General features: G+C 42.2%; 1 protein-coding gene and 1 pseudogene across 8 annotated transcripts; one reads left to right on the top strand and one right to left on the bottom strand.

The window, feature by feature from the left end:
- Positions 1-23,981: 23,981 nt before the first annotated feature.
- Positions 23,982-143,239, top strand: TRIM2 (tripartite motif containing 2). 8 transcript variants are annotated; one of them, XM_030312889.2, is made up of 12 exons: positions 23,983-24,077; positions 86,740-86,924; positions 91,765-92,002; positions 103,269-103,420; positions 104,592-104,772; positions 105,635-106,358; positions 122,247-122,350; positions 122,587-122,754; positions 128,719-128,887; positions 129,940-130,010; positions 134,301-134,441; positions 138,723-143,239. In XM_030312889.2, the coding sequence occupies exons 1-12, from the start codon at positions 24,048-24,050 to the stop codon at positions 138,873-138,875; spliced, it is 2,316 nt and encodes a 771-aa protein (XP_030168749.1). In that variant the 5' UTR covers positions 23,983-24,047; the 3' UTR covers positions 138,876-143,239. The 8 variants fall into 8 exon arrangements, 6 of the variants coding, with proteins under 6 accessions (XP_030168754.1, XP_030168749.1, XP_030168756.1 ...); XM_030312896.2 differs by lacking the exon at positions 23,983-24,077 and adding an exon at positions 44,850-44,899; XM_030312892.2 differs by lacking the exon at positions 23,983-24,077 and adding an exon at positions 76,801-77,040 and having other exon boundaries at positions 86,743-86,924.
- On the bottom strand, positions 83,742-83,838 carry LOC115513195 (annotated as a pseudogene).
- Positions 143,240-144,179: the final 940 nt, after the last annotated feature.

Genomic DNA, 144,179 nt, shown 5'->3' with positions numbered 1-144,179 from the left:
AATGTGTATTGACAGCACGTGCTATGCCCACACTGAGTCCAACCTGGGGATATGGCGGTATCCCAGTGCCCGTAATGGGATGAGTGATGAGTGGCCGTGAAACAGGGTGAGAACCACCAGGCTCCGAAGAGGGAGACAGTGCCCTTGAGCTGGGATGGTTTGAGAAGCAATGCGGATGTGACGTTTCAAGGCCTCAGGGGCAAAGGTCTGGAGTGGAGTGTTCCAGGAAGACAGGACTGCGGAAAGCCTAGAGGAGGAAGGAGCTCTGAGGCTCAGAGTAGGATTAACCAGTGCAGGGAGCTAGTAATGGGAGGGAGGAGGGCAACTCCCCAGGGGCTTGGGAGGAGAATGGGTTCTAACCTGAGCACGAATGACTCTTGACATGTGGTGGCCTCTGATGAAAGCAAGTTTAAAAAATACCCTGACCAGGTGAAGGCATGGGGATGTGGCTAGAGTGGAGTGACGGCCTTCAGGTCTGGGTCTAGGGGCTGTAATCTCCCTCACATGGACCGAAACCCTCACTGTAGTCAGATTTAGGGGTTGAGGAGGGAGAGCTGGAAGGTCATGGAAAACAGAGCACTGATGTCTCTATTTGCAGATTCAAAGCCCTAAGAAATGCAGGTGACACGTTCTCATGGTGGCCAGAACCAGAGGAGGGACAGAACCAGGAGTCCTACCAGCAGCCCATCCTGTTCGGGCTGGTGCTCCCACCTGCTGCTTGCACTCTACCACACCTCTTCTCTCTACTTTCTGGCCCAAAGAAGCTTGCCTGGGAATCTCTTCCCACTTGGAACCAGTCTGCCATTAATAATCGCAGTGCATGCATTCCTAAGGTGCCGGGCTGCAGAGGGTGTGAAGTTCAAGGAGTTTGTCTTAACAATGGCTCCATTCTCTTTCTTTCTCTTTCTCCTTGTACTTCTGGTGATTCTAAACCCATGCAACTGTAGTTTGGAGATGTGGCAACAATTACATGAAGACAGTGGCTTTCCCTGAAAGTGCAATCAACACATTTAACTTGACAGAAAACCTACCTTCCCACCCTGTCCCTTAGTCATTCCAGCTGGCTGTGAGACTCTGGGACCAGTCCTGAGACCCTAGGTGAATGGAGAGTTGAGGGATATAGGTATCTCCCAGGACAGATGGGATTATACTTAGGTCACCAGGCCCACCAAGGGTATCTGAAGGAACTGGTTCTTGCTAGCCCATGTTATTAGGCACACTTCCCTCCAGCAGGGTGATCGCCAGCCCCCCAACACTGGGATTCCTTAGTAACTATTTCCTGAGAACAAGATGATTATTTTAGTTATACGGTCACCTAGTCATCTTAATTTCATTAATAAAATAAACTGTTTCTTTTCATTATAAAATGCTTGTAATTGACTAATGCGTATTGAATAAGCTCAGTGAAGTAGAGAGCTCTGCTGGACATCATAAATAGACTATCAACAAACCTTGTTCTTGCCATAAAGGCAGATAAGATGCAAAGAAATTCTCAAGGACAAACAAATTGCATGTTCTAAGTCACCTTTATCAAATGCATTGCAAGATACTGGTGCCTACTGTATCTGAACAAAACTCAACTGTTTTAATGGCTGTTAACATTCAGGGGGGCCTGAATGATCCATGTTCCCACCTCTTTGTCAAGAGCCTGTGCAATTTTTTCTAGTGTATTGATTCTATCAGACCAGTTATTGGAAATGATGTGCACAATGGGCTATTCTCCACTCTTGACTACTGCATATAGGCAAGGATTCCTAAGCCGGCAGTAACGATGGTCTCACTGTGGCTGGAAAGGGCGGGAGTCGTGGAAGCAGGGTTGAGGAGTAACGGGGAAAGGATGTTGTCCTAGGAAAACACACTGGGGGAAGCTGTTGCATTCCGGGGCCCAGCATCGAGCTTGACAGTAGGAGAATGGCGGATTCATGAATTTTAAAGAGAAAGGAGGAATAAGCGGCAATAAGCTAGAAATACCAACACTGTGATTTATCTCTAATTTGGACTTTTCCTTTTTTTTTTTTTTTTTAAGAGAAATTCTCCCTTAAAATTGATACCTGAGTCACAATAAATAAATGTATGATCCTGATTAGATCCTGGGCTGGAGAAGACATTATTGTGACAGTTGGCGAATTTGGAATATGAGCTATAGATGAGGGAGTAGTATTGTATCAATGATAAGATTTCTGAATTTGGTAGCTATGGTTGTGTGTCACCTTTTGTCCTTTCCTAGTTCACTTTGAAGTCTTTAAGAGTTAAGGGGCATGATGTAGGCAGTTCTCTCTGAAATTGTTAAAAATGGTTTAATAGGGGCTCCTGGGTGGCTCAGTCAGTTAGGCGTCCGACTTCGGCTCAGGTCATGATCTCGCGGTCCGTGAGTTCGAGCCCTGCGTCGGGCTCTCTGCTGACAGCTCAGAACCTGGAGCCCACTTGGGATTCTGTGTCTCCCTCTGTCTCTGCCCCTCTCATGCTCATGCTCAGTCTCTGTCTCTCCATAATAAATAAACATTAAAAATTTTTTTTATTATTAAAAATGGTGTAATAAAATTAAGAGCAATAAAACAAACATGACAAAATACTGGAAAAAGGGCATGCCAGAGTTCTCTGTACTATTCATGCAACGTCTCTGTAAGTTTAAAATTATTTCCCAATAAGAAAAGTGTTCAATACTATTGGTTGTATTGGTTAAGACTTAATTCAGCTGTGACAGAAAACCCACAATAGCTTATCAACAAGGAAATTTCTTACTCTCTTAGGTAGAAGGAATCCAGAGGTGAACAATCCAGTTCATAAAGTTGTCAGGGTCTAGGGCTCCATTGCTTTTGTTATTTTGTGTATCCTTATAACTGGCTTCCACCTCATGGTCTAAGAGGGCTGCTTGAGTCCCAGCCATTTCCCACATTCTACCCCAGCAGGAAAGGGAAAGGTTTGAAGAAAAGGGCGAGGGGGAGCCAAAGGGCCAGGTTAGCTGTGATAACACAAGGTTTCTCGGAAGTCCTTGCTCAGTTTTTCCACGTGCATCTCATTGGTCAGAGTGTAGTTTTACAGCCACAGCTAACTGCGAGAGAACCTAAGTAACAAAGCCTTTATTCTAGTGTTTCTGGGCACACATACAAATCAGGGGATCCGGAGTATGGAAGAAAGGGAGGAGGATGGTTAGCAAATAATTAACAGTCTCTACCAAATGAAGTCACCTTAAAGAAGACAGCTTCTGCCCAGCCAGCCTCCATAAACTTGTGACCCAAGGGCCCTGCTGGACTTTGGGCTGGTCCTAGCGTGTGAATGCAGTTCAGTTAATGCAGCAGGTGGTATTTGTAGGCTGTAGTTTTTATAGTCTGCTACCATTTTGAGCAGCCAAACTCTGTGGATTTGTGGAAGACCCACTTGGTAACCACCAACTACTGGGCTTGTTGAGGATTAATCCCTCAAATGGCTTTGGTCTAAGAGAACAAACTTAAAGAAAAAAAAAACAACAAGGATGTTGTGAGTCAGAATAAAGGCTCTACTGCCTTCTGGCTGCCTGCAGGCAGGAAGAAATAGGAAATAGGAGTAATATTTATTTTGCAGTTGATAGAGGGTGAAGAGGCCTATTTTGTGGGAAAGTTTGTTATGCTAACAAGCAGTTTTTCTAGTTCCTTGACATGTTGACTTTGAGGCAAGGGATAATACAAAATGATTCCTGGTCAAACAAACTTGAGAATCATGCATTCTTAGATATTCACAATGCATGTTAATACATTAAAGGCTCTGAGGAGTTCTGCAGTAAGGAGGTCTGTTTCATTCAGAATTGTCCAGTTTGTGTGTGTGTTTGTTTGTTTTGAGAGAGAGAGTGCAAGTGGGAGAGGGGCAGAGGAAGAGAGAGAGAGAGAGAGAGAGAGAGAGAGAGAATGAATCTTCAGCAGGTTCCACGTCCAGTGAAGAATCAGGCACAGAGCTTGATCTAACTACCCTGAGAACATGACCTGAGCTGAAATCAAGAGTCGATCACTTAGCCAACTGAGCCAGCCAGGTGCCCCAGAATCCTCCAGTCTCAACTACAACTTTGCTTTTTCCTGGTGTCACTTATTTGCTTCTCTCTGTGTCAAGGTGTGCCTTTGAGTCATGAAGCTCATACTGATCTGCCTCTAGCTTCATTCTGAAATAGTGATTCTGGACTCTTCTCATTTATATTTCCCAGAAGGGGGACTTAAATCACCATTTAAGTGTAAGGACAAGGTTTTCTTCGGATAGCTGAATTTGGAAGCAAATGGAAGCCACTGTTCCATGGGGATAGGTGGATTGACCTAAGAGGTTTTTAAGGGATCTTTAGAAAGTCAACACCTTATTTGTGCGGTATCACAGCAAGTCTGGACCGAGTTACTGTACGTGTGTGCCTGGGTGCATGAGCGCCCCACAGCGCTCCAAGCAGGGACCTGGGTGCAGACAGCCAGCTGCTCTGTGTTTAGGATACCAGTTAGGAGGAAGACAACCGTCAACTGTAATAGACTTCTGTTGCCAGATCTATATCGTTAACTGGGCAGACATCACAGCCCAAGACTTCTCTCCCAGACCACATCAAATTCTCCAAATACTAAAGTGAGTTTTATTTAAGCTGGTGAGATGAGGTCAGATAGTGTCACTTTCCATTTGAAACCTGCTGTGGATAAAATGGATTTGCTTTGTCTTCAGAGGGCTGACCGATAAACATTATAATTTCGTCTCTGTGAAGCTAACTAAACAAGAAGAATACTTTGTCCTCAATAAATTAACAGCCCCATTAACTCAGTGCATTTTTGGTACATTTAAAAAGAATTTTGCTATATCGTAACATAAGGTTTTCTTTTGTGAAGCTCATGGCACATTTCACATGCCATCTCATTAATTTTTGCCATACCCCTAGGAGGTGGATATTATTATTCTTACCAGGAAAAGGGAGGCTCTAGACAGCCTCGGGTCATGCGGCTAATTGGAAGATGGCCAGAAACAGAGGCAAGAGCTCTCTGGGTCCCAAGTCTTAGCTGTCAGAGCACATGGCCTTTGAAAGGCAAGTTTTGAGTGTTGCAATATTGCCTAGGGGAAAAAAAATCATCCTTTGGGAAAAATACTAACCACTCCTGCTAGCTCCATTAGGCATTCATTCATTCTGCAAATATTCATTCCTTCTGCAAATATATATCAAATGCCCGCTCGTATGAGGCATCGTCCTGAGTACTGGAAATGCCCTTGCCCTCAAAGAGATATGCCTATATACTTGTCCCAAGTGTCACATAGAGCCCTCTGGTAAGGGCTAAGGAAGAGGACCTCAGGACGTTGAGCATGTACAATTGTAATAATAATGATAGTAAGAGCTAACTGTTACATGATGAGCCTTGCGCTGTTCTAAGTACTAGCTAACAGGGCACTTGGCTGACTCAGTCAGAAATGCACGCGACTGTTGATCTTGGGGTGTGAGTTCAAGCCCCATGTTGGGTGTATAGATTACTAAAAAAAGAAAATAAATAAATAAACTTTAAAAAATTTACTAACTTATGTATTCTCATAACAACACTTTGAGGTGGCTACCATTATTTATCCATTTTACAGATGAGGAAATTGAGGCGCAGAGTGGTTCAATGACATGCCCAGGTCAAACAGAATAGGTGGGATCCCTACCAGGCAGTTAGCACTAACCATTAAGAATAATGACTCTCTAGAAAACCTCTAAAAGGGAGGAGAAGGAAAAGAGATGGTTCTGGGGGCCCTACGGACTCTGACCACAAGTGTCTATCTCAGGGAGTGACTCTAGCACACAAGGTACTGACTGTGTGATGGCCAGATTCTGAGCCAGGCTGAGACAGCCATTTGAACAGGACGAGGGTTCGCTGACCTCCTCACCCCTAGTGGACACATTAGGCAGACTTGTCCCAAACAAAGACTTTCCAGACTGTAAGAGGCTCGTGGCCCCACACTCTGCCCTGCCACTTCCCATTCTGAAGATAGCTCTGGCCTTCAACCTTCCCTCATCTGCCAAGGATAAAGATGTATGGAGTATAGGTCCAGGATGCAGAAGGTAGGGAGCAGCAGTGATGAGTCCTCATTTGGACTCAATCCCAATATCGCCATATACAAGGGCTGGAGGTGGCAGATGGGGTGTCCTGCTTACCTGAGGCCGTCTGATGCCCCTGCTGGCTCCCTGCCCTCCTCTTAGCGCAGCTCATGTCTCCCTTCCTCTCCCCAGGTGATGCTGGGCTCCCTGTGCCACGGAGAGTGCTGCATAGGAGTCAGAAGATGTGGGTTTCCGCTCTCCAGAAATTTGTCTGGCATCTTCTTCCTACCCTGAGGTCCTGGCAATGGAGAGCTTTTTTTTTTTTTTTTTTAATGTTTTTATTTATTTTTGAGAGAGAGAGAGACAGAGCGACAGAGCGTGAGCTGGGGAGGGACAGAGAGAGAGGGAGACACAGAATCCAAAGCAGTCTCCAGGCTCTAAGCTGTCACTTCAGAGCCCAATATGGGGCTCGAACCCATGAACCACAAGATTATGACCTGAACTGAAGTCGGACGCTCAATCGACTGAGCCACCCGGGAACCCCTCACTTTTTTTTTTTTTTTTTTTTTTTTTTAAACGTGGAGCGCTTTTCTTTTAGAAATGGATGTACTCTAGAAAATGGTGTGACCGAATCCTAATTAGCAGACCAGATCCTAATTAGCAGACTGAATCCTAATTAACAGCTTTGCTTCATCCTCACCGCTGACGTTTTCTGCATCCTTGAAGGGAAAGCAAGGAAAGGGCTGAGTGAGGCTCCCTTACCCACCTCAGTCCATTGGGGGCTCAGAGCAGCCCATTTTACAGGTGGGGAGACTGAGGCTCTCGCAGAGAAATAAGTCACAGAAGAAGAGGAAGCAGCTCTTTGGTTCAGGATCCGAAGTGAAGCCAGAGGGGTGAAGCATTAAGAAGGTGTTCCTCCTGAGGTCATAGGCAGATGCCATTGGATCTGCAGACACCAGGTGTTTCTTGAGATCATAAAACTGAGAAAGAGCAAGTGAAGAGATTGGAGTCCCTGAGTACTCAGGTTCAGGCCCCAGTCTGGCACTTCTCAGCTGTGTGACCAAGGGTAGTATGTGTCTGAGACTCGGTTTTCTTATCCATACATTGTATGCACCCCAGAGGACTGTTATGAGGATTAAGGGAGCTGAAAAATGAAAATAAAAGCAGTGAGCCCAACACCTGCCATGCAGCGGGCACCCACTCAGGGTTAGTGTTATGGAACAGGGGTTCATTTTCAGTATTTGAGGTTCAATAAAGAATGGTTCATTTTACGATTTTGTGGATTTCTCCCCAAATGCATTGGGTGTTTCACAGTAATTTAACTCCTGAGTTAAATTATAAACATTGTTATTGTCCTCCAGTCTTATTGGCCTCTTTTTGCTCCTCGTTCTCAAAAAGTGCTTCCCTACCTCAGGGCTGGTTCTTCCCTCTGCGTAGGGTGCTTCCCTCCCACCTCCTCCAGATGCCTTTCGTGTCCCCTGGTACCTTCTGTGGCATCACCCTGGTTCTTCCTTCGGAGCTGTTGTCCCAGCCCATGATCTTATTTATTGTCTTATTTGCCCAAGGAGCTTGTTCACTGCTATGTCTCTAGCACTTAGCATAGTACCTGGAACATAATAAAGATTTGATGAATGAATGAATGAATGAATGAACGAACAAATGACCAGGTAGATGACAAGGTTGGCTCTTGATGTCTGGCCCCAAAGCCTGAGCCTCACCACATAGTGCTATCACAGATTACACTTGCTCCAGGGCCTTTTCTGCCCTTGCTGGTACAGAGCCACCTTGCTGTCCCCTGAACACACAGCCTTTGTGGTCTGTACCATCACTGGTACACAGCATAGGCTGCTTCTCACCCCTCAGACCTGCCTTTATGATTGAACGATTGCATTATTTCACATTCCATGACAAGACCCTGTTGCCCCAGCCGGATGATAAATGTTCATCGAGGGTGTGTGTTGGGTGAAGTGGAAGAAAGAGACATCTGCTGAGGGTGTGTATGAGGGGTGGCAGAGGGCTGTAGCAGAAGCTGGAACAGTGTCTGAGGCCACAGCTTTGCACATAGGGTTCTGTGGAACTGAGCTATACCCAAGCGGTGGGGCAGGACTGTCCAGAGGACTATGGAGGAAGGCAGAAGGAGGCTGTGGGATCAGGGCCAGATCTGAGTTTATGACAGTGTGGCAGATTCAGTCAGGAGAGAAGCCCTGGAGTGCAGGGGCTTTGCCTTTGGATAAGAAAGGGCCAAGGGCACCCGAAAAATAAAAGAAGGTCAGAGATTAGTGATAAGCAAAAACACATCAAGCAAAGATTAGGCTCCCTGGCAGGTACTTATCAGATGATCATAAGGAACTTTCTCGGATCTGTGCTGTAGTTCCAGTTCCACCTCTTAGATTGGTCTTCCCCTGGGCAAGCTTCTTTTTTTTTTTTTTTTTTTTTTTTTTTAATTTTTTTTCAACGTTTTTTATTTATTTTTGGGACAGAGAGAGACAGAGCATGAACGGGGGAGGGGCAGAGAGAGAGGGAGACACAGAATCGGAAACAGGCTCCAGGCTCTGAGCCATCAGCCCAGAGCCCGACGCGGGGCTCGAACTCACGGACCGTGAGATCGTGACCTGGCTGAAGTCGGATGCGTAACCGACTGCGCCACCCAGGCGCCCCGACCCTGGGCAAGCTTCTTAAGTCTTCTGAGTTTCACGTTCCTCATGTGTAAAATGGGGATAACAGTTGCCAAGCTTACAAAGATTAAATGGGAGAGTCAGGGTAAAGCATGGAGTGCTACCCAACAATGTAATGTCTGTGACAAGGGCAAGCCAAGTTGAATGGTGATGAGCTTCTCAAACAGAATGAAATAACCAAGGGCCTTTTACCTTGGCCAGGGATTCTCGCTCATGGAGGAGAGAGCGTGTGATTTAATCTGCTTAGGTTGCCTTAACAAAATACTACAGCCTAGGTGACTTAAACAACAGAAATTTATTTTCCCACAGCTCTAGAGGCTGGAAGTTTGAGATCAGGGTGCCAGTGTGGTCCTGTTGGATCAGGGCCCCACCTTTATGACCTCATTTAGCCTTAATTACTTCCTGTAGAGGCCCCATTTCCAAGTATAGTCACACTGGGCTTAGGATTTCAACATACGAATGGGGGGAGGCCCCAATATTCAGTCCATAGGAGAAGACAAGGAGTCACTTGAGTGACAAGAAGTCCTCTGCACACTTTGAGGAGAGCCTGTTGTCTCCAACTCTGGCCGGAGTGGGCTTTTGATCGCAGGTGTAAGGATGGATGAGTTCAGCCTTGCTCACCTGTGATTGGCCTTGTGGTGATATTCCACTGTGTGCACAGCAAAGATCGGCCCTTTGGAAGTCAGGACATGCTGCTTTTATCCTGTCCTCAGGAAGTGGAGTCGGGGCTCTCAGATAGGATAAACCTCATCAGAAGCACGGACTCGGCTGCCAGCCTTCATGCCTGGTGACGCATTTCCATCCAGAGCATCCATCTGCACCTGTCATTTTCTCTGTGGTGGGGAATGCCATTCCTTCTTTTTGGAGTGCAGTAGTGTCCTCTTCCATCCAAATACCATTCCCCAACCAGGCATTCTTTTAATTGTTTTAATTATTTTTTTCCCAGTTTCATTGGGAAATAATTGACATACATCACTGTATAAGTTGAAGGTATACAGCACGATCGTTTGATTTACATACACTGTGGAATGATACCACAGTAGGTTCAGCCAACATCCACCTTCTCAGATAGATACAATAAAAAGAAAAAAGTAAAGGGAAAAAATGTTTTCCCTTGGGATAAGAAGGATCTACTCTCCTCACTTTCCTACGTATCGTACAGCAGTGTAAGCTAACTCATCATGTTGTACATTACATCCCTAGTAGTTATTTATCTTATAAATGGAAGTTTGTACCTTTTGACCCCTTTCCTCCAATTCCTCCTCCCCCTGTCCCCACCTCTGGTAACCACAAATACGGTTCTTTTTTCTATGAGTTTGGTTGTTTTTTAGATTATGTGAGGTCATATAGGATTAAGTGAGATCATATAGGATTTGCCTTTCTCTTTTCTACTTATTTCACTTAGCACCATGTCCTCAAGGTCCATCCATGTTAGCACAACTGTCAGGACTTACTCGTTCTTTATGGGTGAATATTTCATTGTTTATATGTACCATGACTTTTTTAGCTACTCATCCATTGATGGACACTTAGGTTGTTTCCATGTCTTAGCTATTGTAAAGAGTGTTGCTGTGAATATGGGGGTACAGGTACCTTTCCAACTTCGTGTTTTCCTTACCTTTGGATATATTCCCAAAGTCGAATTGCTGGACCATATGGCAGTTCTATCTTTGAGGATCCTTCATACTTTTTCCATAGTGGCTATACCCTAGCCAGGCATTCTTTTTATCTTAATTAATTAACTAATTAATTAATTTTTAGCCAGGCATTCTCGATGTTCCCTTGGCAGCATTGTTCCACAGTGATTTGCCCTCTGTGTCCATTTTTGATACCTACATTCTTCCTATGCATTTATCGAATGCATTTATGAATCATAAAACAAATGGGTGAATCCATGGGTCTTTTTTATTGAAGTGCAGTTGGCATATAACATCATATTATTTTCAGGTGTGCAACATAACAATCTGGTATTTGTAGACACTGTGAAGTGATCACCACAGCAAGCTGACTTACTATCTTTTGACTGTAATTACCTGAGAGCAGAATTTATTCTTTCTTCCCACAAAAACTTTCTGGCCAAAAGCGTATCCAGTATGGTTAGTTCCTTCCATGACAGGCTCCTCATCAAAACAGCCATTCACTTAGTATATAAATTTGGAAATCTCAGGAATATTTTTGTTGTCACCGCATTGGCTTTCTACTCCAAGTTTCCTCAGTTCCAACCTCACTTACAGAAAGCAGAAAAGAACATCAGTCTTGGAGGTTTTCACCTCCCCGGGTTGATAGTACTCCGCCTCCTCAGTGTAACTCTGTAGATCTTGAGCCATCGAGGGTCCTGCCTGGCAGTCATTTTCTGGGGTCTGTCCCTTTCATGTTCGCTCCGACGTTCACACGTGTAAACATCTGAGAAGCTGTGCCTTTGCGTTTGAAAAGAGCCAGCCTCGCTCAAGAGTTGGTTAGCCAATTACATTTACTGTGCTCCTGCTTTGTCCCCAGCACCATATGCAGTGGGGACGATCCTGGGATGAGTTATGCCAGTCGCGGGGAATACGCTTCCACTCTCAGGGAGCTCAGAAAGGGGTTGGGACATAGGACATAGACACAGGAAATTACATAAGGAGAACCACAGAAGCAGAAGAGGATTTCATGGTTCCCGTGGGCCTGTTAACCTTGACCCGGACTTATCCCTCACTGAGGAGGCACTTGGTAAGAAAGATTGGATTCAATTAGTAGCTAAGTGGGAGTAGTGAACAAAGCAGGCTGCACTTGTACAGACAGCTACTGTTATTAAAATGGACCATCCCCTAGCTCGCAGTGGTGGGGGGCTGAGGAAATTGATAGACAAGTGGTGCTCAAGCAGGGGTGACTGTGTCCCCCATGGGACACTTGGCAATGTCTGGAGACACTTTTGGCAGTCACAATGATGGACGGGGAAGAGGTGCTTCTGGCTTCTCATGGGTAGAGGCCAGGGATGCTGATAAGCATTCGGCAATGCACAGCATAACCCCTCACAAGAATTATCCGGCCCAAAATGTTAATGGTGCTGAGACTGAAAAAGCCAGTGAGAGCCTGAGGGTGAGTCCGGAGTCTGGTCTGGGTGGTGGGAACTGGGTCACTTCACTTCCTTGGGTCATGGTTTACTTATCTATGACGTAATAAGCTCTTAGGTTACATTTGGCTCTAACAATTCTGTGATTCAGTGAAGCTAACAAACTGGAGATTAAAGATGAGATGTGACTATCTTCAGAATTTTGTGCGTTTTTAAAAAACAGAAGAAATATGGAGAGTTTTAAGAGACTTTCTAGGAAATACTGCTTAAACCTCAGGTGAATCTTTAAAAATTGGAGCCATTTCATCTTCATAAAACCTGTAAAAGAAACTGGAAGGGCCTTGTTCTCATGCTTTGTTGCTAAGGAAGGAATTCTTTTGGGGGCTCAAGGGACAGCCCAGAGCAGAATCTTCTAGAATTACACAGAACCTAAGATGCCAGCCGGGCTCACCTGAGGGCTGCTTTTCAAGTATTGTCTCAGCTGCCAAGTTCCTGAAAGGGGAGGAACAGCTTTCCCTGGCCTGGGCCATTCTTCCATGTCCTCTGACTGGATTAAAGCCACACTGTGTCTACTACTTGTCTTCTTCATATCAAAAGAGTCTGTTCTTCCAGACCTTGATAATTGACCAGAAGGGAAAGAATGAGAAAACAACTTTTGCCTATTCAGGGAAGCTGGACTAAAGATAGCACAAATTGTCAAAGTTGCCTGTAGATTAGTAACATTACATTTATTGGTACTTTCCAGAAAAAGCAATAGATTCAAATAAGATCCCTTTGTCACAAAATAGTATAAAGGCTTTTTTTTGTACTTAAAATTTTTTTTCCCATATCAAAAATTCAAATGGTGCTCGTAAAACATGCTGTTTGTGAAGAGAAAATTCTATATGAAGATAACTCTAATTGAGGATCTATTACCATGTCATAGATTTGATGAATTTGAATTTCAGAATGTTTGAGCAATATTTTCATGAAAGTATCAGAATTTATTTGTAGGTATTTACCCTCAAAAATCATAAAAATGTAATTGGAATTCTAAAACTGAATGCTTCTGTACCAATGTAAACAGGGGCCCCAAAAGTCAAGAAAAATTAGTAGATGTCGTCTACACTCAGGAGTCAAAGTGAGTTAAGTCCACTGTGAAGGACTTACTAAGGGGGCAGCCAGTGACTTTCGTGACCCTAGGCCCATCACCTAATTAAGGCTTTCTCTGGATCTTTGGAGGGGTTGTCAGTGTGTGAGCTTCCGGTCCCACCCCACCCCATGGTGGAGGGAGGGGGTGCTTCGTCCCCACCTGAAACCAAGTGATGAAGGATGAGCTTGACACTCATCCCAAAGGTCGTGAGAGCATAAGGACTGGTTTGAGAACAGAGAGAGGAAGGCTGCATTGCTGGTCACTGCTGCCCCCAGTGGTGGGGGCAAGAATGCAGTTTTCCTGTGCTCCAAGCCCACCTTTCCTGAGGGTACACTGAGGAGTCATTTCTAGAGGGCCTTGCCAGGAGGGCTGTGTGGAAGAGTGACTGAGCCTTGACGAAGGTAGAGTCTGTGTGAGGTACACCCTGCATGATAAAGCCCTGAGGCTCAATGTCAGCTGGAGAAATGTCAGCCACATCTTGGGAATTTCATCTGGGGTTCGCCACAGAGCAATCTCCAAGACCCCACAAAAGCTCTCCAGGAGACTGAGCACCAGCTTCAGGCACGGCCAAGTCCCAGGTGTACGAATGTCCTATTATGTCTGTACCCAAAGACTATGGCCATCTTTTCCTAGTTCTCCCTCTTTAGGCCAAACCTGGAAAGTCAGAAACATAAACCATGGGAGGAAGAAGTAGAGCTCAGAAGAAAGAACAAAATCCAACCTTCCCTCATAGCTCCACTTCGGGTTTCCAGGGTGAAGGCATAAAAGAACTTGGGGAAGGAGAAGCTCTAAATAAAAGTAGGAGGTTAGAGTTTTATTATATTGGAAGGGTTTTTTTTTTTTTAATTTTAGAGAGAGAATGAGAGAGAGAGATGGCTTCATTCACTCAGTGTAAAGTTTCTGAGACCTGTCCATGTTGTGTGTGTCAGCAGTTTGCTCCTTTCTATTCCTGAATAGTGCTGTATTAAATGGGTATATTGTAGTTTATTGTCCATTCACCTATTGATGGACATTTGGGTTTTCTTTTTTTTCCAGTTGTGGAGTATTATTTTTTTTTTATTTTTATTAAAAAAAATTTTTTTTAATGTTTATTTATTTTTGAGAGAGAGAGAGACCCAGAGTGTGAGTGAGGGAGGGTCAGAGAGAGAGGGAGACACAGAATCCAAAGCAGGCTCCAGACTCTGAGCTGTCAGCATAGAACCCAATGTGGGGCTTGAACCCATGAACTGTGAGTTCATGACCTGAGCCGAAGTCAGACACCTAACTGACTGAGCCACCCACGCACCCCATTTTTTAATGAGACATTCAAATTAATGAAATGAGATTGTTTCTAGTATTGAAAGTGCTCAGAAGACTTGATTACCTACGAGTAACTGAAAAAGTTACTGGGGAAGTGCCTGAGATTCCATCCAAAGGCAGAGAAAGACCAGCCCCCCTTGGGCCATTCCAGAAAAGGAGAAAACCCTGTGAATTGGAAAGCCATTAGGCAGAATTCTAGGAAGATGTTAGCTAAGCTTCTTATTTTTTGGATTTTTTTTTATTAGAGAGAGAGTGAGTGGGTGTGAAGGGGAGACGGGCAGAGTGGGGGAGAGAGAGAGAGAGAGAGAGAGAGAAAGAGAATCTTAAACAGGCTCCACACTCATCGTGGAGCCCAATGCAAGGTTCTATCCCATGACCCTTGGAATCATAACCTGATCCGAAATCATGAGTGGGACACTCAAATGACTGAGCCACCCAGGTGCCCCAGTTTTTATTTTTTTTAACAACTGGTTTGCTTGATGATGACATAGTTTTAGAAACAAGTCAAAGGGACAACAAGGTTAAAAATTACAGGTGGGGAATTTTTCTTTCATATTCCTCTTCCTTTCAATAATTTCAGGGTCTAGGAGTCAAACAATCTCCACTCTTTAACAGGGCTTCATATAAGGAAGCTCTGGTTTTGTTTTGTTTTTTTAAGTTTATTTATTTATTTTGAGAGAGTGTGAACAGGGGAGGGGCAGAAAGAGAGGGAGAGAGAGGATCCCAAGAGGTTCTACTCTGTCAGTGCAGAGCCCAATGTTGGGCTCGAACCATGAACCATGAGATCATGACCTGAGCTGAAATCAAGAGTTGGATGCTTAACCAACTGAGCCACCCAGGTGCCCCTGGTTTTGTTTTTTACAAACATCTGTAAAGTCATCATGCTACAAGTTAAGTCTATTTTCTTCCAGTTTGTTCTCAGAGGAAAGGAACCTATAAGCATCTCTTCTTCAAAGTAAATAATTGCTTGCTCAGTTCCTAAAATATCTCCTCTGGATGTATTTTCTGATTCTTTTACTATCTTGATTGCTCTCTGCTAAGCCTCTCAGCATTCTGCAAATCCCCTTTTGAAAGCTAAGCTTGGATCTAAGTGGCCAGTCTCTCAGTGAAGCCCTGAGGGCAACGAAGGTGATTCTTAGTGCCTGCTTCTCCCCAAGCATCCCAGCATCATGATGACTGTCTAAACAAAGTAGGACGAGGCCAACTCATTTCATTTGGATTCCACTATAACCAGCATTGTAAATGTATTTTAAAAAGTGTTAAGGCTATAAATTCACAGCCACAGTATCCATCTCTAGGCATTTTGAGTGAAAAAAAAACCAACAACAAAACATACATCAAGGTCAAGGGATTCTAACCGAAAATAGCATTAGTGAAATTAATGAAAGTTCAACATAGTATGTCCATCCACAGTCAGCCAATCTATAATAGCCACTGAGCAGCAGGCGGCAGGGGCCTCTGGGCCTTTGCACTCATTGTTTCTACCCCCAAGGAAGAAACTTGTTCTTTCCCCAGATGGGCCTATGGCACATTCCCTGAGAGTATTCAGGTCTGTTCTCAGAGGGTGCCTTCAGCAAGGCCTTTCCTGATCACCCTGACTGCAACTCTTTAACTCAGCTCAGCCCACTTAGACCCATTCATGGAAATTCCCAATCCTGCTTTTATTTATTTTTTTTTAAATTTTTTTTAAAGTTTATTTTTCAGACAGAGAGAGACAGAGCATGAATGGGGGAGGGGCAGAGAGAGAGGGAGACACAGAATCGGAAGCAGGCTCCAGGCTCCGAGCTGTCAGCACAGAGCCCAACGCGGGGCTCGAACTCACGGACCGCGAGATCGTGACCTGAGCTGCAGTCGGCCGCTTAACCTACTGAGCCACCCAGGCGCCCCCCAATCCTGCTTTTAAACTACTCTGTATTTCCCCATGGCACTTAACAGACATGGTCTGTACTTGGAATTGTTAATTTCTGTATTACCTGTCTGCCCTAGTAGAATATAATTTGTGTGTGTTACGTTCACTGCTTTATTCCCCCATTTTGAGAAGAGTTCCTGGCACAGAGAAATCCTCAATAAATAATGTTCAAATGAATAAATCTATGAGTACGAGTAGAATTCTTTGTGGTGAGAAAGAGTACTTGAACGTTTATGTGTATGTATTTTATGGAACACGTATATAATGCTTACTATGATATTTAATTTAATCCTCATGACAGTCCTATGAAGCAGGACTGTTGCCCTCAACTGTGGATGAAGAAATAGAGGGACAGTGCTAAATCACAGCTGGTATGTGTCAGCCTGTTCCAAAGTCTGTGCTCTCAAACACTACCATGCTGCCTCCCTTAATTAAATAACTGGAATATATTTGGCAGAAGCCCAGGATTGAACAGATTTGGGCTGGGGCCAACCATACAGTGATTTCTGGGCAAGGTGAACGGAGCACGGACAGTGGAGAAGACACAATGGGTCACCTCCAAGTATAGGAGAGTAGAAGGCAGAGACTCCAAAGAGACAAAGGAAAATGAGGGACATGGAAGTGAGATCAGAGATGTGGGGGACCCAGGAGAAGCGCAGGCAGTGGGAGAGGCTGACAAGAAGCCTGAAGGAACTGACTTAAGCTTCAACTAGTGCCCCAAAGGGATTCTTCACTCCAGCTTGGGATTCAGGAGCAGAGGGCCAACATTGGGCCAATGGGTTCCAGCAAATGAGGGCTGGGAAAAGAAGGATGGGTATGGGCCTAAGCCTAGGAGAGGACTTTGGAGGTGAGGTGGGGAGGCCATAAAGGAGGAAAGAGAGGAAAATCTAGATTCTGAGAAGTTATCATTCATGTTTTCTCACCTCTCCCCTAATCTTAGACTATCAAATCAATTTATTGATTAAAACTCCTTTAAGAAGTAAGTGGATGAACAAATTGTGGTATGTGCATGTAATGAAACACGGCTCAGCAATAAAAAAGAATGAACTAGTGATATGCCCCAAAACATGGATGAATCTTTTAAAAATATGGAATAGGGGCGCCTGGGTGGCTCAGTAGGTTAAGCGACCGACTTCGGCTCAGGTCATGATCTTGCGGTCCGTGAGTTCGAGCCCCGCGTCGGGCTCTGTGCTGACAGCTCAGAGCCTGGAGCCTGTTTCGGATTCTGTGTCTCCCTCTCTCTGACCCTCCCCCGTTCATGCTCTGTCTCTCTCTGTCTCAAAAATAAATAAACGTTAAAAATATGGAATAAAAGAAGCTGCTATGGTCTGAATGTTTGTGTACCACACCCCTCCTCCCATATATATGTTCAAATCCTGATGCCCAAAGTGATGGTATTAGGAGGTGGGGCCTTTGTAGGTGATTAGGTCATGAGGATAGAGCCCTTATGAGTGAGATTAGTGCTCTTATAAAAGAGACCCAAGAGAGCTCCCTTGGCCCTTCCATGTAAGGACCCATTGAGAAGTCTACAACCTGGAAGAGTGCCCTCACTTATGCTAGCCCACTGATCTTGGACTTCCAGCCTCCAGAACTGTAAGAAATAAATTTCTGTTGTTTATATGTTACTCAGTATGATATTTTGTTATAACATCATGAACAGACTAAGACAGAAGCCAAATAAAAAGTATATTCTGTATGATTCCACTTACACAAAATTCTAGACAAGCAAATTAAGAGAAAGGGTCCTAATCCAGGATGATCTCATTTTAAGACCCTTACCTTAATTACATCTGCAAAGACCTTTATTCCAAATAAGGTCATGTTTTGAGGTTCTAGGTGGACATCTGTTCTGGGGGCCACAATTCAATCTACCGCAAGCCCCAAGAAACCTCCGGGGCCAGAGACTCTGGTTTCCTCATGCAGGAAGGGGAAACAGGAGTCCTGGGATCAATTCTGAACTAGGTTTTCAGCAAATCCCTTCACGGTCTTCACCAACTAATTGAAAACTTGTGATGTTGAAGCCTGTCATGGTTTAGCTCCACAAGCTGGGTGATGGGCAAATGAGCCCAACACCATTGCTTGGGCCACTATATAAGTCAGTTTATTGCTCTTACAGCCTAACTTTGGGCATCATTTTGCAAATGTGGGCCATCCGTCATATAGGGGCAGAGCAAAAGACTATAGGAGGCTTGTAAAAATCCGTAGGCATAGTCAGAAAAAGGGAAGAACATTTATGCTGATGTTTGGTTAGCAGAGTCCACTTCATGGCTCAAATTCTTATAACAGTTGACTTTAAGCCTTACCATCACTGCTTTTCTCAGGGAGGTACAAAGAAAGCATATAGAATAACAAACATGGAGCATCCATATAATTATTTATAAATTTCCTCATCTACAAAGAATGAATGCATTTGAAAGTAATGGAAGTTTAATGGGATGTGTTTAGAACTTTCCATTTCTTTAACAGGTTGTGGGCAGACCTAAGAGTAAGTGATTTTTATCCATGATTTTTAATGCATTGAGGAACAGCTAAGCAGAGCAAAATCAAAAACCTTGTCAAAGTCAAGAAAGATTGTACTTTTCATTCTTTCTATCTACAAAGTCCTTCAGTGTCATTGATGGTTAAATTTTCGGTTTCCCGTCTTTATGAAGCTATATTGCCCAGGCATCCCTTTCATTTCCTTAAAAAAGAAAGTAAAGGATGTTTAAAATATGTAATTTAGGTCTTGAAGTTAGTTATTTCTAGAATCATCTGAGAAGCCTTCAGGGTCTGACCATTCATCTATCTACTATCCAAGCAGCTTCTGTTGTGATTTCACCCAATTCCATTAACCATATTATTACATGACCTCTTAGCATGAGAATCTAGTATTATGTGGATATCGCTTCTTAAAAAGTATCAGCAGACAATTAAATATTTTTCCTTCAGTATAGTGTTTTGTATGTTGGCAAATCAGGGGCTTGATAATGAGTGCACTGTGGGATGTTGAAGTAGGTCAGTTAATTGGGGCTGCAGCTCTTTTGAAGGGTGGGTGAGCTCTGCTTATGGGAAATTGAAGCTTCAGGTTGCCAAGAGGTGGGTGACTAAGAGGTAGCTGTTGCAGATCAAGGGCAACATTTTAATTGGATGATGGGCATTCTCAAAGGGCATGTAGCAATTTTCTGAATTGCATAATCTAATGGTTTGAAATTTAGAAAGTAGTGATGTCATCTCCCCAACTTTTAAAAGAATGTCCATCTCCCTCTGTAATTATTTTGGGTATTATTTTTAATAATAGCAATAGACCAATGCCAGAGAATGTGATGGTCAGAGATGTGTGGAACAGCTTTGTCAGAGTTTCAGTCCTATGTCTTGATGCATTTTCTTGATGATTCCTGGAAAAGTTTTTTATGTTTTCAAAGCCTCCTCATCCTTCTGTTCTCAGTTCATTTCCTGTTCCAACTGTCCAAGAGATTTACCTGTGTGTAAATGAACGGAGTTTAAATATAGTCCTTCCCCAATTACAACTTGTGAATCTCTCTCTTCCTTATTGGATTTTAACAAAATTTATGATGAAAGAAATAGTAAACTCACTAAGAATGTCAAACATATTCTGCAGGTCATCACACTCAGAGTTTATAGAGAATAGGAATTTTGTCTACTGATAATGTGGAGAGGTAGAGAATTTGAGATCTACTCAGAAGATTAATCTGGGATCGGTTTCTTTTTTTAATTAAAAAAATTTTTTTAAATTTTATTTCTTATTTTTAAAATTTACATCCAAATTAGTTAGCATATAGTGAAACAATGATTTCAAGAGTAGATTCCTTAATGTCCCTTACCCCCCTCCCACAACCCCTCCAGCAACCTTCAGTTTGTTCTCCATATTTATGATGGGATCGGTTTCTTAAGTTTTGTGTATGGCATAGTAGAAAGAACCCTGGGCTAGGAGTTCAGACACCTGAATCCTGGCCCTGGTTTTGCTACTATTTTGCCACACAACTCTGGGAATATCATTTAATTTTGCAGGGCATCAGATTTCCCTTCTGAAAAATGAGGGTGTCGGGTCAGGTTACTTAGAAAAATCTCTAAAGTTCCATGGTTGTTTTCTGAAAATGAAACTTTCTGAGTTAAGTCTGACAACTGGTTTTGTTTTTTTCCTCTGGTTTGTGTCTTTATCTCACTAGAAAAAGAGCCTAACTGCTCTTTTTGACATCAAAAATGCTTCTTAATAGGGGTGCCTGGGTGGCTCAGTCAGTTAAGCGTCTGACTCTTGATTTCGGCACTGGGAGGTCATGATCTCCCAGTTTGTGAGTTCAAGCCCCGTGCTGGGCTCTGTGCTGACAGTGTGGAGCCTGTTTGGGATTCTCTCTCTCGCTCTCTCTCTCTGCCCCTCCTCTACTCACACTTTCTGTCTCTCAAAATAAATAAAAATAAACTAAAAAAGTGCTTCTTAATAAGTTTTAGTCATTCATTCATTCATTCATTCATTCATTTGCATTGGAAAACCTCTTTTACCCAACAGATTCAGTCCTCCACACATCTCTGCTCATGGTGGAAGAGAAAGGACCTGGCTTCATTGCTTACAGGCTGGGTGACTTTGGAAAGTTAATTAAACTCTCTGCTTCTGTCTCTGTAACAATAAAATAGGAATAATAATTCCTACCACGACCCCTCCAGGTGGTTTTGAATAGTAAATGGGATCAAGCGAGAGATGAGCTGGCATGCAGCGGCCATTCACCAAACATGAATTTGCTCTCTCTGCTTACCACCGTCCTTCCCCATCAGATGGTCCTGCTCCTTCACACCTTCGATAGAGAAGGTGCAAGTGGGTCTCCTGGCACCCAGCTGCCCCACAGTATCTGGGGCTTCACAGATCCTGAACAATGCATAAATATTAAATGAATGAATGAATGGATTGAATAAATCTTAAAAAAAAAAAAAAGCCTTTAGTAAACTTATGGGATGCCTTTATAAGGAAGGATCCTGTTGAACCCAGAAGCTTAAAAAATGAAAAACGACAAAATTAACCACTTTAAAGTGAACAATTCAGTTGTACATAGTACATTCACAATGTTATACAAACACTACCTCCATTTAGTTCCAGAATAAAGCCTGCATCCATTAAGCAGTTTCTCCCTATTCCCACTGCTGCCCCTGCCCCTCCATCAATCCCCAGCAACCACCGATCTGCCTTTTGGCTCTAAGGATTTATCTATTCTGCATTTTTCATATAAATGGAATCATATAATATGCGACCTTATATATCTGGTTTTTTTCACTCAGCAAAAATTTCTTGCAGTTCATCTGTGTTGTAGTAGATATCGGTGCTGTGCTCCTTTCTCTGGCTGAGTATTATTCCACTGCAAGTGTGTACCAAGGTTTGTTTATCTGTTAACCTGTTGATGAACATTTAGGTTGTTTCCGCCTTTTGGCTATTGTAAATAATGCTGCTATAAACGTGAGCGGACGTGTCATTGTTTGAGTAATTTTAATCCTTTTCAGTCTTTTTTTTCAACCCTGTTTTGGGTCCTTTTGGGTATATTCCCAGGAGTGTAATTGCTGGGTCGTATGGTAATCCTACAGTTTACCTTTTGAACCCCTGCGGTGCTCTCCATATCAGCTGAACCATTTTACATCCCCACTAGCAATATATGGGAGTTCTACTTTTGCCTCATCCTTTTTAACACTTTTTCTTTTTCCTTTTTTTTTATACCTATCCCAGTGGTTGTGTTTTGACTTGCATTTCCCCTAATGACTAATGATACTGAATATCTATCTTTTCACATGCTTGGTGGCCATTTGTATATCATTTTTAGAGAAATGTCTATTCAAGACCTTTGTCTATTTAAAAAGTTTTTTTAATCTTTTGTTGTTGAGTCATAAGAGTTCTTTATATATTCTTGATCCTAGACCCTTCTCAGATGTATGATTTGCAGATATGTCTTCCTACTCGATAGGTTGCCTTTTTACTTTCTTGATAATGTCTTTTGATATAAAAAAAGTTTTTAATTTCAATGAAGTCCAACTTATCTATTTTTTCTTTTGCTGTTCATGCTTTTAGTGAACAGAGCCTAGAGGGTTTTTGTTTTTGTTTTTGTTTTTTTTTTATGATAGGATCTTAATGCTTTAGAGGAAAACAAGACCTTTTCCAGAAGGTAACCTGTACTTTAATTTTTTTTTTTTCAACGTTTATTTATTTTTGGGACAGCGAGAGACAGAGCTTGAACGGGGGAGGGGCAGAGAGAGAGGGAGACACAGAATCGGAAACAGGCTCCAGGCTCTGAGCCATCAGCCCAGAGCCTGACGCGGGGCTCGAACTCACGGACCGCGAGATCGTGACCTGGCTGAAGTCGGACGCTTAACCGACTGCGCCACCCAGGCGCCCCAGGTAACCTGTACTTTAAAGTCAAGAGCCATGTGAGTACAGATCCAACAGCTCCTTTGGAATCATTAGAAGAGAAGAATCAGAAGCAGCTTCGTACACTATTTGGAAGAACCACGAGAGGACTCTTACTTTAATATTAATTCAGTATCAGTGGCAGAATCATAAATATTTTTAAACTAACAGACTAGAAAGGACAGTGCCTTTTGATTATTATTTTTATGGTTGAAATCAGAAGGGCTTAATACAGAGTTTGTGGAAAATAAGTATATTTCAACATTTTTCTGTTTCTTTGCTAGTTCATTTTGATAGCTACTATGCTTCCCTATATAAATAATGAGACTGTTCCAAATGGTAATGACTGTACTTTTCTCAAAGTTTGTATGGCTATAATTTATGTAATGCCACAAATCAAGCAAATAGCTCTTAACTTTATTTTTACCTCAGTGTATTATTTAGAAATCATATGAAGAAAAAAAGCCACAGTTTATTTTCTTGTTCTTGGTTATTATCGTAGGGTATTGAAAGGTTCAGCAGGCATAGTATTGCTTTAAGAACAGAATTTAGAGGGGCGCCTAGGTGGCTCAGTCAGTTAAGCGTCTAACAGCAGAATTTAGAGGGGTGCCTAGGTGGGTCAGTCAGTTAAGCATCTGACTTCAGCTCAGGTCAAGATCTCACAGTTTATGGGTTCGAACCCTGAGTCGGGCTCTGTGCTGAGAGCTCAGAGCCTGGAGCCTGCTTCAGATTCTACGTCTCCCTCTCTCTCTCTCTCTCTGCCCCTTCCCCATTCATGCTGTCTTTCTCTCTCTCAAAAATAAACATTAAAAAAAAAAAAAAGCAGAATTTAGTTAAGATCCAGAGAGAGAAAAAAGCCGTAGCTATCCTGCCTTCTTCTTCCAAATACACTGAACTAACTTCTGCTTTGTTTGCATATGATTAAGTGAGCACTTAAGAAATGACTGTGAGCCGTTTATATTTGGGGATTAAAATGAGCCTATTTCTCTGGATTCTTGAAGACCTACCACTCAAATCCAACATTTTCTCTGTAGAGGTAACGAATGCTTCTTATCAGACACTTGATTCAACAAAATAAGTATATCGTAAATTCACCTTCCTGGGACTTTGTTCTTTGGTTCGAAAACTCCTATCCACCTCAATAAATAGTACATTTATTAACACCAGAAGAAGGAAGACGGCTAATACAACACAATGTTTGTGACTTTTAAAATGTATATTATTACGTGTGAGGCATACAGACTCTTCCTTGAAATTGGTCTGCAGGCAGTAATTAAACTTTTCAACTCGGACTCCTTTCCTGCTGCTGGGCTATAAAGATGAGGACTTGGCCCTTTCTATTTGACTCTCTCTCTGATTCTCAGTTTCCCCGACTTCAGAATGAAACATAATATCTTAAGCTAACAGAGCCCAGAGAGGCTGACCATTGGTTCCCATTGTCCCCTGATACTGCAGCCCCGCCCCTTTGGCTTGTGCTGACAAGCTGTTTATATTTTTGTAAGGGCCACCCTTTAACTCAGCAGCCTGATGACTATAATGGGCCCAATTGTCTGTGGGCTGCAGAGAGCTGAGTCCCCACATCCGAGGAGGCTGGGGCCAGTCTCTGATGCACAGGAGTAGCCGTTATGGAACACGGGTAAGGATGATTCTGAGTGTATGATGCTGCTTTTTCTGGGCTTGCTGCTTATTAATCCTGGGCACTGTTTGAGAGAAACAAGTTGTGACTGAGTTGCTAGCTTTCTCTTGGTGTTCATTTTTGGCCTGCTAACAACGGAAGGAGAAGATCATTTCTCCGAGATTTGCTGACAAAGCTCATAGTGATCCTGGTCAACCCAGGCAAGAAGTGCGCAGAGAAGCCAAAAAGTGGGGAAGAGACGCAAATGGGTTTGACAGCAAAGCAACATGAAGAGGCAAAGCCCACGGCCGCTTCAGCGATGTTGTGAGACTCAGAGGCTGTTTTATTTCCTAACTGAAGAGTTCAGTCAGGAGCCTGGCCCTGCCACTGTGGGGTTTCTGTAAGCCAGCTGTTAGCCCATGTAACTCCGTCGACCCTGTTTGAAGGGGTCTAATATCTGCTGGTATTCTCAAAGGGCAAACCATGGTAGTCTTGTATGTCATAAATAGTTCTATTCAGAAATGTGGGAACAGTTGAGAGCTGGCAGGCTGTAAAGTTTTACTGCCCATAAAAGTATTCAAAGGGTACTATGGCCGTCTGCAGCGGGCTCAGGAATGAAGGAATAGCCCCAGGCAATTAGAGCATTTGTCCTTGACAACCCAAGAGAGAAGTCAGTGGAGCCAGAAGACGCCATGTGAGGGGGGGGAGCCTGAAATGGGCTTAGCCAGCCCATCTGGGGGTTCTTTCTGGTTTCTGGCTTGGAAGCAAATGAGTGAGGGTGGAAAACTGCTTGGACTCCAGTCTTTGTGCCGGGTTTCATCAGCCCAGATGCCCCTTTTAGTGCTAAGACCCCCTTCATGGCTCAGGGGGGCTCAGGAGGCCAGGGAGGGGGTGTGCTGTGTTTCGGCCCATGACGGGGAGGGGCTGGAACAGCTGGAGCCTTGGGAATTGCTTTGGGAACAACTGCCTGCTGCTGAATGGAAAATCACCTATGGAAGCTCTGATCAGGGAATTTTGTCCTGTCCTTTCTGTTGAACCTCACACTGTGAAATCAGTGATCTCACCATCAGTGTTTGATACGGACAAGAGCCTGAAAAACTGAAGAAGTGGGGTTTAACTTTTAGAGAAAATAAAGGTGAATCATGGGACTTTCAGACATCTAGTGCTTTATAAATCTTCCCGCCTCTCTGCATCCCCAGAATTTGTATTTATTATTTAGATACACTGCATTAAAGACATGTTTTGGGGCTCCTGGAGGAATGAAGTCAGATGCAGAGGCTGTTTTTTAAGTGAATTTGACTCAAAGCAACCTGAATGTTTCAGCTCAGTGTATGAAAATACCAGGTGATATCTTTTTCTTTCTTCTTCTTTTTTTTAATATTTATTTATATTGAGAGAGAGAGCAAGTGGGGAAGGGGCAGAGAGAGGGAAACAAAGGATGCGAAGTAGGCTCTGCACTGACAGCAGAGAGCCTGATGAGAGGCTGGAACTCACAAACAGTGAGATCATGACCTGAGCTGAAGTCTGACCCTTCACTGGACCGGCTGAGCCCCCCCAGGTGCCCCTACCAAGTGGTTTCAAAGTGAAACTATGGTGTCCTTCAGTGAACTGAGAGCCCAGGAAAGGGGGATGAGTTGTCCTGTGGGTGGTTTGTGAAGGGACAGAACTTCTGACTGCCAGCCCAGGGGAGTGGAGGCTCAGCAGGGAGAGGACAGGGCTGCCTCAAGCCACATAAACCCTGGCCTCCTTCACAGTGGAGTGTTCTCCATTCCCACTGGACAAGCACCCCCACATGGCAAGACGGCAAAATGAGGAAGAACAAAGAAGAGGCCTGGTGAGAGGGAAGATGGGGTGAATTCCAGGAGACCCCACAAGGCACAAAGACAGCTCCTCTCTAGCTTCTATCAGCATGTGGGCAGGCCAGGCTCCTGGAATTTCAGGTGCAGAATTTACATAAACTAATGTTAACATAGGAGATTTACAATAACAAATAATGTTCTTCTAGAGCTTTTACATACTGAGGATGCTTCTCGTGGGCCCAAGAAATAAAAAACAAAGCAAAACAAGCATATATGGATGAAATGCTATGACAATGGCAATATTAATGGTTATGACAGCTACCATTTATTGAACACTTACTATGTGCTAGGCCTTTATCTCACTCAGTCCTCACCAAATCCTTAAAGTCCTCACCAAGGACCTTAATGGTCCGTCCTCATTTTACAGAGAAGGGAACTGAGGCAGAGAGGGTAAGTAACTTGCATAAAGTCACACAGCCAGTAAGTGACCGGAATTGTGAGTCACTAGGAAGGTATACAGTATATAAGCTTGTGTTAGGAAGTGAGGATTTCCTGTGGAATATAGCTGGCACTTATATTCATAGCTTTTCAGGAATTCATCTAGTCACGGCCACCAAAATGTGGCCTCCTGTGAAGCTAATTGGCAATTGGGAGGGAAAGCCAAGAACAACTTCCTTTAAATGGGTAAGAGTGCCGAAGCATAACGGTCTAGCCCCAATGAGTTAACAGCCAGGAAGGGCCAGCTTAGGGGAGGTATTTGGGGCCTGGCCCTGCCACACGGGTGGGTCCGTGCTGCATGGTGTGGTGCCCCAAGAAGGACAACACACAGAAGCAGGCACTCAAGAAGACAGGGGTTGAAAGAAAAACCTTTGATTCAGATACACCTGGCTGAAGCCTCACCTTATTACTTGTATAATCTTGGGAAAGGTGCCTCTTTCGCTCTAAGCGTCCACTTCCCCAGCTAGGTGGTGGGGGCGACGATGTCTGTGTCACTGGACCATCATGACCATATGACTTGAAAAATATGCTTCTTATTTTCTCAGGAGGTAACACATTCGAGTCTGTTATTTTATACAACAGGCAGGTACACATTTCTTAGGTGATCCTTTGGATGTTTGAAGATAATTAGAAAATGAGTTAAACAGATACTGTTTTCTAGAGGCAAACATTGGAGACAGCTAGAAAAGAATAGCTCTGGGGCGCCTGGGTGGCTCAGTCGGTGAATTTGGCTCAGATCATGATCTCACGGTTCATGAGTTCAAGCCCTGCATTGGGCTCTGCACTGGTGGTGCAGAGCCCGCTTGGGATTCTCTTGCTCTGCCTCTCTCTCTGCCCCTTCCTCACTTGCACTTTCTCTCTCTCTCTCAAAATAAATAAATAGACTTTTTAAAATTCTTTAAAAAAAAGAGAGAGAGAGAAAGGAAAAAAAAAACAGCTCTCAGTAGCCTGGGATCCACTGCTCCGGGTGCGTGGTCACAAGTGCTAGTCTCGCATTTTCTTATTCTCTGCCCACCCTCTGGCTGTTGTAAGACCCACACAGCATCTGTACCCTGGTGGCAGCTCTTGTTAGGCCACATGCTCACAGAAGTGGTGCTGGGGCTCCTCATTTTCAGAGACCTGCAGGGCTAGGAACACAGATGGCATCATGTTCATTCCTCTCTCTCCGTCTGCTTTCTTCCTCTTCCTCCCTTCCTCACTCAAACATTTACTGATCACTAGTTACCATATGCTAGTCTCTGGGGATACAGAGCTCAAAACCATGGTGTTGGCCCTAGAGGAAGTCACAGTCTGTTGAAGAACTCCACTGGGGCAGAGTTACAACAGATATATATACAAGGTGCTGGGGGAGGGAGCACCCTTAGCCAGACTTGGGACATCAGTGAGAGCTCTGTGGAGGAAAGGATGATACTAGAAGTGAGGGAACCTGGAAGACTGCGGAAGACTGGCCCAAATGGAGTTGGAGGCAAGGGCGACTGGTGTCAGCAGTTTCTGATTCAGCTGGTCAGTGGCGGTTCTTGTGGATAGCAGTGTGCCAGGGTTGGAAGCCATTGAGTCAAGGGGATCAGCATGTGCAAAGGTCCAGGTGCAGGGGACAGGATTCAGGGAACAACCAGTTGTTTGGTCTGGTTGAAACCCAGCATGTGAGTGAATGAGTGATCCTGGGTGAGATGGAACTGACAGGAAATGGAGCCAAAGAGAATTGTCTTACAAGGATGAAGCAGGTGTGGCAAGGTCTCGACAGTTGTTTAATCTTGAGCACGGAATATTCAGGGATCCATTGTGCTATCATGTCTATGTCTGTTTGTTAAAAATTTTCATGGTAAGTTTTATGAAAAGTAGAATATCCCAGGGGATGTTCTGGGTGGCTCAGTCAGTTGGGCGTCCAACTTCAGCTCAGGTCATGATCTCACGGTCCGTGAGCTCGAGCCCCGCGTCGGGCTCTGTGCTGACAGCCCAGAGCCTGGAGCCTGCTTTGGATTCTGTGTCTCCCTCTCTCTCTGACCCTCCTCTGTTCATGCTCTCTCTCTGTCTCAAAAATAAATAAACATTAAAAAAAAATAAAAAAAAAAGAATATCCCATACATGCATCAAGACCAGAACGTAGCTTGAGGTGCCTGGGTGCTTTGGATTCCCTCTCTCTCTCTCTCTCTCTCTGCCCCTTCCCTGCTCACACACACTCTCTCTCAGAATAAACAAACAAACTAATTAATTAAAAAAAAAGACCAGAACATAGCTTAAACAGAGCTGAACTTCAATCACAGATCTACTGGTTTCCGGTGACTAATGAAGACTTTGGGAAGTTCCTTAACCTCTCCAGGTCTCCTTTTCCTCACCTGAACATGGGAATAATAATCACATCTACCTTATTGGGCTTTTATGAGGATTGAAAGGATAGGGGCACCTGGGTGGCTCAGTCAGTTAAGCAACTGTCTTTGGCTCAGGTCATGATCTCATGGTTCGTGAGTATGAGCACAGAGCCCGCTTTGGATCCTCTGTCCACCTCTTTCTCTGCCTCTCCCCTGCTCACACTCTCTCTCAAAAATAAATAAACATTAAAAAAAAAAAGAAGAAGAAGAAGAAGGGGGTGCCTGCGTGGCTCAGTCAGTTAGCGTCCAACTTCAGCTCAGTTCATGATCTCACAGTCCGTGAGTTCGAGCCCCACATCAGACTCTGTGCTGATAGCTTGGCACCTGGAGCCTGTTTCAGATTCTGTGTCTCCCTGTCTCTCTGCCCCTCCCCTGCTCATGCTCTGTCTCTCTCTGTCTCAAAAATAAATAAAAACATTAGAAAAAAATTTTAAATAAAAAAAGAAGAAGAGGGGCGCTTGGGTGGCTCAGTCAATTGAGAGTCTGACTCTTGATTTCAGCTCAGGTCATGATCTTGCAGTTTGTGAGATCTTGCCCCACATCAGGCTCTGTGCTGACAGCACCGAGCCTGCTTGGGATTCTCTCCTTCCCCCTCCTTCTTTTCTCTTCCCGCACTTGAGTTTGCACTCTCTTTCTCTCTCTCTCCCTCTCTCTCTCCCTCTCTCTCTCTCTCTCTCAATATAAATAAATAAACATTAAAAAGAAGAAGAAGAAGAAGAAGAAGAAGAAGAAGAAGAAGAAGAAGAAAGGCTAGAACATGGAGAATGCCCTCCATAGTATTTGTCATGGAGGTATCCCTTTTCCCTCACAGATAGATCATTTCATTCATTCTGATGGAAGTTTCTAGATGATGCTCTACAGGGTGCCAAGCAGAGAGCATTTAAATGTTCTGTAAGTTACAGAAGCGTGAACCTGCAAGGCAAGGTTGGGAGCTGGGAGCAAATCTGGGGCACTGGTGGGGAGTGAAGAATATATCCACACCGTAGGCTGACGTGTGTAAGTTTAGAAGGCTTAGCCCCTGCAGATGGCTAAGGAATAGAGAGCATGGTGACTTCTGTAAGTGGAGTGGTGGAACACCAATTTCATTCATAATCCCTTATATTCCATGTATCTTTCTGTCTCCTTAAATTTTCAAATGTGGCACATTCACACCATCATGTATACACTTAATAGGCGTGCTATTTTGTCATCTAGGATGTTAAAGGGACCCTTCAAAAAAGATGGAGGGTGAATCTGGGATTGCATGCTCTGGGGAACCCCGGGAGCCATTTAGACACACATATCTCACCTCAAGTGGCACCTGCTGGGAACCCTGTCCCTTGTCACACCTGCAGTCCTGTTCAGCTTTTCAAGGAGAACAGTTCCTGGTTTGTAGGTCTTTAACTACCAGGTGTGTTTATTCTTCTCAGTCTGCACTTTCTAGCCCCGTACCTGACAAGTTGACACTGAGGGAAAGGCACACTTCACATTTTGCAGCTGTTGTGCAAATAGAACTTCAGTGACATTACTCAAACAGTTGACTCTAGAAACCACAAGGGGCCAAAGGGCCAGCCCCTGACTTTACAAATATCAGCTATGCTCCTTGACACCAGTCTGGATCTAACTCGGAAAGTGCTGCATGTTCCTTAAGGGGTATGTAGGAGGAAAACATTTAAATCTGCAGCACCCTTAAAGCCTCAGTGTAAACTCAGGGCTGGCAGTTTCCAATGTGTGTTCGTTGAAGTGTTAAAGAGCTAAATAAATATATCCTAACTGGGATCCCACGGGGGACCCTCCAAGGATGGAGTTCTCACTGTCTGGGAACTTCCTTCCCCCAACCTGTCTGCTCTTCCCAGAGGGTTAAAACACAGTTTGAACTGAAGTTTAAAGCTGTAACCTGACCACAGAACTATATGCCACAAAGAGCACTGTGTGTTTTCCAAGAGAGCTTCAAATCATAGTTTCTCAAGGTCTTCCCAGTTGCAACATTGGATGACTTAATTTTATTTTTTTACTTTTTATTCTTAAAGATACTGTTTTTAAGTAGTCTCTACACCTAACATGGGACTCGAACTTACAACCCTGAGATCAAGAATCACATGTTCTACCAACTGAGCTAGCCAGACACCCCTGGATGACTTAATTTAATTTAATGTAATTTTTTAAAGTTTTATTTTATTTATTGGGGGGGGAGGGGCAGAGAGAGAGGGAGAGAGAGAGAATCCCAAGCAGGTTCTGCACTGTCAGCACAGAGTCTAACTCAGGGCTTGAAGTCATGAACTGTGAGATCATGACCTGAACTGAAATCAAGAGCCAGATACTTAACCAACTGAGCCATCCACGTGCCCCGGGATGAATTAATTTTAAATACAGGAGCTTTAAGCAAAAGGCACAAGTCCCATGAAATCTGCCACGCTGGCTCCTTCTAGAGCCCTCAGGTGCCTCACCAGCAACTGGCAATAATTGCATTTCCAGGGACACCCAGAAGAGCTAAATCTATTTAATATGTCACTGACATACAGGTTCTTCCACTGGGGACCAAGCAACAAGAACTAAGGTTCTCAAGACATTTGATCCCTGACCTGCACTCTTAACTGGATGATTCTATTTTAAGAGCATTTTTAACAACAAAAACACAGCGGTGATCAGTGTTTTTTGTTTTGTTTTGTTTTTACAAATGTGGCCCCTTTATCCCCTCAGCGAGGAGAACTGTCGTGTCTTCTGGAGACTCTCTGTGGTCTGGGCATGCTAGGGGCACAGCATAAATATCAATGAATGCTGGTCCATTACAAAAAGAAAATGGAAAGACCCTATAAGGTAGCAGTGACTCTACAAGCCCCAGAAGCCTAGTTGGAACTGTGGCAAGGAAAGATGGTGACAAGGCCTGAACAAAGCAGCTCTCTTCCCACACTCAACGCATGTAAGGAACCAAAGGGTGTCATTGTCGGAGCTGTTACTGGAGGGCTGGATGGGGCAATGGCAGCTGCCCAGCCTTCCCCATTGCTGTCCAGGGGTATTCAGGGAACACTGGCCTCCAGCGGGAAGCTTCCTTCCCGCTGATAGCAAGGGGACATGAAGTCGGGGTGGAATAAGGCTTGGTGACTGCTGGCCTTTGTCCTATCCAGGAATCGGGGTTACCGGGTCAGAGGAATGTCTCAATAACATGTGAATTTCCTAGGCTGGATGTAAAACTGCTCCTTTAGGACGAAAGCATGTCCGGCTTGTGTCCACACTCACACTGAGAGCTTTAAAAGTGGGGTGAGGGTCACTTTTGAGCAGCCCCCAGTTATTTCTGTGGAATCTGTGCAGGCCTCCTCCCTGAGTGGCTGTAAATCTCTATTCCCTCTCCGTCAGTCCCTGGAAAGCCCAAAGCAAGTAGAGAAGAGGGGCAGGGAGAAGAAAAGAAGTGGTGGGAGGGCTGGAGATTAGGAAAACCATTTCGACTCCCCGCCCCCCCGCAACTCATTTGTTGCTGTGGTGGTGGGAGTTTTTGTTTGGGGAACTTTTTTTTTTCTTTTAGTCAAAGCAGTGCGTTCTGGTGCTGCCCGTGGAACAGCTCTTTCCAGTTCCTTCACATGGTAATTGTGCACGTAGCCTCCAGGCCTAGGCTTGTATCTGTAAGTCCCTCTATCAATTCCAGGAGGGATTTAGGTTTTGTTCCATTCACCTTCTCCTCCCAGAGCACGTACTTTCTCAGCGGGTGACTGGAAAGCTTTGTGCCTGTGATGTGTCACCAGGCAATCAGGCTACAACACTTCAACTTAAAATGGAGAGGACTAACACTGCTTAAGGCACTGACTGTATACCAGGGACTGTTCTAAGTGCTTTATGTTTATGAGCCAGTTAATGCTCCCAAGATAGGTACTCTTACTCTCTATTTTCACATGAGGAAACTGAGGCTCAGAGAGTTAAGAAAGTTCTCCAAGGTCCCACAGCTGGTTAGGGGCAGGCTGGCATTCGGGCTCCAGAGCCTGTGGTTTTAACCCCCTACACCATACCCCCAGGGGTGCATTATATTTTTTTGGATGGATGCACAAGAGTGTATGCATTCATTCCCCTATTCCCGGTCATTTAACTTCTTTCAAAGTTCTTTCTATTATAGATAATGCTATGATGAATGGTTTTGTAATCATAACTAATAGTTCTTAACAAATGTTAACTTGCTGTGTGACAGGCACTGTTTCAAGCTCTTTATGCAACTCTTTGTAACAACCTACTATTACTACCATGTAACAGGTGAGGAAAGCAAGGTACAGAGCAGTTGGTTCAATATTGTGTCCCAGATTGCATAGTTAGGAAGTAATAGAGCTATTCCAGAGCTACTGCCCTGGACAATGATGCTGTCTGGACAATTACTCCGATCACACCTCTGATACTGCTTCGAGGGAAACATTGTAAGCTGGGACGACTAGGGCCTTAACACATGAATATTTTTAAGGATCTGGAGACATACCCTTAAACTCATTTCCAGTAACACTGGGTGGCTATGCTAATTTGTGTTCCCATGAACACTGTGCGATTGATTAAGGAATCAAGTTAGATAAGGCCCTGGTGAATGGAGATGGCCCTCTAGACCCTGGACAATGTTTTCATAAATCTGTTAAGCTTTTGTGGGCTGATCTAAGCACTTACTATAGTTAGTAATAGTTTTGTGAAAAAATGTATCTAGCTCAAAACTGCATCTGGAAAGGGGCATCTGATAATATTCTATTTCTTGATCTGGATGGTGCTCACCCTGTTGTGGTTCCTTTGTGATAATCCACTCAGCTGTTGCCTTAGGACTTGTGCACTTTCCTGTTTGTAATTTATACTTATTAAAAGTTTAATTTTAAAACAAGAATCTATGCATCAAATACGTATATTTTGAATTTTTTTTTCAACATTTATTTATTTTTGGGACAGAGAGAGACAGAGCATGAACGGGGGAGGGGCAGAGAGAGAGGGAGACACAGAATCGGAAACAGGCTCCAGGCTCCGAGCCGTCAGCCCAGAGCCCGACGCGGGGCTGGAACTCACGGACCGCGAGATCGTGACCTGGCTGAAGTCGGACGCTCAACCGACTGCGCCACCCAGGCGCCCCTCAAATATGTATATTTTGGATGTTAGGCATAGAATGCTTTGAAATCTATTGTAAAGAATAAGAAAATGAATTGTCACCATATTTTCTCCTCATGTTGGATAAAAGGACATTTTTAAGGAAACATTTTCATTGCTTCTTTTTTCCTAATCACTAATGCAAATATTGAAAAGACACTGAATTACAATTGTCCTAAGAAGTATGGTTCTAAAAAAGCCCTTTGCTTCTTTTTGTTGTTTTTGTTTTGTCCAAGTGAGATTTTGTTTGAAGCTTCAAAACCATGACAGGTATTTAAAATATGCAGAATTTAGGATGAGTGAGTTTTTGGCAAGGACCTGAGAACAATTATTAAGACCCCAGAGAGAATTATTCTCTTTCCGTCTCGGCTTTCTAATATGGTTTTCCTTAATACTTGGTTTTGAAGTCGTGCATGGTTCTGTGATGTGGCCTGATGCCCCTGCTGAGTAATGTCCCTGGAGACTCAGGAACATCTTTCCATGGCTAATGCATCAGCTCAAGAAGGTCAATATATCATCATGAAAACTTGGTAAGAGAGTATGCTTTTACTCTCATGGAAGCCAGTAGCAATTTTCTTGTCAGATTCCCAACTGTTTTGAAATATTATTTTAGTGCTTATTTCCCTCTGCTGATTTTATATTTGATCTAAAGTGAATTGTTTAGCCCCATTCAGTTTCTTAGTCCCTGGACACCAGTTGTAATTTTTATCAGTTTTCATTCGCCTGCCACAGGGGATTTAAGCAGATGCAGAATGAGAGGGTATCTTGTGCCTTTTATGACAAGACAAAAAGAGACATGCTTCCCAATTCTTCCTTTATTTACTACACCCCAAATGACCTCACCGTGAGATTCTGTGAGTTCTTTGATGAGGTTACGAATATTCCTTTGTTTAGGCTGTTTTTTAATGTTTATTTTTAAGAGAGGAGGGAGAGGAGACAGAGTGTGAGTGGGGAAGGAGCAGAGGGGGGGGGGGGCACAGAATCTGAAGCAGGCTCCAGGCTCTGAGCTGTCAGCACACAGCCTGATGCGGGTCTCAAACTCACGAACCTGCGAGATCATGATCTGAGCTGAAGTTGGACAGTTAACCGACTGAGCCACCCAGGAGCTCCTCTTCCATTTCTACCTAACATCTTACCTAACATCTTAACATACCTCTGTATTAGTCAGTTCAGCCTGCCGTAACAAAATGCCACAGACTGGGTGGTTTAAACAACAGAAATTTATTTTCTCAGAGTTCTGAAAGCTGGAGGTCTAAGATCTAGCTACCTGCATGGTCAGGTTCTGGTGAGGAATCTAGTCTAGGTTTGAAGACAGCAGTTGTGTCCTCACATGGCCTTTTTACTGTGCACACGGGTGGAGAGAGCTCTGTGTCCCTTCCTCTTCCAGTAAAGACACTAATCCTATTGGATTAGAGTCCCATCCTTGTGACTTCATTTAACCTTAATTATTTCCCCGAGGGCCCTATCCCCAAATATCCTAATATGGAGGTTAGGGCTTCAATGTATGAATTTGGAGTAGGGAGGACACGATTGAGTCTGTAATATTACCACAGTCTATACAATTAAAATTAAGGTTTGTTTTCCCTTTCGAAGTAGCCCTCTTTCCCTTAGTGTTTCTGTTAAGTGACATTCAATTTTTAAGTCTGTAAAACATTTTTGGGTCTCTGCTAACTGTATATGAGAATCCAGACATAAACAAGACATAGACCCCACTCAAGGAGACTCTTCAAGGAGTTTATAAAGTAAGGAAGTAGATGAATTGCATGCACACATAACCAGAACATTTGGGATGTTAGAAATCCTATAAGTGAAATTCAGTGTGCTATGGGATTCAGAGGAAGAGATGACTTTCCTCCAAGGGCCAAGGGCTATTTGAGCTTCATAATCAGTGACAGGCAGGATTTGGTCTAGGGAAAGTGTAAGAAAAGCCATGCCAGGCCCAGCAGGAACAGACAGCAGGAAGGCAGGAATGTACGGTTCACTTGAAACTTAGGAAATCAATAGAGGAACGCTGTGGGGTTTAATCTTACATCAGAGAGGGAGGTTAGGTTCTAAAGTCAGTACTTAACAAGAGAGGCTCAGTGACTAAATGGCTCTTGACAATCTGGACGTATGGTCTCCATACCACCAGTTTGTCCTCTAGTGTTGCAACAGACCACGTTTTCTTTGAGCACCAGATGAAATAGTTGGCTATGTTTAGGGGCTGTCTTGGAGGGGTGGTATCAGGGAGGAGAGATGGGGCAGAGAGAGGGAAAGAGAGAGAGAGAGAGAGGAAAGTGAATGAATGAGATCACACTTACCATGGCAGATGCTTACACAGTGATAAGCATGGGAAAGCCGAGATTGTTGAGAGAATTGCAGATTCTCTCCAAGTTCCCCCCCTAAGATAGGCAAAGAACATGAAGTGGAAACTTAAAGGAAATATTAATGAAATGATCATATTTAAATGTTTCACATCACTAGTGATCAAATAAATATAAATTAAAATTTTTTATTTTTAATTGAAGTATAATTGACATATAATACTATATTAACAAATAAATACAAAATTAAAAACAATGACTTACTATTTTCTCTTTATTGGATTAGTAAATATTTTAAAGTAACACTGCTGGTGAAGGTGTGTATTTCAATTTCATACATTGCTAATGGGAATGTAAATTGGTATAACTTTTCAAGAAAGTAATTGTGCAATGTTTTACTCTCTTGTGAGCACTAGAAATGTTAATACACCTTGACTTGATAATTCCACTTACAGGAGTCTATCCTGAAAATATAGAGATGTGGACAAAGGTTTGCATTTAGCAATTTCATTGAAGTTTTATTTATAATAGTTGTAAGTTTAGAAACAGTCTAAATGTGAACACTGTGGAAACTGATGGCATGAATGATATATCAATGGCATACTCTCAGTTGTTTAAAAATGTGTTTTCTAATAATTTTACTGATATAAAATGAATTTTATAGGATATGTTCTTTTTAAATTTTTATTTTTTTATTTTCTAAGATTTTATTTTGTTATTATTTTTAATGTTTATTTATTTTGAGAGAGAGAGAGAGAGAGAACGAGCAGAGGAGGGGCAGAGAGAGAGAGAGAGAGAGAGAGAGACAGAATCCCAAGCAGGCTCCACACCTGTCAGCTCAGAGCCCTACATGGGGCTCTGTCTCACAAACTGTGAGATCATGACCTGAGCCAAAATTAAGAGTCTGTCACTTAATTGACTGAGCCACCCAAGTGCCCCTAAATATTTTATTTTTAAGTAATATCTACACCCAATGTGGGGCTAAAACCCACAACCCCAAGATCGAGAGTCACATGCTCCACTGACTGAGCCAGTCAGGCACCCCTATAGGTTGTGTTTTTTAAAAACAATTTCTCAGGGCACCTGGGTGGCTCAGTCGGTTAAGTGTCCAACTTCAGCTCAGGTCATGATCTTGCAGTTAGTGAGTTCAAGCCCGCATCAGGCTGTGTGCTGACAGCTCAGAGCCTGGCACCTGCTTCAGATTCTGTGTCTCCCTCTCTCTCTGCCCCTCCCCTGCTCATGCTCTTTCTCTCTCTCAAAAATAAAAATAGCATTAAAAAATAAATGCATAAGTAAATAAATAAATAAAAACAGTTTCTAAAATTTATATATATAGTAAAAAAAGCAAAAGGGAATAAAAGGGGGGCAATAAATGGTAATGTCATTTACTAATTCTATTCATATTCAAATATATATTAAGCATATTGTATGTCTTGCAATGTATTTATCTCTATTTATCTACAGATAGATTTCTATTTTATTCTGAATGCTTTTCTGAGTTTTCCAAATTTTCTAGAGCATCTAATTGCTTTTTATCTGAAATATGCATTTTAATAAATCCATTTCATCTCTTAGGGCCCAAGCCTACCATTCCATAAGGTATGGTTACTCTAGTAGGAAATGATCTCTCACTTTTCTGTGACTTCCAAATCCGTTTTATCACATATGGTCTTGAATTACAGCTGCTTGTATGTGTGATTTTCTTCCCAACTAGTGTGGGAGCTACTGGGGAACAGAGATCAGGCTTAGAGGTCCTAAGTTTATAAGCAAAGCCTAGCTCTCCCTACCTTTTCCATAAAGCCACTCCTACTCCTTGAAAAAGTGGGTGAGTTCTTCTTCCCATGAATCCTCAAGACAGTTTTTTATGCTTTTTTTTTTTTTAATACTTACTGATTTATTTTGAGAGACAGAGAGCATGCACATGTGTGCTTGCACACATGTGAGTTGGGGAAGGGGCAGAGAGCGAGGGAAAGAGAGAATCCCAAGCTGACAGCACAGAACCCAAGCGGGGCTTGATCCCACAAGCTGTGAGATCATGACCTGAGTGGAAAGCAAGAGTTCGTTGCTTAACCGACTGAGCCACCCAGGCGCCCCAGTGCCTCTTTAATTCTGCTTTGGATTATAGTTAATTGTGTTTGTCTTGACCCCCTATTCACCATCCAACTTCTTATTACAGGAAATGAATCTCATTTCTTTTTGTGCCCGGAGAGGTGCCTTGCATAAAGTGTGTGTGCTCAGTAAACATCAGTTGGATTTATGACTGAATGAACACAGGCCCTTTCCAGCTATTTCAAACAGGTGCCTTTTGGTTTAGCCCCTACTCTGAACAGTTTCAGGTTGATGTACAGGTGCAGGAGCAAGGAGGTGGGATAAGAAAGCCTACAAAACGAAGAAGACTCAAAGAATTGAGCAGTGGCAGTCATGAAGCCTAATCTACCACAAAAATCTGCCAGGAAATGCGTTCACCTTAGACTTGTGATACCCCCAATAATAGTCTTTTGCTCCTCTCTGGGTCCTGAGAACTTTCTCTGTCAGCTTCACCTTTCATAAACTCCTGAAGATTAATTCCCAAAAGAATTCCATTCTTCCAGTCATAAATTGAACACCACCATAAATTTGTTCTGCACCCAATTTTAGGACCTAATCCTCCAAATGTGGCCGTTAAGAGAAGAGTTTAAAATCAAGGATTGCATAAATATTTTAGAATAAAAAATAAGGAAATAAGTCACAAGATTCAATTCAATTTAACACATTGTGCTCCAAGTTTTTGCAAAGCCTTGTCCCAGACACTGAGGATGATGTAAAGATTAAATAGGACACTGATCTCATTCATAAGATCCCACGTGGTGATGGCAGTGTAACAGAGAGGCAGGGGTAGAGTGGGAGAGGTCTGGAGACAAGGAGGACGTTGCCCAAGACTCCCAAGGTTCTGAGTCAGTACTGGAGAGAGGTGGGAATCGTTGGGAGGGCTGCTAGTAGCTATACCTATGTTAGTGGTGGCCATTGATACTTTGGGTCTGTGCCTAGGAAATGTAAAATGTGGGTGGGTGGGATTCACATAGAATAAGAAAGGCTCTAGGAAAAACAAAAGCACCCAAAATTTGAAGGCAATATTGGATACAAGATGTGAAATGAGGGAGATTGTTATAGAAAAAAAATAGTAAAGGACTGTATTTAATAGAACTCACTGCATCTGCCACTGTTCTTAGCTACTGACAACAGAAACTAGTTAGTTTGACCATAAAAGGAGCTTATTAAAAAACATTAGGATATTATCAAGAAAGTGAAAGGACAACCTACAGAATAAAAAAAAAATATTTTCAAATCATATATCTGATTAGGGACTTGAATCCAGAATATTAAAGTTCAATAATAAAAGATACATTTAAAAAATTGTTTAATGTTTATTTATTTTTGAGGGAGAGAGAGAGAGAGTGCGAGCGAGGGAGGGACAGAGAGAGGGAGACACAGAATCTGAAGCAGGCTCCAGGCTCTGAGCTGTCAGCACAGAGCCTGATGCGGGGCTTGAACTCACAGACCACGAGATCATGACCTGAGCCGAAGTCGGACGCTCAACCGACTGAGCCGCCCAGGCGCCCCTAACTACAATTTTTAAAATTATTTTTTTTAAACATGTGCAAAAGATTTTCATGGATATATCCTCAAAAAAGATACACAAATGGCCAATAAATACACGAAAAGATACGGGACATTATTAGTCATTAGGGAAATACAATCTAAACCACAATGAATACCACTTCACACCCACTAGGAAATCGGAACCCTCGTAGATTACTAGTGGTAATGTGAAATGGTGTGACTTATTTGGAAAATAGTCTGGCAGTTCCTCAAAATATTAAACATAGAACTTCCAAATGACCCCATAATTCTACTCTTAGATATATATCCAAGAGAAAAGAAAATATATATCCAAACAAAAAATTGTACGCAAATGTTCATAGCAGCCATAGTCGTACTAGCTGGAGAGTGGAAACAAACCACGTGTCCATCAAATGATGAATGGATAAACAAAATGTGGTGTGGTTGTGCCATGGAATATTATTTGGCCATAAAAAGGAATTAATTACTGGTACATGGTGCAATATGGATAATCCTTGAAAATTTGCTAAGTGAAAGAAGTCAAACACAAAAGGCTACAAATTATAGGATTCCATTTATTTATTTATTTTAATTTTTTTTTTTTTTGAGAGAGAGACACCAAGTTCGAGTGGGGGAGGGGCAGAGACAGAGGGAGACACAGAATCCGAAGCAGGCTTCAGACTCTGAGCTGTCAGCACAGAGCCCGACGTGGGGCTCGAACTCATGAACTGTGAGATCATGACGTGAGCTGAAGTGGGCTGCTCAACCGACTGAGCCACCCAGGCGCCCCTAGGATTCCGTTTATATAAAATGTCAGAATAAGCAAATCCATAGAGATAGAAAGTGAATTAGTGGTCACCAGGGACCTAGAGGAGGGCGGAATGGGGAGTGACCACTTGTCTATATGAGATTACTTTCTGGGGTGATGAAAATGCTCTGGAGCAGATGGTGGTGATGGTTGCACAACTTTGTGAACAGACTAAAAACCACTGAATTGTACACTTAAATAGCTGAATTTTATAGTATGTAAATTCTATCTCAATAAAGCTCTTCTACTAAAAAAGAAGAATATTAAGTGGCTCAGAGAATCTCCAAGAAATCTGGAGAATCAGGCTTGGAGGCTACTCAGCAAAGAATAATGCCTAAATTATACCACCAGAGGGTTCCAGAATGAGCCTTGGTTCTGCTGTGACCATGGCCACTGCAAACTGTCTAGTGGACCTTTGCCCCCTGCTGGCCCTGAGGGTCCATATGTCTCTACCAGGTTCTACCACTGAAAATGGCTTCTTTGGGGTCTGTTTTCTCCTACTGCCTCATCCCAACTGAAGTCTAATGTCTATCCATACAATTGCCAGAGCCTACATCACAGTTTCAAGTCCTACCTGCAAGGGAGGCTGAGAAAGTGGGTTGTGCATGGAAGGCATGACTCAAACAGATGTCCACTATACCAGGCTTCTCTCAATGGGTTTGCTCAGACAATGGTTTTACGGTCATAAGATGTTGGAGTTAAGTGGGTCCTTTGATGTCTACCAGTCTGACCATTTGGTCCAACGACTGCAATAATGCCAAAGGCAATGGGCAATTTCTAGCTTTATCTTTCCTGGCTTTTTAAGCATTTGGCGATGTTAATCAGTCCTTTTAAAAACACTTCTCTTCCATGTGTGTGGGCCATCCCTCACGTACCTTTCTAATCGGTTTTCTCTGTTTCCGTTCAGAGCTGTTCTCTTTGCACTGAAAGCTGATATTTCTCCTCATCAACACGTTCAGCCCTCTTTTTTTTTTTAATGTTTATTTATTTTTGAAAGAGAGAGAGAGAGAGAGCACAAGTTGGGGAGGGGCAGAGAGAGAGACACACAGAATCCGAAGCAGGCTCCAGGCTCCCAGCAGTCAGCCCAGAGCCCAACGTGGGGCTTGAAGTCAAGAGCTGTGAGATCAATACCTGAGCCGAAGTCGGGCACTTAACTGACTGAGCCACGCAGGTGCCCCCCAATCCTGCTGTTAATAACTCAATCCAAATAGTGTGAATGTGATAGATTAAATTATCCCCCTGAAATTCATACATTGAAGTCCTAACCATCACTGATCTCAGAATGTTAGGGTGGGTCCTGACAGACTGATGTCCTGACAGAATGATGTCATATGACTGACATGTCCTTACAGAAAGGGGGAAACTTAGACACCCTCACGCAGGGACAATGCCATGTGAAGACTGGAGTTATGCAACCACAAGCCAAGGAACTACCAGAAGTGAAGTAGAGTCCTGGAACAGATCCTTGCTTCACACTGTCTGAGGGAGCATCGTCCTGTTGGATATCTAGCCCCCAGAAGCATGAGACAGTAAATTTCGGTTGTTGAAGCCACTCATTCTGTGGTACTTTGTTATGGCAGTCCTAGAAAATGAGGTGAATTTTATTCCTCTATTTACCTTTTACTTATAGGTGGACAACTGTCTCGTTTGTATTGCTAGCCCATAACACCCCAAATACCTTACAGATCCCTGGGGCTGAATGCCTGCTCGGATATTCACATTTGGATATCCTACAGAAACCACAGAGTCAGCTTGTCTAAACTCAACTCATCAGTCTCCCACTTGTTCCTCCTCCCTCATTTCTCTGACCTGGCAGATGGTACTCTCCATCCACCCTGGTGGGCATGTCAGAACCTGGGTGATAGCCCACAGCTGCACTCCCCTGCCTGTTTCCAGGCATGATATCCTAAAGGTTTCACCTCTCTCCCATCTTTGGAGTCCTTCCCATCCATCCCGGCCCAACTCCACCTTCTTCCTATCCCTTCCTGGGCTCTCTTCCTTCCATATGTCTTTCTCAGCAGTCTTTCTGAAACATAAGGGTTCCCATAGCTTTCAAAGGTCAAATCCCAGAGCTTAGCAGATGAGACCTTTGTGGTCTGACCCCTTGCGAGCCTCCATAACCACATCTCTCACCTCTGTTCCTCTCACCTGCTTTCTGCAGCCATACAGAAGTTCGTATCTTCCCCCTGCCTCTCTTCATCCTACCTGATCCCTGCTCAGTCTTCAAAACCCAAATGCAGCCTCCTGTGGGAAGCCTTCCTTGATTTCCAGCATGATTGAAAACATGCTTCTATGTTCCTGTAACCTTCAGGGCATACATTCTATCATAGCAATTTCTCCATGCCGGGAAATTGATAGTCTCTTCCTCTCCCCCCCCCCCCTCCGCTTCCTTCTCCCCTCCCCCTATAGTAAGGTACTTTAGAGACTGCAGGCTTTTTCCAGCTTTCTATTCTCAGCCTAGCACCTGGCATATGGGAGGCACTCAAATGTTTCTAGAAGGAAGCAAAGAAAATTGGGGGGGGGGGAGGGGGAAGGAGAGGGAGACTTCTTACTGTTGCAGGGTTTTTTTTTTTTTTTCAACGTTTTTTTTTGTTTGTTTGTTTTTTGTTTGTTTTTTTTATTTTTGGGACAGAGAGAGACAGAGCATGAACGGGGGAGGGGCAGAGAGAGAGGGAGACACAGAATCGGAAACAGGCTCCAGGCTCTGAGCCATCAGCCCAGAGCCCGACGCGGGGCTCGAACTCACGGACCGCGAGATCATGACCTGGCTGAAGTCGGACGCGTAACCGACTGCGCCACCCAGGCGCCCCTGTTGCAGGGTTTTTACCTCAATACACTGCTTGGAAGAATGAAGAGATGAACACAAAATGAGCAGCAGGAAAAGTTTATTAGGGTATAAGATTAGAAAGTAAGAATAGTATGAAACCTCTCTTTACAGAGAGGGGACATTCAAAAGTGAATGCCTGTGACTATAGGCAAGGGTCCTTGTTTTATAAGGTCCCAGTGAGAGACACACACACACACACACACACACACACACACACACACACACACACGCCCTTCCCCCTCATTCCTTCTCAGGTTCTACCCTTACTGGCTGGATAACTCTAAGTGCTGGGTTGTCTGTCCATTCCTGATTGGCTCATTTCCATTGTATGAGTGGTGATCTGTGGCCATATCATTCCTTGTGGGTCCTACGTTTTATGGTTTACTGCTTATTTTTAGTTAGGTCTTTTGTCAAATTCCTGAGGGAAACCTGAGGGGGAGTAGGTGGGGTCTGTTACATTCTTAAGAGGAACCTTACGCCTGAGAAGGTTTGCTACGGGCAGACACTCCCAGCATTGTTCCAAAATAGGCGTTTTTCCCTAACCTGGGACCTCAGGTCCTATCCTTTCCCTCTCTGCCTATTTTATCCTATCTTTTCCTTATCATACCACCCCAACCTATTTTACAGAATACACGATAAGACCCCAAGAAGCAATAATTTCTCATTATTGTCAGTGCGATTGTGTAATAGTCGACTCATTGTCAGAATTTACCAAAGTAAACGCAGAGATTTCTTCCTCTCTCACATTCAGGAGTTGTGATCGCTTGTAATAGTATAAACTGTCCTGTAATGGAGGCGGGCCCTTTTCGGTTTTTCAGCCTCATCAAACTAAAGCCATTTCCCGGGGAGGGACAGAGTTTGCATGTGTGTTTACAGGACTGGTAAGGAGGACGTGCTTGCCGGAGTAGACCCGCAAACCCAGCCAACCCCCCCTTTTCTGCCCTCCTGGGCTGCGATTGGCCCTTCCCCGGAGGCTGGGCGCGAGAGCCTTTAGTCATCGCACTGGGAAATCTTTCTGGAACCGGGCACCAACTTGCGTGTTGTTTTCTTGCTCTTTGTGCGGGGATTAGCTGCCGCGCGTGGTCTGGGAATGTTGCGAGGGCTGGGCAACACGTAATCCAGGATTTGCCTCTGCCTCGGAGCTTATGGAAAACAGATGTCTCTCTGCTCTGCGCCTGAGCACAGAATGGAAGTGACCAACCAGAGAGCGTCTTGGAACCGGGGACACCGAGTTGAGGGCCTCCAGAACCCAGCGGGGAGGCAGCTTTCCGCACGCTTGTCTGTCTCTGACACTTCAGCCCGGCGCTCGCGCAACATCGGCGGGTGAAGCAGCCCCACCTTCAGATACCGCCCCGAGGCAGGACCCCGGCTGCGAACAGCGCGAGCGAGCGCGGGGGAGCGCGCCCGCCTGGGTCGCCCGCGCCGCCGCCGCCGCCGCCGCCGCCGGGGCGGTGCGCGAGCAAACCCCGGCCCTGGCGGGGGCCGCAGCCCGGCCGGAGGCGGAGCCGCCGCCCGCCGCCTCCCGCCAGCGCACCACTTCTCCGCCGAGCGAGTCGCCGACTGGCAGTAAGTGAGCGCGGGGGCTGGGGCAGCCCGATTCGGCCCACCTGGAACCTTCCGACCCGGGCCAGGTCCGAGCGGACGGCGGTGTGGGCAGCTTACAGCGGATCCGCTTCCGGATCCTGGCAGCGGTGCTCAGATACCCGCCGGGAGCCGGCGCTGGTGGGAACGCGAGGCGGCAGGCGCTGTCTGCGCGGGCTGCGGAAGTGCTAAGCCTGGACGCGGCGTCGCACCCGGGCTGGGCTGGCCGAGGTCCCCCGCGGGATCGGGCCCCTCTGCCGTGCCTGCGGTACTTGGGCAAAGCTTCGGAAGTAAAGTCGTTTTGCACCGAAGGAAAAAGTGGATATTTAAAAAAGAGTAGCTTTGGTAAATGTAAAAAGATGGGTTTCCTCTCTTCAATTTTGGTCGTTTCATAAAACCATCTGCTCAAACAGATTTCCTTCTAATTAGTTTCCATGCTGCCCAAGTTCATACTACAGTTCTAGCTTATTAGAGGAGGGAGTTGTTGATTTTTGAGGGTTTGCGGGGCTCTTTGATGGATATTATTTATTTTGAAAACACCTGCCCCATGTTGAAAATTGCATACTGCTGACAAATCTGGGTGGGGAGAAAGGTTTGTCGCATGAAACGCCTGTCAGATCCCAAGCATTCTGTGAACCCCAAATTTGTCCCACCTGTAATCCAACCCCAGAGAGCAACTGGTAGCATCTTTACTTCTCCAATTCCCCACACCCACCCACCCCCAACCCCGCCGAAATCGCCAGCTTTAAATTAGGAAACAGAGACAGCTTTAGATTCAAATCCCTTTTACATAGTTAATTTTAAAGCCCTTTGAATTCCAGACTTCCAAAGATTAGGTTAGCCGCCAGGGCAAGAGGCATTGTTCTTGTGAACTATGAACACCAATGCTTTTTTCCATGAGACAATTTTTAGCCCATAGAAATGGAGGTTAACTTTTTCATCAGTATTTTAGAATGTGGTTATGCGATTGATGCGTGACAACTTGTATTTCCGGGTTCCTTTACCAAGGGATGGGAGGAAGGACTGTGCTCGGTTCACTACCTCCCGGCTCTACTTGACCTCTAGTTTCAGACTTCCACCTGATTTCATCCTTGGCAGATGTAGTACCTGCCCTTCAGCTGAAAGAGACAAAAGAGCAGGAATGATTCAGAACACTTTGACTACCACAACCTTAACCAAGGAAGCAAAGTATTTGATTGAATTCTTTGAGACGCACATTATGTTTCCTTCCTCTGCTGATTTAGGTACATTTAGCAATGAAGGATCAATTAAAGCAAAACCGAGAAAACCTCTGCTGCTCTCCTCCCTTAAGGTAAATATGGATTTGGCTGAGTTGGGCGAGGCCACCTATACCAATGAAGTGTCTTCATGGTGAGGTTATTCAGTCCTATTCAGGACTAGGTGCAGGGTTAACCACCAGATCTCACTCACCCTCATAGGTGCACTGTCTTTTCCCTGTACTCTCGCTTTTCTTTCTCCCTTTTTTACACTGTTCCTTTTAGGGACATACCATGACTCTATTTTGGATCATGGAATCTAGGATATGATTACCTTTCAGTGTCAAAAGTTTGTTTAGATGACAGTGTTCCTTATCAGTATTCTCTAATTTCCCCAAATCCTGTCTTTATTGTCCTGGAAAATTCTGCCTACCAAAGCCTCCATTGGAAATTCCATTGTGTCTTTCAAAAGTAAACATGGCATCTACAACTTGAATTTTTTTTCTTGCATTATCATTTTAATGTTGACTTGCATAGTTTCCTGATTGTCTGGTCAGCTTGTTATTTCTGCTTCATACTGGAATGCAAGTGGAAGGAACTTCTCATAAGACACTGAATATAAATGGGATAGGGAGTCTTTTTGAGATTTAACAACACAGACTCTGCCCTTCCGTTGAATTCTGCCCTTTGAATTTCTGTCCACTAATTACTCTAGAAAGAGCTGGCTATTCACCTTGGGGCGCAGGAGTGATCTGTTTACTTGGCCTTTTCAGAGCAGCTTTAATTCACTACTCTCCAAGTGCTGCTTGGTGAGAAATTTGCCTGGTCAGTGGAGATAAACCAATTGGGTAATACAGTCATGCCCAAGGAACCTTTGAAACTGCTCTCCTGCAGTCCCGAGGAGATAACATTATCAGAACTTTCCCGTCTCACCACTCCACTAACCATGACACTGCTTGGTTTATACCAAATCCATCTTGGATTATAAATTACCCCAGGACAATTTTAGCTTGATTTGTTCAGGCTCTAAAAGTTTATGCTGGCAGGTACTGGCGAAACACTTTTGATGCTGCTGCTAATGATGTGGGTAGGAACAATGACAGTTTTCTTTTGAGTTTTATGAGAAAATATATTCCTGGATGTCTGTTGGAGAAGCCTGAGAGTGTTATCTTAAAAGCCTTGAGTCAAGGCTGAGGTATTATCATACTCCATTATCAATGTTATTTTTTGTACCCTTGTATATTTTAGACCTTAAGACTGATCTGCCAGTTGCAAGATCTAAATAAGCCCCTGCAAGTCTGTGGGTTTAATTCATTATTTTCGCTGGAAGACAATAGGAGGTCTTTGATATGGATAGAATTTGGTCTTAGGAGAACTGACAAGTGCAGCCTTTGAGATAAGCAAGTCGAGGGGAAATTAAGGGGAGTAAATCTAGTGACACTGAGCCACTGTTATCTAGCCGCTCAGCTTTTATGTGTTTTTTCGGAGTTTAGTGGAAATTCAACCTCAGAAACGGAGCTTTCATTGGCAGATATTTTGTCACACAAATGCTGGCCCTTTCCTGTGTAAAATGACTATTTTTGCATATCCTGTCTGTGTATCTCATCTTAATCCTTGAACAGAAATACCTTCTCCCTGGAATTTTCACTACATTCTTCTTTTTCTTAACATACTGGATGTCTGGGTGAAATTTATTTAGGCAGAGGGGCTGGCCAGGAAGATGAGGATGTATCCTTGAGTCAAACAAAAACACTGTGTCTGTCAGCATCTTTATTAAGTTATGAAAGTTTAGAAGTGCTCCGATACAAGCTGTAGATATGAGTTTACTTCTCCCTTAACTGCAGTAAAAGGAAGCAACCTAAGACTGCAGAGTTCTGGAAGTGGTGCAGTTTGTAGAAATATGCTGGAGGCAGGTGGAATTTTGGAGGATGATTAGCCTTTTAAATCACTATCTCCTTATTGCATATGTTTTCCAAGTTTCAGAATGTCTGCTGTTTGAGGGCTATCTTGTTTAGTTTAAGTATAGTGACTGATTTAAACCAAAATATCAAGAGACGCATGAAGTCTTGCTGACCTGCTTATCTCCCATTAGGGTAAGGGCCAGCATTTTAGGACTCTCATTCCTGACCTTCAAGGATGATGATTTTGAGGACCAGGATGTAAACTAAATAGAAAATCTTTCAGATTAAGACCCCTGAAAAGAGAGAAATGGCATCTGACCAAAAATGTGAAAGACAAGACCCATTTTTGTTTCAGATTATTCTGTTCAAGCAGGTAGAAGAAAGGAAAGATGTTTTCAAGCACGGTCTGTCAGCCTGCGGGATTATTGAACAAGTATTATGTTACAAACCCCCTGCTTTTTGATCTGAAAGGTACAATCTAGTAAAAGGCAGAGCATACGCCTTGGAAAAAATTTCAAGCCTTGGTGATAACTTTAGACATTAGCATGCATTCTCCTCCCGCCTGTTCACTTATTTGCTCACCTGGAAAAGCAGGATTTGGTTTAAATCAGTGACTATAGTTAAGGCTGTGGGAGAACCCTCTTCCGTCGTTCAGCTTCCTGAGAGGCTCACGATGGCCCCTCACCATGACATGAGATTTGTTTCCTTAAGCAGAGAAAGTTGTGTTCTTACCTCTTTCAATACAACCTGGGCAAAGTGACACTTGCTACGTAATTCCAAGGCTCCTATTTGACGCATGGCTCTGTTCCTATAGCATTTCTTCCCTAAATACCGAGCAGTTTAGTAGGGACCAGGCTAGCACCAAAATGACCCACAAGGGGGGCATTCCTGGAGGGTAAGTGATAGATATCTTTGAGCTTCGCTCAAGAACATGAGATCAGGCCTCTTTAATCATGAACATGGCCTCTCAGAGTAAACAAAGACAGAACTGTCTCTTTGCTAACCACATGCTATTTATTTAAATTAGGGTTACACATTCAACAGTGGTGTCAAAGCTATATTATAAAACTGCCTAAAAGAATGAGTTCTCTGGGTCTTTGCTAAGGGATAAAAAAAAAAGGCATTAGCCACATTGAATGGGATTTGCATCTTGTTAGCTTACCTGTGTATCCTGAACTGCTGGACACAATGGGAGGGTACAGGTCTATCTTTGTAGCTGGGCAGTCTGCCTTAGTTGCGATTCTTCTGGGAATTCATATAGTGAACTAGAAGCATGAGGAGTGGGGCGGAGGGGGAAAAAAGGCAGGAACTTGCAGGATACTCAAAAGAAGGGGAGCTTGGGGTCAGCCAGATACTTTTTTGCTGTATTTTTCATCTCTGTGACTTAATTATTTTATAACTGGAAGTTTTTTTGTAATTCAAAATCAGTGGTACAGTTTGCCTTAGCAACAGCACAGGCTACCACTGTGCATAGTCATCTTGTCAGTGTTGGTGAGTGAATTGTTTCCTTGCAAATTTGGGCCAGCTTTCTCCCCTTTCCTGGTCAGCATCCATCCAGGGTTTCCTTCACTTACTCCATGCATTGGACTCTGCTTATGAAAGGCAAAATAATTGCTATTGTAGTCAAAGGAGAAGATTATAAAAGTGAATCTCTAATGAAATGCTAGCATTTCTTGGCTACCCCCCTTATTTAGCGTGGCCAATCAGAGGTCACCCAGGGAAAAGCGGATAAAAAGGCACTCAAATGGGCTGAATGTTTGTGTCTCAATAGCTGCAGAAAACAGATGGCAAAAATTAGGGGCCTTTGTCCTCTCTCAGCCAATAATGAAGACACTGATCAAAACCAAATTTAGTTGTTATAGAATGTGGTCTCCAGATTCCCAGTACCATTAAGAAGAATTCTGTTTTTACAACGCTCTTTCCATTTGGAGAAGCAATACTTCATCAGTCTGTTGTGCCACACACTCTACAGCAAATGAGCCTTAAATAGGAAGTCCTGTCTTTTGCCCCCGGTCACACGGAGGCCACACGGTCATGTTGCATGATGAAGTGTGGTGGGTGCTATTTGCTTAGAGGAAGGATGAGCAGAGGTTAACAGCACTCTTTTTGCGATTTTTCACTGTTTTCGGCCATTAAGTAGCAATTACCCTTTGAGTCTCCTTCATCCCTTTCCTCCACAAACGTCTCAATCCAGAAACCTAAAGTACAAAGTAATTGATGCCTGAAGGCTAAAACCCACGCAAAGCTGCCAAACCACCCACGAAAACAACATGAGACATTTAGAAGCCTGGAAAGGGAAGAGGGGGGAGTGAAGGGAATGGAGGCCCTGCCCAAAGTGCCCCTTTTTCTTGTGACATTTACTCTAATATCTCCACTTCAGCTACAGATCCCACAGAGGAATGTATGTTTTATTCACTTTTTTAAAGTTTATTTATTTAGAGCAAGTCAGAGAGCATGAATGGGGGAGGGACAGAGGGAGAGGAAGAGAGAATCCCAAGCAGGCTCCGCACTGTAAGTGCAGAGCCTGACGTGAGGCTCGAACTCAGGAACCCTGAGATCATGACCTGGGCCAAAACCAATAGTCAGATACTTAACTGGCTGAGCCACCCAGGTGCCCCGTTTTATTCATTTTTAACACACTCATTTAAAGAAAAAAACAGATTTCTCAAGGATTTCTTCTGAAGTTTTTTTTTTTAATGTTTATTTTTGAGAGGGCAGGGGAGAGGCAGAGAGAGAGGGAGAGAGAGAATCCCAAGTAGGCGCCGTACTGTCAGTACAGAGCCTGACCTGGGGCTGAAATTCACAAACCATGAAATCATGACCTTAGCCGAAATTGAGAGTCAGACGCTTAACCAACTGAGCCACCCAGGTGCCCCAAAGGTTCTGAATTTTTAATAAGCATTTATTGCAGATCAAATTCACTATACTTTCTAGAAAGGCTTTATATATCAATAATGGGAAATCATTAAGAATTCTTTGAATAGTTAATGCAGTTTCTGTACTAGGAGGAAGGCAGATTTATTGGGTTATGGAATTCTTAATTCCATCTGCATGGGGGCTGGTTTTCATTTGTAATGCAGTACAAACTATTCTTGGCATGTTTGGAGCTTATTCCACATAGGATGCTCCAGGCCAGAACTAAAACTAGATAGAACTAAATTTCTTTTCCTAGATTTTTTTTTTTCCTAAGCCATTTTCTCTTCAAGTCCCTTGGATAAATGCATTCACCAAAGTGCTGCCAGATCTAGTTTAGTGTTTACTGTTTAGTGTTCAATCTTCATTATTCAGCCATTCAACTAGTATCTGTGGATGGGTGGTCAAGAGTTCACCAGCAGACCAGTGCGGTGGGGGGGGGGGGGGGGGGGGAGTCATGCCAAGTGGAGACACTCAGACCTTCAGCTTATGTTCTAGATCTATTTTCTACTCCCTAGAGGCCCAGGGCCCAGCTTTCTGGATTTTGTACATAATGACCTGCTGTCATACTTACACTTTTCACATGCGTGCTATATTTGGTATCTGCAACTTAAGAATGACCACTCGATTCACTTGAAATCATTGGCCAGTGTATACAGTGTGTGGGATAAATACCAAAGGTAAAGGAAAAGGAAAAAGTTAATGTGACCCTTTTAACATAGAAGCATTTAAATTTAAAAACAACAATAACAACAAGTCTAAATTCATAAGCTGGTTTTGTAGAAAAGGCTTGGTGGTTTTAGGATGTGAATACTTACCAAATATATGGAGTCTGCATGCTACTAAAGCTCATCTTCACTGGAAATTGGAGTGAGGGCCTGGCTCTTCCCTGATTCGATATGCTCAGGGGATGAACCATATTGGAATTCTAAATTGACAGCGATTGATTTGCTTTTTGTATTGCAGGCATATTTAGCAATTCTTGGTTAACTTACAGTCTTAAAACGGATAGAATACAGTTACCAAGGCAAAACAAAACATTAAACTCTTGAGTTAGACGTACTGTATTATCTTGTGGATTTATTGCACCGGAGCTGATTAGGTCGGGTCTGTGATATTTCTTCCAAGGGTCTGGGAGCCTGTATGCCTTCGGTAAATTGAGATGACTGCTATTTATCTTTTATTTGTGATGAGAACCCTGCTGCCCCACCAGGATGTGCTTGGCAGTTTTCTCCATCCTCCTCTCACTCAGTATTTATTAGTTGTTAAAATTATTGGTTCCTGTGGCATGAATCTAGAAGAGCCAGCTCGCTTGGTTCAAGTGCATAATTTCATCAGCAGAGCAGCTAACTAGCTGAGCTAAGTTGGCACTGAGACGATAAATGATTTAATCTCTTATTTGAACACATCTTTACCTTTAAAATTTTTTTTAACTTTTACTCATTTTTGAGAGACAGAGAGTGGGTGGGGGTGGGGACAGAGAGAGAGGAAGACATAGAATCTGAAGCAGGCTCCAGGCTCTGAGCTATCAGCACAGAGCCCAACATGGAGCTTGAACCCATGAACCTCGAGATCATGACCTGAGCTGAAGTCGGATGCTTAACCGACTAAGCCATCCAGGCGCCCCCAGGTCTTTACCTTTTAAAAATCACTTTCACAAGGCACCTGGGTGGCTCATTTGGTTAAGCATTCAACTCTTGGTTTCAGCTCAGGTCATGGTCTCATGGTTCGTGGGACCAAGTCCCACGTCAGGCTCTGTGCTCTCTCTCCTGTCACTCTCTCTCTCAAAAATAAATAAATACACTTTAAAGAAAATCACTTTCACATAAATTATTCCATCTTACTTTTGCAGTAACTCTGAGAGGTAACATTTTAGAGATGAGGAAACTAAGGCTTTAAGAAGTCCAGTGACTTTTCCAGTGAAGGAAGAATTAGAAATCACACCTAGGACATCCTTCTCACTAAATCAAAATGCTCAGTAAAACCTGACTGAATGACATATGATAAAATAATACAAGAATTGTGGGAAACTCTAGATGAAAGGACGTTTATTGAGGGAGCAAATCCAGGAAGGTGTTTGGAAAAGTGGTTTCCAATAGAGAATAGTCACTTAAAATTTAACTCTAAACCCGAGAACACCACACAAAAAAACCATTAGGGAACATGTAAACAAGACCTAATCAAGTGTCAATTCATATAGTATAGACAAGAAGTACATGACGATTCAGGGAAAAGAGAGAAAAGCATAGGCCAGAAAATCAGAGACAGTATAAATGAGGAAGTTCGAGCTTAAAGAATGTCCAGATTTAGATGGAAGAGAGGAGAGTGTAGGGCATGATAGGCTATTGGGAACATCCCAAGCAAGGCTAGAGAGCCATAGTCCAGCTGGGGAACAGCTGGGAGACACATCTGATTGGAGGAGGGAATGACCAGAAGGTCTAGGTAGGGGAGCCTTGGGAATTAAGGTTGAATAGAGAGGATGGGGCCACACCAAAGAGGATCTTTAGTGCCACACAGTGAAATGTGAACTGAGATATGGGTGCTGTGGTGCATGGACAGGGTTGATTCCCTCTGAGGGCTGGGAGGGAGAGTCTGTTCTGTGTCTCTCTCCTAACTTCTGGTGATCTCAGGCATTCCTTGGCTTGGAGGTGGTGTTCCCCTTGTGTCTTCACATTGACTTCCTTGTGTGTAGGTCTCTGTGTCCATTCCACCCTTTTTATAAGGCCACCAGTCATACTGCATTAGCACCCACCCTAATGACCTCATTTCCAAATAAGGTAACATTCTAAGATACTGAAGGCTTCAACCTATCTTTTTTTTGGGGGGGGGGGGACACATTCAGCCCATCCCAGGAGCCTTTAATGAGTACTGAGCTGCAGACTAAGGGAGAAAGTTTCTTTTAGTAAAGATGCACTAACAGAACGCAGAGCACCCTGCAGGCAAGGGAGGGAGCCATGGTCTGGGAGTGGAGGATGGAGAGAAAATAGGTAAAAATCTGCAGACATGTTTTTCTTCTTTTTTTAGAGAGAGAGAAAGAGACAGAGTGTAGGGAAGGGGCAGAGACAGAAGGGAGAGAGAATCCCAAGCAGGCTCTGCACTGTCAGCCCAGAGCCCGACCTGGGGTTTGAACTCATGGACCATGAGATCGTCACCCGAGCTGAAACCAAGAGTTGGATGCTTAACTGATTGAGCCACCCAGGTGCCCCAAAATCTGCACACAATTTTAAAGGAAGAGTTGAAAAGATTTAAGGAGCAGCAGTGCTAATATAAGTCTAGAACATGACTGTTTACAGAGCGGTCTACCTCCTTTGATCTTGATGACACAGAAGGCTGAGTGGTGCCTCCAGGGTTTCTGGTCTGGGAGAAGGACCAGCGGTGAGGTCATCCACACTGGGGAGGGCACCTGGCAGACGTAGCTGCACCTGCTGCATGTGAGCTGGTGATGGGGCCGAGCAGAGATGTCCATGGGGTCACTGGCGGTCTGAACCATGTGTCCTCTCTCTAGACATCGATGTGGGGATTTAGACACATTCAAACCATCCTTTGGGCCTTGGGAGTGGGGGAGATCTCTGAGGGAGCGAATTTAGGAGAAAGTGGGCTTGGTATTTTGGCAAATTCCCAGGGTGAGAGGATTACTAATGAGTCAAAGCAGCATCTAAAGAGGCAGAGGAGAAGCTGTGAAGTTCTCTAGCTCCAAAGCTGAAGAAAAACGGAGTTTCATGTAGAAGTTTCAGTGCCAGGACCACAGGAAGGTGGGCGGAGAACAGGAAGGGAACTGGCTCAGGACCAGCGTGGGGAAGACTTTGGGTTTAGCTCAGGTGGGCAGCGGGAGGAGACAGTGTGAGGGAAAGGAAGGGAGGGAGAGGGTGGCCATCACAGGCTGGCAGGATCAAGGAAAGGGCCGGGGGGCTTTTATTTTGCAGCTGTATTTTTGAGATACAGTTTAGGTATAGTAGCATCGCCCCTTCTGGTGTTCAGTTCTGGGAGCTTTGACAGTGCACATGGCTGCGTAACCACCACCACTATCAAGATGGAGAACGGTTAGATCCCCCATCCCCCACGATTCCTTTGTGCTGAGGGGCCTTTTTAGAGGAAACCTGTGTGTGTTTGCAGTCAGAAGGGAGAGGAGCCATGCCAAAGGGGAAAATGATGGTGCGAGAGAGGGAAGGAAGGGGTTAACTGAGGGATGAGACCCTGGAGGTGGTGAGGGGGCAGGTGGGCCACCCTGAAGCAGTGAATTCTCGTGAAAAGGAACACTTCCCCTCTTCCCTAGGAGGTGGAAGGAAGGATGAATGCGTACATTCAGGGTCTATGATATATTTGGGGGGTGAATTCGTTAAGTCCTGCCAACAAAACCATTTCCTGCTGAGCAAGATGTTAAATGTCATATTCCATAACTTCCGGCTTGGCGGAATTATTTCCTATTGCAATTTCTGTCTGCAGGAATTACATCAAAGCAGAGGGCAGGCGCATGGCTGGTTTTCTTCGGGCTGTGCGCCCCAACCCTGCTGCCGTGTAATACCGTAGCAGCTTTAGAACCAACACTTCAGAATTCTCCGAAGTTGAGGCTATCTGCATCTTGTCCTGTACCACATACAGTGGGAAAACTTGGCAGCAAAAATGGCCTCAATCCCCATAAATGCGTGTGGCAGCCGTATAAATGACTCACTGCTGAAGAGCTAGCTTCCACAGACGTGTCCTCCGGGCATGATTTAGTGAAAGAGAATCGCTTCTCATCTTGTTATGTTTTTAACGTAAAATCACCCTGGAGTGATTTTCCCCCCTAACATCTGTGATGTCACTTACTTCGCCTCATCTTTGCTGTCCCATAGCCGTCACCCGACTCAGGGGTGGGAGTCAGGAGAGTGTTAGACAGCAATTCTCAGACTGTGGGTTGGGAATCAAGTTGTGGGCTGTAACTGGCCTGTGTAAAAAGTGAAATAGAATGAGAAACAGCAGAGGGCTAAGTGTGATCTCACGCAACTTTTGTTTCAGGGAAGTATATATATCCGCACGGCACCGCAACATACAATATGCCTCTACTGTGGATCGTAGGCACAGACATTTGGGAAATTCAGGTGTAGAAGTGTGTGGATCCTCTACCAATAGTGTGGCCCTACGCAGGTTACCGAATGTCCTTGTGGCTTAGTGAGAGCCATAGTCTGTCAAATGGGGACAATAACAGTATCTATTCCATATGGTTGTTGGAAGGATTAAAGAGGAAATGCGTGAAAAGCATTATGGACTGTGCCTGGTTAGTGGTCAATGCTTATTATTACGATCTCCTTTCCTGCTGAAATCTGCAACTCAGATCTTTGTTCCCTACCCAGACCTTTCTTCTCAGCCTCGAACTGTGAACCCAGCAGCTCGTTTGACACCTCCATTTGGTGGTCCCACAGTCCTCTCCAGCTCAACGTATCCAAACTTGAACTCAACTCATACCCACCTTCTCTCTCCAGTCCTTCCCCCCTCTTCCCTCTCCTGCCCCCAAGCATGCAGCCCCCTCTGCCGCTCCTCCTGAATTCACTGTTCTCTGAGGGGTGCGACCACTCACCCCCCTACCTGGGTTGCCTAAGCATCATCTTACTAATGCTTCTAGTAAGAGAATTCTAAGCCTGCGTCACCATCATCGTATGGCAGGCAGATGAATGCAGTTCTGCCTCCAGTCTTGCCCCATGTCCGTCCCTTCCAACCTTTCATCTTTATAAGTCTTCAGTGGGTCTCATAGCTTTCAGCCTACAGGGCAAGGTCCATCATGGCCTGTTCTCTTCCTGCCTCTCCACCCTCATCTCTTGCCCCCAGCCTTGTACTGCACACTCTCGTAATCCCATACGGCTTGTCGTTGGTCTTCCCCTGCTGATTCACACTTACCTTCAGGTTTCCTCTGCCTAAAAGGCTTGTTCCATATTTTGCCGTGTGGCTGACTCTTACGTGGCCTTCATGACTCAAGGTTGATGTTCAAGTCGGAGAGACTTAGGTTTGAATCCCCTAATCAATAGTTAATAGCCACGCGACTCTGAGAGGTGAATTTCTGAGGCAGCTGAAATCAGTCTGTGGCTCTGTAAGATGGGAATAGCAATCCCTAGCTCACAGAGTTGTAAGAATTAGTTGAGTGATCGTGTATAAAGAACAGTATCTGGCACATACTGAGTAATTACTTAATAAATAAATGGTTGTGACTGTTATTTTACTTATAGTAATTATTTTTCATTTGATTATGTTTATTTTTGAGAGAGAGACAGACAGAGAGAGAGAGAGAACGGGGGAGGGGCAGAGAGAGGGAGCCAGAGGATCCAAAGCTGGCGTCATGCTGTCAGCAGAGAGCTCGATGTGGGATTTGAACTCACCAAACTGTGAGATTATGACCTGAACCAAAGTCAAACACTTAACTGACTGAGCCACCCAGGTGCCCCTATTTTTAATTAAAAAAAAAAAAAAAAAAAAGGCTCAGTTCACTTCCTTCCAGGCCAGAGCTTCTTGCAGACCTGAATGTATCAGGTTGTTAAAGATCTGAGTTGTTTCTCCTGACTGACTACCCTTCCCCTCTCTTCTTCCCTTGACCAACCGCTCCCTCAAGATTCAACCCCAAAGTCACCTCGTTGGGGACTCTTCCCAAGCTCCTGCGCTCCCAGGGTTGTTTTAGCTCCATCAGAGTTCTCGGCTGCTTGAACACTGATACACCCTTTCCCCCCTGGATTCCAAGACTCCTGAGGGCTCTATGCCCCGTTCATTGTTGCATACCAAGCCCTCTCAGTGCATGCAGGTGCCTGACATGTAGTACATGATGAGTAATTGTTTCATTGATGAATGAATGGATGAATGCGAAGACTGTTGTAATTACTTCCTTACTGGTGTCCCTGCCTTCTCTCTTTCAAGAAATTCATCCTGTTAATTGCCATCAGATTAGTTCTCTTAAAGTAGAGTTCTGTCGCTCACCTGTGCTCAAATTTTGTTCTGGCCAGTGCACTCTACTAACACTGGCAGTTAGGGCCATCCCCAAGATGGCTTCTATTTAGTGTTCCAGCCTTTCCTTCTGTTTTCCCTATATCTTGTACCTTATGCAAAATTAGGCTGTTTTCACTCCCTTTGTGCCTATCTATCTGTGCTGGCTCTTTCTGCTTGGAAACACCTAATACCTTAACTGCCTACTGTTCACCTGCTCATCTTTACTTGTCACAGCCCCACAACTTTGGAGACCCTCTCAAATGCTACCACATGACAATTCCAGAACCCTTTTTGATCCATTTTCTTTGTTGTTGTTTTTTAAGATTTTATTTTTAAGTAATTTCTCCACCAAACGTGAGGCTCGAACTTACAACCCTGAGATCAAGAGTCACAAGCTCCACCAACTGAGCCAGCCGGGCACCCCCTTGATCCATTTTCTAAACAAATAAAAATAGGTTTCCTCAATTCTCCTTTGCATCTGATACAGCCTGCCATAGACTTCCGTCCTGGAGAAAGATTGCCCTTTATCTACCAGCTTATTTACAAACTTTTTTTTTTCAATGTTTGTTTATTTTTTTGAGAGAGGGAAAGAGGGAGAGAGACAGCACAAGTGGGGGAGGGGCAGAGAGGGAGGGAGACACAGATTCTGAAGCAGGCTCCAGGCTCTGAGCACAGAGCCTGACACAGGGCTCAAACTCAAAAGCCATGAAATCGTGACCTGAGCTGAAGTCGGCCACTTAACCGACTGGGCCACCCAGGCGCCGCTTACATGCTTGTTTTTGATGGCAAGTTCTTTGAGTCTGGGGACTGTGTCTTCAATGTCTTTGTAAACCTAACAGCATCTAGAATATTATATTGCTTATTGTTTCTCATAAGTGTTTGAGGAGGTGAATAGAACTGAAAATCAGCTGGATCTGGTTCTCCTTTCTGCTTCCTGATTTAATTTAGGGGCTAGAGTAGGAGGAATTAGGGTTTGACTCTGGCTTTTTGACTCTTAAATATATTTCATTAACTGTATATTGACGTCATGTTTTAACCGCACTGTACTAGGTATTCAATAAGCATGTTTGATGAATTGAAGATTAACTGGTAGTTTGTTTTCTTTTAGAACTAACCTACCTTCAAGTCTGGTGTTTATGGTTCTTATTTTGTATGCATACTAATAAAACAAAATGAGGTAAGAGTCAAAGTATATGAAATGTGAAGATGTAAACACACAAACATGTCAGTAGGTGGAGGTTGTGTGTGTCACACACGCAAACACACGTATACATATATACACACACACTTTCTATATTATCAAGTTATTAAGCAAAACCCTGGAGGATGAGGACAGTCTATGTTTAGTCTCATAAATATGTTTTCTAACTTTTTAAAAAATTCATTCATTTATTTTGAAAGAGATAGAGACAGCACAAGGAGGGGAGGGGCAGAGAGAGAGGAAGAGAGACAGAATCCCAGGTAGGCCTCGTGCTGCCAGCCCAGAGCCCCATATAGGGCCCGAACTCATGAAACCGCGAGATCACGACCTGAGCTGAAACCGAGAGTAGGACGCTCAACCGACTGAGCCACCCGGGTGACCCTGGTCTCACAAATATTGAAACCTAATTTTATATCTTTTTCAAGGAATAGAAGGTCCATTGGTAGTCTGCTCTCCAACTCTGTCCCTTTGTGACCTACAATATCCCCAACCACGTAAAGCTTGAGGTGTGTGTTCGGTGATCTGCCACGGTGCTGAGTGGCAGTGGAATGACCTTAAGAGCTGGTCCGGCGTTCAGGTGGACCAAAGCTCACCGTCTTTCATCCACGTGAAATTGATCCTCCTTCCTGCAAGTGAAAGGGTCAAGGCAGTAGTCCTTCTCATTTATTTGTTCTTCTGCTCATCTCCCCATGTAACCCTGGGTAAGGGTGAGCCTTAAGGTGGTGGCAGCCGTACCTTTTACATGCCCGAGTCTACTCTCCAAGCAACTCTTGGCAACAAGCCAACAAACTAAACTAACACTAGTTTTTCAGGCAAGTTTGCCAATTTTCAGTTGTTTACAAGCTTTGATGGGGACTAACTTCCAAAATTAATAAGGCCTGACACATGGCATAACACATTTCACAGTTTGTACCCAACCAGATTTCATGGAGGTAAAGGTAATGAATTGGCTGTTGTGAAATATCACATCTGCCCTTACTGAAGACAGGAGCGATGCGTGCAGGATATGGTAGTAACAATAAAGTAATTTCCATGTCCTTTTGATGTTGATCCTGGGAGACCACAAAATCAGAACAATAAAAGATCATTTATCTGGGCTTCTAAACACCAGAAGCATTCAAACAATGAAATTATTTTAAAGGATATTTTTCACCCAATTAAAAAAAATCATGCCAGGGGCGCCTGGGTGGCACAGTCGGTTAAGCGTCCGACTTCAGCCAGGTCACGATCTCGCGGTCCGTGAGTTCGAGCCCCGCGTCAGGCTCTGGGCTGATGGCTCAGAGCCTGGAGCCTGTTTCCGATTCTGTGTCTCCCTCTCTCTCTGCCCCTCCCCCGTTCATGCTCTGTCTCTCTCTGTCTCAAAAATAAATAAAAAACGTTAAAAAAAAAAATCACGCCAGTGTAATAACTGAAGAACATTTGCGCTAAGGAACAGTGTGAGTCGTAGTGCTGTGATCTGTGTTGCTGGTTGTAACAGCACAATCCCCTGATTACAGGGTAAAGTGGATCTTGGTGGACTGCTCCACTAGCATAATGGCAGTCTTACTGTTAATGCCGAGTTGGGTTGCTCTTGGTCCTTGACATGTTTTGGTAGGCACAGGCTATGCTAAGATGTTGAATTTCTTTTTATTTATTTTTTTTATTTTACAAAGAGAGAACATGCACACGAGAGTGGAAGAGGGGCAGAGGGAGAGAGAGAGAGAGAGAGAGAGAGGGAGAGAGAGAACCTCAAGCAGGCTCCACGCTCAGTGTGGAGCTGGACTCAGGGCTTAATCCCACGTTCCTGGGACCATGATCTCAGATGAAATCAAGAGTCGGACGCTCAGTGGACTGAGCCACCCAAGCATCCCAAGCAGTTATATGTGTTCAATTATACATATAACATGTTACCTGCTAAAGCACCATTTTCAACCACGATGCTATTATTTTATTTTATTTTATTTTATTTTATTTTATTTTATTTTATTTTATTTTATTTTATTTTATTTTATTTTATTATTTTTTCACGATGCTATTTTAGAGTTAAGATAACTAACTAAGCTCCAGAAAAGTTCTCTTGTTTCTAATAAGATTCTTCTTCAATCTCTGTTTTAGTCAAACCAGTAAATCGTACTTGCAAAGTTGTCTTGAGAATAAAATGGGGTATTTAACATAGAGTCCGGTACTAAATAAATGTGCGTTCCCTCCCTCTTCAGATGCCTTGAACCAAAATGTGTATGGGGGGAAAGTAATATTCATAGAATAAATGACTGGTATTTACTGAGCACTTAGTTATATATAGACCCTGCTGTATCTAGAGATAAAAAGATGGGTAATGTATAGGCCAACAGCTCACTCTCTTGTAAGAGAGGCATTTAAACCAGTAATTACTGCAGAGAGTGGTAAGTACAGCCATAGACGTATATACAAGGATTGACGATAACTCACAGGAGTGATGAATACCTTGTCTGAGTAAAACGACTATCAGGAGAGTTTTCAAAATAGAGGTGATATATCAATTGAATCTCTAGCTGCAGAAGAAAGGATTGGATTCCAGGCAGAGGCAAAGCATGTATAAAGGCATGAAGGTTTAAAAAACGGAAGAAGGGGAATAACCCAGGACTCTCTGGAGGCCTTGAATGAGTGCATTTTAAATTCTTTAAGGATGGCTTGTTGAAGGACAAGTGTGGGACCAGCAAAGGTAGCGGTTCCAGCTCCGATTGTATGTGTTGGAACTGCTGGACTTACGTGTCCCATGGTTGTCATGGAGTCTCAACATGTCTGGTGATCTAAAGCGGCTTGAATGCTCTAGAAATGGCATAGAGGTCCAGAAGATGGGCTCACAGAGGCAGAAGAGGGCCAGCACCTCTTGTACAAAACCCTAAAGCCTCCTTGTAATGGACTGAATGTTTGAGCCCCATCCCAAATTTATATGCTGAAACCCTAAATCCAATGTGATGGTATTTGGAGACGAGGCTTTGGGGAGATAATTAGGGTTTGATGAAGTCATGAGGTGGGGGGGTGCTCATGATGGGATTAGTGCTAAGTCTCCCTAGTTAGAAAATAACGTTGGTTTGGGGGTGCCTGGGTGGCTCAGTCAGTAATGTGTCTGACTCTTGGTTTCCACTCAGGTCATGATTTCACAGTTTGTGAGTTTGAGCCCCACATTGGGCTCTGCACTGACAGCATGGAGCCTGCTTGAGATTCCCTCCCTCTCCCTCTCTCTGCCCCTCCCCCACCCTCAAAAATAAATAAATAGAAATATTTTAGAAAATAACTTGATAGAATTGTGTCGCAGATCTTATATAAAGATAGCTCTCTTTTTCCTTCTGCCTTTCTGTTTCCTTACTTTCTGTTCCTTCTGATCAAGAGAAAAAGTTATCCCCCTATTTGTAATTATCAAAGAATGCAGTCATCATAAAACTGCTTTGAATTCCCTTGAGTGCAAAGCCACTTTGAGCCAAGTTAGCGTTCACATTATTGTTGCATGAGCGTGGAAGGGATGAATGTCACAAAAAGGGGCCTGCACCTCATCCTGTCTCTTCCCTCTTACCTTCCTCTTTTCTCTTCAGCAAACACCATGACCTTTATCAGGGAATAGCTCCCTTGTTCATCTTGGGCTTAATTAGAAGCAAAATTTTAGAGCAGCATAAAATGTCCATGCATGGTAGCAACTAAACTTTCTACAGTGGTAGGTCGAATCACTAACAAATAGCTGAATATCACACCCATAATTCCTCATTTGGCTTATGTGCAAAAGATTATTACTGCCAAATTGCACATCAGGATCGCTAGGCTATTTTTGAAAATGTTTTCCTTTAATAATACTGCAAATACTTACGGCCAAGCAATAAAAATAATGAGACACAACATCTTATTTGGTAGTGTTTTCTTTCCAATACGTTTTTTTTTTTTTTAGATTCCCTATTTGAAGGAAGAGGTTTTACATTGTAATTTGGACTAGTCTTTCAAAATTACATATTTGTATAAGTATTTTTCTCTTACGTAGAAAAAAGAATATCAAATAACTTTTACTAATTAGATTACCTTTACCTACCATGAAAGGACTCAGTCTAAGAATAAATAGTGTCCTTTTCTGTGTTGCTTCTATCATCAGTGGGAGGCTCCTACCCATACTGCTAGGACTGTACATATTGTTAGGAGCTCACTGATTCAGAAATGAAAAAAGCAAGAGTGAATTACAGAATATCTAAACAGCTGTTTATTTTTAATACTCCCAGTATTTACACTAACCCAATAGCCATGTAAATGTGTTATAAAGCATACCTTAAGAACTGGATAAAAAACATTTTCAGTCAGTAGTATGAAAATCTTTTCCTGTGGAGTACATCTAACCCTTAGACAGGTTACGCTGTCCTGATAATCTTGCTTACCTGTCAGTCTAAATAAAGAGGTAAACCAAGGGAAGCTCAAATGACCAGAAATTCGGGAAACACAGGCTGTAGAAACTACAGGCCAGTCTGTTGAGGGTTTGGAGTGGGTTGTATTTATGGACCCACTTTATGGGTCTGTTTATGGAGCACGGGGTGGGGGCGGGGGTTGCAGAATCCATCCAGAGTCCAAGCAGTAAATTCAGTGGCTTGAGGATGGGGAGAGACTCTGGGCAGATGTTCATTGGTCAGGAGATGAGACTTGGTCTTCTGTAACGCAAGCATTAGCAGGAAATCTGTCCCTCTGTTCCTAAGTTCTTTTCTTCTGAGGGCACAAGCATGAGATTCTCCGTCTCATATCCTCCACTTCCATTGTAGATTGATATGCTTTTGCACACCATTTTCCTAACAGATTCCCTCTGCAAATACAGCTCAAAGGTATCTTTAGCTGAAGTGTTGAAGGTGTGTTGCATGAGGACCTGGCCAGTGTGTTCTCCGGAGGAGTGTTGGCTACTCAGCCCCGGGGAATGTCCGGGCAGTCTTGACACTCAGTCATTCTTCATCACACGCTGCAGGAAGCCATGCGCCAAGACTGCATACGTGTTGCGCCATCACTGGGGTATGACCCTGTCCCTGTGGAGTTTACAGGTTGGTGGGGAAGGAGCTCCAACCAAGCAAGCAGATAGATATGTCATTACAAACTGTAACAATTGTCATGAAGGATTCGAATACCCTGCAGTGCTAACTACAAAGGGGGAAACCCATGTAGGATGGGAGGGACAGGGGAGGTCTCAGAGAGGAGGCGGCATTTGGGCAGAGAGCTAAGGGAACAGGAGCAAGCAGCCTTGCGGCGGGACCCGCCGGGGGAGGGGGAAGCACGGAGTACCCTGAAAGTTGGACCTTTCTCATGAAGACCCAGGAATTTTGCCATTTACTAACAAGAGGCAGCTTCTCTTTCTGGAGGTGAGATCTCAGAATTTGCACTTAAGGTAATGGGCTGATCGATTCTTGAAAAGCCAGAAATAGTGGAGAGAGAAGGATGGAGGCAAGAGCAGGATCCAGAGGGCACCGGAAGGCTGGATAAAGGTCCCAGAATGCTGCAAGAAAGCCCTATTAGAACAAATAGACAAAAAGAAATAAAACCTGGTTTTATAATGAATAAGCTTTACGGGCAAGTCTAAATTAAGGCTGGGTTCTTCCATTTCCATTTCTGGGAGCAAACAAACGTGTGTTAATGGCCTTTTAAAAATAGAATGGAAATTCTACCAAGGCCCATCAGGGAACAGGAAAGAGAAGGGCCTGAAGGCACTGGCCATCTGATGCCAGCATCGCTGGTCTATGCTTTTATCACTTTACTCCACTCTCAGATTTGACTGGATTGATGTGCTTCATATGCACTTGGTGCAAATGCTAATGACCTCCAGTCTTCTGTGTTTATTTTGGTGTCAGAGTTTTATCGTCAAGGTCATTCTGAAGATATGCAGCTTCTTAACTATGCGAAGTTGGTAAATACTCTTGGTCTATTATGTCTTGTATCTTTCTTTTTCTTTCTATTCCCTGGAGTCTGCCTTCTCTGTGAATCCCCCTCTAACAGGATGTCGTGGTTTATTTTTTCCCTGCCCTTTGCCGTGAGGATGACGGGGAGTCTTAACCTTTTAGTAGTCGCCTGCTTTGTGGTGGGTTCCTGTTTCTCTGCTATCTTGGGAATTTCTGCCGTCTGACTGCCGGGTTTTGCGAATTCATATACTCTAACCCATTAACTCTTCAAGCAGACCAGCTGTGGTATGAGGGCTGTTTGTTATTTCTCGTATAGTGTTCTATTCTCATCTAGCAAGACCTGTGCTCGAATTTCCAGTCCTTTCTATAGAACAGTCTCACAGAACTAATGTAGTCATAATGAACTCCACACCGCAAAGACCTCCAGCTCACCAGGCCTGCTTGTGAAGAGAGGGCAGTGGGGCAGATGGAGAGAGGGGCTCACTCAGAGTCAGGCCTGAGTCTGCATCAGCCTTTGCCACCTGCTGGTTGTATGGCTTTGAGGGGAGTCACGTCACCTCCACAGACTTGTTTCTTGGTAAGGTGGTGATCAGACTGGGTATGACCACAGAGTTCCAGGGGTTCTGAAGAGATGCATGGGGAGATGGTGGAGGGGGGTGGGGAGGGCAGCAAAGTGAGAGGTGAGCATGTTGGCAGGGCCCCCAGGACCAGGACCAAGACCAGTTTTTTAGAGAAAGTATTTTGTGGCTTTAAAACCACGAGACTGTATCATCTGTGTGGTTCTTTACAACTTTAAATACCTCAGATTGTATGAAGGATGAGAGTCTTGTGCCTTCCTCCTCCAGAAAGGCTCTGCCAGAGCAAGAACGGAAATAGATTAGGAGCCAGGCTGGAGTCTGGGGTAGTGAACTAAGCCTCCCATGGGGTTAGGAAGTGATGGCCTTTATGCTCTTTAAAGATATATATATTTTGTTTGTTTGTTTATTTATTTATTTTTGAGAGAGAGGCAGAGAGAGGAGAGAGAGAATCCCAAGCAGACTCCACACTGTCAGCATAGAGCCCAACATGGGGCTCGAACTCACCACCTGAGCCGAAATCAAGAATTAGACGCTTAACTGACTGAGCCAGCCAGGTGCTCCGATGCCCTTTATGCTCTTGATTCAAGTTGTTGCTCTGAGACTGAAGATCTATATGACAGAGGGGTAGCTTCTATCCCTTTAGGGAGTACCAGTGCCACTCCAGGGTACAGAAGAAAAACAGTATCAGGTTCTTTGAACTTAGGCTTGTGCTTCTTGATGGGTAGGAAAGGAACATTGGGTGCAGTTGGGTATATCCCAGCCAAGGTCCCTTGCCAGATCCCAGCTCCTCATTTTTTCTTTTCTAAAAAAGTTCTGCTTTCTTTCTACAGCAGATAGCAATTAAAGCAAAGAGACAATCCTGTAGGAAGCCAGCAGATTCTCTAGGACTCAAACTAGACATACATCTGTGCCTGGACTATATTCTTTCCAGAGGAGAATCCCCACCCAGTTAGAGGGCATTCTTAGGACTTCTGGCCTTATGGACTGCTCAACACTGCAATCAGTTTGCATTAGCGGATTCTTTATCTGGTAATGATAGCAAGACAGGTATAACACATAGTTTTTAAAAAGATGTACAAGAGCAGGTTTGATTCTTGGATTAGCTTTGTAAGAAAGCCTGTGCATTTCCTTTGAGTCAAGGGAAATAAGTTTAATTATTAATTGCAATGTATCTGGAATATGGCCTTTTTATAGCATTAGAGAAAGAACTTCTGGCCTGGGAGGAACTTGATACGAACTGGAGAGTAATGATCTTCCTGGCTCGCGTGGAAAGTAAAGCAAACCTATTTCCATTCGCGGATAGTTAGAAGGTGGGAGAGAAGGCAAGGAAAGAAGACATTGGGAATTACATGGCATTATTTGGGGTATTTGACTGTTTTACAACTAAATCATTTGCAATGTGATTTCCACAGTGGTTGGACTTGGCCTGTTTTCCTGCAGTTTCCTCCAGCCCTCCTAAAATTTCCCTGGCCTTCACTCACTATACATTGTGTCTTTTCTCTTCCTCTGGGTGTAAAATGCAGGGATGTTGTGACCTTCCAGGATGTTTCTTACACCTGGATGTCTTTGTGCATGGCATTGACAAGTGAGGTACGCACACAACCAATTCTTGCCCCTGTGGGAACAGCTTGCCTCCATCTATAGAACACAGGGTGATCGAACATCTATGGAAATGATTGTCTTTTCCATTTCTTGTGCACAAATAAATTGTAGATATTGTAGGTATCAGATAATTATCTTTGTTCATGCACAAATAAATTGCAGTTATTATTTTTCTTTTATGAGATTTTTGCTGTTCTTGGGTTAGTTTGTAAACTTCTTAAAGTTAGTTGGGCTTGTGTCTTCATGTTCAGAATCTGAATTAGGGTATTATCGACCCATTTCCTTTGAAACAAAGTCCATAAAAGGAAGTGCCAGCCATTTCATTAGGTTTGATCAGGGTGGGCAAACTGTGGCCTGCGTCTCAAATCCAGCCCACTGCCTGCTTTTGTACAGCCTGTTAATTGAGAACAGTTTCTGCATTTTTAAATGCTTGGGGGGGGGGGAATCAAAAGAAAAATAATATTCTATTACATGTGAAATTTATGTAAAATTTATGTTATTTCTTTTTTTAAATTTTTTGTTTATTTTATTTTTGAGAGAGAGACAGAGCGTGAATCGGGGAGGGGCAGAGAGAGAGGGAGACACAGAATCCGAAGCAGGCTCCAGGCTCTGAGCTGTCAGCAGAGAGCCTCATGCGGGGCTTGAACCCACAAACCGCGAAATCATAACCTGAGCCGAAGTCGGTTGCCCAACCGACTGAGCCACCCAGGCGCCCCAATATGTGTTTCCAAATGCAGTTTTATTGGATTACAGCTACATTCCTTCATATAGTGTCTGTGGCTGCTTTCATATAACAATATTGTTGAGCAATTGTGACAGATGCTGTATGGCCCACAAATCTAAAATGTTTACTATTGGGCCATGTACAGAGAAAGTTTGCTGACCACTGGGCTTGAATAATTAGAACAACAATAGTTGACTCTTAGGAGCTAGGCACGGTGATAAGCAGCTTCCAGGCATTGTCTGATTTAATCCTCATAACAACTCTATGATGTGTAACTCTTACTGCTGTTTTACAGATGAGGAAAAAGTTGTGTAATTTACCCCAGATCACACTGCTGGTCAGTGTCAGAGCTGGGATTTTTACCCACATTTGTCTGATTCTAGAGCCCAAATATCACCTACCACAGAACGCCATCCCAGTTGGGAGCAACACCCATGAGCATCCTTGGCGGGTCTGAGGTGGAGGCCACAGATCAAAATTGTTTGAGATCAATTTTTTTTGTTGTCGTTAATTCATTATTTGAGATTTATGTTTATGTCTTTCTTTTTTTATAGTTTTTTTTTTTTTAACGTTTATTTATTTTTGAGACAGAGAGAAACAGAGCATGAACGGGGGAGGGTCAGAGAGAGGGAGACACAGAATCTGAAACAGGCTCCAGGCTCTGAGTGGTCAGCACAGAGCCCGACGCGGGGCTCTAACTCACGGACCGCGAGATCATGACCTGAGCCGAAGATGGCCGCCTAACCGACTGAGCCACCCAGGCGCCCATATGTTTATGTCTTTCTTATGAGAGTGCACAAGTTCCTTAAAGATAGTGACCTAATGCCATGCAGTGCCCAGCACATAGTAGAAGCTAAATTAAAAGCTTGTTGAACAAAGTAGATAGGGAATAGAGAGAGGGCAGGAGAAATGGGGGGTGGGGGGGGGGAGAGACAGGAAGAGGAAAGACATTATCTAGGAAGAGTCAGGATGCTCCCAGCATTAGCCCCCTGCCCATGGATGGCTCCACTTGGCACCAAGGTGGCTCGCTGCATACCAGGGCTCACAGGTGTGGGTAGGACACCCTGGGTCTGGCAGGCCCGACCTGACCCATGTACATACCCCCTCTGCTGTCTGGGGCCTGGTTGCTAGTCTTCTGCCCCTGTTCCCCTTGCCTCTGGTGGCATGGTGGCTTCTGGCACCCAGCCTGGACATACTGCCAACCCTTGAGGTAGAGAGCGAGGTAAGTCAGTATTTGCTTTAGAGCATGTCCATTCAGGAGAGGACATGAAAGCAAGGCTTCCCAGTCTCGGGTCCCATAAGGAATCGTTTCTTGTCCTATCTTTCCAAGAAGGCTGCTGACTCTAAAGGCAAGATGGCCAGTGAGAAGTCACTTCCACTGGCAGATAAGCAGCACACAATAGCAGACCTTGTTTCTCATAAGAATGAGGAACAGGGGGGTTTGAGCAGAGACCCTCTACCTTCCCTGCAGGCCTGGGATTAGGAGTTGGAGTGAGGACTCACCAAGAGCAACAAAGTAGCGCTCCAGCCTCTTACTCAGCTGTGTCAACCCAGCTAGGACTCAACTGGCACTAAGTGGGTAAGAAGGCCTAGGCAGGCTGTGTCCAGCCGAGTGTGGTAACAGTGTGTAGATACATCTTTTCTGACTTTGCATGACTCTGCCCACTCTCATGTGTTGATTTTATTTTATTTGGCAGAGGAAAAGAATTAATGGGGAGTAGGATATTAATTAGTTTATTCATTCATCCAAAAAATAAATGTTTACTGAACCCCTACATGAGCCAGACTCTAGGAAGACAAAAGTAAATCATTAGTGATTCCTAAAAGAACCTATAACTCTAGTAGTGGCAAATCTACTAGTGCTACAACCATAGTAATACATGTATTGACTGTTACTATATATTGGGCACTGTGGTAGGTTCTCTTAATAGACTAAATCATTTAATCATCATGATTACACTCTGAAGTAGGTTACTGTGCCCATTATATGGTGAAGAAATGGAGGCACAGAGATGTTAAGTTACTTACTCAGAGTCGTAAGTCAGAGCCAGGATTCACACCCACCTCGACACTAGGGTCCATACTCTACACTGCACCACACAGCTTCTGATTATAGTACTTGAGACTGCTGCGTGTTAAGCGCAATGCTAAGACACTTGGATACTATACCATTTAACCACCAGGACAGCCTTCTGAGATGATACTTTACAAATAAGCTTACGGAGGCAGTGAGCAACCCGAACATAGAGCAAATACAGATGCCTCTCCAGGGCCTGTGTGCCTTAATTACAGCATCGTGGTAGTTGGATTCTAATATCCGGATATGTGACCGGTGTGGCGTCGTGCCACGCACACTGCTTAGAAAAATACTCTCTCCTGATTACATGAGTGGGGGAGGCAGCCTTCTGCCGGTTATGTCAAGCTCCTCTATCCTCAGATTACCTCTCTCCGCCAGGGCGCCCAGGCTCCTACTTTAGTATCACCCTCCGAGTTAAAGCACTGAGCTCTAGAAGTCCCCATAAAGGCAGGTGTGTCAACAGGAGAAAGTCCCATCTAACTCCGTAGCACCAAGGTCACATTAGCGCAGGAGGACTGGAAGGCCAGAGAGCCACAGTCCCAGGAAATGGGAACGGCCACAGTTGGAGCACCCACACTGCTGGCGGGAGGAGTCAGGCCAGGGCGATCCCCGCAGCTCCCAGCTTTTATTGCAGGCTCGACTCCCCTCCCTCGGCTCTCCCATCGGCAGCACTTGAATCAGTTATTTTTACAGAGTGGTCCTGTTCCCCGGTGAGAAGTAAGGTTAGAAAAGGAAACCTACAGAGAAGGGAAAAAAGAGAGATTCATAATGCAAGCAGAGCTGCGGACTCCTGGGTGGAGAAGGCCGACGGCCTTTCTTCGGCGGGGGCGGGGCTCGGCGCCCTGGAGGTGGAGCCTGTTGCCGTGGAGACCACAGCGGGCGGCGGCGAGGGTGCGGAGAATGCTCGCTGGGCTCCGCCCGGCCTGTGAAGCCCGGGCCGTCTGAGACAGGCCGGTGTCTGCGATTGTTACCTTGAAATAGCGGCCGAGACGTGGCATCATCTGGTCAACAGATAGAAGCATATCTCAGGTTCCCTGGGCACTACATGCTGGTTTGCACACAATCCATTTTAAGGGACAGAGAGGAAGCGATGGAAGAAGGGAGAAAGCGCCTACGGGGGCATGAGTAGCGGCGCCCCCACGTCAGCCACCGGCGGGCGCCCCGCGCGGTCATCTGGGCTCTGCCCCGCGCGGCTCAGGTCCCGGCCGGCCGGGCCTCAGCCGGCTCAGTCACCGAGGGACGTTTGCAGTACAGAATCCCCGACTCTAACTCAATCCCAACCTGCCAGTCCGAGCCACTGCACTGATTAATTAAACATGGTAAACCACCGAAGCACGCAGGAACTTGGCACCGCCTTGAATTTAATTGTCAAAATGAAAAGTGTGATCATGAAACTCCGCTGGAGGGAAAAACAACACTTGATACTGATGTGCTCATCAGTGTGGACATGAATGTAATTAGGAATCCAGTGAAGACTGGGAGGTTATCTTCCAGGCATGCTCAGGACAGCTAGAGGCAACTTTGAATTATCCAGGCCGGACAGTGGCAGAGCAAGTGTTTTGTTTGCTTCTTTTTGCTTTTAGTTTTTGCTAGAGTCAGAGCAAGACAAAGAATAAGGGGTAGTGTGGCGCTGGGAAGTTTGTTGTATCAGTGCATGGCAGGGCCTTGTGTTTTGCTTCAGGCTTCCCCATAAGGGACATCTTCGGGCTGTGAAGGGGCTTGGGAAGATCAATGACAAGGAACTCAGACTGGGTAGGCCAGCAGCACAGCTGTGGTTGTGGGTTCCAGCTGCCAGTCAGACTCACAAGGCACAAATAGTTTTAATCTGGATTTATGGTTAGGAAACATTGACACAAAATATACAGCAGGAGATACGGCACCTTTATCCCACTGGCGACCCAGCAGCTTCCTCTGCCCCCTTACCCACTTAAGGTATGTACCAGGGAGGAGACCCAAGGTGTGTGGGGGTTACGACACACAGCAGTCAGAGCCCCTTTTCCCCTACCAATCTTTTCTGCCATCCTACTTATGTAGCCACCCCACAGTCTTACTGGTACACACCACAGATGAAGCACACATAAAATTCCCTATTTTTCTTAACTGTAGTGTTTTCAGAGGAACACTGCTGTGAGCAAATCAGGTCATTCTCAGGCAGGCCTGCCTCAGCCCAGGCCTCATGTTAACTTTTTACCCATGGTAGGTGTGGGTTTAATTGTGTCTCTCAGAAAGATAGGCTGAAGTCCCTAACCCTGTACCTGTGACCATGACCTTGGAAATAGAGACTTTGCAGATGTGGTCAAGTTAAGATGAGGTCATACTTTATGTGGGTGGGGGGTCCTTTAAGAAGAAAAAAGAGAGACACAGAGAGGGAAACTCCATGTAAAGACCCAGAGATGCACAGGGAGAAGACAGACATGTGACAATGGCAGTAGAGGCTGGAGTGATGCCCCTACAAGCCAAGGAACACCTGGGACTACTAGAAACTGGGAGACACAAGGAAGGATCTTCCCCGAGAGTCTTTGGAGGGCGCTTGAGCCTGCCGAAGTCCAGGTCACCTCTACGACACAATTGTTGTAACACCCTGGCCTGGTCAAGTAACCTTTCTGAATCTCAGTTTCCACTATAATAATGATGCCTGCTCTGTTTCTAGATTTCACTGCAGACCAAAGAGAAAATGTACTATGAAGGTGCTTTCTAAACTATAAACCGTCAATCAGATATGAAGAATTGTCTCTCCCTAATGCTCCAACTATTTTTCAATTCAGAGATGAATATTTACCTTTATATCATGTTATGTTGTTCATTTCTGGAAGGACTTTTGTCATTCTACATCTACTCATTGGGCACCTACTGTGTAATAGGCACTGCACTAGGGGCTGGGGAGTTGGAGGTAAAATACGGAGCCATCAACAGTTTTCAGCAAAGAATGCTATGGAGCACATAGGGGTGACACCCAATCTAGACCGGGGGTGGGGGGGGAGGGGTTGGGATTGGAGGAGGAGTCAGAGAATCCTTCTTAAAATAGGTAGTGTCTTTACTGAGTTATGAAGAATTCGAAGGAGTTAAACAGAGGAAGGAGTCAGGAGAGGATAATAACAGTCCCAGCAGAACAAATGGGATGTGAGCCTAGAGATTAGTGTTTCTATAACGAGTGCTATTGGTAATGTTAGACGATAAATATAAATGTACTCGTATGAAATTTTCCCAGGTATTGGAAAATGTTTAGCATCCCTGCCCCCAGGCACTAACTGTCAGTAGTACCTGCCTACTCCCCAAGCACACAATCAATATGACAGCCAAAAATGCCTCTTCACATTTCCAAATGCATACCCCACCACTTCATGGCGGGGGGGGGGGGCAGGTATCATTTCCTAGTTGAGAGCCACTGGTAAAAAATGCATGGTGGCATGTCTTAAGAATTAGAGTATGACTGGGGAGGACAGGTGGAGAAAAATGAGGAAGGCAGAGGCCACATCATGAATGGCCTTATATGTCATCCTAAGGAGTTTACTTTCTAGGAAAATTTCCTTGATCAGAGATAGGTAGACCATATATGAAGGGCTTTGGATTGAGCTTGGCACGTAATACATGGTCAGTAAATTTTGGATCTCTGTCTCCCAGAATCTTGCCAAACCCAAGTTTAGTTAGCACGTATCTGTTCTTTTTATAGGCACTGTCTGTATACTTCCTTAGTGTACATCCCAAGTTGGCTGATGACAGTTAACTCACTAATGTCTATTCAACTGGAGGAAAACAGTGAGGAGGGGCAAGACGCCTCTAAGAAGTCAGTGAGGTGTGCAGCCGTCTCCATCCCAAAGAGTTGAGGTGCTTCTCTGCTCTTGAAGCCTTATGGTGTAGTTGTGTGACGCCTCAATATAACTCGGAAAGGAACTGAGCCACTATATACCAACAGCCACTACCACCACCATCTATCTACCTGTTGCTTGCCAGGGAGTGCCAAGGAGGAGCTGCTGTGGACTGCTAACCCATCCCATGGTAACGCAAGGCCCAGCTTGTAAAGGGTTGTATTCATTTGCCAAGACATGCACTAAAAATGAGGCTGTGTTTTCCTATAATAAACAATATTATAGTCTGTTAGGCTGCAGACTGGGTCCTCCAAACCCATTCATCCATATAGTACTTAAATCATGGTGATGAAGCTATTCAGAAACCCACCTGTCCTAAGGAATGCTGTTTCCAAGAAAGAGATATTCCCAATTCCAAGTAAAACATCAAAAACATACATGACCCTCATTTATTCTACCTTCACTCGAGGCTCTAGCCACACTAAACTACCACTCTCAATTCCTGTGAGCCATCTCTTGCCTCCAAGCCTTTGCCTGTGCTGTGCTCTATGCCTGTAATGTAACCCATGCCTCCCTGCCCCAGCCTGTCCCTCCTGTGGGCTCCCAGAGCCCTCCACTCCCTCTGCTGTCAAAGCACCTACCACTCCGTGTTGCAATTGCCTGCTTATTAATCAGTCTTCCACACTAGATTTCAACCTTCCTGAGGGCTGAGAAACAGTTACATTTTTCTCTGTATCCTCATGCCTACTCAGTGCCTGGCGCACACTAGACATTCAATAAGTATTTATTGGAATGAATGATCGAATGAGTAAGTGAACCTTCAGTGACTGTAACCCCAGCCAGAAGACTAAGGATCTCTCCCACTTTCCCACTATCTTCTGAGAAGAGAGACTCCCTCCAGTTGTATGCCCCAGAGTTTGGGTTGAGTGGAGGAAAAGGAGAGAGGCCAGGAGGATGTGCTGCAAGAGAAGTTAGCATTCAATGCATTTGGCTTCAGACAGGCCAGCAGCAGCACCAAGTCGGGCTCCTTTGTGAGGGACTGTCTTAGGAAGAGGACATGGTAAAATGGAGTGGGGGTAGCCTGCCTGTAGTTTTAGGGGTTGGTTCTAATTAAATTAAACTTCTAAACCAGAACATATGTCCACCCAAACACCTGTACGGGAATGTTTATAGCAGCATTATTCATAACAGCCAAAAAGTGGAAACAACCCAAGTGACCATCAACTGACAGATGGATAAATAAAACATGCTATATCCATATGATGAAATGTTTTTCTACCATAAGAAGGAACAGAATACTGTCACATGCTATAGTATGGATAAACACTGAAAACATTATGCTGAGTGAAAAAGGCCAGATACCTAAGACCACATATTATATGATTCCATTCATGACCAGAATCTATAGAGGGAAATCTATAGAGACAGAGAGTATATTAATGGTTGCTTAAGACTGTGGGGGGTGGGAAGGTAGAGGGTGATAGCTAAAGGGCACAGCGTTTCTTTTGGAGATGATGAAAATGTTCTGAAACTGGCTGTGCTGTTGGTTGCCCACATCTGTGAATATACTAAAAGCCATTGACTTGTACAGTTTAAATGGATGAATTATATGGTATGTGAATATCTCAAAGCCATTAAAAAAAAAAAAAAACTTGTAAAGTAGGGTGTTAACCTGGGCTTTTGAGAATTGTGTACCACCTGAAATAGCATGGCAAAATTGGCATGTCTGGGGTCTATTTCACTGGATACTGACACTCACTCACCCACACCTTTGATGGTAATCATCACTGCTCTGTAGAGCTGAGTGCCCCATGACAGGGCTCAATGCAATGCCTGACTGCATGGAAAGGATGTGTTGAATATTAATGTAATCAAATGTGTGAATTAACAACTTTATTTAAATAAAAGATTTCATGTCCAATTTAAAATTTTTTTAATGTTTATTTTTTAGAGAGAGAGAGAAAGAGAGCTATAGAGCGTGAGTAAGGAAAGGGCAGAGAGAGGGAGACACAGAATCCAAAGCAGGCTCCAGGCTCTGGGCTGTCTGCACAGAGCCCGACGCGGGGCTCTAACTCACGAACCACAATCATGACCTGTGCTGAAGTCAGACGCTTAACCAACTGAGCCACCCAGGCACCCCTCATGTCCACTTTTAAACTAGTAACTAAGCAAAGAATATAATGCAATATGGTTCCCTGCCTCCCCTGCTGTAGAAAAGGGAATGATTGTAAATTCCGTTATGATATGTAAATTTTTTTAATTCTAAAGTATTATTTGTAATAGGATCTAATTGTTTTTCTATGGCTACTTGATCATTTTTATGTTATGAAAACTAAAAAAAAGTTTAGTCGTCTAATAGGAAATCAAGGTATATACGTGTGCAAGGTTTGCCAAGTTTCTCAACCCTTAACTGAAACGTTCCCATCATCAGAAAAACAGCAGGCTCTGTTCACCCCTGAAACAAATAAATATACTACATGATTTTTGTCTGAATGATTAGGACCACAAAAAGCAGAGGAGTGGCATTTGCATTATTTGACTTGGAGGGACTGTGTTTTATAGACCCTTTGCTGGGTAGATACCAAGAGGGGAAAAGTTAGTTGATGCTTGTTGAACTCGGCTGTTTTGCATATTTATAAGTTTACCTTTGTGTTTCAAGCTACTTAAAAATCTAAGGAAACAGTATGTTTTCCCTAACGAAAGGAAGTGACTGTATGCTCTCACACCCACCGAAAACACTAATCTAAATTTGAACTGAGGCATCGTATACCTAGTTTTCCTTCTAGGGTCTATTCTCATCGCATCCCCCTTTTGTTATCAGCACACCCCCTTTCCGATTTGTAACTCGGTGCCTGTCCGTGCTGCGTGGCGCCGGGAGACGTGCGCCGGGGGCTCTCCCCGGGTTAGCCGCGCGGCCACATTCCGGCGAGGGACCTCCGCGGCCCTGCACGAGAGCGTGGAAACAGCTGACTGCTGACTCAGAGGGGAAAGCAAGCCACCCGCGAATCTCATTGCAGCTCGCTGCTGCATCCCTATCCCATAATCCCTTGCTTGGTTTGCTGCAGTCTTTTCAACAGACGCTGAGTGAGAAAAAGATGTCCTGTAAGATAAAGATTGATTGGTTTGAATACCGAAAGGGGTCTCCCACTTGTTAATGACCCAGAAACATTCCTGACGACTTTCCTGAGCCTTCTCTCTTTTCCTCCATTTTTCTTCTCTGTTCTGTTCATGAACTGGCACATCACTACATAGAGCAGAAGATATGCTGGGCTTCTGATGATGGCTGCACTGCATGGTAGGGAATTTTAACCAGTTTCTTTGCATGGTGCTTCCAAATTTGGGAGGTTAGCAGAATGTGCATTGTTCTTTTGGATTGCCGCGGAGCTGCAGCGACAGGCTTGGGAGGATTTAATTCTTTGCCTCGTTGATTAGTCTGTCTGCAGAAATGGGTAGGTTCTAAATGTTCTGATTGCTGAGTATTATGCCAGGTGGGTAGCTGATTTCTCCTGCTCTCTCTGCTCTGGCTTTTTCTTTTTTTCTTTTTCTTTTTTTCTCCCTTCTCTCTCTTGGTGATGCTGCATGCTCTGTAACTATCAGATAGAGGGAGACCCATTCTTTGCTTAAACAAAGGCACCAAATTAACCAGAATAGGGAGAGAGGCATGCAAGATTTTCTTTCTTATCAAGTTCCTAATGTGATCTGACTAGATTTTTATCTTTACTAGTCCTCAATTTTAATGTGTATTCAGCTTATTTTAAATAAAATATTTCCCTCCCAGCATTTCTCTGTTGGGTGCGAAGATGGGGATGAAGTATTTAAGTTGCTGGATTCCTTCCTCCATACCCCAGGGTGGAGGAGAATGAACCATTCAACCCTTCCCCCACCCGGTCCTCTGTTGGAGAACCCTGGGGTTGAGTTCCCAGTTACCATTGGAAACCCATTCATTCATAATGCATGATTCGACCCTCTGAATTCTAAATGCCATTGATAATCAGCAAATATGCAGAAAATGATTTGGGCTTTTTTTCTTTTTTAACATTTTTTTTTTTTTTTTGGCCTGCCTTTGAAGTAGACTCAAATCTGGGTGGAGTTCAATGGTAGCTTTACACAGGGGGGAAAAAAAATCCTTGGGTTGGACCTTAGATTTGCTTCCTGAAACAGTGTCTACGATTATTCTGACAGCTTTCTCTACTAGTGTGCCCCACCCTTTCATTATTCCTTATTTTGGGAGGATAGGAAAGCAAGTAGGAAGGCTATTTATTTTAAGCTAAATATTAAATATTAATAAGTGGATTTCTGAACCAAAAGGTAAAATGGTATCTGTCTTAAGATAGATTCAGTATCATTGCTTTAAGAAGCAGATCTGGATTCAGAATGAAGCATTTTAAAAATTATTAGTTTGTTTCTTTGGCTTAGATCGTATTACTGCAGTTTTATTCTTCGTGAATAATTGTTAGAGGTTTTTGTTATTTTTTTAGATTAGAATATGTAAGGAGAGCCATTTGTTTGTCCAGATTCTTCAATTGATTTCTTAAGTATTAGGATTCAGTTCTGCTTAGCGTGAACCTATTTTCTGGTGTCTTTCATTATTTTCAGGCAGACACTTCAGCAGCCCCGGTCCTAACCGTCTGTTAATGTTAAATAATGCACGCCCCTCCCGAGCGAGCAAGCACACAATGAGAAGTTTCATGTGTGCTGTGGTATGAGAAAGCAGCTTTTTGTTACAGAGACGTTGAGTCGTGGCCTATCCTAAACCTCTAAGTGTTTCTTTCCAGTTTTCTCCTAGAAAGACCCAAGTGATTTGCATTGGAAAGGTTAAAATAGGACTGAATGTACAAATGTTCTCTGATACAATGTGCCTGTTTGGAGAAATAGGAATCCAGGATATATTCCATATATTTTAAAAATGGAGAATGAAATCTATACATATTTTTCACCAGAGTTAATGTTATAATCCTGAGATGACTTTTTTTTTTTTTTACTTACATGAAAAAAGCTTCGTGGATTTTTTTGCTTGTGAAATAAGCAAAAACACTCATTCTTTGTCTTACTAAAAATTGAAAACGTCCTTCATTTGGATATTTGGAGACATTAATTACTCCAAAGTTATGACTTTCTTGTATCTATCTTTAAGTCGAAGAAATTCTAAATGTGTAGCAATTTTTAAAAATTTAACCTAAGCTTAATTTTTAAGACTCCCTTGTGCTTTTTTTCATCATCTCTCTGATAAAGCTAAGACTTTAACAAAACATTTGTATGTATTATTGAAATGTATGGAGGAGAAATACTTTTACACTTTAAAAAATTTGCTGCCAAATTATTTACTCTCATAGGTTTTTTTTCTTTAAAAAATATGACTGAATTACTTCTAATTACAGCATAATTATAATTTGCACACACCTGTAATTGTTTTTTTGAAAATGTCTGATGCCATCTGTGCCCTTTATTACTTATGTAAGGATTTGAGTGTCAGAATAGAATTTGTCCTATAATGGGGCTGGCTATTAGAGTTCTCTGAATATTTTTATTGTGCAGGTTGTCTGAAATGAACAGATCAGGTTTCCTCCTAGAATTTGAAGGTTTAGGTTAAACCAGATACTGAGGGAAAAAATGAGCCCAGTGTAATTATTCAAACAGCACCTTGGAAGTAACCTTCATTACTGCTTTCTGCGTGCTAGTCTTTCTACCCTCTTTTACTTTACCCTCTTCTGCCTTCATGTTCTCAGTCACCTCCGTTCCTCCATTAAGTGCTTTCCATTATTCTTCTTGAAAACTTATTAAGGTAAACATTTATTCTAATCAGCAACAGAATTAAATAACGCACTTCCTATCCACCAGGGACAAAAGGGGATTTGCTGTTGCACAGGCCTATGTCTTTTGAAGTTCTGATGTAGAATAAATTTCTCCTCCCCCTTCTTGCTAACCTTGCCCAATTTCCAGAGCCTAGGGCCTTGGCCTTCCTCTGTCTTTTTTGTGGTCCCAGAATATGCAACCTCCTTGTAGTCCCAAAAGAAAGCAAGGAAAGAGTCTTGGCAAGGTGATGGATGTGGGGAGAGGAAACCCCACTCATCCTGACTGTCCCAGGGCACTGTGGATGAGTGTTAATCAGCCTGACCACTTAACACTCAATCACACAGACCCAGCTTTCTGTACCTTAGAAAACCCAAAGCAAATCTTAAGAACCGACTTAATTGCATCGTAAAAGGTGAGGATGTCTATGAAGAAGGCAAAGAAAATAGTTATCTATACTAAGAGGTAGAGGAAATAGGCATAAATATTCTAAAGATGAGTTGGGGGCTTGACATAAATCAATTTCCGTGTGGTAAAACCCAGCAACCTTGGGAAGCTGTCATACATTGGACCCTGGAAATGATAAGAACCTTTGGGAAGCTTGGGCACATCCTTGCCTGCAGACAGAAGTTAAAGTGAATGGCTTCTGGAATACACACCCACTCACCCAAACACACGCGCTCATGCATGTACTATCAGAAAAGATATTGCATCTGGCCTTCTAATTTACAAAATGGCCCATTTGGGAGGCTTGATTTATCTGGAAATAGGTCACCCTGTTTTAATTTCACTGAAGATTGTCCTCTTTTCTTTCTTCTGGTTAAGTCCTCTGTAACAATGCAAATTCAGTTGCAGGTGAATAAAAATATGCTCATAAATTTAAAAACTAAAAATACTTTGTTTCTTTAGTCATGTTTTAACCTGTGCCTTGAGCTCTAGGTACCATCTGTCCTGGCAGGTAAAAGATAGAACATTGTGAGTTACAGATAATCCTAATAGTTCGAGATTTTCTTTCTGTAAACGCACCAGAAAAATTTTTAACTTCTTGGGAAGCTGATTTTATTTTTTTTATTTTTTAATAATTCAGAATTTACTACTTTCTGTTTTTAAAATGTTATTTATTTTTGAGAGAGGGAGAGGGAGGGGCAGGGAGAGAGAGGGAGACAGAGGATCTGAAGCAGGCTCCACCAGGCTGAAGCAGAGAGCCGGATGTGGGGCTCGAACTCCCAAACCGTGAGATCACCTGAGCTGATGTCAACCACTTAACCGACTGAGCCAGGCAGGCACCCTGGGAAGCTGATTTTAGCCTGTCTGCGTTGTTGTCATTGGCAGTAAAAATGTAACCATACTAATAAATTAATCCAGCTAAGTGGCAACAAAGAGAAGCAGTAACCCAGGAATGCCATAAAATTAAACAGAAGTGGAATCTAGTGCCTTTAGGATGGTATATAATCAAATATGCTGACTCTTACCCACAAATCACATGTTAAAATTTTATTTTCCAAAGGAATCTTGACCTGTTTCCCAACCGTGTTTCCTAGCCTAGCCAACAAGTTTTCCCCCAACTCTCTCCCCCTTCTCAAGCAGAGTGCTTTCAATTTGTCTTTTGTCTTCTACCCTCCCTTCCTGCTCTTCCCCCTCTGGTGTCAGCAATAAAAAGTTTGGATCATTATCTGATCTAACTGGTATACTCTGGGGTGGGAATTGTGGTCCCAACCCTAGAATTGTGGACCCAGGCATTTTCCTTTTATTTCTTCTCCTCTCAAGTTCTTCTTTTCCACTTGGTTGTCATTTCCATCAAGTTCTAGGGGATTTGAGGACGTGAGCCAGGAAAAATACCAGAGGTGAAGTGAGGGAAGAAATGCTAGGATGGGGGGTTTTTCTATGCGCAAGGATTTTGTTACATCGTATTGCATTGTTGTTACAAAAGCTGTTTAGTGGGCACGCCCCACTAATGAGGAATTTTTGTATCAACTTTCTTAGACTTTGTATTTCCGCGCACATGTGTCCTCAGTGGTTCTCAATTCTCTTTCCGCCTTTGTGAGTGTGTTTAAGTATGTCACTGAATATTTACCCTCTGGCTGATGGCTTGTGTTGCTAAAGATTAGACGATCACGTGGGAAGGCAGGTAATGTCTGATGTCAAATGAAAACATTCACATGACTGATGACAACCATGCTGTTTTTGTGTACTAAGTCAGCCAGTGCTGCTTTTTTCTGCTACTGGGACTGAGTCCATTCCCATGTTATACTTTATTTGCTCAGTTCATTCAAAGAAATAGAGTGTCTATCATGTACAAGGCACAGTTCTAGCTGCTGCAATCCTTGCCTTCGTGAATCTTACATCCTAGAGAGGTGGGGAGGAGACAATATGCAAGATAAACACATTACATACTATATCAGAAAGTGACCGTTGCTACAGAGACAGAGAGCAAGGACGGGAGATAGCAAGTGCTGGGGGCTGGGGGGCAAATTTCAATTTTAACCAGAATGGTCAGATTGAGAAGGTGCTATTGAACAGAGGGGTAGAGAGGAGGACCAAACCCCTCTTGTAAGCAGTATTGCTGTTGGTTTTCCACTGACAAGGAGCCTCAGCCAGTCTCCCCACATAGCGAGAGCTCTCATAGCTAGTTAATGTCAACAGCACCCTAATGTTGGCTATTTATGTAGTTTTAAAATGGCCCTTCTTAGAGCGCCTGGGTGGCTCGGTCAGTTAAGAGCCCAACTCTTGATTTTGGCTCAGGTCATGATCTCATGGTTCATGAGATCGAGCCCCAAGTTGGGCTCTGTACTGACAACGTGGAGCCTGTTTGGGATTCTCTCTCTTTCTCTCTCTCTGCCCCTCCCCCACTTGCTCTCTCAAAATAATCTAAAAAATTAAAAAAAAAAATGGCCCTTCTTGCCATCCCTTCTCTGTCATTTCCTCTGTGTTGGCCTTTTGTCGGTATGTAGAGTGCTAGTTCCTGCATCCAAGAGGATTCGGGTTCCTTCAGAGACAAAGCCCATTCCATGCATGCTTGTAGGTGCTCCGGTCCAGAAATTGGTTTTGCAGATCTCCAAGAGAAGAGTAGTTCTATATGCTGATCTCTTTCACTATCATGTGCTTATTTCTGCTGGTCATGTGAGTAAGAAGGATCTCTGACACTTCAGAAACCAAGATGGCGAAAGGAGAACAGCCGAGAATCTAAATAAGTATTTATTGCTCTTCTAATCAAAGCAACCAGAAACTGTGGTAGTGCCCGGACACTTTAAAGGCTGTATACATTTTATGTATGTTCCTCGCGGCGTATTCAGACTGATGGAAAGCTTCCTGTGGTGCTTGTTAGCACATTCTGTGCCTCCGTTTTTCTCGGTACTTTATCCCTTTAGGAGTAGTCAAATTGTCTTTCTATTGTGGGTATCCAATTATATTCAGGGAATGATCATTACCCTGGCAAAGTCTCGGTTTGGGGATCTTTGGGGCTTGGAAGCCTTTTGTGTTGATTCTGAGAGTCCTAAAAATCCAGATGTCTTCAACAGGTCGCTTGTGACAGATCTGTAATATTGTCATGCTTTTAAATTAGTGTTAATGAGTCAACTTAATTTACCATATAAATTAACAATACTAACAAAGACTTACTCCCACCCACTTCAATAATTATCATAAAATTAGAGTGAAATATTTTTATTTCAGCATCAGAACATAATGATGTGAGCTCAAGAAATTTCATTTACTCAAATCATACCATCTGATTAAAACAAATGGTTTCTCCTTGCCCAAACCCTAAAATTCTAAGGTTAAAAAAAAAGAGTGAAATCAATGCGATGTTTTCTCTGTACTTTTTTCAATACTCAGCATGACTGATTATTTCAAAGGGGGATATGAAATTTTTCAAAAGCTATTCAAATTAAAATTATTTTTAACTTATTTTAACTGAAAAGTTCAATATAATTTTTTAAAAGTTATTTATTTGTTTTAGAGATAGAGAAAGAGTGTGAGCAGGGGAGAGTGGCAGAGGGGGAGGGAGGGAGGGAGGGAGAGAGAGAGAGAGAGAGAAAGAGAGAGAATCTTAAGCAGGCTCTGTACTCAACTTGGAGCCCTGATGCGGGACTGGATCCCACGACCCTGAGATCAGGGGTCTCAGCCAAAATGACCTGAGCCAAAATCAAGAGTCATATGCTCATCAACTGAGCCACCCAGGTGCCCCTTAGATATAATTGAAAATATATATATATGGAACACATCATGAATTTTTGTGTCATCCTTGCTCAGGGGCTGGGCCAATCTTCTGTCATTTCAATTTTAGTGCTGCTGAAATGAGCACTCCATAATTTTTATCACACACACATACACACACACACACACACACACACAAAGTGTTCATCTTGTTTAAGATTAGGTATCAGATAAAGCAGAAGACTTGAAATCTGAGCTTTCTGATTCACTGATTTTACTGGGTGACCTTGAGCAAGTCATTTAAACCCTCGGCTTTGGTTTCCTTATCTTAAAGACAGACAAATCCATTCCTTCCCTTTTCTGATGTCATGGGGATGTGGTTAAGAAAAGCAGATGATGTGCCAATACTTTGAGCTCCTGAGAGATGAGCCACATTTAATCCAATCAATGAATATCATTCTCTACTCTAGTTCTTTAGGGAGACATTCTAGGAAAGAGAGAGCAGATAGTGCTGGCTAATTAGATATGTCACACTCATACTGTTTTAACTAATGCAGCGAGTTCTGTTCAGATGTGACACTCTTGTATAGCAGGTTCACAATGTTCTGTCTGTTTATGAATCATGCTCTTTAATAAGCTTATCTAGAAAGTATAGAGTTGGGATATGGGTGTGTCCTATATGTAACTATACTCAATTATGTATAACTAGTAGAATTTTTTTAAATGTTTATGTATTTATTTTGAGAGACAGCACACACATGCAGGTGAGGGGTAGAGAGAGAGAGATGGAGAGAGCGCAGAACCCGACTTGGGGCTCAATCTCACAAACTGTGAGGTCATGATCTGAGTTGAGTTCAAGAGTCAGATGCTCCATCTACTGAACCACCCAGGTTCCCTGATAGAATTTTCTTATTGCAAGTTGACATACTTTTTAAAAATGTGGTGAACTGGTGGGGAGAGAGAAGAACTATCATTCATGTTTGAAAAAAATTTCCATTAAAAATTGTAGAATTGTTGATTCTGTAAATATGGTATTTCCCAGCTTCAAACACAGGTCCCAGGCCAAGTTAAAATATTATATATAAACCAAGCTTTTATAGTACATACAGCCTTCTTAAAGCACACGGTCAAGGGAGGTATGGTGGTTTAAGGAGTGAACAGGCTATGGGTTTTGCATTCTGGCAAACTTCTTAACTGAGCCAAGGTTTTCAAAAATCTGTGGAATGAGAATAATATTACTTCCTGCCTAGGGTCATATTGAAAATTAACAAATTTTTTTTTTGTAAAGAGTATTTCTGTTGGGAATTGGGGGGCTGTAGACACCTTACCAAATATTTAGAAAATTAAGAAGTGAATTTTAGCTTAACCTTGGTTTTACCCTTTTGGAATAGAAGCCAGATGTTCTTCAAGGTGGTAAATGAAGCTGTGTTTTATGTTGTAATTTTACCCTCCCTTGGAGGCCCTCTGCATTTTTCTCTCTTGCCCTCTTCTAATTCTCTTTTTCTGGCACGATTCCTGACATTTTGAAACCTTCTCTGAATTAATTAATTTCACCAGGTCCCTCAGATTCCCACACATGAATACCAACAGACATTTCTTAAAATGTTAGGAATTATCTGCCTTTGTCCCTGCTCTGTGGCAAATACATTTTAGCATAGAATCTATAAACCTTTAGTTCTGAAGAGAACACTCTGAACCACATACAAAGGTCTTAATAAAAAGTTCTAATTATTCTGGAGCACCTGGGTGGCTCAGCCGGTTAAACGTCCGACTTCAGCTCAGGTCGTGATCTCATAGGCAGTGAGTTCGAGCTCCACGTTGGGCTCTGTGCTGACAGCTTGGAGCCTAACTCGGATTTTGTGTCTCCCTCTTTCTCTGCCCCTTTTCCCACTCATGTTCTTTCTCTCTCTCTCTCTCAAAAATAAACAAATATTAAAAAAAATTTTAAACAAGTTCTAATTATTCCATCCTTGCATGTTAACAGTATGTAGGGGAGGGAAAACTTTTTCTCAACACACTTCAATTCTGTTCCTGAAGACTGCAAATTAAACTGACAAAAGACAGATTATCAAGAGAAAAGGATGTACACATTTTACTGGTAGTTTATTTTTCCAACATAATATATAATATTCTAAGTTTATTAATTTAATATTTTTAATTTTACATGCATGGGAGCTTCACAGAAAAGAAATGAAAACCCAGAGAGGCAGTTGGACCTGGGGGCTTATATACTGTTTTAACAAAGGATGACAAATGGTGGAGAAATGGCTAGATAAAGGAAAAGGAGGTTTAGGGACAGTAAATTGTAGGAAAGTGACCAGGAAATGTATGGTCCATAAGGGTTGTTGAGTAAGATTTGCTATGTAGACTCTTGTCCCATGCTATCTCTGGTGATAATTAAGAGTCTCCTCTTTTTGGTATGGGAGAGTGGGGCACCTTTACAAATGAAAATTTCCTTTGAAAATGGGAAATCGATGCCCTGCTTTTAAGCAGGGGGGAGAGGACAGAATGCCTCTCGCCAGCCACCAGCTGCCTTACCATGTCTGCTGTTTCTCAAGTGCCTCCAGCTCAAAATAATCCTTATGCCAAGATGGCACATTTTGGAGTGACATTTTGATCCCCTTCAAGTACAATAGTTGGGAAACCATTTTATCTTAGTAAGACTGTTCTATTTGATATAGATTATACTTTTATAAGACTGTAGGTATAGAATCAAATAGAGTCATAAATGAAGGCATGAACAGGCAGAGCTGTATAAGTATTTGGCCCCTCGGTTACCCCTGCTTGCAAAGCCAGCAGGCATGCCTCTTTGTGCAACATACGTCTTCTAATTTGTTTTGTTTGCATGGTGAACATGTGATCATTTTATTGATTTACAAAATAAACAGGCATTTCACTGTATGCCTCATCCAGCATTGAGGGTTGGTTATGGTCATTTTGAGGTCACTGGCATGGAATTCTACCTGTATTCATAACACGGTGTCTGTAGTGAATGAACCAATGATTGATTTGCACTTACAAGTTATTATATATTTTTCCTGTCTGACAGCAGCAGCGTGCAGGGTCAAAGACAGCCGGCCTCCCATGTCAGTGGTCTAGGATGGCCAGTGAAGCCACCAACATCCCAAGTCCTGTGGTGCGCCAGATTGACAAGCAGTTTCTGATTTGCAGTATATGCCTGGAACGGTACAAGAATCCCAAGGTTCTCCCCTGTCTGCACACTTTCTGCGAGAGGTAAGCCTCCTTTGTGCTCAGAGAAGAGAGTTTCACAGACTGATCTCCTCCAGCTTACCAAGGGGTTCTTTCCAGAATTGTCCAGTTACCTATGGGAGACAATAACTCTTTTGTGCTTATGATAGATATCTAGAAACATAATCATGAGTTGCCAATAATTTACTCTATTTTATTTTATTTTTTTTAATTTTTTAATGTTTTTATTTATTTTTGAGACAGAGAGAGACAGAGCATGAGCAGGGGAGGAGCAGACAGAGAGGGAGACACAGAATCCGAAGCAGGCTCCAGGCTCTGAGCTGTCAGCACAGAGACCAACGTGGGGCTCGAACTCACAAACGGTGAGATCATGACCTGAGCCGAAGTCGGACGCCCAACCGACTGAGCCACCCAGGCGCCCCTAATTTACTCTATTTTAAATAACTACAAGTGAGAGAAAGCAATCTAGTAGCTACTGATTCATTCCCACAGGACATAGAACATTAAATATTTTAAGATTTCAAAAATGTTTTAATTTCTCCCTTGTTTTTCGTCAATTTTTGCCAACCACAGTTCCCTCATACAGTATCTTTGGTGAGGGCCAATTGAAAATCTATTATGGGGCACCTGGGTGGCTCAGTTGGTTGAGTGTCTGACTGGCTCAGGTCACGATCTCGTGGTTTGTGGGTTCGAGCCCCATATCGGGCTCTGTGCTGACAGCTCAGAACCTGGAGCCTGCTTCGGGTTCTGTGTCTCCCTCTCTCTCTCTGCCCCTCTCCCGCCCACATTCTGCCTTTCTCTCTCTCAAAAATAAATAAACATTAAAAAAATTTTTTTTTAATCTATTATCTTCTCCCATACAACAGATGAGGTAAAATACCTTAGTTAAAAGGGAGAGCTTCCTCTCAAAGATACTTCAGAAGTGGGGCACCTGGGTGGCTCAGTTGGTTGAGCGTCCAACTTCGGCTCAGGTCATGATCTCACATTTTGTGAGTTCGAACACCGCGTCAGGCTCTGTGCTGACAGCTCAGAGCTTGAAGCCTGCTTCAGATTCTGTGTCTCCCTCTCTCTCTGCCCCTTCCCTGCTCACGCTCTGTCTCTCTTGCTCTTAAAAATAAATAAACATGAAAAATTTTTTTAAAAAGATACTTCAGAAGACACATACTAATGGCACATTGGAACATAAAGATGTTGCAGATGAAGAAAAAAACTATGTGTATGAAATAATTATAAATTACCTGAACATGTAATTTGCTATATATGAAAACACATTTCTTTATCCTTCTTAGTTTTTTCCATTGAGTTAATCAGTTATCAAAATACATCTTTACTTTCTCGTTTAACTTAGCGCATAAGCAATTAAGCAGATAAGTTTGTTAGTAATTAGTTTGTGTCCTAATTTAAGTATTTCCCTAGTAAGGTTATATTTTTTTTCTTAAAAATAAATATAATAATTATGTTTTATAGCATTGTGTTAAATATATTTTCTATTATTATTAAATATACATAATTAAAATGCTTTAATTCTTTTTATAGAATAGGGAGTGGTGTTTCCAATGGCTTCAAATCAGTGCTAATTATATTTACCATCCATTTAATATACATTTGTTAAAGTTGGTTTACTTTGTAAGACCTCAGGTGCAAAAGAATAACCAGATACATGCTGGTGATGGATAGACGGAGAAGGTGGATTTGTTACTGGCCATTGTGGGTTTTTTGTTTGCTTTTTAGGGGGTTCTTTTGGGGTGTGTGTGTGTGCGTGTGTGTGTGTGTAGAGTTTTTGTTTGTTTTAGTAGTGGTATATAGGGCACTAGCACTTTTCACTTTATTTATTTTACACTTTGGTGCATTTTATAATTTATAGTCCAAAATGACTATATGGAGAGTGACTTCCCCCCCTCACTCAATGAATCTAGCTAAAACATGAATACCAGCTAATTGTCCCTGTGTCCCTGGGCTCACATGGTAAGATCATTATTTGATTTGCAGCAGTTGGCCTCTTCATATATAACACTGAGAGGCACTCAGTCTGAGCCTGGCAGAGCCTCCTATTCCCCGTGTTCAGTTCCCAGGCAGTCCGCTGTTTGGCTCCCATTTACGTGCTCTGACAGGTGAGAAGCAACAGTTTTGGGCTGTCCTGGGTCTGCCTCACGCCCTCTCAGTTGGGTCTCACCCAGTCTACTTCTGTTCCTCCGTCTAATGGCCGGTGGTAGAGATTTTCCAGAGCCTACCACAGCAAGTCCCTGTGGAATGCATGGAATGGGTTTTGAGAAGGTCACAGTGGTCACAATATGAAGAATATTAGAGGATAGAGGATACAAGGGTGGGTGACAGTGCATAGAGCCACTGCAGAAACCCAAGAAAGGCTGGTGTAAAGCAGATGATGAGAACTGGAAATGTTGGAAGGTATTTAGGAATTTCCAGCCTTTGGTGATGGGTTGGATGTGGAATATGAAGGACAGTTACGGTTTTCAGCATGGCTCCATCATTCCTAGATGAATGGATGGAGGTGCTGTTTGTTGAGATGGAAAGAGGACCCAGTTTGGGGAAAGAACATAGCTTTGGTTTTGGACATGTTGAGTCTTAGAGCTTGTGCGACATCTAAGAGGAGATGCCAAGAAAGCAGTTGGTGTAGAGATTAGGGGCTCAGAGGAGACGTTTGTGGAAGAAATAGAAATGTGGGAGTGTTGTGTTTATAGCCCTGCACATGGATATGATGTCCCAGGGAGAGAGGGGTGCTAATGACAGAGCCTGGACTGGCCAGTAGAAAACCAAGAGCAGACAGAAGGAGAAGGAGGACCAAGTGAGTGTGCTGTCACAAGCAAGAGAAGATAAAGTTTCAAAAAAGGAGAGGTGGGAGGCAGCGGTCACATTTAATGAGTGGTACTGGGAAGGATAGGAGTGAAAAATGTCTATTGTCTGGATTTGGATGCCCTCAGTGACCTTAGCAAAAGCTATTCTGTTTCTGGTATTGATTCAGTGCTAGGTACTCCTGTGACATAGGAAAGTCCATTAACCTCCTTGATGGCATTTTTCTTATCTACCTAATATGGGGAATGAGATGAAATCAGAAGTTTTCAAATTTCGTTTGGCAGTGCAACAGGGAAACATTATGTAGAGTAGTTATATAGAGCTTAGGTTCTGGTGCCTAAGAACCTGAGTCGCCTGGGTTTGGACTCCTGCTCTGCCCTTGACCACTGAAGTTCTGAGAGCAAGCAACTTTGCTTCTCTCAGCCTGTGTTTCCTCGGGTGTCTAAAGTACATACTTCAGGGGCACCTGGGTGGCTCAGTTGGTTAAGTGTCTGACTCTTTGTTTCAGCTCAGGTCATGATCGCACGGTTTGTGAGTTTGAGCCCTACATCGGGCACTGCACTGAGAGTGGGAAGACTGCTTGGGATTCTCTGTCTCCCTGTCTCTCTGCCCCTCCCCACCCCCCTCTCTTTCTCAGAATAAATAAACATTAAAACATAAGTAAATAAAGTACCTACTTCATAACGGTTTTTGCAAGTACTGTGAATCTAGTGAGCAGGATCTATATGTCATTACTAGCAATGCATTTTGCTAATTAAATGAATTAAGTTGATGCCTTTTGAGGAGAGGCAGGAAGAGATCATGTTGGTATGACTCCGGGTGTCCTATCCCTGCTTTAAACAAAACATTTTTGCTAATTATGTTTTTTTTTTTTTCTTTTTTAAGGTTTATTCATTTTTCAGAGACAGAGACAGAACATGAGGTGGGGAGGGGCAGAGAGAGAGGGAGACACAGAATCTGAAGCAGGCTCCAGGCTCTGAGCTGTCAGGACAGAGCCCAACATGGGGCTTGAACCCACAGACTGTGAGATCATGACCTGAGCTGAAGTCAGATAGATGCCTAACCAACTGAGCCACCCAGGCGCCCCTCCACTGGGAGGTGTTTTTAACATGGGAGATCTGCTTATGCTTTTGTATGCAACTATGTGTATAAAATAATTAAAAATTAACTGAATATGCAATTTGCTATATATGAAAACACATTTCTTTATCCTTCTTGAGTAGTTGTTCCATTGAGTTAATCAGTTATCAAAATACATCTTTACTTTCTTATTTAACTTAGCACATGAGCAATTTCACATATGAAGTTTGTTAGTAATTACTTTACCTGTGGCTTAATTTAAGTATTTCAACAGGAAGAGAAAACTTCAACCTGTTTCTCCCCATTGTAAAAATCCACAAATCTGTGAACATGACCCTGGATATTGTAGAGCAATGCTTCGCAACCTTTTAAAAAATTTTTTTAATGTTTATTTATTTTTAAGAGAGAGAGAGAGACAAAGTGTGAGCGGGGAGGGGCAGAGAGAGAGGGAGACGCAGAATCCGAAGCAGGCTCCAGGCTCTGAGCTGTCAGCACAGAGCCCAACACAGGGCTTGAACTCACAAACTGCGAGATCATGACCTGAGCCAAAGACGCTTAACCGACTGAGCCACCCAGGTGTCCCCTGCAACCTTTAATGGGCATATAAATCACCTGATTCAGACTCACCAGGCCTGGAGGAAGACCTAAGATTCTGCACTTCTTCCAAGTTCCCCAGAGAGGCCAATGCTGCTCATTTGGGGCAAGGTTCCCCAGAACACTACCAAAGTCAATGATGTTACTCTTTTCCTTGAGGGTTATCCTTTGCCTGATCAGTTGATAGGGGCGCGGGAGTACACATTACCTCTTGGTTGCTGAAATCTTATTTTCCTAGAAAAGGAAACTACACAGGGAGTTTCTGCAAAGTAGCCCATGTAGGTGCAGAGAATGTATGGTACCTGTGAGAAGAGGTGGTCCTGCTCTTGCTCGAGAGCCCACTGTGCTGACAGTCCACCTGCTTCTGCTCCCGCAACAGGTGCCTGCAGAACTACATTCCCGCCCACAGTCTAACCCTCTCCTGCCCAGTGTGCCGCCAGACCTCCATCCTGCCCGAGAAGGGGGTGGCCGCGCTCCAGAACAACTTCTTCATCACGAACCTGATGGACGTGCTGCAGCGAACTCCCGGCAGCAACGTTGAGGAGTCCTCCATCCTGGAGACGGTCACCGCTGTGGCTGCCGGAAAGCCTCTCTCTTGCCCAAACCACGATGGAAATGTAAGTGAGCGGATTGCAGACGCGGCCTGGGGGCATGACTGCTTTGATTTGGGTAGGCTTCGGGCAATCAGAGGTTATACGTACGCTAAAGCAGAACTCCACCTGGAAAATGAGTAATTAGAAGGCATTTTTAGCAGTGCTCAGGCTATTTTGCCTGCTTACTTGCTCTGATCACATTCATTTAAATGATCAGATCAATCTTCATTGTGCCTATTAGCATGTATTATTAGTTTCCCCAGGAGAGCAAACCCATAACTATTTGCACAGTGGGTATTCTTGACCCACATAAATATCTATATAGTAAAATCTGGATAAAGATTAAAAACAGATACGTGCTGCAAATTGAGAATGATTATTAAAATATTAATTACAGCTCTTTGTTTTTCTTTTGAGGGAAATTTTTCTCCTGCTCCATTAGGCCCTAATCCTTAATAATAAATAGAATTTGAAGATGTGTGAATCCTTGACAATAGATTCTAGATTTTGAATTCAAGCGTATTTTCTGCTACTAGCAAGCATAATAGGTGATATAAACTTAGGAGAACCTGTGTGTACCATTAAATAACTGATTCACAATAGCTGTGTCACCTGAAGAGGCCACATTGTACAAGAGCACTGGCTTTGGATTTCAACTGCCTGGTTCAAACTCCGCTCTTCAACTTATTCCTGTGTCAGCTTTGACACGTTTATTAAGCTCTCTGTGTCTCACTTTCTCATCTGTAAAGAAGAAGTAATAATTCTATTTACGAGGGACCCCTGAGTGGCCCAGTCGGTTAAGCATCCAACTTTGGCTCAGGTCATGATCTCGCGGTTTGTGAGTTCCAGCCCCGCGTCGGGCTCTGTGCTGACAGCTGAGAGCCTGGAGCCTGCTTTGGATTCTGTGTCTCCCTCTCTCTCTCTGCCCCTCCCCCGCTTAGACTCTTTTTCTCTCTCTCTCAAAAATAAATAAACATTAAAAAAATTAAATAATAGTATTTACTATATGGGATTACTTGGAGAAGTAAATGTTTAAGTCATATAAAGCATTATAGTTAGCTCTTGATAAATGTTAGCTATGAAGATTATTTCTCATCAGTGACTATTCACTTTTTTCTTTGTAATGGCCACTTCAAAAGTATTAGAAGCTGCTTATAATAGAAGGCATGGGTCTAGTAAAACCACTATCAAGCAAGCTATTAATTGTTAGAGCAAAGGAATAATTATTAGCCATAACTATTGTTTGTTGACCTCATTTCATGCCACTCTCTCTGCCCACCACACGGCAGCCTCACTGGCCTAGAACTTGCCAAGTGGCTTCCCACCTTGGGGCTTGATTATTCTCTGTGCCTTCTGCCCAGAATGCTCCCTGGCTAGCTCACCCTCATCCTTCATGTCTCTGCTCAACTTGCTCCCACACAGAGCAGTCTTCTGTAACTGAGGCAAACCACCTCTGACACCCACTTATTAGCCATTACGTCACTTCCTGGATTTCCTTCCTGGCATCCACCATGCTCTGCTTGCCTTCATCTGTGTATTTGTTGATCTTCTGGCCTTACTTTTAGAAAGTGAGCTCCAGAAGGTCAGGGACCATGTTCACCATTATATTGCTAGCACTAAGCACAGTATCTTCTACATGGAAATGTAGAAACCAACAGAGACTGTCTGTCCTGAACTTGCTATAACAAGGAATCAGCCACCGACACTTCTGTTTTGGCAGAGACTCAAAGGCAGGCAGAGGAGTGGGAAAGCTCTACCGCAGACAAAAGGGAAAGCTTTAGGGATGCGCTGTTTGGAGGCTGTTGGCATGGGGAAGCTGGAGACAGAGAGACAGAGCGCGAATGGGAGAGGGGCAGAGAGAGAGGGAGACACAGAATCCGAAGCAGGCTCCAGGCTCTGAGCTGTCAGCATAGAGCCCCACGTGGGGCTCGAACTCATGAACCGTGAGACCATGACCCAAGCCAAAGTTGGACGCTCAGCCGACTGAGCCACCCAGGCGTCCCTACGTATCTTTAATTAATTATTTAATTGAAAGCACACCAGGCTGTCAATAACCATGGTTTCCCATGCAGTGTACTCCAAGGGAGAATTACCATGTAAGTTTTGTAAAGGAAACTTTAAATGGTGCCTTCAATTAGTTGAGCATTCTTCTTATGACCATTTCTCACACTGGCTCTCCCTGAGGCTGTCTTCTCCTAGAGGAGCTCTAGCTCAGCTCAGGTCATGATCTCACGGTTTGTGGGATCAAGCCCTGCATCGGGCTCTGTGTTGACAGTGCAGAGTCTGCTTGAGATTCTCTCTCCCTCTCTCTCTGCCCCTCCCCCTGCTCTCTCTCCAATGCTCTCTCTCTCGCTCTCTCACAAGATAAATAAATAAACGTTTATTAAAAAAATGACAGGAGTTCAATTCAAAAAGCTAGGGAAAACAACAAAGTACATATATGGAACACGAAATAATAGAGATAAACTTGGTTTGAAAGTAATAAAACAATTGAGTTAATAAACCTAAGAGCTGTTTTTTTTAATTAGTGAAATAATTTGATATCTGGTAAAACAAAAAAGGGAAAATATATCAAATTAGGACTCTAACAAAGAGATACCAGTACAGGTAAAAGGAATATTTTAGAACAAATATATCAATGCTAGGTGCTAAAGGCTAATATACTTGAAAGTTTGAACGAAATGGATGATTATCTAGGAAACTGGAAGTGATCAAGAAAACCCGAGTAGGCTGCTAATTTTGCAAGAAACTGGTAAAACTTTATTTGAAACCTAATTCCTTCAAAACAAATATGTGTAAAACAAATATGATTCATAGTGTGGTCTGCATCTTAAGAAAAGATAGAAAACTCCGTAATTCACTCGTGATATACTCATAACTTTAATACCAAAATCTAGTGAAGACAGAAAAAGAAAACTATTAATCATTCGGTTCATGAAAATAACTGTAAAATTCTTAATTAAAATACCCCAACAAATCCTTACTATGTAAGAATTAAGAATCAGGAAAAACATGAACATCACAAAAGAATTAAGAGTTAGGAAAATATGAATATCACAAAAGAAAATGGGCAGAGAACTCAAAATTCACAGAGGACATATAAATGGCTAATAATAGTATGAGAAATGTCAAGCTTCACAAATAATCACATCTTTTCAAATTGATTTTTAAAGATAATAAGCAGTGCTGATGAGGATACGGGGAGATGTTTTCATTTGCTGTGGGTGGGAGGGTAAATTGCCCTTCAGAAAGTTTATGTCAGTTTGTCGAATTATAATGAGTGTTGTACACAACTTCCTGTCCTTTAATTCAGTAATTCCACTAGTAGAAATATTTCTAAGGAAATAGCTGGAGAAAAGAATGAAGATATAAGAATGTTCATTGAAAATTTTAGATTAGAGTAAAAATTAGAAATAATCTGAATGTGCAATATTAGGGAAATGGCTAAATTATGGTAAGTCCGTATACCTGACTCTTGGGTAGCCATTAAAATTGATGGTTTGGTAACAGATGACAATTATGCTAATATGTGGGTATGCTTGTATGTTTATATAGACTTTCATTTTTTAATTAGTCATTCCACACTGTATATTCAGTATAGAAAGGAGAAGGGTATAGAAGCAATAGAGACCCTTGGATGCCACCAGCTGCTAAGCAGAATCTGTCTTAGAGATGCTGATTCCAGCAAAGTTAAAGAATCCTTTAGGTTAAAACTTCCCTTTGTCTCTCTCCAAATGCATCACATCAAATCCACTAAAATTTAGATCTATCTAGAATTTGAACCTCCTTAAGGTAGATGAAGCTATTTAAAGTATGTTTTGGCTGATTTCTCTTTGCTGGGTCATTATGATTCTTTGGAATCATAAAATTTATAAACCAGCAAGAGGTCTTGGAAATTAACAGCGTGTGCCTTGAATTGTTCTATTGTTTTATCATAGATTGTAGTTCACTGCTGCTGCTTTGAAACAGGGGTCCTCATTGCATATTCAAGCCAAATGCATGCAATATTGCAGATAAATTGCTGCAGTTAATTGCCATGGGTAAATCTTTAAAAACAATTCAAGCATCTGAAGGTTAATAAAATTGGGTAATTAACAATAAAGCAGGATGTTGTCCTCATAAACTGCCTGGTGCTGATTAGCACATGTGGATGAAAGCCTGTCATTTACTTTAAGTGCTGTGACACTCTCTGTCTTCTAATTAAACTGCCATGGCTGCATTGTCCAAATACAAAGAAAAATGGGAATAATGGTCAGTGATTTAAGAGGTTCTTTGCACGTAAAGCAGACATTTGAGCTCATGCCTCACGGTCCCAGAACCGCAAATGATCATTAAACCCTGTTATGGCTTGCTTAGGCACCTTACTAACAAGGATGTTAAGAGGTACAAAGAAGAGATCCTCATTAAGAATGCCCTACCACTAACAAGTCCCCACTTCCACAATCCTCAGGGCTGTTCCAAGGCCCTGACCACCCTTTCTAGCATGTTAGTAGTGCATATGGTCTTGCCTTGTCATCTTCACAAGTAGTGTCTACCTGTCAACAAAAATAAGCTAGTCTTGGCCTCTGGCCCAGCCGCCCCCAAGAACAAACACCAGTATTATCTCACTCAAGATGGATGAGCTCAGCTGAGTCTCACGCTTGACGCAATTAACTCTCAGCTTGAGTCAAAGCTGCCAGATCCTGAGCACAAACATTTGGGAATGACTAGTTGTTCACACTTTAGAATGATTTTAGGGCCTTTGTTTCCAAGAAACACTTAGGATTCCAAACCAGGGACAATCACCTATGTGTGTAGCTCTCTCTTCAAAGATGCATTTTTTTAAAACTAATTAATGCAATTTTTTAAAATTAATTTTTTAATTAAGGGAAAATTCACATAACATAAAATTAAACAGTTTAACCGTTTAAAAGTATACAATTCAAGGGCACCTAGGTGGCTCAGTCAGTTAAGCACCTGACTTTGGCTCAGGTCATGATTGCGGTTCACGAGTTCGAGCCCCACATCAGACTCTGTGCTGACAGCTCAGAGCCCGGAGCCTGCTTCGGATTCTGTGTCTCCCTCTCTCTCTGCCCCTCCCCCACTTACACTCTGTCTCTGTCTCTCAAAAATAAATAAAAACATGTAAAAAATTTTTTTACAGTATACAATTCAGTCTTTTTTAGTGTATTCAAGAGGTTGTGTAAGTATCACCACTAGTTCCAGAACTTTTTCATCATGCCACTCCCCATTCCCCCCTACCCCTAACCCCTGGCAATCACCAGTATGCATGTTATCTCTGCAAGATTTGGCCATTATAGACATTTAATACAAATCAGTCGTAAATTATGTGGCCTCTTGAGTCTGGCTTCTATTACTCAGGATAATGTTTTCAAAGTTCATCTATATTGTACCATATGGCCAAACTTCATGTCTTTTTATGACTAAAATAATATTCCATTGTCTGGATATACCACAATTTATTTGTCCATTCATTAGTTGATGGATATTCATGTTGTTTCCACTTTGGGGCTATTAATGAATAGTGCTATGAACATTCGTGTACAAATTTTTGTGTGGATGTATGTTTATAGTTCTCTTGGGTGTATACCTAGGAATTGAATTCCTGGGTCCCATGGTAATTCTGTATTTTACTTTTGAGGAGCCACCAAACTGTTTTCACAGTGATTGTGCCAGTTTACGTTCCCACTAGCAAAGTATGAAAGTTCTGATTTTTCCACATTTCCACCAACACTTATTATCTGACTTTTTGAGTCCAGCCACCCGAATCAGTACAAAGTATCTCGTAGTGGTTTTGATTTGGATTTCCTTAGTGACTAATAATATTGAGCATATTTTTTTGTGTGTGCAAATTGGCCATTTGTATATTTTCTTTGGAGAAATGTCTATTCAAGTCCTTTGCCAGTTTTTCGAATTGGGTTCTTGAGTTGTAGGGTTTCTTTATATGTTCTGGATACTACATCCTTATCAGATATATGAATCGCAAATATTTCTCCTATTCTTTTCACTTTCTTTTTTTTAAAGATTTTATTTTTAAGTAACCTCAACACCCAACATGGGAGTCGAACTCACAACCCTGAGATCAAGAGTTGCATGCTCTACTGACTGAGCCAGACAGGTGTCCCTCTTTTCACTTTCTTGATAGTATCTTGATAGTACCCTTCATCCACAAGATTTTATTTTGATGAAGTCCAATTTATCTATTTTTTCTTGTTGCTTGTGCTTTTGGTGTCATATCTAAAAGACCATTACCTAATCAAAGGTCATAAAGGTTTACTCCTATGTTTTCTTTTCTAGGAGTTTTATCGTTTTAGCTCTTACATTTAGGTTGTTAATCTATTTTGAGATAATTTTTGTATGTAGAGTGAGGTAAGCATTCCACTTCATTCTTTTACATGTGGATATCCAGTTGTCTTGGCATCATTTGTTGAAAAGACTGCTTTTCTCCATTGAGTGATCTTGGCACCCTTGTCAAGAATCAGTTGACCATAAATGTATGGTTTAATTTCTGGACTGTCAATTCTATTCCATCTATCTATATGTCTGTCCTTATGCCAGTAACACAGTATTCTGATTACTCTATCTTGGTACTACCTTTTGAAATTACAAGTCGAAGTCTTCCAGTTTATTTTTTTTTTTTTCAAGATTGTTTTGGCTATTCAGAGTCCCATGCAATTCCATCTGAATTTTGAGAATAGTTTGTTCACTTTTGTGAGAAAACGATGCTTGAATTTTGATAGGTATTTCACTGAATCAGTAGATCGATTCTGGGAATGTTGCCCTCTTAACAGTATTAAGTCTTCCTATTCATGAGCATGGGATATCTTTACATTCATTTCCATTATTTAGGTATTCTTTAGTATCTTTCAACAATGTTTTGTAGAAGTCAGTGTACAAGTCTTACTCCTTCTTGGTTAAATGTATTCTTAAGTATTTTATATTCTTTTTGATGCTACTATAAATGGAATTATCTTGATTTCATTTTTGGATTGTTCATTGCTAGTGTATATAAATACAACTGATTTTTGTTTGGTGATCTTGTATCCTACGACTTTGCTGAATTCATTTGTTAGGCCTAATATTTTTGTGGGGGTGGGGGTTGGTGTATTCTTTAGAGTTTTCTGTATATAAGTTCATATCATCTCTGAATAGAGAAATTCTAACTTCTTCCTTTCCAATTTGGATGCATTTTATTGCTTTTTCTTGCCTAAATGCCCTGGTTAGAATTTCTAGTACATTGCTGAATATAAATGGCAAGAGTGAACATCTTTTTTTTAAAAAAATTTTTTTTCAGCGTTTATTTATTTTTGGGACAGAGAGAGACAGAGCATGAACGGGGGGAGGGGCAGAGAGAGAGGGAGACACAGAATCGGAAACAGGCTCCAGGCTCCGAGCCATCAGCCCAGAGCCTGACGCGGGGCTCGAACTCACGGACCGCGAGATCGTGACCTGGCTGAAGTCGGACGCTTAACCGACTGCGCCACCCAGGCACCCCAAGAGTGAACATCTTTGTCTCATTCTGTATCTTAGGGGGTTAACATTAGGTATGATGTTAGGTATAGGATTTTTGTAGATACCTTTTATCAAGTTGAGGAACTTTTCTTCTATTTCTAGATTGATAAGTGTTTTTATCACGAAATGGTGTTGGAAATTGTCAGATGTTTTTTTCTGCCTCAATTGAGATGACCATGTGGAGTTTTTTTCCCCTTTATTCTATTGGTGTGGTGTATTACATATGTTGATTTTTGTATGTGAACTACCTTTGCAGTCTTGGGATAAACTCCACTTGACCGTATCGTATAACCTGTTTTATATGTAGCTTGATTCAGTTTACTAGTATTTTGTTAAGGATTTTTGCATCTGTATTCATAAGGGATATGAACTTTACTGGTGATGTTTTTTGGCTTTTGTGTTAGGGTATTGCTGGCCTAATAGAATAAGTTAGCATATGTTTCCTCCTCTTCTATTTTTTGAAGAATTTGGAAGGATTGATGTTAATACTTCTTTAAATATTTGGCAGAATTCATCAGTGAAGCCATCTGGTCATGGGCTTTCTATATTGGACATTTTTGGAATACTGGTTCGATATCCTATTATAGGTATATTTGCATTTTCTATTTCTTCTTTGGGTCAGTTTTATTAGTTTGTGTGTTTTTAAGAATTTGTCCATTTTATCTATGTTACTCAATTTGTTGGCATACAACTGTCCTTAGTATCCTGTTTGTCAATTTTTTTGATCTTTACAAAGAACCGACTTTTGGTTTCATTGATTTTCTCTACTGTGTTTCTGTTTTCTATCTTATTTGTCTCCACTTTCATCTTTATTATTTTCTTTCTTTTTGTTTTGGTTTTGATTTGTTCCTCTTTTTTGGTTCTTTAAGGTTGAACCTTAGGCTATATTGATTTAAGATTTTTCTTCTTTTTAAACTAGGCATTTACATCTAAAATTTTGCTCTGAGAACTCTCTCATAAGTTTTGGTGTATTGTGTTTTCATTTTTGCTCATCTCAAAGTATATTCTAATTTCCCTTGTGATTTCTTCTTTGACTCAATGTGTAAGAGTAAGTTATTTAATTTTCATATATTTGTTAATTTTCCAGATTTCCTTCTATTATTGATTTCTAATTTGATTTCATTGTGGCTAGAGAAAATATTCGTATGACTTTAATCTTTTTAAAACTTATTGAGAGTTTTTTACCCAATATATGGTCTACTCTGGAGAACGTCCTATGTGTTCTTGACAAAAATGTGTATTCTGTTAGTGAATAGAGTGTTCTATATGTCTGTTAGGCCTAGTTGGTTTATAATTCTCAAACTTTCTATTTCTTTATGGATCTTCCATCTAATTGTTCTATCATTAATGAAAGTGGGGTACTGAGATCTCCAACTATTATTGCTGAACTATTCATTTCTCCCTTCAATTCTGTCAGTTTTTGTTTCATATATTTGGGGGCTCTGTTGTTGGGTACATATTTGTTTATAATTGTTATATCTTCTCAATGAATTTATCATCTTATAGTTACATAATGTCCTCTTTTGTCTGTTGTAACAACTTTTGTCTTAAAATCTATTTTGTCTCAGAATAGCCACTCCAGTTCTCTTCTGACTACTATTTGCATGGAATATCTTTTTCTACCCTTTTAATTTTAATGTATTTGTGTCCTTGACTCTAAAATGCGTCTTTTATAGACAGCATTCAATTCATTCATTGAGTAGTTTTTGAATACTTACTTTGTGTAAGGAATTAGGCTTTTTGTAAGAGAGTTCCTGTGCTCAGGAACTTAAAATCTTATAAATATTTCATAAACTGGGGTATAAATAAAAGTGATTTGGTAGGAGGATTCACTTTATGAAAATCCACTAACCTTTAATAAGACTTATGCCATTTAAAAAATTGTTTTAATGTTTAATTTTGAGAGAGAGAGAGAGAGCGAGCGAGCGAGAGCCGGGGAGGGCAAAGGGAGAGAGGGAGACACAGAATTTGCAGCAGCCTCCAGGCTCTGAGCCGTCAGCACAAAGCCAGATGCAGGGCTCAGACTCACGGGTGGTGAGATCATGACCCGAGCCGAAGTTAGACGCTTAACCGACTGAACCACTCAGGTGCCCTGACTGATGCCATTTTCTGTACATGTGTTATACTTCAAGAAAAAGATCCCTCCAAGAGTATCTTGGGAATTCAAAATTATTTTCAGCTGAGAGAATAGGGAAATGCCTTCCCAAGGAAACTGACTTAATAGGCTTTGTGTTATATTGCTACTGAGAGTTCATCATAATCAGGATAAGGTACCTTTATTTTCCTATAAGCTGATGATATCACCATCACCATCATCATCATCATCATCATGATTGCTGCTGCTACATCATGCCAGTGCCACATCTGAGTTCTTTGTGCAGTTTTGAGTTCTAGGTTACTATTATCGTCTCCATTTGACAAAGGAAAATTTGAGGTTACATAAGTGGTAACCTTTACATAAGTGGTAGAGCCAGGATACAAATTGTTCAGTACAGCTTATATCTCTTTTTTCTTTAATGTTTATTTATTTTTGAGAGAGAGACAGAGTGTAAGCGGGGGAGGGCAGAGAAAGAGAGAGAGAGAGAGAGGAAGACACAGAATCTGAAACAGGCTCCAGGCGCTGAGCTGTCAGCACAGAGCCCGATGCGGGGCTTGAACTCATGAACCGTGAGATCATGACCTGAGCTGAAGTTGGACACTTAGCCAACTGAGCCACCCAGGCACCCCGGCTTGTCTCATATAGAAAGAGTATCAGTTCTCAAAGTATGGTCCAGGAACCCTCATGGGTCCCCCAACCCTTTGTGGGGGTGGGTTGGCAGTCCATAAGATCAAAACTGTATTTAAAATAATACTAAGACATTATGTGCCTTTTTCACTCTTGTTCTCTCAAGTGTGTACAGTGGAATTTTCCAGAGACAACATGATGTGTGCAATCACAACAGATATAATGCAGAAGCAGATATGAAAATCCAGCTGTCTACTATTAACCCAGACACTGAAGAAAATTTTTTAAGTGGGAAACAATGCCATTATTGTCACAAAATTTCTTGTTTTTCAAAATACAGTTATTTTTCATGTTTTATATTATTCATGTTAACATCGAGTGGGCTTATTATTGCTTTTAGTTACTTTTTAAAATTTTTGTTTCAGTTTTTAATATATCTGTAGATACAATGCACATAAATAAAAGCACTTTGGAGTCCTCAATAGTTTATGAAGAGTGGCAAAGGGTCCTAAGATCAAGAAGTTGGAGCATCACAGCCCCACACTGTTCTGCTCTAGGGGAGTAACCACAGAAAATCTGGCTTTGTGGCCACCGCTGCAGCTTGGCCCACCTCTGTTTGAGACCTGGCACTTAAAAATGTATCCTTCCTGGGGCGCCTGGGTGGCTCAGTCGGTTAAGCGTCCGACTTCAGCTCAGGTCACGATCTCGCGGTCTGTGAGTTCGAGCCCCGCGTCGGGCTCTGGGCTGATGGCTCAGAGCCTGGAGCCTGCTTCCGATTCTGTGTCTCCCTCTCTCTCTGCCCCTCCCCTGTTCATGCTCTGTCTCTCTCTGTCTCAAAAATAAATAAACATTAAAAAATAAATAAATAAATAAATAAAATAATAAAAAAAAATAAAAATGTATCCTTCCTTTTCTTCTGTGAAACTGGACATACCGCCTACATCCTGGGAAAGCTGTGCGAATGAAATGAGAGGATGCCTACTACAGGCCTAGTGCCCAGTAAGCCCTCAGTTAGTGGCCTTGAACCTGGAATTGTTTTTGTGTTACCTGCAGGTGATGGACTTTTACTGCCAGTCTTGTGAGACCGCCATGTGTCGAGAGTGCACTGAGGGGGAGCACGCAGAACATCCCACAGTCCCCCTCAAGGATGTGGTAGAGCAACACAAGGCCTCACTCCAGGTCCAGTTGGATGCCGTCAACAAAAGGTGCACACACCTCCCCCTGGCTGTCTTGTGTGAGGCTTGGCCTCCCGATCTCTTGTCTCCGTGGTTTCATGCTCCCTAAATAAATTCTCCTTTGTGTGTCTGTAGTCATGAACCCCAGTGAGTGATTAGGATCACCCCCTACCCCTTGGTCAAATTCCAACGCCCTTATGTTAAGAGGGGTGGCATTTTTGTTTCAGTACCTTAGGATGATTAAGTGAATAAAATACATTCCAGGAAAATGCTCTCAGCAGATCTTCTGAAATTCATGCCTGAAACCAGGCTCTCTGAGGAGCCTTTCTTAGCTGCTCTTCTTGACATACACAGGACCATTGTGTTTACTGTCATTGGCTCCTCTCTGTTTGAGCCCAGCAAATGGTACTGATCAGTGATTGCTCAATTTTCCTTATGTTTTCCTGCTTCCAGGCTTTCTCTTTGGCATGGAAATGAGGGAACAGAGTAGCTGTGTGATACAAAAGAAAGACCAAAGAGAGGAAATAAACAACCAGCTGAAAGTAAATCTTGTCACCAATAGTTGTAATGAGAAAAGTGTGGTTATTCTATAATAATTAAAGGAACTTGGAAATTTGAAAAATGTTCTCAGGAAACTGAATTTGGATAAGTTTTTCATATGATTAGGATAAAACTAATTAGGATTAGCTATACATTTAGAACCTGGTTCTCAATTGTGGGTAATTACGCATACCCCCAGGAGACATTTGACAATGCCTGGAGACAGTTTGGTGTCATAACTTGGGGGGGGGGGGCTGCTGTTGGCATCTGGTAGAAGACAGGATGCTGTTAAACATCCCATAACACACAGGCTAGTCCCCTGTAACAAAGAAGTATGTGACCTACAACATTATAGTGTTAAGTTTGAGAAGGCTTGATTCAGAGTGAGGAGAAGCCATGGGGTTCAGAGAGCCTCAAGGCTTTGTACCATCAATTAGTAAAATTAGATGACTGAACACTTGAAGTACACATGGACCCTCAGAGTCTCTTCTCTCAAAGGCAGTAATTATGTCATGTCTTATTCATTCTGTTCTTCAGTTATTACTTTTTAAAGATAATGAAAGGCAAAGAAAATATTTTTTGACAAAACATAGTGTTTAGGTAGATGTTTTGCTATTTCTGGGTTGATGCTAAATAATGATCTTTAATGACTGTCCTCTAGGCTCCCAGAAATAGATTCTGCCCTTCAGTTCATCTCAGAAATCATTCATCAGTTAACCAACCAAAAGGCCAGCATTGTGGATGACATCCATTCTACCTTTGATGAGCTCCAGAAGACTTTAAACGTGCGCAAGAGCGTACTGCTTATGGAACTGGAAGTCAACTATGGCCTCAAACATAAAGTAAGATTCCAGCCATTCTTGTAGATAATCCTGTAAGAGACATGATACCCCCAGTATTTCACTGCACCAGCTTACTGTGTTCTAAGAACAGCAAAGGGGACTTAGATGGGTCCTTAAGTGTCACTGTTTTATGGTAAACACTAGTTTTCATTTCATGGCACACCCAGCTATTTTTTCCTTCCTCTTTCCGGCAAACTTCTATGATTCTGTAACCTTAAGTACCAATTTATGATTTGACACAAGGCAAGAATGAATATAAAGTAATGCTTTCAGGATTTACGGTTAAACTGGATTATTTTCCTTCCTTAAGTTATAATATCTAATAGTCTCTTAATTGCTCTCTCATCCACACCAACCTGTTAGTCAACTTCAAAGTGAACCCTGACTGCAGCCTTTAACATGTCCAGTCACAAAACCAGGGATCAAAAGCTTCTGCTATTCGGGTGTGGAGAGTTTTGTTTGGTTTCTGTCCCTTTGGGTGGTAACAGGGGAATTTAGGACATTACAGAGAGATACTGAATAATTAATAGTTCAGATGCCAGGCATAGCAATTTGTTTTCCCGGCTCCTGGTGGTGACGTTTCTGCTTGTCCCTACCAAAAACACATGACCCAAGAAATATGTGTGTGGGAGAGTCTGGGCGAGGCGGAAGGGAACGAGAAGGTACTGCGAATGCAATTCAGAATCACGCATTAGAAGCTGGTTCAGTGGGCCAAATTAAATACCACTTGCGGAGAACCACCGGCGGGGGGCAGGTGCAGGACGCGGTAGGCGCCCGCGGAGGGCGCTGCCCCGGCGCGCCAAGCGCGCACCATGCAGTGCGCTGAGAAGCGCTCACCCGGCCTCGCTTTTTGACCCCACAGGTCCTTCAGTCGCAGCTGGATACTCTGCTCGAGGGGCAGGAGAATATAAAGAGCTGCAGCAACTTCACCGCGCAGGCCCTGAACCATGGCACGGAGACGGAGGTGCTGCTCGTGAAGAAGCAGATGAGCGAGAAGCTGAACGAACTGGCCGATCAGGATTTCCCGCTGCACCCGCGTGAAAATGATCAGCTGGATTTCATCGTGGAGACCGAAGGGCTCAAGAAGTCCATCCACAACCTCGGGACGATCTTAACCACCAACGCCGTCGCCTCCGAGACGGTGGCCACGGGCGAGGGGCTGCGGCAGACCATCATCGGGCAGCCCATGTCCGTTACCATAACGACCAAGGACAAAGACGGGGAGCTGTGCAAGACCGGCAACGCCTACATCACGGCGGAGCTGAGCACTCCCGACGGCAGCGTGGCGGACGGAGAAATACTCGACAACAAAAACGGCACGTACGAGTTTTTGTACACTGTCCAGAAGGAAGGGGACTTTACCCTCTCTCTGCGACTCTACGACCAGCACATCCGAGGCAGCCCGTTCAAGCTGAAGGTGATCCGGTCGGCCGACGTGTCCCCCACCACCGAGGGCGTGAAGAGGCGCGTTAAGTCCCCAGGGAGCGGCCATGTCAAGCAGAAAGCGGTGAAGAGACCCGCGAGCATGTACAGCACTGGGAAACGAAAAGAGAATCCCATCGAAGACGATCTGATCTTCCGAGTGGGTAAGGAGAAAGCATCGCCGCGCCGGTGCCTGAGCGTTGCTTTGGTGACGGGGCAGCTGGGAAAGTGTTGTTGCAAACGGGAACGTTGCAGGTCAGGGCTTGTACCTGACCGTGTTGGGAGACACCGGTGTATGTTACCGGGTGAGCTTATTCAGCCTTCTTCTTCGGAGATTTTGTGATTGATTTTCCCCTTCTCCTCCCTCCTTCTCCTGCCCTTTTTTGTCTTCTGCCTCCCTCTTCCCCTCCTTCCCTTCCCCCTTGCCCATTAGCCTCTCTCCCTTCCTCCTTCTCCCCCCCCAAGTCTTCCCCACCCAGTCTTTTTCTCCTCCCTTGTTCAGCTCTTTTCCCCCTCTCTTTCCAACTCCCCCTCGTCCCTAAGCCTCCCCCTCCTTCCCCCTCCTTCCTCCTCTCCCCCCACCCCTCTCCCCATTTTCTTCGCTCTTCCTACCTCCTCCTCCTTTGTAACACAAGTGCTACAAATTAATTGTCGAGAATTAGAAGCCGAAAATAAGCAAAAAGAGAAATAGAAAAATCACAGTACTCACAATCCGGAAGTTTTAAAGGAAATGTTGGCAATCTCACCCCCACCCCCACCCCTCCATAGGAATGTCTTGAGAGTGCTCCTCCCTAACCCAAAGGCAGAGGGATCGTTGATTGTTGTATCAGATAACTTCATTGCTTCTCTGACATATGCCAGCTCTGGCCGCGCTGTGGGCAGAAGGTCTGATGCCTCCCTGTCACCGTTTCTGCAATGTAAGGGCTGGGCTTGCGGGGGGGGGGGCGGGGGGGCTGGATGCATTGTAAGTTGTGGTCACTTTCAGCTGGGTGTAGCTGGAGAGCAGCCCCAAAGAGGGGAGGGTGGGTGGAAATCTGGAGAATGGAATGGGGTTGGGGCAGAAGCATGAGGTTTTAGGATAAGCCAATAGATTTTGAGAATGCAAATCTCAAATTCCCTTGTTTGGTTTATTGCCTCTGATTTTTTTTTAACTTTATTTTCTCAGTAGAAAGCAGACTAAATGTAAATATCAATGGCCTTTGTAATTCTTAAGAAAAAAGCCTGCATTTTAGTTAATGTTTCCAAAAGTAGCTCCATCCTGTTTATCTATCTGCTTCTTAAGTCCTGTGTTGCAACACCTCTTAAGAGGTGCTGCCCAGTATATTAACTGACACACCTTGCCTCTGGGTCAAGTAGATTGGGGAGACCTTGGCCTCATTGAAGGAAAGAGCCTTTTTTTTTTTTTAACTGCAGAACCTTTAGAATCTACCAGTGTTCGCTGTTAGTCTCCGAGGCAAGGGAGGGATAACAGGCAGCACTTCCACCAGACTTTTCCAAGCAGAGAACGTTTTCCATGAAACATCTTGGGAAACCCAGGCTCCTTGGAACATTCTTGGGCAGAGCGGCTCTGTGCTAATACTTTTGGCGGAGTCTTGTAAAGACCATGACAGGATATGTAACTTGTCTGGTCCGAGCATGGAGGCCCTCCTACATGCACTGGCCATACGGACAGTGTGGGTGCAGAATCTGTAGCTACATCTGCAAAGCAGAATGGATGAGCTGGGGCGGGGGTGGGGTTAGGAGCCTCCCAGGTCCGCCACTCCAGTTCTGCCACTTACTTGAACTCGGGGGCAGGTCTCTCACCTTGTCTGCGTTCCCGTTTCCATGTCCATAAAATTAAAATACACAAATATCTGCTTCTCAGAACTGTTCTGAGTTTCAAGCTTAATGCCTGGTATGTTGGAGGAGCTAAATAAACGAGAACTATTGGATTGCACCTGGCAAATGAAGGTCATTAGATTTTCCCTACCACCTTTTCTTAAAAAACAAAAAACTTACCTCCCTGCTGCCCACTGATCTCCTCCATTGAGAACACGCTCAGTCACCTGTTCAACCTTTACCCCATCGCCCCCCACCCCACCCCCTGCTCCAGCCAGTGACCTCAGTCTGCTTACCCCAGCAGTGTGCCAAGTAGAAAAAGGCAAAGATCTGGGTCTGAACTCTAATTCTCTTCAACAGTTGAGCAAGTAGCTTACCCTTTCTGAACTCAGTGCTCAATTACTGGTAGCTAGTATTTTCCTATTGTTATTAATTTTAATCTCCATCATCTCCACCTGTGGTTTTCACTCGATGTACCTCTGAGGGTGTTGTTTCCCCCCAATAATACTGATTTTGAATTCCCAGCTCCTGCCCCAGGGAGAAGGAGGTATACTCTTCTTGCCTCCTACCCGTTGAGAATTCACTGGTGATTCACTGGGCCTGGTGGGAAAGCGTTTTAATTGTTTAAACATCTGTAAAGAGCTTAGAACAATGCCTGACATACAGCACTATGTCTGAGTTTATTCACAAAGTAAATATGCTGTCTTAGTTTGCTAGGGTTGCCATAACAAAATGCCATAGCCTGGGTGCGTTAAACAAAGGGCATTTATTTTCTCACAGTTCTGGAGGCTGAAAGTCCAAGATCAAGGTGGTGCCAAAGTTGGTTACCTGTGAGACCACTCGCCCTGTCTTCTAGACGGCCGCCTTCTTGCTGCTTCGTCTTTATATAGTTGTGCCTCCATGCATGCATATTCCTAGTGTTTCCTTCTCTTCCTGTGAGGACACCAGTTATATTGGATTAGGGCCTCACCCTCATGGTCTCCTTTGGGAGATGTTAAGCATCTATTATGTAGGGGCAGAAAGGAAGGCAGGTCTTATGGCCTATTTCTCCTTAACTTTATGCTCTTATCCAGAGTCTAGCCAAAAGGCACCACTCACTGTGCAATAATATAGCTCCAAAAGCATATCTAGAACACCTGGTACCTGCTAGGCACTATGCCAGGTGATGGGAGTATATAGATGAAAGAAATGAGATCTCCTCCCTCAAGGAGCTTTCAGTCTGGGGTGACAGATGTATGACCACCATGTGTTAGGTGTTCATACCATGCGTTAGGTGATGGAAAGCTACAAAAACGAGAAAGAATTTAAAGGAGGACCTGAACAAAGAGGAGGAGTTGTCGAGGTTGACAGGTGGAATTGGCATTCCAGGTAGGAGGATCAGCGTGGGGAGGAAAGGCAAGGTGAACAGGAGTGAACATGACTGACGTTTCCGAGGGACACGTCCTGTGAGCAGATGCAGGGGGGCAGAGAGAGAGGGATGGAAGTAGTGAGGGCACTTGCTGGAGGTGAGGCTGGACAAATCAGTGTTGAGCCCACCACACCAGGCACCTTATCTACGAATTCTTTCCCCAATTTTATCCTTCCCTCAAGTACCACCTTCTCCTTTAGAGTCCATTGTGATTATTATTATTTATGAGTGGGTCTTACTTCTCGATAAGATTGTAAATCACTTGATGTCAAGGATGATGTCTTTAATCATTTATAACCCCAACAGTACCCAGACGACTACTTTGCATAAGTACTTTGCCCATCTGAATAGGATCCAGTTGTGACCTATGTGCATGATTTAACTTCCTTCTCACCATTGTCAGGTCCCAGTGTTGAGGTCCAGGGACACACAGATAGGCAGCAACACACTAAGCTCGAGGGCAGTCATTCAAATGTATTCTCGTGCCAGGAGCTGTGCTAGGCAATGTCAGACAAACACTGCTGGCCTTCTAAGAACTTGTCTTCTCAACTTCTGTGCTGTTGGCTACAACAGGTAGAGTTTATATTAATAGTTAGGAGAGTTCAACTTATCACAGGAATCTACTCCCAAAGCCAAGAGCACACTGTATACTCTGTATGTTAGCTAACTTGACAATAAATTATATTCAAACAAACAAAAAAAGAAGAGTTCAATTTTTTTTTTTACAGTTTCAGCTTTGTTTTATTTTCTTATTTTTTTTTAATTTTTTTATGTTTATTTCTGAGACAGAGAGAGACAGAGCATGAGTGGGGGAGGGGCAGAGAGAGAGAGGGAGACTCAGAATCAGAAGCAGGCTCCAGGCTCTGAGCTGTCAGCACAGAGCCTGACACAGGGCTCGAACTCACAAACCGTGAGATCACGACCTGACCTGAAGTTGGTCGCTCAACCGACTGAGCTACCCAGGCGCCCTGGCTTCACCTTTGTTTTAGAACTTTAAGTCTCTCTGTACGATTAGGCTGTTGGGCGCGTGATAATAGAACATGCACGATTTGAGCAGTCCCTCTGTGCATGTGTCGAAGGCTGCCACATGTAATCCAGAACTCATTGGAATTCAGCTGCACACCTGGGCCAGGAGGAGCAACCATGACTCTGCTGTTCCCTCAACTGGTCTTACACATACGGAGCTTCTCATGGCACTGATTTTGTGCTTGAAGATACATGGTTTTCTCTTCTTCTTTTTCTGTTAATTTTTTAGATGCTTATTTATTTATTTTTGAGAGAGAGAGAAGAGAGAATGAGCATGGGAGGAACAGAGAGAGACACACAGAATCCAAAGCAGGCTCCAGACTCTGAGCTGTCAGCACAGAGCCCAACACAGGGCTCAAACTCACGAATCATGAGAACATGACCTGAGCCGAAGTTGGACAGTTAACTGACTAAACCACCCAGGAGCCGCAGGATACATGGTTTTCATAATAACATGTATTAGGGTTCATTCGACAACCGTAAATAATGTGTTGGTTTTGTGTATTCGTGAAAGTGAATCATCACTTTCTGGGTGACATAAGAGATTTTCAGGGGTAAATTTGACTTAAATTTTTGCCTTCTTCACCAATTATCCAACCCCCAAGTTAGATGGAATTCTGCTGTCTCAACACTTCCTATGTTCCAGACACTTGGCTAGATTGTGGTATAAAGAGGGATGAGATTCTGAGTCTGACCTAGAGGAGGCCACAGTCCGAAGGAGAAAGATAATGTAAAAAAATGTACCTTCAGTTTGAATCAAGATACAGAAATTGGGGTGGCAGGGAGGAGGCTGGCAGGTGGTGGGGAGTCACAGACGCGTCCCAGAGATGATATCTAAACCTAAGCTGGCTTTGAAAGAGAAAGAGTGTCAGATGGAAGGAAACAAGGGGGTTTTAGATGAAGGGAGAGCAGGTGCAAAGTCATGAAGGTGAGAAACTGAATATCTCAAGGAACCATAAATGATTCCATCTTCCTGGAGCCTCAAAGGAAGGAGAAGCAGAGAAAAGGTTGTTTCCTTGATAAGGAGCTTGGACTTTGTTCTCTATACCTGTGTTTCTCAGTCTCTGGGGAGGGCCAGGAATCTGCATTCTACAAGCTGCGGTGATGCTTCTGCACACTGACGTTTGAGACCCGTAGCTGTGTGGGCAATGGGGAGGCACTGCACCGTGTAAAGTGGTACAGTGGGTTACTACAGCTGCTTGTTTCCATAGAGCCTGGGGGGCTTTCTAGGAGGTCGACTCCTCCGAAGTCTCTCCCAGGAAGCAGGAAGCTGCCCCCTTCCTGCAGTAGTCCACACGAGCTATTACACGTGGCAGATTAAGAGTGTTGTGATGGAGTGGAGAGGAAATGGGAGATTTAGAAATGCTCAGGAGGGAGAGGGCAGGGCTCGGTGACCAAATCAAACTTCTTGATGTCTGGCTTGAATGCTGTAGGGATGTGGAGCAGTAGAGTGAATGAACAGTGGTTCAGGCTGTGCACTCTGAAGCTGAACTGCCCTGGGTCCCGGCCCCAGCATGGCCACTTTCTCATCTGTGCAGTCCTGGGGAAGTTACTTACCCTCTCAGTGCCTCACTTTCCTCCATAAAATGGGTATGATAAGAATAATGTACCTCATAAGGGGTTGTGAAGATTAAATGAACTGATACACCAAAGAGCTTAGAGTAGTGCCTGGCACTGAATGATGTTCAATGCACTTTAGAGAGGCAAAGTAGGTAATACTAGGTAACCTATTATTCATAGCTATAGTGTAGAAGTAATAGTTAACCTAAGCAGTGAAGAACATAGTAAAGAACTGAAAAGCCTGAGTGCTTAATTCAAATCCCATCCTGCTATGTATTAGCTGTATGATTTAGGGGAAATTATTTAACCGTCTGTGCCTCACTTTCTATATCTGTAAAATGGGGATGGTATTAACACATACTTCATATGGTGAGGATCAAAATAATATATGTAAAATGTATTCAGACAGTACAGGCACGTAGTAAGGAGGCAATAAATGTTGGCTGTTTTATTCTTATTCTTATCAACCAAGGTAAGGATAGGCAGGGGAAGGGATGTATATTTCAGTTTTGATCAACCAGGTTGAAGTGTACTGTAGGCAGTTTGGAGTGTAGGTTTGGAGCTTAGTAAAGAAGTCAGTGATAAAGATCAATTTGGGAGTGAAAAGTAGAGAGAAGTTATTTAAGAATTTTTTTTTAACATTTTTATTTAATTTTGAGAGAGAGAAAGAGCATGAGCAGGGGAGGGGCAGAGAGAGGGAGACACAAAATCCAAAGCAGACTCCAGGCTCTGTGTTGTCAGCACAGAGCCGGACGCGGGGCCCGAACTCACGAACCACAAGATCATGACCTGAGCTGAAGTCAGACGCTTAACCAACTGAGCCACCCAGGTGCCCTGAGAGAAGTTACTTTAAATCATGAGCTTCAGTGTGGTTCAGGGAGAAAGGATGGGGAACGGACTCAGGAAGAAAGACTAAGCATTCTCTGAGCCAGGCTCTGTGCAGTCTATTTCCATATGTCATCTTACTTAAACTCTGTAGTAGGGATAATACGCTTTCAGTTGCTAATGCCCCCACGGTGTAATATACCTACCACAACATAATATGTGGTGCATGCCAGCGTGCCCTCTGCCTCCCCATCACTGTTCAGTGACGCCCTGTCAGTAGCTGGAAATCAGCCGGGATGGGAGCATTTACACTACAGGAGTGGGCAGAGGCTACAAATCAGAGCTCCTCCCGCAGCTCCTGCCCCTCAAGAGCCAATTATCAGGACAGCATATAATTATCCCTACCACTGAAGGGATGGGGGCTCAGATTGCTGGGCTAGGACCCAAGCTGCCTGTGCCTTTGACGCCCATGCCTTTTTAATTGCACAACGATTCCTCTTCGTCTAAAATGTCCTTTAACTACTGTGGTTTTCCAAAGTTGAGAAATTTGATACCTCCCACGCCTGAAAACTTAATTATATGCCCACTGTGAATGAGTTATTGTGTTAATTCTGATATTGTACTTGAAAACCATCTTGAATGAGTTTAGGGAGGTAGCTTAGAGCATCTGTTGATGAAACATGGGGATTATTTTTCCCTGCACTGTCAAGAGTTTGCTGACTACCATGAGCTGGTTTTGTCAGCTACCAAAGAAAGTCTTTGAACAAAGGGAAAGCCAGAAGATGTGGGAGGGAGTGAAAGCATTGCAGTTGAATTGTTCCAAATGATGTAATTCATACACCATACCTTAATGTGTCGGGGAGAAGTATTGAGTGAAGTACTCTTTTGTACTCGAGAACAGTGTGCTGTCTTATAATGTAAAATGGATGTGTAAAATCACTTAACGTAAGTTTGGAGTCTTTATAGGAAGATATGATATTTTATGCCTCTTCTCCCTTGCCTCACCTCTCCAAACCACCACCTCTCCACCCTAAAATCTCTGAGGAGAGAGATCATGCTAATTTGGCATCTGAAGTCTTTACAGGGACCCTGGCACACCCCTTCAAGAATCTCATGCTTGAGAACTCTTCTTGCATTTCAAGTGGGAAAAGATGTCGTTAATATTTCCTGAGTGCTCGGCACTGTGCTGTGTTAGGGGGTACGACAACAAACAGGACAGATGTTGCCCTTGCCCTGGGGAACTCAACAGTTTAGTGAGAGACAGTTAAACAGTTAAAATACCATGTGATAAGGAATGGAACTCCTAAGGGTTTTATGGAGAAAGCATGATCCATAGGAGCTCAGAGGTCATTATCTTCACCCCAAAAACCTGGTATTCTAAAGTCCAGTTAGAAAGAAGCAGGAGCACCTGGCTGGCTCAGTCAGTAAAACCTAAGACTCTTCTTTAAAAAAATTTTTTTTAATGTTTATTTATTTTTGACAGAGAGAGAGAGAGAGAGAGAGAGAGAGCGAGCATGAACGGGGGAGGGGCAGAGAGAGAGGGAGACACAGAATCTGAAGCAGGCTCCAGGCTCTGAGCTGTCAGCACAGAGCCCAACGCAGGGCTCGAACTCACAGACCGCAAGATCATGACCTCAACCAAAGTCGGACACTCAACCAACTGAGCCACCCAGGTACCCCAGTAAAGCCTAAGACTCTTGATCTTGGTGGCATGAGTTTGAGTCCCACGTTGGGTGTAGAGGTTATTTGAAATTAAAAAAAAAAAAAACAACAATGTGCATATTAGAAAAAGTATTATGTAAAAGAGTGGGAAAACTGAGTTTTATTCTTTTCTCTATGTCTTTACTACCTTTGTGATGTGTCTAGCTTCGTTTTCTCACCTATAAAATGAACAATAATATTTATCTTGCTTCATGGGGTTGTTACAGGGAGTACACGAGAGAACATATTATGAAAGTGCTATAAATATTACCGAATGTTTCGTTTTTCCATGATGTAATGTGGGGTGTAATTTACTCAGTCATTAATAATGTATCTGAGCACTCACTCATTCATCAAAGATTTGTTAAGCACCTGCTAATTTGAAAATCCTATTTTAGACCCCATATTTTGATCAGTGTCATCCTCTTGCGTTATCCCATTCAAAGTACCTAGATTTACTTTGCATTCATTTTCATAGTAAGTTGGAATGGGGGTGGGATTCGGAAGTGTGCAGTTTCGATCACCTCTTCCAATCCAGGAGCTTCCCTTCTGTAATCTTCTGGAGGCATGGGGGGAGTGTCTGGGGGGTGGTGCACAGACGAGAAGCTGTTGGCTTAAAAATTCATTTCATGCTTCATCAGCTAGCTTAACATCTGGGAAAAACGAGTTTCATTATCTTATGGAATTGTTGCCAAATTATTTATAATTACTTTTAAAACTGGTGTTACTCATTTTACTAGCCAAAATGTAACCAACAAATGAAGTCTTGTACATCAAAGTAGTCAGGAAAAGATGTTGTAAGTACTATGTATGTTTGTGTTATACATTTATATTCATTATTAAAGAACTAGTTTTCATCATATAGTAGAATACTTTGGAATGGGAGTACTTTTCTATAGTCTAAATAGAATATACTAAAAGTCTTGAAGAGTAAAGCATGATCCCAAATTATTTCTGAGTTCTGGAATTTCTATTTATTTTATTTTGATCCCAAGACACTTTATAAACACCTGGATTGTACGCATTTCAGCATAATGATAATATACTATAGTTCCACATTATTGCTCATCATCAAGATTTTTGTAGTTTATCTGCTAGTAAAGATAGTGTTAGCTGTTCCTCAAGAATATGCTGGTGGTTTCTTTTGATCTTCAGGAGTAACACTGTGACCCTGCTGTGCTTAAGACTCAAGTAGAATTTTTTTAAATGGTGATGAATAATTTCTGACAAGATCAAAGATGCTCATAAGAATCAGAGGGTATTACCAATCATGCCAACCCCAGCTATTTGGATACCAATCCATGTGGCTTAAAAATATATATTTTTTAAATTTTTAAATGTTTTTATTTTTGAGAGAGAGAGAGAGAGAGCGGGGGAGGAGCAGAGAGAGAGAGGGAGACACAGAATCCGAAGCAGGCTTTAGCCACTGAGCTGTCAGTACAGAACCCAATGCAGGGCTCAAACTCATGAACCACAAGATCATGACCTGAGCCGAAGTCGGATACTTAACCGACTGAACCACCCAGACGCCCCGCTGAAGAAAAAGATTTTTAAAAACAAATGTTATAAAATTAAAATGGGAGTGCCTGCTCCATCTAGCTCTTTCAAAAATATATAAGCAAACTGGGACTAACAGATGTTCTTTCAACCCTGTGATCTTATTTATATGTGGGGCAACAGGATCAAGCTCTAGTTAACTTGAGACCGAGAATAAGAGCTGGGCCAACACCCGGAGCTCCGTAGAGGCTGTAGAACCTCTTTCCAACAGTGTGGTCTTTTGTGACAAGGTTCCGTTGCTCTTATGACCCAGTATTGGTAGGCGCTGAACATCTCAGTTCATTTCAAGCTCAGCATAGACCCTTCCTTCACCTTGTTCCAAATGGTATTGATATGGGGTCCAACAGAATGTCCTCCCGAGTGTTACCTGCACTTGGAAATGTGTCTTTATTTCTGCAAAGAAAAAAAGTGTCAGTAATTTGTGCACATGTATTTTCCCTCCTTCAACATCACCTCTTATATTTTCGGAAGGAAAATTAAATCTTTTTGACTAAAGCACCCCTTAACTTCTACTAAAGTACCATTCTCTCCATAATTTTTTCCTTCCTTTCAAACGCCAGCCTGCTGCCTGCAGAGCCTTTTTGGAGTAGAATCGGCTTTGTCTTTAGCAGGATAGACAAATGGTTAGATAAAAGAGGGCTGCAGGCAGGTTTCTGTCCCTATGTGGACCAGAAGCACAGCACCAGTGTCCATCTACTCTGTTTAGGTGGCTTTTATTCCCCTCCCTATTTTAAGTATTTCTTTCCACTACCTGTGTGTCCTCTAAGCCATGGTTACACTTCCAGTTTTATGTAAGCAAGGACCTAGAATATAGAATAGCCTGGGGTTTCTTTACGGAGTCACTTCTTTAGTTCATGTTCCAATCTCAGTTGGAGGACTCTTGCTGTGTTACTATGTTTCGTTACTTGGTCCTTAGTAACTTATCTTGCTAATAACTTCCATGTTTTTATCAAATGTTTTTGACAAGCTAAGTTTTGTGTGGCCTTGCCCCCACTACCTTTAAAAAAGTATTTATAGACTGTGCCTTTGAGAAGAAGTATTTTTTTTCCTGGTCCTTCAGTTTTGCTGTACCTCTTCACCCCCCCGCTATTCAGACATCAGAGGGAATGACCAAAAGCTAATACCATGTTGGCACATCCTCCCTCAAGGGCTAAACACCCCTTCCCCTTCGACCAACAGATACCAACACATCATTTTAAAAGAGTGTTAGCTGATATCATGTACATGCACATTATAGGGAATCTATGCAGATCAAGTATAAAACATCATCTCTTCTGATAACATTTGAAATGAAATAGAACCTTTCTTCTGCAACATGGAAGATGTTCTTTTGAGAATCTTTATCTCAAAGTTTTCTTTTGTGTTAGTGAGAGTAGATGAGATACAGAGGTGATGAGTAAACTTGATGGAGTGGAGTCCAGGATTTCAGTAAAACGACTACCGTGTACGTCTAGTTGAAGCTGGTAACCAAAGGGTTAACGGGACTGGGACTAATCCACAGCCGCAGACTAAGAACCATAGCTGCAGGTTTTTACCCAGACCTTTTTGTTTGCCTTTTAAAATTCCTGGACTCTCCTCCTGCAGGGAGGCAGACCTGAGGCTTGTCCTCCCATGTCCTCCTTTGGTGGCCTCTGGATAAACCCTTTCCTTGCAGCATACTCCATGCCTCCAAGTGATTGACTTTGCTGGGCGTTGGGCAGATGGACTTGGGTTCGGTTACATGGTGAGAACCAGGTGGTCTAAGTAAGATGTTTCTGCCCAGCAGTTCTGTTCAGTTTATTCTGAGTTTAATTCCATTGCCAATTTCATTTCCTAAACCCCAAAATCTGTTTCAGGAGACTCTCTTTCTTTTTTTACCATTTAATTTAATTTATTTTTTTAATTTACATCCAAGTTAGTTAGCATATAGTGCAACGATGCTTTCAGGAGTATATTTCTTAATGTCTTTACCCATTTAGCCCATCACCCCTCCCACAACCCCTCCAGTAACCCTCTGTTTCTTTTCCATATTGAAGAGTCTCCTCTTCAATGTTTTGTCCCTCTCCCTGTTTTTATATTATTTTTGCTTCCCTTCCCTTATGTTCATCTGTTTTGTATCTTCAAGTCCTCATATGAGTGAAGTCATATGATACTTGGTCTTTCTCGGACTAATTTCGCTTAGCATAATACCCTTTGGTTCCATCCACATAGTTGCAAATGGCAAGATTTCATTCTGATTGCTGAGTAATACTCCATTGTATATATATATACCACATCTTCTTTATCCATTCATCCATGGATGGACATTTATTTGGGCTCTTTCCATACTTTGGCTATTGTCGATAGTGCTGCTATAAACATGGGGGTGCATGTGTCCCTTCGAAACAGCTCACCTGTATCCCTTGGGTAAATGCCTAGTAGTGCAATTGCTGGGTCGTAGGGTAGTTCTATTTTTAATTTTTTTGAGGAACCTCCATAGTGTTTTCCAGGGTGGCTGCACCAGTTTGCATTCCCACCAACAATGCAAAAGAGATCCTCTTTCTCTGCATCCTCGTCAACATCTATTGTTGCCTGAGTTATTCATGTTAGCCATTCTGACAGGTGTAAGGTGGTATCTCATGGTGGTTTTGATTTGTGTTTCCCTGATGATGAGTGATGTTGAGCATTTTTTCATGTATCGGTTGGCCATCTGGATGTCTTCTTTGGAGAAGTGGACTCATGTCTTTTGCCCATTTCTTGACTGGATTATTTGTTTTTGGGTGTTGAGTTTGAGAAGTTCTTTATAGATTTTGGATACTAACCCTTTATCTGATGTCGTTTACAAATATCTTCTCCCATTCCGTCGGTTGCCCTTTAGTTTTGCTGATTATGTCCATCGCTGTGCAGAAGCTTTTTATTTTGATGAGGTCCCAATAGTTCATTTTTGCTTTTGTTTCCCTTGCCTCCAGACAGAGACGTGTTGAGTAAGAAGTTGCTGCGGCCAAGGTCAAAGAGGTTTTTGCCTGCTTTCTCCTCGAGGATTTTGATGGCTTCCTGTCTTACGTTGAGGTCTTTCATCCATTTTGAGTTTATTTTTGTGTATGGTGTAAGAAAGTGGTCCAGGTTCATTCTTCTGCATGTCACTGTCCAGTTTTCCCAGCACCATTTGCTGAGGAGACTGTCTTTATTCCATTGGATATTCTTTCCTGCTTTGTCAAAGATTAGTTGGCCATATGTGTGTGGGTCCATTTCTGGGTTCTCTATTATGTTCCATTGATCTGAGTTTCTGTTTTTTGTGCCAGTACCGTACTGTCTTGATGATTACAGCTTTGTAATACGGCTTGAAGTCTGGGATTGTGATGCCTCCTGCTTTGGTTTTCTTTTTCAAGATTGCTTTGGCTATTCAGGGTCTTTTCTGGTTCCATACAGATTTTAGGATTATTTGTTCTACCTCTGTGAAGAATGCTAGTGTTACTTTGATAGGTATTGCATTGAATATGTAGATTGCTTTGGGTAATATTGACATTTTAACAATATTTGTTCTTCCTATCCAGGAGCATGGAATATTTTTCCATTTTTTTGTATCTTCTTCAATTTCTTTCATAAGCTTTCTATTGTTTTCAGCGTATAGATTTTTCACCTCTTTGGTTAGATTTATTCCTAGGTATTTTATGGTTTTTGGTGCTACTGTAAATGGGATCGGTTCCTTGATTTCTCTTTCTGTTCCTTCATTGTTGGTGTGTATAAGAATGCAACCGATTTCTGTGCATTGGTTTTATATCCTGAAATTTGCTGAATTCATTGATCAGTTCTAGCACTTTTTTGGTGGAATATTTTGGGTTTTCCATATAAAGTATCATGTCATCTGCGAGAAGTGAAAGTTTGACCTCCTTCTGGCCGATTTGGATGCCTTTTATTTCTTCGTGTTGTCTGATTGCAGAGTCTAAGACTTCCAATACTATGTTGAATAACAGTGATGAGAGTGGACATCCCTGTCTTGCGCCTGACCTTAGGGGGAAAGCTCTCAGTTTTTCCCCATTGAGGATGATAGTAGCGTTGGGTCTTTTCATATATGGCTTTTATGATCATGAGGTATGATCCTTCTATTCCTACTTTCTTGAGGGTTTTTATCAAGAAAGGATGCTGTATTTTGTCAAATGCTTTCTCTCCATCTATTGAGAGGATCATATGGTTCTTGTCCTTTCTTTTATTGATGTAATGAATCATGTTGATTGTTTTGTGGATATTGAATCAGCCCCACATCCCAGGTGTAAATCCCACTTGGTCATGGTGAATGATTTTTTTAATGTATTGTTGGATCCAGTTGGCTAATATTTTGTTGAAGATTTTTACATCCGTGTTCATCAGGGAAATTGGTCTATAGTTCTCCTTTTTAGTGGGGTCTTTGTCTAGTTTTGGAATCAGGGTAACGCTGGCGAGTCTATTTCTAAGCAGTGCTTACGCATGTGTTTGACGTCAGCCACTATCAGTGTGCCATTGTCTAAGTGTGCCTAAGGCACGGCATTGATGTTTAAAACCAAAATATCAAATTCCTCTTGTGAATCTGATTTAAAAAATGAAATGATATGATGAAATGAAATGATAGAAGTGCCAAAAAACTGAAGGCATAGCTTCCTCTCTCTCCATGAAAACTTAAATGTCCTTCCTGGTCATTTCTGAGCACAATTCAGTCCATTTCCATTCATTAATATTTACATGGTCCTGTTGAAATAAGTTGTAAACATTTGTTTTGAAACAAAAACAGAAATCTGTTAATCCATAGACACCTTGGCTTTTTTTTTTCCTCCTGCCTCACCTCTCATTAAAAAGTCTAGTATAGATGAAAATATTATTGGATTGATTAATTTTCCTTTGCTTTTTGTATTTATTTAATCCAGAAAGTGCTCTGTCAGGATTATCTTGTATGTTTTCAGGAAGAATATACTACATATGAGGTACTGAGTCTTTGAAAATACTGCATGAGTAAATCAGTACATGGAAATCAGCCTGGGACACCCAGGTGGCTCATCGGTTAAGCATCTTGATTTTAGCTCAGGTCATGATGTCATGGTTTGTGAGTTAGAGCCCTGCATTGGGCTTGCACTGACAGCGCAGAGCCTGCTTGGGATTCTGTCTCTGCCCTTCCCCTGTGCTTTCTCTCTCAAAAATAAATAAACTTAGGGGCGCCTGGGTGGCGCAGTTGGTTAAGCGTCCGACTTCAGCCAGGTCACAATCTCGCGGTCCGTGAGTTTGAGCCCCGCGTCAGGCTCTGGGCTGATGGCTCAGAGCCTGGAGCCTGTTTCCCATTCTGTGTCTCCCTCTCTCTCTGCCCCTCCCCTGTTCATGCTCTGTCTCTCTCTGTCCCAAAAATAAATAAACGTTGAAAATAAATAAATAAATAAATAAATAAATAAATAAATAAATAAATAAACAAACTTAAAAAAAGAAATCAGCCTGATAGTTTTATAACATCTGAGACTTCGTGGTTTGTTAAATGTACTGAAAGCTCCTTCTTAGAAGTTTCTTCAAGTTGAGATTCTTCCAAGAACTGCTGAGTGAGAGGGTGGGATTTTGGCAAAACTCTAAAATAAGGCCCTCTCTTGTTGCATATCCTTGATTGTAGTATTAGTTTTTATTATTGTTTCTTTGTGAAATCTAATATATTTTAATATGGTTATTAATGCAATATTAAAGTAATATGCAGTTATGACTTAAGATTGCATTTGCCTAAAAAAGTGATTTTGCAAAGACCTTATTGGTCTGGAAGAGAAGTTAAGGAGCATATGGATTAGGTAATGGTGGGGGAGGTTTTTGTTTTTAAAGTATAATTAAAAAAAAAAAATACATTCTCAGTTTACCTATGGAAGCCTGACTAATTCTCTTGAAGAAACTGAGAGATCTAATTTTCTCTTGCTGGGGTGCCTGGGTCATTCAGTCTTTTAAGCATTGAACTCTTGATTTCAGTTCAGGTCATGATCTCCCTGTTCGGTTCACGGGGTCAAGCTCTGAGTTGCGCTTTGCACTGACAGCGTGGAGCCTGCTTGGGATTCTCTTTCTCTCCTTCTCCCCTGCCCCTCTCCCACTCATGCACACATGCGCTCTCTCTCTCTCTCTCACTAAAAATAAATAAACATTAAAAAACATTAAAATTAACAATTCTCTTTTGCTTAATTTCTGTGCTTTTATACTTTGTTTCTAGGTACCAAAGGGAGAAATAAAGGAGAATTTACAAATCTTCAAGGGGTAGCTGCGTCTACAAGTGGAAAGATATTAATTGCAGACAGCAACAACCAATGTGTACAGGTATGGCCCCTAATTATGTACCTTTGTTTACACAATAAAACATAATTGCATACTTTCCTATGTAAGAGTTTAAGATCCACAGTACGAGGAAAGAAAGGGAAACTTTTAGTAGACTTTTCTTCAGCTAGAGTTTGCATGGTCTGACCTCTAGTACATATGACAAATGTTCTTGACTCCTTTTTCCTCACTAATTCCTGTGCTAGTGCACATTCCGAGGGATGTCATTTGTTTTGCAGATATTTTCCAATGATGGCCAGTTCAAAAGTCGGTTTGGCATACGAGGACGCTCTCCCGGGCAGCTGCAGCGGCCCACAGGAGTAGCCGTGCATCCCAGTGGGGACATAATCATTGCAGACTATGATAATAAGTGGGTTAGCATTTTCTCTTCTGATGGCAAGTTTAAGGTAAGATTAAACTAGCAGTTGGCTTCTAAGCAGTAGAGAGAAGGGATAGGAAATACAAGATGAAGTTCAACAAGTTTTCATACACAAAAGACACGCTGACTTTGTTGCATCTAAGTTTTATGGAGCATAACAATGATATTATCATAAATTTTATACATCTGAAACAGTGGCTTCATTTTGTAAAGCAACTAGGTTCAGTGGCTTTTTTTACATATCATCGGATTTACCTAAATTCAATGAGGAACAACTGAGAGAAAAAGGTACTGAAGAGGCAATTGAAATTTCCTAAATTAACCTACAGATGGTCAGATATGAAGTGCCTTCTACTTTCTCAGGCCTTTGATAGATGATACGGGAGAAATGGAATTATAAAACATGGTTTCTACCTTTGAGAAAACCTACAAGCCCCTTGCGGAAAAAAAAAAAAAAAGACACCAGAAAGGATATAAAACAATTTGTGTCAGCCTCGAATCAGTCATGCATTGTTAGGTACAATCTGAGAACCTAGTGTTAAAGTGTATAATACAGGAATCTGAAGGACAAGAAAATGGCAGCTGCACAGAGGAAAGGTGAGTCGAGCTGCACTGGAGGGGGAGGGGGACGGCGGGGGGCCATCATTTGACAGTTTTGCTGGTGTCCCTAGCATCATCTGTTTCTGCATCAAGAAAGAGTAGAGAGCCCTCTAGTGACAGCAGAAATCTCTTCTGAAGTGTTATCAAAGAGTATTATTATGCAGCCCATTTTCTGCATTTGTTCACAAGATTAGGAGGTACTTTGTCAAAGGTGTTTTTTGAAGGCCATATGCACTGTGCCTTCTGCATTGCCCTGTCCAGCCTGCTGGAGGCTTCTCTTTCAGGTGACAACGTGAACTTTTATTCAGACCAGACCAACCCTTCGGAATGCCAGCTCTGCAGCTTTTAACTAATGATACAACTTTCCTTGAGTTTCGATAGTCTCGTATGTCCCATTTGGATTAAAAAAAAATCTATTTTGTAGGATTTGGGTAAGGATTAAATGAGATTTATTTCTGGATTTTCTACGTGGCTCATATGAAATAGGCATCTAAAAAATGTTCTTTTCCATTGCTTCCAGTAACCCTGTCCAAAAAATGAAGTCTATTTGATCAGCTGTGATTTGGACTTCATGACCTCATGCCAGCACCTGGTCATCACTTCCTTGTCTAAATGTTCAGAAATGATGCTCTTCGTAATCTATTTTGGAATCCTGAAGATTACGCAAAGTTCACTCATTTGTGTCTTATTGGAGGAATTTATATTTTTCTTTTTAAAGTTATTGGATCCCTACAGTCACCTCATCATTTTTATTAAAACACATTATTTTCATAATTATTAACCCTCAGATTGGAGCTTTTGTTTTGTGTGGGGCAGGATCTTTTCAATCTAGGAGAATAAAAAGCCACAGTTTTTAATTCTACCATAGTATACACAATTGTTCGATTGTCTTTGACGTTTTTTTTGTTCCCCTAGAAATTTGATGACTCTGTATGATAGCCACATACACAGAAAGGCCTCTTGCCTTTGTGTATCTCTAACTCCCTCATCTTCTTTTGTATTTTCATAATTGTGTTTGTAGTAAGACATACCCAAATATAACAACTTTAACATGAATAGAAGGAAGGCTGTTCCGTGACATTTTGAAAATATCCATCTAGTTTGGAGACAACCCATTTCTTCTTGTTACATACTCTAGCAAAATCATGACTTGTCTCTCTAAATGCATAAATGAATGCTAAAATAAGTATTGAAGCAAGAGTTTTAAATCTAATATACTGAAACGTTTTATATCTAACATAGTGAAATAGGTTGAAACAGGAGTTTTACATCTAAGAGAGAAGGGCTTCCTGAATTATGCATTTTTTATTCAATGGTTCAATATTTTATATGTAATAGACACTCTTCCTGGAAGATTGGATTCTCATAGTTGGAATACTATTGGTAGTAATTGGAATAAACAAGGACACTCATGCCCTCTAGAGGATTGGGGGAATGGATATGGTATAGTTTCACCTTACCCTTTTTTTTTTTCAATAGGCATTGATCAGGGGATAAAGGGATAGCAAGTGAAAATGGTTTAGTAGTGTAATGGGAGCTCATCCAAATGACCATACACATGACCATTTACTCAGAGATACTTATTTTCTTTTTCAGTGGGATTCAGTAAAATTAAACAGGTGCTCAGAAAGACCAATCTTTGACACAAAAGTGGATTCTTTGTATTTATTCCTAAGAGTTCTAGAGATACAGTAGCTTATCCCATTTTCTTTCTTTCACTCACCAAATTCTTAGCCCTAATTTTCATTCTTCTCTGCGTCTGATTTTTTCCTTTCCATCTTTTCTGCTGATTTATATCTTCCAGCCCATCTAGGAACCTTTTGTGACCCCAGAACAGATACAGAGGCCTCTGGCCACCATGTTCTAAAATCATCCCTTCCTCAACTTATCGACCTTCTTGTTGAGTTAAATACTTTATTTAACTGTTCCAAAGCTGGGGTCTAAAATATCTCTGTTTACTATCCTATTTAAGACAGGAGACACATTGTCAGGCCAAATTCAGTAACTCTTATTTCACATGGTAGAATCTTGTGCAGCTAAACTGGGAGTGATAAAGGGAAAGGAAAAGGAAAAGAGGTTTTGACTCAACATTTAAGGTTTTTGTTTTAAGACCTAGCTCTTACTACATGGCCATAATCCTTTATTTTCTGTTTTTATTCTACATAATTATCATCTGCTTGGTATTATATGGCTGAGTCATTCTAAGTAACAACTAGTGTTAATAATGTCAGCTAGTAATAATATTCTTGCTGTAAATATCAGAGCGTTCTCTCTTCCTTTTGATCTCTACTGACATATCTTCCATTACAACATGAAAGAAAGTATACAGTTTCGTTAATAAAAGCCATTATGGTATAGCCTCTGATCTCTGAGCTAGATTGCAAAATGAGAATCAAATTTATTACAACAAATTCCCTTGCAAGAATATCATTGTTTCCTTCCTAAGTGAATGTGTCTCTTTGTATCAAAGAGATCAAATGTGAATCTCATTTATAAGCTTACAAGAATAAAAGATCACACAGGGTCTGAACCCCCACTATGAACAGTCCCTATGTTCTGCATAGGGACATACCTGCACATACCTGCATGTCTGTTAGGAAGGAAGATAATTCTGAGGGTCAGGTATGAAACCAACTGAAGAATGGAGAGAAGGAGAATGGATGCCATATGCTGTGCTTGGCACTCTATCCTTCAGAATCTACATGACCCAGGAGGTAAATATAGTAGCTGCCATTTATTTTACAGACAAGAAAACTGAGGTTCAAACTTGGAAAGGGAAGAGTGAATTTTGCTCTGAAATTTGGATCCTGGGTTTGAATGAACTGTGGTATCTAGGAGGAAAAGGAACAAGGAGGGGCACCTGGGTGTCTCCATTGGTTAAGCATCCAATTCTTGATTTTGACTCAGGTCACGATCTCACAGTTCATGGGTTCAAGTCCTGCATTGGGTTCTGCACTGACAGCCTGGAACCTGCTTGGGTTCCCTCCCCCCACTCGCCTGTGTGTGCTCTCTCTCAGAAGAAATAAATAAAATAAGGAACTAGGAAATCGGGAGGTGTTAATTTGGGTTTCCTTTTTTTTCAATGGTGGAAATGAAGAGGTAAATTTGGTTTAATACTGGTTGAGTTTAAGATGATAACTTGTAAAATAGGCCAGGACTAAAGATATGGATTTGAGACTTTTATGTACAGAGGTGAAAATTGATGCCATAACAAAATGAGATCTTAGAAGAAGTATATAGAATTGCTCTATCCAATTTGATAGCCACTAGGACAGGGATACTGCGGTCTTGAAATGGGATGAGTCTAAATTGAGATGTGCTATGCATGTGAAAAACACACTAGATTTCAAAGGCTTAGTAAAAAAAAATGTAAAATATTTCATTAGTAATTTTAATATTGATTATATGTTGAAATGATAACTTTTAGATATGTTAGGTCAAATATAATATATGATTTAAATAATTTTCCTTTTTTCTTTTTGTTTTTTTTTTGATGTTGTAATTAAGAAAAATCTTAATTACATACATGGCTCATGTTATATTTCTATCAGGCAGCACTAATATATAGAGAGAAAATAAGGGGACTAAAACAGAACCTAGGGTAATGAAATTATTTTGGAATTAAAAATTTTAATTTAAAAAGTAATACATGCAAATAGGTATTTGATGCTAAGGGCACCTGGGTGGCTTAGTTGGTTAAGCATCTGACTTCAGCTCAGGTAATAATCTCGCAGTTCGTGAGTTCAAGCCCCGCATTGGTCTCTCACTGACAGTGCAGAGCCTGCTTGGGATTCTCTCCACCCCCCACCCCCAACACTTGCGCGCGCGCACACACTCTCTCTCTCTCTCTCTCTCTCTCTCCCTCGCAACAAACAAACCTTTAAAAAAGTATTTAAAATAACCCTACAGATGAGTATAAAATGAAAAGTAAGAGTTTCTCCTACCACCACTAATATCAATGGTTTCTTACTGGTCTCCTCTTCCAGGAATATGTATGTATACATATATAAACATATTTCATTCAGGTGGGCTCAGACTATACTCACTGTTCAGTACCTTGCTTTGTTTAATAATATATCTGAGAAAACATTTATAAAGACACATAGAGATCTACTTGACTCTCTAAGCCTCTGTGGTTTGTGCATCCCCCTCACCAGGCACTCTTTCTGGCTGCTTCCTCACATTGGGTGCTCCTTCTCCTTCCTTGTTTGTAGTGACCTGTTGCATTAAGTTTTTGTTCTCTATGGCTTCTAGGATAGCCTATTTGAATTCTCTCAGATTTACCAAACACTCAATACCAGGCACATTAAACAGGACCCAGTGAACGTGTTTGTCTCTGCAGTATGACTGAGACATCCTCCAGGAGAGGGGCTGGTCTTGCTTGTCTGTGTCTACTCAGTGCCTGGAGTCATTAGCCACACAGTGGGTGCTCTATCACCCACCAAATGTTTGCAGAATTAGTAAATAAATGGGTGAATGAGTAAAGTACTTTATAATGGAGCTATAAATGGAAGGATATAAGATAAGCATCTCCTAGCAAACAGGCATTTATATAATCTACTCGGAAAAATGAGTAAGACTTCAAATGCATATGGTATGTGCTTGATAGAAATCTAATGCTTTTCTCCCATTTTAAAATACTGAAAACTGGAACCATTCAATCATCAGGGTTACCCGAAATAATGCTAGACTTTTAAAATTAATGTATTCGGCTAATACTTGTTGACTACCTGGTTAGGCACCAAGAAGTATGCTGGGTCTGGGTACACAGTAGTAGACAAAACAGACATAACTCCTGCCTCCATGGAACTTAACACTGGTAAAGTTCAATGGCAGATTCTTGGCAGTTTTGATATTATATCTACAATAACGATGATGATGGCTTCCCTTTAATGACTACTTAATATGTGCTATACTCTACACTAAGCACTTTATCTACATTGTTTTACTTAGTACCTATCCCAAAAATGCCTTTGGAAGTTACTAAAGTTTTGTTTTGTTTTGTTTTTTTACATTTTTATATATATAAGGCATCTGAAGCTTAAGGAAATCAAATCCATTTGTGATATACCAGATGTGTCTAAAACAAGCGACAGGCATAGAACAGCCTTCCTACTCCTGACCCAGTGATCTTTTGCCACACCGCACTGCATCTTTACTGTGACCCCAGTTAAGGGGATTCTAGAACATTCTTGGTGGTGATCCTCTTAAAAAGTAAGGATTTCACATCTTAGTAGCAGATAATGGATGTGACAAAAACAGGACATCATTGTGACATATGAGTAGCTGTGCACCCCCATTTGAAGGTTCAAGTAAGTGTTTACTAAAACAGGTGTCTGTCTTCATGTTCTGTAGTGTTTTAAACTTCATTTTCTGTACTTGTTTCTAACAGACAAAGATCGGATCAGGAAAGTTGATGGGGCCCAAAGGAGTCTCTGTGGACCGCAACGGGCACATCATTGTGGTGGACAACAAGGCGTGCTGCGTGTTTATTTTCCAGCCAAATGGGAAAATAGTCACCAGGTTTGGTAGCCGAGGAAATGGGGACAGGCAGTTTGCAGGTACACTCGATGGTAATATGTAAACCCCCTTTTTTACGCTTCTTCTGCTCACATTTGCATGATGTTGGAGCATGTGGAAGATGCCTTAATCCCCAGTGTGTTTTCTGGCTTTAGGAAAGATACTGGGGATAAAATCTAAGCAAAAGCATGATGAGATGCTTTTCAATTACTCCGCCAGCAGTAAGTTGAACTGCGGTCCGTGTGTGGTTTTTATTGACAGCAGTTTACAGCTCAGAAGTCAAATCTTTGAATATTAAGTAAAACATAAAATTTAAAATAAAAATGAGGAACAGTGGAGTAACTCCAATTTCTACCTAGCTGTAGCTTTGTATAAGAGCGAGCTTCAGAATGAGAATTTTTTCCACCTTTCTAGATGATGGTAAGAGAGCAGGACTTTAGAAAATTTGCTGAGTACAGGAAGGGCAGTTCTGTTACGTCTCTTTCTGGTGTACCACTTTGCAAGCACAGGCTGACTTAGTTTTTAACATCTGCAAGAAGAGGCTGAAAACGGTATATTAAATTTTCTTTTTAAAAGGATGCTTTCGGCATTTGACAATAATTTGCATAATCATTTTTGTGCTTTGTCTCCAGTTCTGCCAGGTTCTGAATGTCACCCCAAATTACAAAATATGGGTTTCTGCTCTACTTTTTAAAAAAATATTACATATGGGCATCTTTTTTCCCAGTACTAAGACTCCCCACATCCTCCCTAAAGGGACTAACATGTACTCAGAGAAGCTGGCAGATGTGACTTTCAGATGGTGCTGCAGAGAATGAATTCTGATGCTTTATTGCTCGTTCCGCTTCGTTAAGGCTGCTGGCACTCTTAGCTTGATGTAAAAGAAGCCAGAGTAGACAGTCCCGAGTGTAGAATGATAGAGGACCTAGGCCATCTAGAGCCAGAGTTCTAGCCGAATGATCTTTCAAGAACCGAGTCTATAATTCTTTGTTCTTTCTTAAATAACTAATATGTTGAATTTTGTAACTGCTACGTGGTTGTAATCATTTTTATTGTTAACAGTAGTCACATATGTTTTTCATCTTTATTGCAGGTCCCCATTTTGCAGCTGTAAATAGCAATAATGAGATTATTGTTACAGATTTCCATAATCATTCTGTCAAGGTACTATAAACACACCATTTATTGTTCACTTTTAACTGCTGTTATTGAGAAATCAGACTGAGAGAAAATAATGTAATACTCCAATATATGCACAGGAACTAAAGGAATGAACCTGAAAGAGTACATTTTGCTTCTCCCTAAAGATGCAGGTTTTAGTTTGGACCCACAGAGTTGGGAGAGTCAGAAAATCAAACAAAATGTGGTGGCGACAAGTTTTTTAATTTGAAATAGCTATAAATGGAGATGACTTAAAAATTAAATTTGAAAAAGCAGTTGCTTGAACTTAGAGAGGCAGAACTTTCCAAAACTTAATATTTTGCCTCTATTCAATACATTAAAACAAGATCACTTTTTCAATTATCTGCATCATAAGGCCTTTCAAACAAAATTAGATATCCGAACTCCGCTAATATCTAAAATCTGTGCAGATTTTGTTTGGGAAATAGCCCTAGTATACATTCCTATAGATGTCTCATACTTTAGAGAATGCTTTCGCACACTTGGTGTTCCCCAGAATACAGTGCCCCTTCCCCTCCGCCGAGCAGTGTAGTACATCTTTCTTACTAGGTGTAGGGGGAAGAAAGATTTGAGATTTATTATGAGCAAATCAGGACATCCAGAAATGAAAACAAATTAGTGACTTACTGAAACGAGAAAATGTTTAATTACATTCTAGACCGTGGTTCCTAAGGTGGGGTGCATGTTCCACTGAAGGCATGCCAGGTGGCCATTGGCAGTGCACTGGCAGACATTTTCTTTTTGTTTTTTTTTTTAACGTTTTATTTATTTTTGAGACAGGGAGAGACAGAGCATGAACAGGGGAGGGTCAGAGAAAGAGGGAGACACAGAATCTGAAACAGGCTCCAGGCTCTGAGCTGTCAGCACAGAGCCCGACGCAGGGCTCGAACTCACGGACCGCAAGATCATGACCTGAGCCGAAGTCGGCCGCTTAACCGACTGAGCCACCCAGGCGCCCCCAGACATTTTCATTTTAAGAGTCATGTGTTTATTTTTAGGGTTACCCTCTGTTTACATCAAGTGGTACTGGTTTGCACTTATAGAAGTGATACAAAATTTTCCTTGTAAGTAAATTCGTTAAAATTTTTTAAGGTAAGGCCTTTTTAAAGGAAGGGTAAGAAGGAAACAGCATAAGTGGCATATGCCAGTGACTAAAGTTTGCGCTTAGAGACAACCATCGGGCAACCAAAGTTGTCAGTGTTGGTGACTGGAATAGCTATGTAGGGATAGGATTTCAACACCCAAAGGCACTCTCTCTCCTGAGCCCATCACCATCCCCCAGGTTGTCCCAAAAGATACATTTAACCCAAGTAAATGGAATGGTTTTGAGCTTTTTTTGGTGGATGCAAAGTGTAGGGCACAGTGGGCCTGCCCCTAGTGGGGCAGGAAGAGGGGAAAGGATGCCCACCATTGCTTGCTTCTCAGGCTGCTTCCTGCCACGTTGTGTCTCTGGATTTGCTGCCATAGTGGGGGAGTCATTCTCCACTCCCCTACCTCCCTCAGTGTCTGTAAGCTGCAAATCCTCTCTCTCTACAGGAGGTGTCTTGGTAAACGGAAGAGGACATTGGGAAGAGTAGTGCTGGGGAGGAGGGAAACAGCAAAGAGGCAGAAGGGACTGGGCTCTGGACTGCCTCCCCCCCCCCCCCGCCGGGGGTGCTGTAACAGTCCTGTGTGATGAGCTTAACGATAACATAGGCTGTCCTCAGACTTCCTATCCTTCACTCACTTAATAGGGGAATCATTTAACTACAGGGCATTTAACCAGAAGATAACTCATATGGATCAGCAAAGGCCAGCAAACGCCTGGTATAGATGCTGCCCACCCCCACCGGAAGACAGTCCTATTAATCAAGTTGCTCTTTTCTACTAAGCGCAACTGTGGCCTCAGAGCCTTTCCGTCCCAATGCTCCAGGCAGCCTCTATGAATCAACTGACATTGGTATGTGGGAGGACTCCTAGTTACCAGCCCTGGCTGACAATGTAGAAGGAAATAAGACATATGTAAGTAATCAAAATGCAAGGCAGATAGCGATAAATTATTATTTTAATATAGGTACATATAAAGTTCTATAAGTATCCAGAAGAAAACAAAGAGCAGATTTCTGTAACTAAGACCATCAGGGAAGACTTCCAAGTGGAGGTGGTATTTGAGGTGAGCAGAATTTTGAAATCAGGAAAGGATTATCATCCAAGTGATAAAAACTTGCTATAAAAACTTGGATGAAAAGCAAAGCTGTAAAAACTATTTCAGCTCATGCATCCGCCTCTTAATATGTTTTCATCTGAATAATTTATAAGCAATTAAATGACATTTTAGGTGGGAAAAATAGAAGCTACAAGAAATTTGTAATTATTAAGATTCTGAAAGCTCTTCAAGTTTTCAGTACAGCAGAGGTAGATTATTTTACTAATTTGAACTCAGTTTCCCTCTTATTTAAGAAAACCAGTGTTTTTTCTCTTCTGTTTGGCAGCTGTTGCCATATAGCTTTTATGGAATAGTTGGGCTTTTGTTTCCCCTGTGGCTCGTGGCAGTTAGCAGTGGTTCTGGATTCAATTCATTTCTCTGTTGGTAAATGTAAAAACTGTGCCTATAGGTCGGGGCTAACAAATGGTCTGGTTCTTTAGCCATTTTCAGTGTGTATTTTGTTTTCATTGCAAAACAACTAAATTTGGCATTCTGCATCATTACAAAATGGGGCAGAAGCATTTGTGTTTTTTGCAATAGGCCAAGGAAAACACACCTCTTCAGAGAAATAAATACAAACAAACAAAAAGATTATTGGTAGGACTTACTAAGGGGGAAGATCAGAGAGTAATAAATTGTGTCCTCACCAGCATACAAACAGTTTCATTGGCCTTTAAAACAAGAACGTTCTGTGTGAAAGGAGATAAAAGGAGTCAGGAAAGATTTTTAAAACATAATCTTAGCCGAAGCTAGTTCTTGTCTCATCCTTTCCAAAGAACCAAAGAGGTAGCTTGCTTAGCTGGCAAGTTATGTAATTAATTCAAGAAGCAGTCATGATTCTTTTTCTTTATCTTAAAGGGAGTTTAGCCTTTAGAGATGGTTTGTCTCCCTTTGCTTCTCCAATGTACATAACTAAAAGAAAGAGAGTCATTTTAATCTTTCATGATCACAGAGATGGCAGTAGGAGAATCTGTAAAAGGCCCTGAGATCATTCTCAAATTAGGTCTGCACTCGGGTATGGTGAACTCCCTCTGTTCCACGTTTCAGGAACCCTTACTCTCATGGCTTTGCATGTGATACGTTTTGATTTGTTAATGGGTCCTTCAACATATGTTGGCTGCATCATAATGGAAGCTTAAAATAATATCCTGGAGATATTTCACAGCCATTAAATACCATCTGAATCATCAAGATAAAATTATGCTTACTGTAGTCTTACAAATAACCACATAATAACAATTTATTTCTCTCCAAATCAATAATCTGTATTTGATACATGTACTTTAACACTCCATTAATAAGAATATTTAACCACAACAAGCTATTGCTTGTCTAGATCATATATTAGAGAATTTGCTGAAGAATTCTGTGTACCTCCCCAACTTCTCTCAGCCCGCTCCCCTCAGTATGCTCCATCCATCAAAGCCTTAGGGTCATATAACCTATCTATTTTAACTAAATATATATTCTGAAAAAAATATATTAAAAAGCCCTTTTCTTATTCCTCACCTGTGCCATAACACACACACACCCACCCACACACACACTTTTCCCTTATATTCCCTTGTAAGTGTGAAGTCCAACTTGCTCTTTCTCACGTTGACTTTGTAAAATGGTAATAAATTCTGAGCACCCAGCCTAACAAAAAGCTCCACAGTCCTGATCCAACTTTGATCATCCCTCCTGTTAGAAATAGTAATATTTCTGTTCTTGAAATTTAGCTATTTATTCAAAGGCAGGAATAATAATACTGTTGAAAATTATAGCTCCACTTTCTTATCCTGCCTTATATTCCTATATATTTTATAATTTATAACAAAAGTATTTTTCATATAAGTATTCAATAACCAGATAGGAGCTAGAAATAAGAACTGATTTCACAAATGATAAATCAAGCTTATATAGTAAATTGGGGAACCATAAGTAATATAGGGGTCTACTTTGTAGATTTTTTTGTTTTTTTTTTTTTTTAGAATGTCTTAACTCATAATAAAAAATCTGCTGAGATACATATTTTTTTAAAACCCGTAATGTTGGCTCAACTATTTTTGGTTTAAAATAAAATCATTTAAAAATATCTCATACAGGTGTTTAATCAGGAGGGAGAATTCATGTTGAAGTTTGGCTCAAATGGAGAAGGAAATGGGCAGTTTAATGCTCCAACAGGTGTAGCAGTGGATTCAAATGGAAACATCATTGTAGCAGATTGGGGAAACAGCAGGATCCAGGTAAACTCATGTAATGCTAATGTATTTGTTTAAAGTGATGGGTGTTTGTTGAAAGTGAAGAATTGGCTGTCTCCCAACTGGGATGTTTTCCATTGTTCATTGGTTAGGTTTTCATAGACCATTTCAGGAGAAGTGCTAAACTAAGGTGGAGGAGAGGTGGAGTAGAAGGTGGAGGAGAAAAACATCAACAGGTTACCAGAGTGAAAACCTCTGAATTAGGAATTTTTAACACAAAAGTGTTTGTGCATAGAACTCAAGAGGTCCATCCATTGAACAAAAATATATTACTATTTTTACTAGCTTCCAACTAAAAACTCATTTTCTTTAATTATGAATATAGGCAACAATCACCGTAGTTTTAGGAACACCTATAACTTTGTCACCAAGAGGAATCATGGTTGCAGAGGTCTTGAATTGTCATATATGCTCATCACTCTTTCAGAACCAGTCAGTGTTACATGACAATTTAGATGAGATGGATCCATCACCATTTCTTGTTATTTAATGTGTTGGTTTAAAAAGCACACATATTGGGGCGCCTGGGTGGCTCAGTCGGTTGAGCGTCCGACTTCAGCTCAGGTCACGATCTTGCAGCTCGTGAGTTCGAGCCCCACGTCAGGCTCTGTGCTGACAGCTCAGAACCTGGAGCCTGTTTCAGATTCTGTGTCTCCCTCTCTGTCTGTCCCGACCCACTCGCATTCTGTCTCTGTCTCTCTCAAAAATAAGTAAACATTAAGAAAATTAAAAAAAAATAAAAATAAAAAGCACACATATTACTATATCGCAGTTTTGTACAATTTTGATAACTATGTTTTAATAATGATTGTTTTCCTTTATAATCCCATGTATTTTGTTTTATGCATTTAAAAACATTATTCTGCTGAATAACCTGAGTCAAAGAGGAAGTCCCAAGGAAAAATTTAAAATATACTGGCCTGAATGAAAGTACAAATATAGCGTATCAAAGTTTGTGGTGTGCAGCTAAGAGGGTCCTTAGAGGAAGATTTTCCCCCAGCTTTATTGCGATATAATTGGCATATATATTGTGTAAGTTTAAGGTGTGTAATATGATTTGATACACTTATATATTGCAAAATGATTACCACCATAGCTTTAGCCAATACCTCTGTCACCGTCACATTACTACCATTTCTTTTTTGTGGTGAGAACATTTAGATCTCCTCTCTTAGCAAAACTTTCAAGTATATAAAATTGTTTTATTAACTATAATCACCATACAATGCATTAGATCCCCAGAACTTATTCATCTTCTAACTGGAAGTTTATACCCTTTGACCAACTTCTCCCCATTTCCCCCACTCTCCAGCCCTGGCAACCACCATTCTACATGAGAGGGAACTTACTGGCACTAAGTGCTTACATTAGAAAGTCAGAGATCATGAATCCCAGCTCCTACCTCAAAAAAGCCAGAAGTAGAGGAGCAGAACAGCCTGAAAGCAAACAGGCGGGAGGAAATAGTGCAGATAGGATCAGAAATCAGTGTAGTGCAAGGCAAACAATAGAGAAGAGCAGTGAAACAGAAAGGTGGTTCCTTGGAATGATCAATAAGATGACAGACCTCTAACGAGACCGCTAAAGGAAAAGACACAAAGTGCTAATATCATCACAGACTCCGCAGGCATACGGAAGTTCTGTGAACTCTACATGCGCATTTTTGACAATTTAGATGAGATGGACCAATTTCTCAAAAAGTACAAATTCCACAACTCACTCAATATAAAATAAATAACCTGAATACCCCAACAACTGTTAAGGAAATGTAGTTAATAATTTTAAAACTCCCCAAAAATAAATCTCTAGACTCGAATGGTGTTACGGGAGTATTCTGCCAAACTAGGTGAAAGGTACACAGAATTTCTCTGTACTATCCTTGGAACTTCCTATGAATCTATAATTATTTCAAAATTAAAAGTGAACAAAAACATTTTAAATGTAATAATGAATTTAAATATATTTTCATGGTTTGGGATTAATGGTGTCATGATGGCATTTGCCATTTTAATTGGGTATAAAAAATAATAAAAGTGGTTACATTCTGGAAAAAAAGAATTAAAACATTATTTTGAGGTCTGTAGTTGTTTCCAGACAAAAAAAGTAGATTTTTCTCTAAATTAAGAACAAAGGTTTTGAATCCCCAGACTAAGAGACTATTCTTTTCTCAATTTCTCTGTATAGACACCCAGAAGAATCTAAACATACATGTGCAGACAGGCTTATTCATCCTTGCCAATATGGCCCTGTGCCGAATTTCTGAGACCTCAGAATGCACGGGTTAAATCAGGTAGCATCCAGGTGTCTTTGTGAAGACAGTAGTATTTAGCCATTTGAATGTGATACTGGTATTACTTCCCAGAAAAAGGACTGAGACTATAAATGCTTTTATTTCTCCATTATATTTATCTTGCTTAATTATGCTAATGTACATCTACATTTGAAAGAGCTATTCTATTGTGTTGGAAAGCTAGAAGCCAGACTGGGAACCAAGTTCACAAAGCAGTTCTATAGACTACAGGTGCTTAGCTGTTTGTATTGTGGCCCTCCCAGCACCTGCCTAGTCACACTGCCTTGTGAAACACCTATGGGCCAAACAGAATGGTCAAAAGAAACCAGCCTGGGCCTTGTGAAAGAAAAATGTTCCTTGTATTTCATCATGGCAGAAGCTTCTAGCCCAAAAGAAGACTACTTCATATCCAGATGTACATGTTGTGGGGCACCTGGCTGGCTGAGTTGGTAGGGTGTGTGACTCTTGATCTCAGGGTTGTGAGTTTGAGCCCCACACTGGGTGTAGAGATTACTTAAAAACAAAATATTCTAAAAAACCCACAAATGTACATGTTGAGTTATTGACTTCTTTTTTTTTTTTTAATTTTTTTTAATGTTTATTTATTTTTGAGACAGAGAGAGACAGAGCGTGAGCAGGGGAGGGGCAGAGAGAGAGGGAGACACAGACTCTGAAACAGGCTCCAGGCTCTGAGCTGTCAGCACAGAGCCCAACGCGGGGCTTGAACTCACGAACTGTGAGATCATGACCTGAGCCGAAGTCGGACGCTTAACCCACAGAGCCACCCAGGCGCCCCAAGTTATTGACTTCTTATAACTCCTTCTTTTCTGAAAAGGAAGTGCCTGGGTGACTCAGTCGGTTAAGCATCTGACTTGGGCTTAGGTCATGATCTCAGGGTTCATGGGTTCAAGCCCTACATCAGGCTCTGTGCTGACAGCTCGGAGCCTGGGGCCTGCTTTGGATTCTGTGTCTCCGTCTCTCTCTGCCCCTTCCCACTCGCGCGTGCTCTCTTTCTCTCAAAAATAAATAAACATTTTTAAAAAAATGAAAAGGGGGCGCCTGGGTGGCTCAGTCGGTTGAGCGTCTGACTTCAGCTCAGGTCATGATCTCGAGGTCTGTGAGTTTGAGCCCCGTGTCAGGCTTTGTGCTGACAGCTCAGAGCCTGGACCCTGCTTCAGATTCTATGTCTCCCTCTCTCTCTGCCCCTCCCCTACTCATGCTCTGTCTCTGTCTCTCTCTCTCTTTCTCTCTCTCTCTGTCAAAAATAAATAAACGTTAAAAATGTTTTCTAATAAATAAAAGAGGTTAGAGTGGGAGAGAGAGCCAAAGCATAAGAGACTCTTAAAAACTGAGAACAAACTGAGGGTTGATGGCGGGTGGGAGGGAGGGGAGGGTAGGTGATGGGCATTGAAGAGGGCATCTTTTGGGATGAGCACTGGGTGTTGTATGGAAACTAATTTGACAATAAATTTCATATAATAAAAAATTTTTTTTCTAATAAATTAATTTTTAAAAAATGAAAAGGAAAAAAGATCTTTATTTTCTCATTGTATATTATGACTCAGAACCATTCCTTTGTGGTCTAGTGGCTGATTTTTCTGTCTTGTGATTGGGGATAAAAGAGGGATGTGAGGCTGGAAGTGTGGAAAATGAAGGCTGAGAGTAGGAGACAAGGGTCCTTCATTTTCAGGCACCACTGAAGACTATTCCCCTCAAACTGACCACTGTTAAGAATGTAAATGAGGTCTGGTGGCCAATGGCATGCTCCTTGTCAGTGACTCTGAGGGATAGAGAGTGAAAGGAGGAAAAGCAAGGTAAGTGGAGTGAAGGATCGGATATATGATCATTACCTAAACGAACCTGTTGGGTTACACGCATGCTTTTGTATTGACAATATGAGCATTAAGGGTTTTCTAACTCCTGTTTCATCATACTACTCTAACTTTTCCTGTAACACTCTGACTTTATATTTTTTACAGGTTTTTGATGGAAGTGGATCATTTTTGTCCTACATTAACACATCTGCCGACCCACTGTATGGCCCCCAGGGCCTGGCCCTGACTTCAGATGGTCACGTTGTGGTTGCAGACTCTGGAAACCACTGTTTCAAGGTCTACCGGTACTTACAGTAGTGGTGGGCAGATGGACCCCCCTCTCCCAAAGGTCTTGCACTATAAACTGGAAGGGATTTCTCAACGCGGGACCAGATTACACTAGACTTTTCATGCTAGAAGGAATCATTGACGAACTTTCCAAGGTGATTTCTGAATGTAACAATTTCCTTAAAAACTGCATATCTGATTTCTGTAATTCGCCTTTAGGGTTTGAAAGAAGGAAATCCCTTCTACTGAATCTTTGGAAAACGCAGCGTTTCACACCTGTGAACTATGGCTTCTAGGACAGGGATTTATGTAGTTGAACTGATTTTGCAAATCAAGCAAGCACTAAAAAAAACCTAGAATATTTAAAGGTGTTTGTTAATCCCGTGAATGGTAGCTTTTGTGCAGAGCCTCCAAAAACAAAACAAAACAAAACAAAACAAAACAAAAACAGAATCTGTTGTACTTTATTTAACTTCAATTACAAGACCCGGGGGATCTTCTAACCTCACTTTTACAGTCGGTCTTAACTCATGTGACATTTTTTTGGTTATCAATAACTACATGTAAATTAGGAGAAAATAAAACTGTCTTGCAAAAACCCTCCCAGGTGTGATTAGGCAGGCCTCTTGAGTTTAGCACTTAAAAACCACTGCACATATCCCATCCTTTCTGGGTTAAATCAAAGATCCTTTTTGTGTGTTCTCACCTTTTCTCTCCTGCTCCCCTTGTATCAAAAAACAGAGTCCATTTTCAGGGAAACCTGAAATTCCGAATGCTTTAAAAAGCATATTACAATAGCAATGCTACCTTTTGGTAAACAAACAGCCCCCCTCAACTCCAGATTAGTGCACTGGCATGTGGTCAAGAAAAAGTCAGTCACATTTTATGTGCCATGTTCTCACGTGTCTCTCCTCTTCCACTTCACGAAAGCGAAAGCTTTACCTCCTGCAAAATGTCAGCACATGTAGTAGGACGCCAGTGTCCTAGGACAGAGAGCCATAAGTAGCCCTTTGGAGGACGGATGGTGTCAGCCAAAGGCATGTGATTGATTAATGGTTTCCCCTTAGAAAGCAAGTGTTACCAAAGTCGTGTTATCTCGAAAGCATTACAGGTTAAGGGCATGTTACGGTTATTTATCATTGTCTAATGAATAGTAGAGGCATTAAAGGACTATGTATACATGATTAGGGTAAGGTAGAATGTATCATATATATATATATATATATATATATATAGCTGAACCTTTGGTGTATTGAAATAGGCAGCACTCTGAAAGACAGAAGCATCGTCCAGCACATCCCTTTACTGAGCAGTTTAAAGCCGTCCCTAGTAGAGCAAGCCCTAAAACAGGTATAATTTTCACCATTTTCCAGGAATGATGGTATTGGCTGACTTTTAGTCAGAAAATGGCCTTCTGTGCTTTCAAAAGCAAAAACAAAACGAAAACAGGTTGAAAGAAAAGGAAACATTGAACTTTAGTTACTCTTAATTTAAACTAAGTATAAATGGGTTTTGAGAAATGTGAAGAAAAATTTAGTCAATTGTTAATCTGTCTTTGATACTGTAAGGTAAGACGTGGTCTGTTTCCACTGTTTAATTTTCTACTCAGTTCTACCAAATAGGATGTCATGTTTGGCATCTTTGATATGACTTTGGGATCTTTTTCACTGAAAGCACCTTAGAACTGTACTATAAGAAAACATTTCCCATATGTATAATTATATGTGATGTTTATTGCTTAATTTATAACCCAGTCATTCTCTTAAAATAGGACTTTTTTAAATTTAGAAGGGAAATCTAGCTACTTCCAATTGTCTGTCAAATTTATTATGCCCAAATCAACCTCTCAAAAAAAAATGTTTTCAGGAAGATTTACATTTAGGTTTAGAATTTCTTTTTCTTTTTTCTTTTTTTTTTTTTTTTTAGTTAGGTAGAGTTTTCAAAATATTTGAGACTGTGATAAAGTTATAAAATTCAATAGCATTTTTGGATGTTAAATAAAATACTGTTTCCTAACATCAGCGAACTAAGTCTTTGAATTCAAACACTTGTATTTAATGAGTGCTTACTACGTGCCAGGCACTATTTTAGGCACTGGGGATACAGCAATAGACAAAAGAGACAAAAATCCCTGCCTGCTTGGAGCTTACACTCTAGGGAGGGAATTTCATTTTGCCCTTTACTAACATTCTGCATAAAAGATAAGCTAGACCTTTGATAGGTCCTAGACCGTTTAAAAGAAAACCTTTTAAATTTGTTAAAATAACTTCTGTTTGTTTTCACAAGTAAAAGTGGCTTCCTGTTTAGATTCTGTCACAGGCTATTGGTCTTAAGACTAGTTGACTTAAAAGTGTTTTTTGCACAACATTGAAATTATACTTGTGAATTTAGAAATTAACTAGCCGTCCTACCATATCGGGCTGGGTATCTCAATAATATATTGAATATGAGGCTATTTTTTTTTTAATCTGTCAATATTGGCACAAATTGGAATGGAAGAATAGATAGTTTGATTCAGACTTGTTCCACTATCTGTTACTAAAACACATGTTGTGGGCACTCTAAGAAACACTGTATTTTCCCCTCCAAAATATATAATCATGTATGGTAAAGTATAGATAACATTTCACATTTGGATACATATTAGCATTTACTGTATTTCTTGATGAGCATATTTGAGGAGGGAAAGTGCTGCTGATAAGATAGAGTAGACAAGATTTACATGAAATTTTGTCACATTCTCTGGAAAATGGTTTCTGGTAAACTGAGAAGGATATTAAAATAAGTGATTTTTTTTTCCTGAGCTATCATTATTGTTTGATTTCTCTTTGTCAAGTGTACAGAACCTGTCATACGTTCATGATAAGTAGCACTGAGAAATTACCCATTCAAATGTCCCCTGGGCACTTACGGCAGCATATTGCCAGTTTGAATGTAAAGGTCAGTGACAATGCATTCCCTCCAAAACAGACCTCCCCTGCTGGGCTTGGGGGACGTGGTGACCTGGCCATCCAGAAACACGTGAATAAAAAGCCTTTATGACTGTTCACCATTTTTTAAAATGGTACTTAGTATCTTGATCAAACTTTAGTCTCCAGTAACTAAACAAATCCCCAAGTTTCCTTATTTTAATTTACTCTTTGACTAGATTTGAGAGAAATAAATACTACAGGTCCATGCAACTAGAATACAGTTGCTTCTACTACTAAATATACAGGGTATGTCCTCACATGAAGTTGACTGGAATAGCAGTATACTAGCAAGTGTCTATGGATCCTTAACATGGAAGGATTCACATAAATGCTTTGCTAATACCTACTGAGTTAATTGGAGGAAATAGCAAATAAATATTAGGCAACGTGCAGATTACTTCAAAAGGGAAAAACCTTTTTGTACATTTGGACTCTATAGTATCCTCCCTATTCACCAGCTTCTGGAAAGGGAGGAGTATTTTTAGTTTACTAATTTAACAACAAGACATTTCCAGGTAGGAGAACATTGAAGCTGTTTGCTTGAGAACATCATCTAATTTTGCTTAAAATCAAAAGTCGTAATACTGTTGCATTCTGTAAATGTTGCAGGGTTTTAAACTTTACAATTATTTTAATATTTTTGATAACTAGGAATCTAGTATTGCCATAAAGGAAACTAAGTGCCCATTAAAGATTTGTTTGGTATAAATAAATGATTTTTTTGTTTTGTTTTAAATGACAGTAAGCTACAAATCATGATGTTAATCTTAAACTTTCTGAAGATGAACTGTGTGGCAGTGATTGTGTGGTCTGTTTGTGGAGAATGTATGAAAGCTATTAATATTCTAAAATAGATTAATAAATTGGCTATGTTGTCCCAATGAATGTACAGCACGTCCATTAACTTTCAAAAGCAACACAGCCTTAAACTCAATGCTTTTGCTTTATGACATGGGAATGTTCTGTCATCAACAGAGTGTATTCTTGTAATAGAATTCTTTATATCATTTTCAATTCTATAGCCTTTCAATCCTATGTATGAGTATAAAGGATTTCTGCTTCCTTTGTTTCTTTTTAAATTTTGTACATTCCATCTTTTTAGGTCTGTTTCATACGTTTTGTGTATAGAACACTAAGTCTTGCGCGCTCTGACATTGATACTGATATATTCTCATTTGTTCTTTTATGAATCGAAATGCTGACTGCCTATTTAAAGAAAAGAATGAACGCTGTGCATCAAAGTGTTTGTATGTCCGTAGCTACATATGTACCACAGTATTTTGGATGCTTTAGTCTACAATAAAACTTTAAATTAATTCTGTCTTGAAACATAGGAGAAACAAGATTCATGTGTATACCTTTACCATGCACAAAATCTCAAATCATTATAATAAAGCTTGTTTTCTCCATTTCCAGGGTGAATGTTTATGTATTGTTTGCTTTTTTAGTAAAGGGAAATGAAGGAATGTTCTACAATACGGGGAAGATACCAGTACCTCAAACAAACTGTTTATAAAAGTGAGAAAAGCATAGTGAAATTTTTGTTGTTTACGATGCTAATAATCAGGTGAGCATTTAGGATGTATCTTAAGCAGGAATTTGGAAAATCATGACATGTATGTCTAGCAAATATATTTAGAAGTCCAAATAGACCCAAAGCAATATGCTTATAATCCTTAAAGAACCACAGGACAGACCTTCTGGCATCAGGGTGGTCGCATTTCTCGGGGGTGAAGAACTAGAAAGGGACCTCGCTGCAAATACTGTCTTTAGGTTCCAAAATTTAATTAAAATAAAATTCATTACAATAAAAGGTTTTTTTTAGAGGTTAGGGGTTTATTTATTCATTTATTTTTACAATATTTTATTTATTTTTGAGATAGAGATAACACGAGCAGGGGATAGGCAGAGAGAGAGAGGGGGACAGAGGATCCAAAGTGGGCTCCATGCTGAGAGCAGACAGCCTGATGTGGGGCTCAAACTCACCAACTTCGAGATATAACCTGAGCTGAAGTTGGACACTTACCTGACTGAACCACCTAGGCTCCCCTACAATACAGTTTTTTATATTCCATCAAGCTAATGGCCAAGCATTTCGAGCAGTACTCACAACATCCAAAGATTATGTCCAGACAGGCCTCTGGAGGCTTGGTTGTAAAGGAACCTGATGATAAATGTACAAATAATAGGGTATCACTATGTCATATCCTTCCAAAGAAGATAGTTTCAACTGGCTTTCTTTTTTTTTTTTAAAGTTTATTTATTTTTTGTTTTATTTTTTTTTTTTAAATTTTTTTTTTCAATGTTTATTTATTTTTGGGACAGAGAGAGACAGAGCATGAACGGGGGAGGGGCAGAGAGA

This window comes from Lynx canadensis, chromosome B1 (assembly GCF_007474595.2).
Source record: "Lynx canadensis isolate LIC74 chromosome B1, mLynCan4.pri.v2, whole genome shotgun sequence".
In the NCBI taxonomy this organism is placed as follows: domain Eukaryota; kingdom Metazoa; phylum Chordata; class Mammalia; order Carnivora; family Felidae; genus Lynx; species Lynx canadensis.
Note: the sequence above shows the minus strand (reverse complement) of the source record. Positions and strands in the feature narration are given on the sequence as shown.

Coding starts and splice junctions, on each gene's coding strand:
- TRIM2 (XM_030312889.2), top strand. CDS start 24,048: ATGCACAGGAGTAGCCGTTATGGAACACGG. Junction 122,351..122,586: donor GCAACAACCAATGTGTACAG/GTATGGCCCCTA, acceptor TTTGTTTTGCAG/ATATTTTCCAATGATGGCCA. Junction 128,888..129,939: donor TGGGGACAGGCAGTTTGCAG/GTACACTCGATG, acceptor TCTTTATTGCAG/GTCCCCATTTTGCAGCTGTA.